This window comes from Candoia aspera, chromosome 2 (genome assembly GCF_035149785.1).
Source record: "Candoia aspera isolate rCanAsp1 chromosome 2, rCanAsp1.hap2, whole genome shotgun sequence".
In the NCBI taxonomy this organism is placed as follows: domain Eukaryota; kingdom Metazoa; phylum Chordata; class Lepidosauria; order Squamata; family Boidae; genus Candoia; species Candoia aspera.
In genome coordinates, this window is record NC_086154.1 from 16672311 (window position 1) to 16807335 (window position 135025).

Below are 135025 nucleotides of genomic sequence, written 5' to 3' on the forward strand. Positions count from 1 at the left end.
GTAACATGACTGTCTGTAATACATCAGTCACAACCATTGTGATATATTTTAAAAATAGATCCAGTTAGAGAAAATGTCACCCATTTTGTTAGAGCAATATAGACAATACAGAACCATCAAGATAACTTTCCGTGGCAGTTGTTTGGAATCCGACAAACATTTTAGCAATTTGTTAGAATGTTGAGTTCAACAAAGGTGCTGATGCAGTGTGCATCTGTGGTAAAAAATGCCAATAGCATGTTAGGGATAATAACTGGTATTAAAAGTAGATATGCCAATATCCTAATCTCGATTATGTGACCACATCTGGAATATTGTGTGCACTTCTGGTCACCAAACCTCAAAAAGGACATAGTGGAGCTAGAGAAGGTTCAGAGGGGGACAGTTAAGATGATCAAGGGGCTGGAACAGCTTCCTGAGGAGGAAAGGTTGTGGCATTTTGGCCTTTTTAGTCTAGAAAGGAGGTGAATGAGGGGACACAACTGAAGTTTGCAAAATTACGCATGGTGTGGATAAAGTGGACAAGGAGAAACCATTTTCCCCTTCCCAGAATATTAGAACCACAGGTCACCCAATGAGATTGAGTCCTGGAAGAATCAGGACAGATAAAAGAAAACCAGTTTTACACAATGCGTAATTCAGCTCTGAAGTTCACTACCATGAGATGAGCTGCTAGCTGCCAAGAGGAGCCCACAAAGCCAGTTGATCCTGAGATAGATTCACACTATAAAGAGACGCCATGGAAATACTTGGAGAGTGAAGGTATGCGTGGAACACAGGGAGAGGGGAAGGATTTGTGTGGGTCTAGAGCAGAGTTGCTCAGCCTTGGCAACTAGAAGACCTGTGGACTTCAACTCCCAGAATTCCCCAGCCAGCCATGGGGAATTCTAGGAGTTGAAGTCCACTCGTCTTCAAGTTGCCAAGGCTGAGCAACTCTGCTATAGAGTAATGAATCCATAACTTGCTCTCTACTGTGGAATCCTCCTCAATTCGGGAGGTGTGTTCATGCAAATACAAATATTTTGCTACAGGGTGAATAGAACCTTCAATGGAATGCTGACAGCGTTGTGGGCGCGGGCTGCCTGGAATCTGTGGAATCGGGAGGGATAGAAATCACGGAAACAAAGGAATACATTCAAATCGTGCCAATACAAGCTAAACTTTTAAAACATTAGAACAATGGGTAGCATCAAGCCACTACCATCGATATACTTTTATCATTACAATCTATAGAATTGAGTCGCCTCCCCCCAATCATGGGTGCGTTCCATTCCTTTTTAGATTCCACGCCTTGCTTTATTCGAGACCTGCGCCGATTTTAAGCGATCGAGCCAACGGCCGTTCCAAGGTCCCGGGTTCCTCGCGCATTCCGCCTGCTATCTGCCCTCGAAGCCACACACGAGCGCGCCCTCCAAGCTAGGCAGGAAGGCGTGGTAGCTAGGGCGAGCCCGTTGCTAGGGCGAGTCTGGCGGCCTGGTTGCTAAGGGCGGGGCCGAGCGCTGTTAGGCGGAAGTCCGCGCACCCGGCTTAGAGAAAGAAAGAGACCCGGATGCCGAAAGTATGGAGTTCCCTTTCGACGTGGATGTGCTCCTCGGCGAGCGGATCACGACGGTGGATCAGCGCTTGCAGCCGTCGGGCAGGAAGGGACCCGGGTTCGCCCTGACCCATAGGTAATCCTAGCGGCGCGTGGCCTCCAAGGATGCGGAGCCGGCGCTTGCATTCCTATTGTGCCAGGGCATCATGGGAAGCCCTCGCTCCTGTCCCGCCGGCGCGGGCGTTGCGCCTTCCTCCGCTCTCCCCGGGGCTTTCGAGGCGGCGCGCGCGAAGAGGCCGAGCAGCTGGGCGACCTTAAGAGTCAAGGGGGCCGCACAGGGGATTGCCCTGCAGCCCCACTCATTGAACGCCAGTGAAGGCAGTGTCAGGTTCAAGAGGGCAAGGGAGGGGTCATAAGAAACATAAGAAAGCGCCCCTTTTTTTGCCCACATTTTTCTAGACACCCCCCCCCAGCGATCTCTTGTAATGCAAAGGTAAACTGGCTAAAGTAGAGATCATCAGTGGAAAGGTAGATCGATCAGAAGGGGGCGGGGCGCATTATCTTGCAATATTCCTTGGTATTCCTCTGGTGCTCCAAAGCACCCATAGAAAGAAAGAGATGCATGACTGAAGAGTTGGAGGGAAAAAATAACAAAGGATTTGGAATTGTCTTCACACCTTTTTGTTGTTGTTGTTATTATTGACTGATTGTGCACCATCAAGTTGATAACTCTTAAGGACCGCATTTGTGTGTGTGTCTCCTTTCGAGTCATTGTTGGCTCCTGGTGACTGCCTGGACTAGTCCCTGCAGTTTTCTTGGCAAGATTTCAAAAGTGGTTTGCCACTGGGAGCTGAGAGAGTGGTCGCTCAGCTGGCTTTGTGCCTAAGGTGGGACTAGAACTCAGTCTCCTGTTTCTAGGCTGGTGCCTTAAGCACCATGCCAAGCTGGCTCTCTAAGGACCATGTAGATAGATTTATTTCACACCTTAAGACACTCCTATGTTCAAATATAACTTGATGTATTGTATGTTTAAAACTAAGCTAGAACCTCCTCTTCCACCCCAGCAAAATGTTGTGCAAAGATAAGTAAGTTGCCTGCTGTTCACTTTGAAAAGGAAGAAAAACTTGGAGGTCAATATCCCCTTATCTGTCCACCACTCTTAATAAGAAATCAGCTTGCTTAGGTTTTTTGCTTATACCATCTATTATTTACAGCAAACATTTCAGGTATATGCTGGGTAATAGTTATTTTCTTGTCTTACTTTCAGAGCTTGGGGGATACCAAGTGGGCTACAGCATTGGTATTAACCCCCAGGGTGAATAAGATAGAATCCTAATTTAGCCAATAAATTTAGCTATTTTTGCTTTTAGCTAGTCCTAGTCAGCCCAATCCATCTCAGCTGCTTGTTATGAGGATAATATGGGGTATCCCACCAATGTATTGGAGGACAAATGATAAGAATTTGACAAAGCTGTTGTCCTGTGTATGTTGTAAGCACCAATACTTCCCTTTAAGACAGCTGATAGTCTTTTTAGATAGGTGAAAGAAAGCTCTTTTTTCCTAGTAATTTTCAGCATATAATCCATGATGGTCTGGGCTCACAATTGAAGGCATTCTGAAAATCTCTGTTAATGCTTATTTAGTATCTGCTTTCAGACCTGATTTTTACTTCTGGTGATGCAAGTTATCATGCACACAACTTTGGTATGAAATGTTTAAAATTGCTCGTAGTCACTGTTTTGTCTTGAAACAGTGATATATGTACTATGAAGATTATCTTTTTGCCCTGTTTTTCAGCACAGAAGATGTAGTAGACCCCTGTTATATACGATCTATAACTTGTCTGCCATTTGTGGCAGAAAAATCCAGGAGATTTATCCTAGGCTGCATATCCTGTTATATGAATTACATATAACAGAGAAGATAGATCTAGTGGGGTGCATATGGACAGGGACCCTGATTTACAGTTGGTGCTACCTTGTGGCTTTATGTTGCAGGGAGATGAGTAAAGGGGCAATTTGCTGGGTGATTTTCTGTTATGTTTTCTTGGGGTTCCTCCTAGGACAGTGTGAAAGTTAAATATGGAAAGAAATAGGTCAAAAGGTAATCATATATAAGAGTTACTTCTATCGTAATGTCCATCCTGAGTTGGGTGTCTTCATGCTTGGCTCAACTGCATATCCTTCTGACCAGAACTGATTTTGCAGCAACTATATCATGTTGGCTATGTTCACATAACATGTTTAACCAGGTCAGTTAAAAACCTTGCAGCTGCATTTTTACAACATGTTAAAAGTTTATTAGTATTAATCTTGTTTGCTTATTTCTGGCTTAGCATGTTGTGCAAGCTCAGCCTGTTGAGTACCTTTATGATTCAGATATTGTACATATTCAGAAAATGGATTATTTCAATAACCAGCTTAAATGTGTTGTGTGAATGCAGCTGTTCTGGGCTTTCCAGAGACATCTAATTGGCCAAGCATTCTCTTGATTTGCTTAGCTGATCCTACTGGCAGAAAAACCCAAGGGATTTGTTCCTGGTAGCCTAGAATTTTTTAGAATTCTGCTTTGTTGTGGCATGTAAACTCAGCTCATGAGTCAGATAGGATGGTCACTTGAAGCTGTCTTGTGTTGAATCTAGCCATCAGGTGCAGGTGCCTTCTCTGACTGGCAGGGGCTTTAGCATTGGGGATGAGTAGATGACCTTTTCCAAAAGTGCCTTCTGATACCCTTTTAACTGGAGGAAGGTTGAATAAGAGGATATATGTACATACTGTATATATAGAGAAATTGGTTCTGGACTGGATTGTATCTCTGATGCATCAAACTATCCACTTTTTTATTGTTTTGGACAACTCTTTTTTTCTTCTTATTTTATTTTTGCCATTCCAACTGTTAATTCAATCCATGTTTTGTTTCACCAGGGCTGATATGCAGCAGCAACTCATGATGATCATAGATGAGATGGGCAAAGCCTCTGCCAAGGTAGGTCAATGTTTGTTAAAGAATCAGTTATACTTTTGGAGGTAGAGCAGACAGCAGCAATCTATTAGGTTAAATTTCCCCAATTAGCCCACTGATTGGTCCTGATTGGATTTGTACTCTAGCTCAGTCAAGTGTTAGGTTGAAGGAGACGCTGTTGCCTTGGCAAATGTGATTCTGCTCACCTGGTCCAAACATGGAGAGACAACAAGTCCTTACTCTCCTTGGATTTCACAGAGCCTGAAGACCAAACTCTTTAAGCCTACTGTATCTCTCACCTTGGATGATTGTGGGTCACTATTTTGTAGTGTTGATGATTTCTGCTCGGTTGTATGTCACCCAAAGTTGCTACGTTTGGGGCAGTTTACAACTATGGTAAGTAAGCAACTATAATCATGGCTACTATTGCATTTCTCCCCTGAAGACCGGAGTTCTCATCTCAGTTCAGTTCTGTTTTTTTCTGGATAGATAAACCAGCTGTACATTTGCCAACAATAAAGTAAAGATAGCAGTGATCCGTTTTTCTGATTGATCGAACAAGAGGGACAAGTGATTAAGACGTGACTGGGCCCTAAGAAAGGCACTGTGTTTGTATTTTCTAGGGCAACCAGACAACGTTACAGGTCCTCCCACGTTCAGTTTATGGTCACTCGCTCACAGTCTGTTGAGGCACGTGGATCTTGTCAGCCCCTCTTGCTTTCTATCCAGGTTTTCCAGATAGGTGCAGCTAGAGCAGACAAGACACACAGCCCTGGTCAACAGCAGGAAAATAATTAGGGACACACACAAATCACTTTCAACTGAACACCGAGGCACATCAGGTTCTTTGGAACACACAAAGACCCAGTGAATTTAAACTAACAGCAAAACTTCACTGGTTACAATGTACATTTGCTTTTTCTCACACGCACATACACTCATCCCTAGGATGCCGCCACATCTGGATCCAAAAAATGACTCAAGGAGTGGGTGGGCTTCAGGACCCCTTTTTATCCCCAGAAATTCTTGCTTTGTTAATTAGCTGGGATTGGCATTGTTTTCCATGTGCTCGAGCCCAGCTTCCGTTGTCTGGTTCAGGAGCCTTTTTTTCTTCGTTTTCTTAATGGCTTGTTTCCTTATTATCTACCTCCACTGAAGGATTCCTGGCTTTTTGTCCTCTCTGCTTACCTGCCTGCTTTATCATTAGTTATGGCAGCTTCAGCCTAATCTCACATATTCCTTTTGGTTAAGGGTGCTGTGATGGGCTGTATAGGTCCCAAGGTGTGCAGACTAAGAGATATCAGAAGAGTAGAGGAAAAGGTAAATCCCAAGGGTTTTTCTCTCCCTATCCATCATACCTTCTCTTCTCTTCCACCCACCCTTTTCCTTCATTTTGGTGAAACTCACATCTCCTTGATTTCAGGCCCAAAATCTGCCAGCCCCCATCACCAGTGCCTCACGGATGCAAACCAACCGCCATGTGCTCTACATCCTGAAAGACACTGAAGCAAAAATGTGAGTGTAATCGCAAAAAGGTTGGGATTCTACGTAGGCCTGTTCAGAAGTAACACTTGCTGAGTTCAGAAAGATTGATTCCCAGATAAATCCATAGAGCAGGGCCTTTCAAATTGTAGGTCAGGAACCCACAGCGGACTCTCAAGCCACTGTGCGTACGTGAGACATTTTTTTAAAGAAAATCTGATCAGGCGTATGCGGGCAAGATGGGAGCGTTGTCAAAACTCACTTTTGCCTTAGCTTATTTGCTTGTACAAGCTCACAGCGGGTAGGATCCTCTCTGACCCATAGCTTAAATACACATAAATTCATTTATTATTTTAGGGGTGCGAGGTATTGCAAGAAGCACTGGCATATAGAGCTGCCTTACAGCCAAAGGGTGCTTTTGTGAAGGGAGCACCTACTGCATATGTAATCCCAGTTTCTTGAATATTTCCGTCATCACTGGAGTGAAGCATGGTGTTGCAAGGAGTGCTGGCATACAGAATCGCATTGCGGCTTCTCCCAAAAACCTTGTTAAGCTGCAGTGGAGCTCTGCACACCGGTGCCCCATGCAGTACCATGCTTCATCCTACTTATCTGCTGAAATGTTTTTGAGAAATTGGTGTTGTCACAATGCTTTGGTTAGGGGTAAGGTCAATCTTTGGTCCAGCTTAATCTAAATTGATCACATCTGTAAATACATAGGTATTCTACAGAGAATATTGGCTATTTACTATTTTTAATCCTGAATAAGGCTTTCTATCTTCCTTTTTGTTGATTGCAGGACTGGGAAAGGGGCTATAATTGGCTTCCTCAAAGTTGGTTACAAAAAACTCTTTGTATTGGTAAGTACACTGGAAAATCACTCTTTATGTATGGGATTTTCTTTGTTGTAAGAACAGGGCTTCAGTTATTTGTGCTCTAACATGAGGCACAAGTTGAAGTCCTCCTTTTCCTGTTTTCTTGTTTGCAGAATAGATTCCCCACCCACACACACCTTTTAACAATTTGTTATTTGTGCAAAACATAAAATTGCATGAGTTGGACATACCATTTGCTTTTGAACAAGGTTTCCACAACTTGTATCCTGAGGGTGCTTCATCCTTAGATTTTGCACTGTATTCTGTTTATCATAGCTGCTAAAGATTATTAAAATATAAATTCAGGTGCTTTATTTCAGTATTTGGAAATAAAGCACCATTGTCTTTGATTTTATTATACGTCTGTGCTATCATCTGTGTTTTCAGAAAAGTTAAATTTGGTGATGCCCAAGTGCCAAAAATTACTGAGAAGAATATTTCTTAGGAAAAAGCCTTAAAATGGACTTCCAGGGGAGATATCGTGAACTGAAGACAGCTCTGTGAAAGCGGAGTCGATGATGGTGGCAAAGACCAAGGAACCAGTGAGTAGACCGGTTCCTTGGGACCTCTCTTGATAAGGAGAGGCTGGGAGATCGCCCACACGTGCTCTGGACAGCTGCTTCCCGCTAGGAGGCCACAGGACAGCAGTTTTCCACGGGTTTGAGCACTGAGAGATGACTTCTGGAAATTGCTCATTAACTTTGGAATGACAAGTTTGAAAATGCAGGATGAGTCTGCCTTCAATCCTGGACAAAAGAAAATTTTAATCATAAGCTTAAGAATTTAAAGAATCTGAAATAAACAGCAAAAAGCTAGATAAGATTTTGATCTTAGAAAGTCTTAATCTAACAGACTAAGGATCCGGATAAAATTATAATATTGAAACTTTTATGGTAAGATTTTGGAATTATAAAGAACAAACAGCTTCTTGTGGGAAATAGATCCTATTTTGGTTTTTACAAGACATAACAAAGATAAGCAATTTCATGATTTCAAAAACTGGACACTAGAGGGGACTGAAGTTTTTAGGTATAAGAAAGATTTACAAGCCTGTAAAGTGTTGGAAAACATAACTATAAAAATGTTGAAGGAGACTTTTGAAGAATGAAATCAGAAAATTGTAGCCACAATATCAACGATGTCAGTAATGATGTCTGCTTCTATGGATAGACTATGTCCAAAACATATTATTGAAGAAATGTCAGATGTAGAACAAATTTTATCTGACAGAGATGGTATCGAAAGTGGATTTACAACTGACAGGCCAGGAGAATGACTTAAGAAAGGATGTTTCACTGGATCTACAAAAGAAACTGGCTGAGGCTTTAAAATTTAAAACCAAAACACCAATGACAAACCAAGAGAGTGACCTGGATAATTTTTTCCTGTTGGATTTGCAAAAGAGGCTTGTTACAACCTTGAACTCTGTGCAATGGGACAAAGGAGAAATGAACAGAAAACAAATCCTATGACATTTGAATAAACTAAAGATTAAGACTGTTAGAAGTAAAAGGGATGAATATAAAGCTGGTTTATTTGATCAAGGTTAAAACAAGAGATGCTGTTACTTCTGGCAACCCTTTATGGACCTTCTACTGACACCAGGGCTGAAAAGATGATATTTTATGGATTTGTTTATAGATACGAGGTGGGATATGGGATGAAAAAATAAATGTTTGTAACCTTAGAGGGGGCGAGGAGTCACTAAATTTGTTTATACTTGTGATGAACATTGGAAGTCACTTCTTTATGTATTTCTTTTCTCTTTTTTTATTCACACTCTTCTCTTTTTTCCTTGTACTTTTTACTCCTTTCTATTCTTTTTTCTTTAAGTTTAGGTTGTATTAGATTGTAGTATTATAACCAAAATTCTTAATAAAATTATATCTATCTATTAATCAAAAGAAAAAGCTTTAAAATAAAGATGGGAATCAGCCTGGTCCAACTTTCAAATTTCATCATTCTTAACTTGTGTGGTCCTGCTTACTGGGAGTGAGTTTCAGTCTGAATGTATATGGAAAGTGTCAGGTTGAAAGGAAAGTTGATTTGGAGAACAGGGTGATTAATACATCAGGGTACAAAAAGCTCCAGAGGACGTTTGAGTAAAGAACGGCGTTTGGGATAGAGGTAATGCAACAGTATTATGGTGAATAAAATTGTAGCTCGCCGGGCCTAACGCTTGTGAAAACAGTGCTTGCTAACCAGCATGTCAATTCCTGATTTGAGCAGGAAGTCTGAAGACCGGGATTCAAACCAGAGGTCATTCTGAAAAGTGCAGGAAAAGTTAGCATGCAGCAGAATGCGTGGCTCAGAGCAACCTGAGCTCTTTTACCATTGATGCCTCTTACTCTTTTCACACAGTTTTGTCCACAGATCCTGTCTTCTTTTGTAGGACCGTCAAGGGGCTCACAATGAAGTGGAACCGCTGTGTGTCCTGGACTTCTACATTCATGAATCTCTCCAGCGGCACGGCTACGGCAAGGAGATCTTCCAGTGCATGCTGCAGGTGGAGCGCTCTTTTTCTGAGATGTGTAATCCAAGAAAAAGCCACCATCCTGTTGTTCTGACTTGGATTAAGCCACTGTACTTCATCATTGCCACTTGCTTCATAGATCAGACGAAACCTCTCCATAGCAGATAAAATCTGTAGGAATTTTCTTCTCTGATCCTGTAGTGCCGTGTTTCTCAACCTTGGCCACTTGAAGATGTGTGGACTTCAGCTCCTAGGTGTCCTAACAGTCAGGAACCATGCTGAGACGAGGAATAGGCCTCTAGTGTTTTATTACTGCTACATTAGATAGAAAATCCTAACAAACTGAAGAAGCGTGGGAAAAACCCAGACAGATAAAGCCCAAAAGTCAAGGCTGGTCTGTTCTGTGTCTCTTTGAATGGCTGTTCAACTCCTCACTACTATGCGTGCATTTTCCCCCCTGGATAGGGGCCCCCTCCTGCTCGCCATCAGTGCCCGTGACACTAGGATTCCCCAGCCAGCAAGGCTAGCTGGGGAATCCTGGGAGTTGAAGTCCACACATCTTCGAGTGGCCAAGGTTGAGAAACACCACTGTAGTGAATAGTTAAATAGAAGCATGGATAGAGCTGTCACAGTCCAAGAATGAATCTAAGGATTTCTGGAATTCTAAAGCTCTTATCAGACAAGAGTTGATGGTGTTCCAGTAGCATATTCCTCAGCTTGCTGCCCTCTAGATCTGTAGGAAGTACAAACCCCATAATTGCTATGCTGGCTGGGAATTTTGGAAGTTGCAATTCCAGTATATCTGGAAGCCCCAAAGTTGAGAAAGGGTGCTTAATAGGAATGGAATCCTTCAGCTAGCCTGGCTGAAGTACATGGGATTGACAAAAGCTTTTGGGTGCAGCCCAGGGACTCTGTTTTGAATGAAAGATTGCTTCGCAGCATAGCTCTTTCAGGCAAGATGCATTTTCACTGTTCTGTAAATAACGGCTATTGTAATAAAACTTTTCACTTTATTTTGGGGGAGTTGATTTTAGGAAGTTTAACTAATAAAGGGCTTCTTGCAGCTGGGCATGGTTCATTTTAATAAATTAAAACTTCAAGCTGCCAAAGCTGCAGGGAATAAGAATCTCGGATATCTTAGAGCAGCTGCCTGCTTATCTCTTTCTGAGCTGAAATCGTTAGCTAGTAAACAACTGCCTGGTTTCCCTTTAACTGAGTTACCTTTAGTCTGGGAAGAGAACAGCCTGCAAAACTAAGGCTAAATTGCGCCCCCCCCCCCGCCCATTTTCAGGTCCAGTGATATAAACTAGTCCAATGGTGAAATATAAAATAATAAAATCTGTCTCTCAGGCTGGTTTCCCTCCTGAGAAGTAAATTGCAGAGAAATTTTTTCTCTATTTACTCAGCGAGAGCGAATAGAACCCTATCGGCTGGCGGTGGACCGGCCATCAGAAAAACTCCTGTGCTTCTTGCGTAAACACTACAACCTCAGTGACACTATCCCCCAGGTGAGCCATCTTCAAAGCAAAACCTAATAGTATTGTCTTGTCTTTTGGGGTGGCCTGTTTGTACTTTGTTGTCCTTTTGAACCAGGACAGAAGAACATGCATAGAGCAGGGACTGTCTGTTCCCAGAAAGTACAAAATGCTCTGGATGCTTAAGTAGATCTGTGTGATTTCTGAAATGCTGATTTTCCACATTTCAGAGACCCATGACATGAGCTGTGAAAAAGGTGATTTACTAGTTAATAATGTAAGGAATAGCAATAGCATAACAAACGGCTCCAGGCAATTAATGAAAATACCACCGCTACTAATTTTTCAGTTAGCGACAGGTAGTCCTCACTTAATGACCACAATAGGGACTGGAAAACTGGTTAAGTGGTGTCATTAAGCAAGTCACCACATGGCGGGACCCAATTTTATGACGGTCATTAAGCGAACCATTAAGAATCCAGCTTCTCCAACGGATGCTTTTTGCTGGCAACTGGCAAAACAGGTCACAAATCGCTATCATGTGACTGCAGGGTGCTGCAGCTGGTTATAAATGTGAGCCAGCTGCCAAGTGCCTGAATTGTGATCATGTGACTGCAAGGGTGGTGCAGTGGTTTGCGACGGTCATAAGTGCAAGTACAGATCGTAAAGCGCTTTTTCCGAGGCCATTGTAACTTTGGACCATCATTAAATGAACGGTTGTTAAGTGAGGACTACCTGTATTTTAAAGAGGATTGCCATAGCAGTTTAATTGAACACATTATGCAGAAATGGCCTGAATCAAACATTTGGAGGGGGTGGAAATTGATTTAAGAATTTCATATTTTAATAACCATTTGAAAAAATTAAAAGGCTGTACTGTGACCTGGCAAGACTGCACATGTTCTGTTGTTGGGAGAGCATGTGCCTCACCTCCAAAAGGCTCTTAGAATACAAATGCTGAGAATTTAACCTGGCATCTTCTGCATTCAGAGCATATGGCCTGTTCCCTTTAAAAATGTTTTCAATCCAGTGAGGAGAAGCAAATCTTCAGATTAATTGCAGAAAAAACAAGAATGGTGTAATTTCTGCTTCAGAGGACGTTCACAGTATACCGTGGGATCAGATTGGTTTATTTAATGCTTGCTGCTTTTTTTCCCCCTATTTCAGGTGAACAATTTTGTAATTTTCCAGGGCTTTTTCAGCCACCAGCATGGTGAGTCAGTGATATAAATACCAGGTTATATCCATTTGGAATTGTGTGATCCTGGGCAAAGTGTTTTGAGCAGGGAGATTTCTCATTTCAGAATTATGAAGATGTAATGCAAGAGCTGTTGCCTAGAAATGTTACAAGCTTGGTATCCAATACATCTGCAGGGCACTGGATTGGGAGAAGCTGGACTACATTATTACCTTGTAAACAGTCTATTCTATATAACAAATAAATAGATGTTCTGGAGTTCTGAGATGTGGAAAGCTTGAGAAGGTTGAGAAGGTTTTTGTTCATTTCTGTTGCTGCATTAAGTTTTTCTCCTACACTCTCATTTTGCAGCTGTTAGTTGAACTTCTACCATGGTGAGGGCAAAAGAACACTGCTTGTTAAGAAATGCTTAGTAGCAGAAGATTCCGGTTTATGTACCCTATTCCTGTTTTTCCGTGACATAAATTTGTCTACTTGTTAAACTTTTGGATGAGCAGATGGCTGATCATGGAGTTTGTTAGTTTCCAACTGGGGAGACCATGAAAGATTTCAGTTGACAACTTAATGAATGCATAGCTGAAATTAAACCGAACACAGATTATTTCTTCTGTAGAAGTTCATCCATTTCATAGCTTTAGTTTAATCACATATGGCTCATTCTTTGAAGCCACAAGTGCTATTCTGGTCTGAAATAAAGGCAAACAAGAATATGATCTAAATAGTCATCTGGTAGGTGTCATGATAATGTCACGCCCATGATGTTGCCACACAAAGGATGTAATTGTGTACATGATGCAAATTATATAAGTTGTGTCATTTGTGTTATAATGATGCATGTAACTGCGAAGAATGGACTGACTGTCTCTTAAAACAATATATCACGTTCTCTCAGTCTTTGTTCAGTATGGTCTTACCTGAAAATATCGTTTTGGGTTTAAAACCTGAAAAGCAAATATCTAGACGATATAGGAGATCTTCTCTCCCATTGTTGCTCCAGTTCACCTACTATGTAGAGATGGACAGTCTCTGTGCCTGGAGGTAGCACCCAGTCCTCAAAACTAGCAGTCATTGATAAGTTTGTCCTCTAGAATTTGTCTATCCCTTTTGATAAATGATCAAAAATAGTGCAAGGAAAAAGCGGGCCAGCCCAACTGTGAGAGCTCTTCTACATTCTTTCTGCCTCATTTTATTTTATTTTATTTTCTATCCTGCCTTTATTATTTTTACAAATAACTCAAGGCAGTGAACATACTTAATACTCCTTCCTCCTCCTATTTTCCCCACAACAGCAACCCTGTGAGGTGAGTTGGGCTGAGAGAGAGGGACTGGCCCAAGGTCACCCAGCCGTCTTTCATGCCTCAGGTGGGACTAGAACTCTCGTACCACGCCTGATTGGCTCTTGGGCTGAGAGAGAGGGACCGGCCCAAGGTCACCCAACCGGCTTTCAGGCCTAAGGCGGGACTAGAACTCTCCTACCACGCCTGATTGGCTCTTGGGCTGAGAGAGAGGGACCGGCCCAAAGTCACCCAGCTGGCTTTCATGTCTAAGGCAGGACTAGAACTCTCAGTCTCCTGGTTTCTAGCCTGTTGCCTTGACCAAACTGGCTGTCTTATTCCAACTTCAGTAGATTCATAATGAATCTGTGCTCTGCAGTTTTAGACTAATTTATTGGGATTTGTCCTCTCAGATTTCCACATAGCTCTGAATGGCCATTCTTCACAATGTGATTCTTGAAACATACTGCCTCATAAGAATGGGAACTAATATTTCTGGAGGTATCTTTTTGTATTAATTTCCCACCACCACCAAATGCTCATTCGTCTTGTGTTCCCTCTTGTTGCAGCTCCAGCACGGAAGCTGCCTCTAAAACGTCCTGAGGGAGACATAAAACCATATTCACTGTCAGATCGAGAATGTAAGTAAGATTCATTCTTAACTGGAAGATGAGTTGGAGCTCTTTGAGACAATTCAGGCGAATCAGTGCCTAAACTGAGCTGACGTCCTGTTACAGCTTTGTGGAAATGTCTCCTGTTGGGTTGTCTTCTCCCATTGTAGTCCCCTCCGTCTGCTTTTGGAGGTGGGACCTGCTGAGTTCATGAGGCAGAAGCCCACGGGCATGATTTTTTTTCCTGGTTTTGCACTGCTCGTTTCCGTTAGATGACGTGATCTAGCTTGGGATGGGAACGTCATTTGATGTCCAAGAAAAATCTAAGGTTGCCTTCAGTCGGGAAGAATCTAAATCCTATTCATTGACTCTGCAGGAATCAGAGGGATCTGAATTGGCATTTTCTGGGAAGAGTTCTTATATGAGAACTAGACTGTAAAATCTTGCCTAGGCTTCATCATCGTCTTTAAAATGTGCCGGCTTCACGTTGTTCTCAAGATGCTCGGGTGGTAAAGAGTGGAGCAGAGGGAAAGGGATTTTCCAACTTAGTCTTAGCTGAGTTTGCGTTCGTGAAGACAGTTCTTCCAATAGTGAAGAACAGCAGGGTGGTTCTGCAGGCATCTTTTGCTGGTGGCCTGGGCCTGGAAGCAAAAATCTGGAATATAAGGACTGTGATGTTATGGATGGTACGCAACCCGGAACAGCTAGGTTTCTGCCTACTGATCTTCTGTCTACTAGGTTATGTTAAGTCTGGCTAAGAACTGAAGGTTTTCCCCCCATTTACTTTGTTTGTTTACGCTTTCTTGTAGTCCTGAAGGAAGAGGCTGAGCCGCCTTGGCCCTTCAACCAATCTCGGGCACTGACCCGCTCTAGCAGCGTGGGGAATTCTCCAGTGCGGGGCTGCCTCAAACCTTTCCTCAATGAGCAAGAGCTGCTGAAGAACCTGCGTCTCTGCCCGCCACATGCAGCTGCCCAGCATCTGATAAACGGCGATCCGGGCAACTTGCTGTCACAGAGGCGGAGAACCAGGTAGGAATGGAGAGGCGTTGTGGAGCTTTCCAGTTTACCCACAGGACTGGTGGGACGCTGCAACCCTGACTCTGTGGTGGACATGTAAAAGCTATGAATGCATGCTGTGTTTCCTCCTTTTGCTTCCAGTCACGTGCAGCCACCCTTCAGCTCTAATTTAGAAGCAGGAGGAGGAAGGATAAACTTTTGGTTGCCAAGCAACAATTGAATTATCTTTCTGGTTCAGTATCTTCTTGTTGCCTAATTATTCCTAATGCATCCCTGCTGTTGCCTAGTAACCATAGTGTCGTTCCCTCTCCTGGAACCAGGGGACCAGAGCAGAGTGGAACTACAGCTTGATGGCTACTCAGGCATGTGAACCAGGATGGCGGCAAAGGTAACGGAGGACCCATAGAGTATACGTTCTGGGCTGACGGGAAGGAGAGTCAATGCCGCAGAATCTCAGACCCCTCGGTTTTCCTCTTCTTTTATAATATTCTGAAATCGTTTGGCTGAAGCGAAAAAGGGAATATGCAGTGACTTATTCAGTAAGTGTAATTTTGAGCACAGAATTTGGACACACCATTGGTCTCCCTTTCCCTCTGTACTGCATTTTGGCATTCTGTCTGTCTGCTGGCTGTCAGTGTTGCATTGCATGTGCTGTTTTGCATGTTTTATTATGATCCTTAACTGACGCGAAGAACTCTCCTATTTACATTCTGTCTATCGTGGCTGTTGATGGTTTGCCTAACTATGGGGGATGTGCAGACAGTGATGGCTGGAGGCCAAGACTTTCATTTCAACATATTCCAAGGGTTTTTTGAACAGAGATTTGGAGGGCTTGGCTGGCGGTGAGTTTGTAGGACACAGGGATGCCAACAGGTGGCATGTTGTAATGGCTTTGATGCGGGGAAGAAGCACCTTAGAAGTTGGAGAGCAAGCTGTGGGAGGGGCTTCAGGAAGAACATTTTCACAGCAGTCCTCTCCCAGCTGACATCCGAAGCGTAAGACTACCATGTTCATAATCCTCAGCCATAGGGACATTTGGCTGGTCTGGCTGAGAACGATGGGGACCTGTGAGACAGTGCCTGTGGAGGAGACCAAGCTGTATTCTGTGATCTGTCGCAAACATGTTCTCTGTTACAACGGGCAAATCCAGTGGATTGGAATCATTTGTGTATCTGTCTAATATGCAATACCACCTTGAAACCTGGCCATTTTGGCTACCCAGATTTATCAGTTTGGTTGAATGAAACATTTATTTATTTATCTATCAAATTTTTATCACCGCCCATCTCCCCCCACAAGGAGTGACTCTGGGCAAAACATATTTTACAGATGGACCTAAATCTGCTTCCGCATAATGTGTTTTTAGTGCAGTTGCTTCCACTGGGGTGTCTCTTGAGAACTCACTGGCCTCTTTCACACATTGCTCCAAGTCATGGCTTAAGTTTGGTTTATTGAATAAACTATAATTGGCTGGGCTTTTGCAACACACTGAGCCATAAATCAAGCAAACTGCGTTATGGCTGAACGTCGTGTATGAATCCTGCCGTTTTCTTTGCATTTCAACCTTTATTATTGCTTCTGTAAATTGCTGTATAAATGGATGGTGCTACAAGAGCAGAATAGGCAAAAACAGACGAAATTGCTGGCCCTAAGAAGTCAGAACCAACGATCAGATTGGCCCTTTTTGTGACCACTGCTGTCACTGAAATAGAGTACTAATCCAGTATCAAGGCTATCGTGATTCTGTAGTTTACGGGTAGTGTCATTGCTCTCAGCAGAGGTACGATTATTACCTTTAATTAGACGGATACTTTTCTTCAGGTGAGATCTAACCTGTCTCCTTTTTTTTCTCTTTGATATCCACACCCCCTTCCTTTATTTTCTCTCTCCACCCACCCTCTGTCTCCCACTGCCAGCTCCCTGAATCGCTCTGAAAACAGCCATTGATTGCCGGTCTCTGCTGTGTCTCCCTAACCGTTGGCTCTTTACTCGTGTCTTGAGCACTTTCTAGCAGCAAGCTTTGATTTTACATCCAGTTTCTTCATCCTCTCCTTTTTAATAAGCTTTATGGGTACAGCCTATAAGGATGGGTATTAGCCTAAAAGGATGTGGGTTTATTTATATAACATTGGGTGTGTGTAGGTTTTTTGGTCTTAGTTCACTTTTTTAATATTCCAATTTCCAGAAGTGCTTAAGAAAAGGAACTTAATTGCATTTTGGAAGAGCAGATTCTCCTACTTGATTATTTGCTTTCTAGATACAGCTGTTTATGAAGATATGCTGTAGTTCCAAAATGGTTTACGTTTACAGCTGGGAAGTCAGTGCTGAAAACAAAACATCCTACCCAGCATTATAGTAGTATAAATTGCTACCTGCTACAGCATGGGTTTGCCAATCCCCAGTTTTTCTGTGACTAATTTAATTTAATTTAATAGAATTTAGAGGGAACCCAAGTCCAAAAGATTCTGGGTGCCTTATTTTAAAAAAAGAGCAAGAACAATAAAAATGAAACAGATCATAAGTGTCCAGAAGGCAAATCTGGAACCCAAAGAAGGAGAGGGTAAATTAGTTGCCAGCCATAAATGATTGTTGAACTACATAAGGATTCTCTTTCTAAAAGCTGTGGGCCTGGAAGCAAAGGAGTACCTTTATACTATATTGGTTCTAGGCCAGATGGTTTTACAGTAAAGGTTTAATTTAATTTAATTGGTACTGATACTATTACTACTCTTTGGATGAGGGCCATTTCTAGTGTTGGCTTTTTGATCTTGGAGATAATTTATGTTTTTCTTTCAGAGAGCTGAATGTTGAAATAGTAGAGGCATTGGTATGTGTGTTGTTGTCTCTAGTAAATGGTTTCAGAGAGTTTGTAACAGTTCAGAAATCTGCCTGCTTTTACGTGGGTGTTAGCAGAAAGTATAGACCTTCTTAAGTAAGATCACAGAAGATTATTTCTCAACAGGTTTTGAATGAAAAATAATCAAGAGGGGAGTACAGTAATGGAAAGCTTTGCAAACTGTCACTGAAGTGCTATAATACTAGTATTTAGTTAAGTTTAGTATTTATATACTGCTCTGGTTCTCGGCAGATGGTGTATTTCACGATAAAGCACCCTCTGGTTTATAAATGGTTTAGGAGAAGATGTTAAAATGAATCTTCACAGGATCCCTGATTCAGAAATGAACTATTTCCAAGAAAAAATGAGAAAAACCACATGTAAGAGGGCAGCATTGGGTTAAGTTGCTCAGATTTAATTTAAATTTAGATATATAATTCCTGACCAAGGGAAAGCAACAGTACTAGATTCCCTCTTTCCCTGCCATCATTTTATTCATTCTCTTTCTCTCTCTCTCTCTCTCCCTCCCTCCCTCGCTCTCTCACACACATACATATTCAGAATCTAGTGAGAAATATTCTTTAACACGCTTGTCTTGGTTGGTCTTGAAGAATTATTTATTTATTATTCAAATTTCTATCACAGCCCATCTCCCCCCAAACAGGGGGACTTTGGATCCTCTACTTATCCACTATTTTAGTAGGGCTGAATTAGAGCACTTGGCTAGCCTTTTTTTTAAGGAACAAGCACAGGTTCGCTCTGTTTTCACAATGTCTGCAGCAAAGTGAGCTGTGCCCATAGATATTTATTGTAGAACCTGTTTGCATTTAAGTGCTGTAAGACTTTCTCTTGGATGTGGTACATTGGATTTTTGTACCAAAACTGAACATTGAATAGTTCTCTGTCATTTTTTCTGAATGACTAATGGTGATAATAATAATAATGTTCATTATTTTAGGGTCTGGCAGAAAGACAGGCACATGGCAGGGTCTGAATGGGCAGCTTAGACCCCTCCCTGGCCACATGTGGACTCTTTTTTAAGCCTTCCAAAGTCCCTGCCAGCAAGAAACAATGAAAATCAGTGGCATGGCTTCCCAACATGTTGAGGTGCGTAAAAATTGTAGCATAATTCTTAAAATAGGCTGACTATAGTCGAAAAGCCAAAACAGATCTCTCAGTTCTGACACAGTGCCTGGAGGATGTCCAAGTTAGGGAGGGCTGGATTAAAATACATAGTAAGGCTACATTGGGCTAAAGAATGCATCAGTGGCAACATAGGGGAGGGGTGGGGATGAGAGGAAATACATGAATGCCCCAGACTAAGTCCATCTTCTCATGCTGTTGCTTTGATGGCCAGCAACTCTCCAGAGTATTAGATCCTTTTAACTAGACTGCCTAGGAACTGAGCTTGGGAAGGGCCTTCTTCATATAGAGCAGTGCATGCTGCTGGCTGGGGAATTCTGGGAGTTGAAGTTCACACAGCCTAAAGTTGCTGAGGTTGAGAAACACTGCCATAGAGTATGTGCTCTGACTTCCCAGAGCAGACCCTCCCCTTGTTAGAAGACTTCCTTAAAGAGAAGACTTTTTCAAAAACTCAGAATTAGGCCTGGTTGTTAATTGGTTGACAGTAATGCAGTTTCATTTTTCTCTCTCCCTCCTTGCTGCTCTTCACATCATCATCTAATTTGCTATTAGAAGTATTTAGGGATGCCTCCTTTGTTGTAAATGGAGATGGGAAAGTGAGAGGAGCCAAAATGAGATTTCATGTAGCTGACATGAAATCTACAGCAGGGTTGCAAAAGTGTGGCTTGTGGACAGGTCATTCCTTTGGCCCCAGAGCCTTCCAGAGTGGGGGAGCCAAAGAATTTGACCCTTTGGGCATTTTGCTGGGATTAGAGAAAGCTGAGGACCAAGTGACTGCTTTAAGGGAACTAAGGTATCTAGTTCTCCTCTTAATACCCACTTCACAGAGTGAGGACCCTATTTTTGTAATTTGTCCCTTGGTGAGCCATGCAAAGTCAGGCATGAGCCTTGAACTGAGGGAAGTTGCATACCCATGAACCTAATTATTTACTTTTGGTTTGCTTTTGTTCACTCTCCACCAAAAGGAAAAGGCATTATTTTGTCCATCGGCCCATCTCTCTGAAGCTCTTTACTCTGAGTCAACCTTTTGTAACTCTGGGCTGTACTTGAAGATGACTTAGAGAGCCAGTTTGGTGTAGTGGTGAAGGTGCTGGCCTAGAAATTCGCTAGAACTGTGAGTTCTAGTTTTCCCTTAGGCATGAAAGCCGGCTGGGTGACCTTGGGCCAGTTATTCTCTCTCGGCCCAACCCGCCTCACAGGGTGGTTGTTGTGGAGAAAATAGGAGGCAGGAGGGTTAAGTATGTTCGCTGCCTTGAGTTGACCGAAATAGGTAAACAAAAAAAGGGATAAAAATACAACAACAAATGAGGGCTCCAGAAGGCTGGAGACAGAATTTTTGCTTTAATTTGCAATTTGGCTAGATTTAACAATGTGTGTAAAGCATGTTAGAATGCCACTGAATTTCAGTACTGTGGCTTGGGAACTGTGGGAGTACTAAAAAGGAAACTCTGGGGCCATATGGATCTCATAGCTTGCTTACCCATAGTACAGAGAGAACAGAATGAAGCCCCTGCAGTTAATCAGTTCCATAACCTCTAAAGGCCTAATAAAGAGTATTAGGAAATACTCTTTGCCATTTCAGCCCTGTGCCATTCTCTTGTCTTTCTTTCTTCTGTGGTCAGTTGCTTGTGCTGCATGTTGTCCTTTAGATGTTGTTCTGCCTCTGATAGGTTTGGCCCTTTGGTCAGTCCCTAACACTGTTGTGGATGTTTGCTTAGTAGTTCAAAAGGACATGTTTGGTGTTTTCAGCCTAGAGCAGTTGCCATCCTCCCCAAAAGCAGGAGAAGCTGAAGTTTGGAGCTTCATTTTCAGATCTGAACTGAAAGAGGCTTTGTAGGAATTAGGAGAAGGAAATGAAAAATTAGGAGCTGAGATTAAGAGTCCAGCTTTGCAGGCACGGAAGGGAGAATTGGTAGGTAGTGTCAGGAGGATGCTGTTAGTCAGGCATGGAAAATAGAGAATTGTTACAGTAGTTCTGTGTGTGATAAAGAAAGGAAAGGGAGGAAGCAAATGTGTGCCAGGTTAATTTAAACAATGTGCCAGTGGGGGGGGGGAAATCTTGTCTAAGGAATACACAATTGCTTAGCTTTCACAGTATGGTTGGTATTTGTACTAACCCTCCCCAGCTTCCCCAGTTGTATTAGATGTAGCTCTCCAGATGTGTTTGCTGTGCTAGCTAGGAGTAGTGGCCGTTGTAGTCGAAGGCCAAAGGGTTCCAGGTGGAAGAACAAGCAAGATGCCGTAGTAGTAGTCCCCAACCTGGTGCCACCCAGATGTGTTAAATTGTAAGAATGGCTGTGTTGGCTTGGGATTCTGGAGGATACTGGTTTGGGAAAGGTTGCGTTATAGAACCAGTTAGGATTATTGGAAAAAATGTTGGCGATGGGATGAAGGAGTCTTAGGTTGAATCCCCATTCAGTCATGATGCCTGTTGGATGACCTGGATCAACTCATCTCTCTATTAGCCAAACTTCCTCATCCTGCATGGATGAAACAGGGAGATCTATGCTCTGGGATCTTTCCAAGCGACTTGGCGAAAGGTTGGGTTAAAAATGTAATAATGATTTGAAGTCAGAGTACTAAAATCCTCCCTGCCTTTGAACAGTACTAATTTGTGCTTGGGGTTCTTGTATCTTCTGAGATTTTACCAGAGCTCATTTTTAGGCCTGTTTTTGCACTGAGGCCAATATATTTGCTCCCACAACTTATTTAACGAAAGCTCGGTGGTTCTGGATGATTAATCTGAAGCCAAGCACTTCTCCCCCCCACACCTTTGAGTTTGATGATCACTTCCTCTGAAATCATGCACCTGAGTGACACTGAGCTTCACCAACTATAATAGAAGCCTGGAGAACTGGCCTGTCAGGGGCAGGTGTGATACTTAAAATCAGAAGACCTGGTGCTGAGAACAAAGAAAAAAACAAAAAAAGTCTATTGGAAGCATGCTGGCTCCCCCATTTTCAGAGCATCTGGCTGGGCCCAGCAACAAACTTGTTTGACCCAGTATTGCAGTTCTTCTGTCTTAGAGACCATTCCCCTGTTTTCCTGGTGGAAGAAATTTGGAAACCGGCATTGTAGCCCTTTGAGAAGGAAGCCAGGTTCGCAGATAAAACTGTGTCTGCCATCCTCAACCCAGTGACAGCCTTTACCTAAGGTTCTTTGTAGAACACAATAGGCTGGACTTCCCCAACATGCTGCCCTCCAGAGGTGTTAAGCCAGCTCCCATAATTCCCCAGTTGGGAAGGCTGCAATAATGTCAACTCTGTTTGGTTGTGGAGAACACTCTCTCTCTCTCTCTCTCTCTCCTCCCCCCCCCTTTTCCTTTTTTGGTCTGGCGCTTTTCCAGCAGCCCTGTTTGCCACTCCACCTTTTTCTTCCCCACCCCTTCTGATCAAAGCAGCCAAGATCCTGAACTGCCTTTGGCTGTTAGTGTCTGGCGTGATCAAATAAACGAACCTTTGTTTACATTTCAATAATAAAGTTTGGATTTTTTTAAAATTACAATGTGTGGTTTTGTCTTTTTGTCATTCCCATCTGTTAGTTTTTGGAAAAAACTGTAGTTGTCCTTCTGCAGCCCACTCCTCCAACCCATGGATGGCCCAATGAAGAGTTGGAGGAAGTGGGCCAGCAGAAGGTGTGGCAAAAGGTGAGCCTTCCTTTTTATATTGTTCTGTACCTGATCAGCAACTTTTGTGGGTTTTCCCCATTCTTGTGAAATACAGCCCTTGGGGTGGCCTTTTGAGTAATACTGTTGCTGCAGAGTCATGGAAGGACAAACACAGAGATTTCTTGGGACTCAAAGGGAAGTTCCAAATTCAAGAAATTGCTGGCAGATGCCAAAACCCACAAATGCTCACTCTTAAAACTGAGACTGGCCTAGATGTTCTAATCACTTATTAGAATCACTTATTATTAATCATTCCTGATGATGCACTCAGGATGGTTTGTCTTTTAAAATAATGGCTTATGATTGAACAGGCGTAATATGAAAGGGAAAAAATGAAGTGAGAAAAAATGGATTTAAGATGTGACTCTTAATTTATCTCCTGATGTCTTGTATACTTTCTCCACTGCAAGGCAATTTTGGGTAGGAAAAAACGGGACCTCAGGAGTTGGTTATGTTGCAATCAGGGATGTAGAATATAATTTCTGTAACCAGAAGCATTGTTTGTAAAATATATCCTGCTGTACTTGGTCCCATATTGGCAGAAAGAGAATGCAACATACTGCAGATACAGAATATAGAATGGAGATCCATGGTAATGACTCTTGAGATCTTATAGTGTATTATTTGAGTATTCCAGCCTCCCCCAGTCTGGTACCCTTTCACTGAATTAGATTACCACTCCCATCCCCCCCATCACGGAAGCCAACATTATCCGAATTCACTCATGATTGTTCTTTCCCAGTCCTTAGACCGAAAGTGCCAAGGACCAAATCTGTGGAGCAGAATCAGGCAATTTTTTTCAGCTGCAGGCACTGCAGGCAGAACCACCTAAGGGTAGGGTTGGGCGTTAAGGTTTGTGTATGTGTGTGTAAGAGAGAGAAAGAGAGATAATAGCCTTTTCCCTTTATGCATATTCATGACAGGCTCCTTTCCACTTTTATCTGTGAAAAAGCAAAATATAGCAAAAACAGCACTCATTGTTGTAGTCCTATAAATGAACTTTGTGCTTAGTGCTTCTAGCCAATCAGCTGATTTGTAGGCTGCTGCAAGCAAAGTAACTGCTGTGCCTCTAAGATTCTCTGGCCCTGTACAGGTAGTCCTTGCTTAACATCCACTCATTCAGCGACCATTCAAAGTTATGATAGCGCTGGACGAGGAGGACTTATGACGGGTCCTCGTAGTTGCGGCCATCACAGTGTCCCCACAGTCATGTGATCATGATTTGGGCACTAGGCAGACAGCTTGCAATTACAACGTTGCAGCATCCTGCGGTCACTCGATTGCCATTTGTTACCTTCACTGCTGGCTTCCGACAAGCAAAGTCAATAGGGAAGCCAGCAGGAGATTGTGAATGGCGATCACATGACCACGGGATGCTGCGACCATGCTGGATTCGCCTAATAATGGCGACTGGGATTGAGGGGACTGCTGTTATAAGTTGGCGCAGTCATGTGACATTCACATCACAACTGCGTCGCTTAGCGACTGAGGTCCCAGTTTATTTTATTTACTTACTTATTTCTCAAATTTCATCGCCGCCCATCTCTCCCAAAAGAGGTTACTGCCAGTGAGCGAGGATTACAGTAGTATCTGGCTGGGCTATACATCAGATGTGAGACCGATGATGCTTAGTCACTCCTCTTTCTGACATCGTTTTGCCAGGATTCTGTATTGGTGATTGCTTCTTTGGGTTCTTGTAAGCTCATGCGTGTATCATCAATGAGAGTATTTAGCCACCTTGTCTGCTGTCAGTCTCCTTTCCAATCACCTTTGATTTTCAGAGCATCAGGGTCTTCTCCAGTGACTGTTAACTTGGCGTGATGTGTCCAAAAATGATGGTAGGTTCCAGTAGGTACAGCCTTAATAGAACAGGAGTCTGTTGAGATTCTCTCTCTGCTGTCTTTCGCCCAGACATGTCCCCTATCTGCTGTGCTAATGGTAGATATTCTCACTCCTTTGCCAAGGCTGTAGCATCATAATATACATGTTAGTTACATGTTAATTTTTTTTATGGATGACTTTTTTAGGTGTGTTGATGAGAGATATAAAAATGCCATAAATATCCTTCCTGAGCCAGGAAACCTGTGTCCACCGTCTTGAGTCCATTTCATGCATCTTTCCCCAACAGCACATCCTTAGTCCTGTTGCATTCTGGCTTGATGCTCCTGCCCCACCCATTGCTTCCTGCTGCCTCATCATCTCCACCCCCTGCTTGTTTTTCCCCTCCCTTCCTCCAGGGGGAGCTCTCAAAAGGAAGGCATGATAGCGCAGAGGTGTTCCTATAGCCGCTTCAAGAACTCTGCCCAAAGTGGAGAGGACCCTGAGAAAAGATCAAGTGAGTGATATCTGATGAGTGTGGAAAGGTGTAAAGTGTTTTTTCATGTTTATACCTAGCTATCAACCTCACCTAACACAATTTGGGAATATGTGAGGTGCTGATATGCGATCCTTTGGGGGCTGAAGTCTGCATTGTGCCTTTGAGTGGCTTGCCAAGGGCCACATTCAAAAAATGGGTGGGAAAAATGGCAGTCCCCAAAACACAAAATACCCACAATAAAATTAGCATTGTTGGAATATGACTTCGTCCAGTGGCCAGGGCCATGGTCCAGAGGTTGCCCGTTGCTATTGCAAAGGATTCACTTTGAAACAAGTACTTGCAGAGTTCCCTCAAGCCTGTGAAGATCTTTACCATGCTTCCCTAATTTGTTTGTGAAAAAAATAAGAATTTTCCTTGTTCTGAGTCATCTTTTTGGTCCATTAGCCCAGGGTAGCCTATGCTGATGGATAGACTTTTTTTTTCCCCCCAAGTCCTGTTAAGTGGATCCATTGACTGAGAATGAAAGATGGAACCTCTGCATGGAAAACACAGCCCTCTTACCATTGAATAAATAATACTAGCATAGGTGGGACAAGGTGTGTTTAAGGCAACCTTATTTAGAAAACAATATCCTGGGTGTTCATTCAAAACAAAAATTGCAGAAGCTAGGATTCCCAAGATACTGAATGCTGCTCTTCATTTCAGATTTTCCTTGTGTGTAATGCAAGCTCAGCCATGCAAGTTACATTTTTAATGGGATTCAAACACATGTTAGTATTTGAGGTAGTAGTTTTCCTGCCATAAAACTAGGTTTGGCCAGCTTAGATGGAGGATTCGTAGTCTCCCATCAGCTTTCTGTAAGAAAAAAGACAGGAGAAATGATGGGAAAATGTGGAAAGGTTACAGCAGGAGAAGATAATGTCCCCCAATAAAATTTCACGAATAAAGCAGAACGGTTATATGACTGAAGTCTCATCTGGAACAATCTTTAATTTTTGCACACTAAACTGCCTTCTCGGATTAGAACACAGAGGCTACAATGTGTTCCTGGCTGCTTCTTACTTTTCTAGGTGATGTAAAGGATAATCCTGATTCACCAAAAGCACCCCAGAGATCAGAGAGCAGGTGAGTCTTCTCCTTTTTTCACTCTGTGGTTCCTTTTCATCTTCATTTCCAGAGAATCATCGAGGGTTAAAAAGCTTAACCTTGATAGCTCAGCCTGCAGAACGCTGTAGCATAAGCAAATTGACAAGAGAGACCTGCTGTGAGGCAATGATTCAGTACTGGAAAATTTCACAGCAGAGCTTCCCCAGTGCTGGAAGGTGTTGAGCTGCAACCAACCTACACCAACCAGAGTTAGTACTGTTGTAATGTAGTTCAGGAATCCACTGTCATGGCATCCAACACAGAGGAGACCCAGCTTTTGTTCAAACATCTCCAGTGAAGGAGAGTCCACCACCTACTAAGTCAATTGGTTCCATTGTTGAGCAGCTTTTAACATTAGGAAATTATTCCTGATGTCCTATCAAAGCCAGTTTGGTCTAGTGGTGAAGGTGCTGGGCTAGAAACCAGGAGTCTGAGAGTTCTAGTCCCACCTTAGGCCTGAAAGCCGGCTGGGTGGCCTTGGGCCAGTTCCTCTCTCTCAGCCCAAGAGCCAATCAGGCGTGGTAGGAGAGTTCTAGTCCTGCCTTAGGCCTGAAAGCCGGCTGGGTGGCCTTGGGCCAGTCCCTCTCTCTCAGCCCAACCCACCTCACAGGTATGTTGTTGAGAGGAAAATAGGAGGAGGATTAGGTATGTTTGCTGCCTACTACCACTACTACTACTGTTAAAACCTTGGATGGCACTAGTCTGTTCTCAGGTGGCCAACCAACTGCACAAGGAAGCTCACTGGTTGTTCAGCAGGTGGCCTTTAGAAGCAGCCTAGGGCCTCAAGGTGGCATTCATAGCATTCCCTTCTTCAGTAATTCTTCACAATGATCACCCAGTGGGGCTGGGTGAAAGTCACTGGCCCTAAAGTCACCCAGGCAGCTTCTGAACTTAAGAGAGCTGAGAGCTCTCAAACTCAAACAGAGCCAGTTTGGTCTAGTGGTTAAGGCAATGGGCTAGAAACTGGGAGGATGTGAGTTCTAGTCCCCCTTTAGGCATGAAAGCCAGCTGGGTGACCTTGGGCCAGTCCCTCCATCTCAGCCCAACTCACCTCACAGGGTTGTTGTTGTGGGGAAAATAGGAGGAGGAAGATTAGGTATGTTTGCTGTCTGGAGTTATTTATAAAAATAATAAAGGCAGGATAAAAATAAAAAAATAAAAAATCTATTCCCTTGTAATTTGAACCCATTGTTTCTTGTCCTATCTTCTGGAGCAACTTTGCTTCATCTTCTACATGACAGTTTCTGGGCTTTCTCCCCTTCAGCAGTTTGTGCTACGGGAATAACAAAACTAACCCACTGTACCAAATGGGTATCAGGTTACAAAAGTAGCTTGGGCATTTAAAAAAGCACTGTAAAAGCAATAACCCTTTATAATTAGCCAGCTGATTTTTTAATCTTCCCATATCTATCTCTTTCTGTCCCTTAGGCCAAAAAGCACTGCCCTGAGCTGTTCCCATGATTCAGAACCAACGATCATTAGGCAGATGGAAGAGACAGCCCGTGCTCCTGAAGAATCTTCACATCACATGACGGACCCTCAAACCCCTCCTGATCCAGCCTTTCTGGAAAGGACAAAGAACTTCAATGCCTTAACCGTCTCTTATAACAACGCCATTTGCAGACATAATCCTCGTGTTCCCAGGATTCCTCTGCAGCAGAATAAAGGGTGTTACAACCTGGCTCAAAACCCATGGCAGAGGACACCACTGTGGATAGCGGCAGGAGGTCCTTATGAAGCCAAGTGGATCCACCACAAGTATATGTATCACAATACCAGACCTTGGTAAGAGAAGTGGACCAAAGTAATGGCTACTGAGTCGACCGATAATGTTGCCAATGGGACGTAGGAGAACATTACCAACAGCATTGATAAAAGTATTAGATATTGAGTTCTTCCCTCTTCTCTGTTACTGTTTGTTTGTTTTATTTGGCTTTTATGGCCGCCCATCTCCAACAAGACTAGATCTGATTAAGGTAGCAGCACAATTTTTCTTATGTTCATGCTGCCTTAGATCAGACTAGGAGCCATTTAGTATTGCCCTCTCACTCACTCCATACATTGGGGTGGTGAATCTGGCCCTCTGGAGGATGCTGAACTACAGCTGACAGGAGCCGCAGTTAACATGGTCAGGGATGAAGGGTTCGGGGTGGTAATTCAGAGACCTCACCCTGTCTCGGTTTTAAGTGGTACGGCCTTGTTTATTTTATGCTAGTTTTTTTTCATTTTGAAATTCCTCATTGGTCTACACCAATTTACATGATGTAGTTGGAGAAGGTTGATTAAAATAAAACTGGCATTTCCCTTTCTTTGCTGACCCTTGTGAGGTCCTTTCATCTGAGGAGAGATTTAATAATAGACATGATGGGACAGGATACGCTTATGAAGGCAGGTGTTTCTGAGGCATGTGTGAAGTGTGGAAGTTTATTGTAAGTTTGTTGATTTAGAAGAAATTTAAATTTAAATTTAAGTGAACAGACGTGAATTGTTCTCCATGAATATGGGGTTGAAGGTTGATTGCTGAATGTGATAAGGGAGTATATGATGAACATAAAGTATGGGTGGAAAATAAATGGAATGCTTAGCAAATGATTCAATACTGAAGGGGGAGTAAGACTAGGAAGTGTGATGCCCTCTTCGTTGTTTAATGTATTTATGGGTAAATATATAAGGGATGCTTGTGGTTATGTTAGAGACGCGTTAGTTAGAGACATCAATGTATATATACTTTTGTATGCAGTTGAAGTTTATTTTAAAGGCCAAAATGTTGAATACATTACAATTCAGCCAGGTAAAAACAAAGGGGGAAAAGACCAGGGAAATAACAGAATTTGCAGACCATCTGGGCAGAAGTAAATCAGTCAGCAGAGACTGCCAATGGTCATTCCAAATCCTTCACAAGAGAATCATAAACAAAATTTGGTGACCTCCTGGATATTTCTGTGGCAGAACTACAACTCTCTCAGCGTGGTCGCCTTGTTAATGTAATGTTTGTTACTGCTTTTAGCTCTGTAAGCTGCTCAGAATCATTTGACGAGTGGGCAGCCATAGAAATGTACTAAATGAATAAACAAATAGGCTTTTTTGTTCCACTAACAGAAATAGAGTGTTCTCATCAGACCAGTCAAGATGGAAAATTAATAGGTTGCAAGCATTGATAAAAATAACAGTGCAATAGTATTTGCAAAACTGTCTTAATCATGCCATCTGGACAACAGCCCAGGCAACCTTGTGGCAATAATTAAATATCAGTGGCAAGGCACTTAGTTTAGCTAATGAAAATGTTCTTTTTGATGGGACAGATAGGATATTACAATTAACTACGGAGAGAGGTCCACACAAAAATCACCACTGTTGCTATCTTGATGAAGATCCAAGTCAAAGACTTACTGCTTAATCTCTAGGATGACTCTCTCATGCCTTGTCATCACCAAAAATTGGGTTGAAAGGCCACAATTTAGGTCCATAGCTATGTTTTCCTTTAAATAAAAGGTAAATTTCTCAGCTAGGATTTTTATTTGTATCCAAACTATGTTTTTGATTTAGAACCCAAATGATTGCAGAAAATGATAGACTGTATGATGCAACAAGGAGTAGGATCTGAAAACCAATGTATCATAGGCCAAGTTGTGTTTGTCAAGAGAAATAGAGTGAATGATTGCAGGTTATACATAAATGGAAAAAAATAGAGCAAGTTAATGAATTTGCGTATTGTGGTAAGAGTTGGGTATGTCAGGAGAAACGTAAAAGTATGTTGAGTGCACTATATGTGAGGTACTTATGAAGTATATGTGGTAAAACAAGACAAGACAAGAGTCAAGAATGAGTGATGAATGAATGTGGATTTAATGAAAAAGTGAGCAACCGGTATGAAACACTACCTCAAGATAGAAAAAGGTCTCTCACTTTCTGATTAGATGCCTCTGTAGTGCAACTCAAAGATAGTAGCAGTAGATGTGAGCTGGTTTTTGTTCAGTACTTCGAAATCCAAAGGTGTCCTTGGCCCACTGGATGAATCTGTGTTCTGGCTTTTGAAGTAGAATTTTAAGGCGTTTGAAGTGGGAGGAAGAATGGATAGTTGGCTTGATGAAGAACAAAAATGACTGACATAGGTTTTAATTTCATTTCAAGAATGACAGAAGGAAACTTTTTGAAAACTCAGCCCATCAACCTATGTAGTAATGACTAGCTGGAAGAACACAGAACAACATTTCATTATAATTCAGAGGTAGACTGTGACAAAGCAACAACAACCACATATTGTAATTTAGTTGCTCAAACAAGGCAGGGTGGAAAAATGTGTCTTTGAACAGATGAAAAAGGATCCATTGAACAATGGATCTCATTCAATCTTCGCCATGCAAATTTAGGTATATAATCCGTTCAGATCCATAAACTACATAAAGCAGGGATGCAATTTTTTAATGCTTTTGAAAATACATGCACCATTTTGAGATGTTGCTTAAGGGGAGGTGATATACAAATATTTTAAATAAATGTTAGAGCCTTGCGTTAAAAATGATTGCAAGCCAAACCACCAGCCTTGAGCATAAGGGGTATTTCTAGCAATGTCTCTGGGCCCTTCCTACACCCCGGAGCTGTTCTTAGAAAATAAAATGGTGGGTGGCTTCAGCCTGGAGCATTGTTTTGTCAGAGGACCAGCTACACAGTCTCAAAATCCCAGACGCAGTCTTTTGGAGTCTTCTCTCCAAAATCTTCTGAGCCCCAAATGGGCTCCAAAAGCTTGTTCAGAGAATTAAACCACAGTGAAAGGTGAAAGGTCCCCTGTGCAAGCACCAAGTCATGTCTGACCCTTTGGGGGGATGCCACTTTCGTGACGTTTTCTTGGCAGACTATAGCGGGGTGGTTTGTCATTGCCTTCCCCAGTCGTCACCTTCCCCAGCAAGCAAGCTCCTTTTACCAACCTCGGAAGAATGGAGGGCTGAGTCGACCTGAGCTGGCTACCCAAGAATCCAGCTTCTGTTGGGATCAAACTCTGGTTGTGGGGAGAGTTTCGTTTGCAATTCTGCTGCCTACCACTCTGCACCCCACAAGGCTAATTAAACCACAGTAGCTGCACCTAATCAATCATTTGAATCCTGTCCAGCTTTCAGAAAAGGGACAAAGCTTAGCAGGGGTAGTAGCATAAGTTCTATGGGAAGAGTGGATGGCAGGTAATATTCTGGAAAATTGCTGTGATAGCATTTGGGAATGAGCAAGCCCTCCCTCCCGTCCATTTTTGCAATGTATTCTCAGAATTTCCAGAAGGTGGTGTACCCACTTCAAGTTCTCAGTGCAGCAAAAATCTGATTACAACCTTCAGCATTAGAAATCTGTACTAGATTTTTATTTCTTACCAGACCTTGAATTTAGGAACTTTGAGCGGGGCTGGGGATATGACTATTTCAAAGCACTACAAGGAAAGGAAGCTGTACCTTGCCTGCCTTTGAGGCTAATTGCCCTAATTTTTCCATCTGTATCCAAAATATTTATTACATTTATACCTACTCTCAGAGTAGCCTCTCAGTTGTTTACAGGACATAAACAGAATTGAAACATCCAGGGTAGAAATTAAAAATGAAAAGCAATTAAAATCAAATCTCCCAAATCCAATTATCAATTCAAATAAAAAGATAATCAAGTCTAACTACTGCAGAATGTTCTGGAGAACAGCTTGGTCCTCAGGATCTTCCTGAATGCCATCGGAGAGGGGCATCTCTCATGTGAAAAAGGGATCACTTTGAAGCAACCTCAAGGTTTTTGCAGTGCACATATATTCCAGGAAAAAAAAACATTTGGAATGCTCACTAAAAACATACTGTAGTAGCCCAGGAGTGCTATGAGAATATTGGGGAGATGTAATGGGACGTGGTGGAAAAAACGAGAAAATTGGGGAAATGTAATGGAATTACTAATAGGGGAAAATTGGGGAACTGTAATGGAACGTGGTGTGGAAAGGTGCCTGTCCACGCTGTGGCATTTCGTTGCAAGCCGCACGTGCGTTTCCCGGACTCCCGCTCCGCGCGCAGAGGACACGGTCACAGCCAAGCACAGGAAGCCTCGCTGCAAACGCAGGAGGGCGGCGGATCTGAGCCCTAGCCGACCTTCCCAGTGCGCAGGCGCAGTGGCACGCGCCTCTCCGCTCGCAGAGTTCACGCCGGGCCTGCGGCGGGGTGAGGGCCGGCGTGCAGTACCGGTGCCTCCTTTGGTCAAGGAGACTGGAGAAGCGCGCCTGCGCCGCGGTCAGCGCAGGCGTCGTGCCTTAGCCGGCAGAAGCGGCGGCGCTCGCGCGGAGGTGCTGCTCTGGTCTTGCGGGCTGGGGGCGAGGAAGGCCGCCTCGCGCGCGCCATGTACCAGCGGAGCCCGAAGGCAGCCCTGCGGGTGGGCGCCCGCTGCTCGTGGAGATGGGACGGGAGCAGCAGCCCGCTCCGCCTGGGCCAGGGCGACTCGGCGCGGTGTTGCCACCCGGCGCGGCTGCGGCCGCGGGTGAGTGAGTAGCGGCGGCGGCGGCGGAACGGGCGTGGCCGGGCATCCCGGCTCCTCCCGGGAGGGGAGACGGGGCCGTGGGCGGCTGCTGTGAATGGACAAGGGCGGGCGAGGCAACCCTTGGGCGCCAGATGTGCAGGGAGCAGGGTTGTTGGGAGGCGAGGGGTCCCGGCGGACCGCGGAGAGGACAGAAGCACTTGGGTCCTTTGCAGAAACAGCCACGCGCGCTGAGGTTGGTCTCCTGCCGCCTTTGCAGATCTCCCTTGCGGGGGACTGACAGACCCTTGGCTTGATCCGGTAGAATTCCCGGGTTGAAATTAGCCGCGTCGGCTCAGGTGGCCGGTGACTTCGCGCATCCGCCCCTACTGCTCCAGTGACAGCTCGCTCTGCTTGTTAGTAGAAGCCCTCCCCGCGCAGCAGGGATGTGGAACCTGAGGGGGAGAGCGGCATCTGCCCCTGATAATCTGGGTGTGGCTCACGGTCTTTCCAAAAGTTGCTACTCGGTTGTAGATGTGACCAGAGGAGCAGTTATTAAATACCGGAAGCATAATATAGGATGAGCTGCATGGAATGAAATTAGTTTAAGTCTTGCAGCACAGCCACTGGTATGCCATTTAAAGATCAGCTACAGTTTAAAAAAGTGCAAGTCCTTGCACTGAAAATGTATTTCATTCCTGTTTCCATGCAGGTCAGTGTATGAGTTATGAACCTCAATCTGTAGTTGCTTTGCACCCATTAAGGCTCTTTTTTGCCTGCAAAATAGTTGCTGGGCTCCTGTCTTCTATTACAGACTTGGCCTTCATTCTCATGAGCCAATTCTATGTTCTTATTTTTGTTTTAGAGCGCCAGTTTGGCATAGTGGTTAAGGCACCAGTCTAGAAACCGGGTGGCCGTGAGTTCCAGTCCTGCCTTACTCACAAAGCCAGCTGGGTGACCTGGGGCCAGTCCCTCTCTCTCAGCCCTGGGAAGCAGGCAATGGCAAACCACTTCTGAAAAACCTTGCCAAGGAAACTGCAGGGAGTCTCCAAGAACTGGACAGAATTGAACGGATTAATAAAAAATGGTTTTTTGTTTTATCGTATGCCATGCAGGAATGTTATTGTTATGACACCCCACAGTTCTGAGACATAAATGATTCCTTATCTCTTAATGGAATGAATTATGATAGAATATAAGATATTCTATCTTGTGGTTGGTCCTTAATAAAAAAACAAACAAACAGGGCATGCATTTAAATATCAAAGATTTTTGTTCGTTACCAAAGTTCTGTTCCGACTTCTGTGAAACAATTCTGTGCTCTGCATGCATCGCCCAGATAAAGCAAACTTGCTTTTCTCCTGCGAAGAAGGCTTGTCCTTGTGCAGCCCTGTCAGGTGAGATCAGATGGCCCAGGAAAGCGAGCTAAGTGTTTGAATGCTGCTTCGGCCTTTCAGGAGTGCCAAAGACAGAACTGGACCTTTTTGATAATTTAGGTTCATTATTCTGAAATCTCTCCCGCTCTTTTTTTTTAAGGATTTGGCTGCATCCTGGGATAAATTACCTCCTGAGGTTATCTCTTCCACTTCAGTAAGACTGACTTTTCACTCCCTATTCTCCAAGAAGCTGTCAGAAGCTGTCCCTCGCCTTCCAGCTCTGTCTCACTCTTCTGCAGAAAACTGTACTGTGATCAACTATGGACTGAAGTACAGCAGCCTGGAGACCAGGGCCCTTTTCCAGCCGACTGTTCCCTCCCCTCCTGAAAGCATGGAAGATGCAATCATTTTGGAGAACGGGAGGCAAGAGGATAACCCTAGGTTACGACCTAGCGAAGGACTGGACAGTGCCTCTCTAGACTCTTTGTATAGTCTCTTTCATGGCTGGCAGTTCCGATCGCCTTACCAAGCTTCTGAGGCAGCACCCGCATCCCTTGCACCCTTCCGGGCCACCCCTGGGGCTCCCTCCCCAGTCAGTTCTCCTGGCAGCAGTAACCATGACATGGAGGAGCATCTCGAAATCATGCACCAGAAATTACAGGAAGAGGTACCAGTGTCGTTATTTTGTTGTTTGGGAAAATATAGGTAGTCCTCGCTTAATGACCACAACTGAGACTGGAATTTTGGTTGCTAAGTGAAGTGGTCATTAAGCAAATCTGACCTAATTTTATGACCTCTCTGCGGCTGTTTTTAAGTGAATCACTGTGGGCGTTAAATGAACCACGTGGACGTTAAGCGAATCACGCAGTTCCCCTTTGAGTTTGCTTGCCAGAAGCCAGTTGGGAAGGTCGAAAATGGTGATCACGTGACCATGTGATGCTGCGATGGTCATAAATGTGAACCAGTTGCCAAGCACCCAAATTGTGATCATGTGACCGTGGGGACACTGCAACAGTTGTAAGTGTGAGAACTGGTCATAAGTCGGGTTTTTAGCACCATCATAAGTCTGAGCCTAAATGAATGGTTGTTAAGCGAAGACTACCTGTAGGGGTTTTTTTTCCCCTTGTGAAATGGTAGGGCTGGCTGGGAGACTACTTGATTATGAACCTGACATTGGATAAAGACTGTTGTGAGAGAGACAGTTTGTCAAATGTACCTTGGGCAAATGAAAGAGCTATTGTTTGCAGAGTGCTCTGTTGTCCTCTTGTTTGTTCTGAGGTTCAAGCAGCTCCTGGATCTTTCCTAACCTCATCTGTTCGTACATACTATTAATTACTCTCTCTTTAATATAAGTTACGTGTCAGCAGCTGGAAATGGAAAAATACATTTTTTAAGTACAACACAATAAAATGTGATTTTGGGGGTACCTGGTAAATGCCTTCAATAAATTGTTTCCTTATCTGCAGTGTTTTTTTTAAAAAAAATATAGAATTCTCCTTTCTTTCTATAAGGCGCATTCAAATAACTTACTGACTTGGTCAAAGACTCTGCTACATCAAGGCATAACATGTGAGTTAGTTCTAATGGATTCCAGGATCCCAATATCTTTTGTGATGGCTTTATGAGCCACTACTTATCTTAACGTTTGACCTTGGACTGGTAAAAGAGGCTCTGTTCGGAAGCCTCACTATCCTAAATCTGAGAAACCTTTGAAGGAAGGGCAGAACATTGTTTTGTGGCATGTTCAGCCCTTTGTTGCGGTTTGTAGGATAGCACCAGTGTGTTCTTTTTAAATTGTCTGCCTTAGCCACACCTGCATTTCTTAATGATCAGAGAAAGAGTAATGACTTTTGCTTTGTAATTGCTTGTTCAATATTTATGATTTGCCATAGATCTCTAAGCCTTTGAGGCTATAGCACAAGTCCTTCTAATATTATATTGTAAGGAAATGGCTAAGACAATTATTTGTGGAGGCAGTATAGTTTAAAACATACTGGAGGTCTTGGCTTCTGGCATCTGCAAGTAAAGGGTTATATAGCAGATGATTATGTGGTTTATTAATGTAAAGAATATTTGACTTCATAGATCAATAGTTCATTCTGTTGTAAGGCAGCTTTGTGTATCTTAAACACCATCATATTTTATAGATGAAACAGAAGGCCTAGAAATAGATTGCACTACATTTGAAAGCTTGCAAACACAGGATTTCATCTTAAGGACTGTTTAGTCTCAGTCTTTTCTGTAAGGGGGTTGAAACTCTGATTTGGTTTCCAAAAAATCCCCAAAGGGGCTTGATTATGTGCATTTATATTTCACCCATTCCCACAATAGTCTAAAATTATCCATGAGGTCCAAGAGGCTGATCCATGCACTTCAGGTATGTATGTAGGATCCCAACACATTTTATTAACCAATTATTGATTCAACACATAGTCACGTATTTAAAGAATGAACAAAAATAATAAGATTGTGAAATCTGTATTCCCATACATGGAAAGTTGAGGCGTTAGAATTCAATAAGAATTAGTTTCATCTATACTGAGCAGAATATAGGCAGAAAACTCACAAAGCAAAATGTTGCCAGGGTACTTCTGAGAATCTATGGGTGATAAATTCCTCACTTTTGTTTGCTCTTCTTGTTCTCTGTCCCATCCCTCCAGTTACCAGCCTTTTTTTTGAGAGGCCATAATTACGCAATGTATTCCCAGGACGTTGAATTCATCAATGAGATTCTGCACCTGAAAACACGGTAAGTCCTGAATTGGGGAGGGAGGTGGGAAGTTGGAATACCTGATGGCTGGATTGTCTGCCCTTTGATGAGTTTGAAAGGTTCCATAATACACTGAGGATTTATACAGAGAAATACTGTCTACGCTTACATAAGCAATTTAACCATTGGAGAGCTGGGCAAGTTTTTTCCTCCTGGAAAGTTTCCCAGATGTAACTACAACTGATTGTTGGTCCTTGATCTTAGAAGACAGGAAACTATCTGATTCTAAGGGAATTCTTTGCAACTTTACCCAATAAAGCAACTACCTTATCTAATGGATGAATTGATGGATGGATGGACAGCACTGGCACTGACAGAAAATCTGCTAATTTTCCCTCATTCATCTAAGAGTATATTGGAGGAGGCAGCTGTATAAAGTAAGGTCTTGGCCCATCATCATTTTGTACTGATGTGGAATATTGTCAGTTGCTACAATAATTACTGAACAATTACTGCTTTATATCGTTTCTTTTTCTGACAAATAGCCTAAGGGCTTTTAGCTGTTATAATCCATATTCTGTTTGTGGTAACAGTTGTATTGTCATCTGTTTGATTCATTAAAGCTGCCTCTTCTTTCCCCAGTATAACTGATTTGTGAAATCTAAGCGCATATAAGTGATTTGTGGGCTATCCAGCACTTCAGATTCAGTCTCCAAAAGCTGCTTTGGAGCATATAGGAGCAGAAGCCTAGTGCCTGGCCTGCACCCTATTAAAGCAGCCATGATTTTCCTTGAGGTCACAGGGTTGATGTTGGCCGTTGTCACATGGTCCTGAGAAAAGGTGAAGCTGCTTTAAGATGTTGCAGGCAGGCACACTGTTTGTGTTTCCAAGCATCTTTTGGGGACTGAAGCAGAGCCCTCATCTATAATGATCTGTATGATAGATATAAATTTTATTGCAGTCATTGAGGGCTGTTGTAGGCAAAGATTCAGTCTCCCTTTCCAAATGCTATGGCTGCAACTATACCATTCTTTTTCTGAGAGGAAATACAGGTGGTCCTCGTTTAGTGACCCCAATTGTGACCAGCAACTCGGTCATTAAGCAAAGTGGCTGCTAAGTGAAACACGACTGTGCTTATGTTCTTACTTCAGCTTTCCTTTGCTTTACGGACCTGCGAAAGTCATAAATGCAAGGATTAGTCACAAAGTTACTTTTTCATCACCGTCATAACTGCGAACAGTCACTAAATGAGGCAGTCACGAAATGAGGACTACTTTTACTATACTTAGGCTGAATCTGTCTTTTTGTAGTCAGAGATAATAGTTCAGGATGAGTTATTTTGATTGAGGTAGCCCTGTAGTCATCTGTCTTACATGGGATAGGACAGGAAATAGAGGTATGAGTGTAAGACGTAGTTAGATATATGTGAGAAATCCATGGTGAGAGAATTATTTAAATGTGCACTGAGGTATGTTTATGTGTAGATAAGGAGACTTTTCCACAGTGAGGTTATTCAGCAGATTCCTATTCCAACTATTCTTTTCTCACTTCTACCACCAGTGGCCTAATCATGTATCAACTGGCAATTCTCTTGTGCCGCTTTCTGGCCTGGAACTATTTTGTTCATATGCACCTGGAGGTGATGAAGATGACGCAACACCCTGAGAACTGGAGCATCCAAGTGCGGTGGCGGATTAGAGGACTGCCTTTCCACATCTTCCTGATGCGTTTCTTCAGGAACAAACCTGAATTTTACAGGTGAGGCACTTCTGATGGGGTAGCAATCCCTGAGGCCTGAAACAGAAAAGCAGAGGTAGACTGCTCTTGTTTTAGAGCAGTGCTTGCTTCTGTCTAACCCTTTTCTGACAGATCTACTGTTCTCTTTTGGAATTGTTAGACGAGGGCTGGTCTTCTGAATAGGGGCGGATTTGCTATGCTTGTTGACTTGTGACGTAAGTGCGGTTAAAATTAACCAAGCCTTTTAGGATGGAGTAAAATAGATATTCAAAACATACTATAGTTTCACAGCTGTATTTGTCTAAGAGGTAGCCAGAATGTAGTCTGGCTTGGCTAATTTTCATTTAATTCCTCTTCCAGAACTTATGATGCCTATTCCACTTTCTTCTTAAATCCACAAGGGTTAATTAAGTGTCACAGAGTAAGCAAGGTGAGTTTCTGTGCGTGAATAGAGGTGGTACTGGTATAACTCCCAGCTGCCGCCCCAAAACTTTGCTTGGGTCTTGACAAGTGTGTAGAAACTAACTTTGCCTTTTCTTTCCTTTTAGCTCATGCCATCCCAGCCGCTCCAGAACAAGCTGAAAAACCTTGCTGTAGCCTCATTGCTGGGCCTGGAGCTGTCGGACCAGAGACCATCACTATTGCCATGGCTAGTAAACAGCAAGGGGCATCAACAGACTATAGGGCATAGTTCAGCCTTGCCCTCTAGTTAATACCTCTCTTGGTTCATCTGCCACACTGTGTGGTGAGGAGGATGCCACTAAACAGCTCATTGTATATCTGTGTTTGTTCTGTATAGTGTGGGTGTTGCCCCTGTTGGTGCTGTTAATTGCACCAGCAAGTGCTGTAAAGATGTTTGCAATCTAATATTGTATATAATAAAAGGTTTATGTTGGAAATAAGGTCTAGTTGTGCATTAGGCTAAAGATACTGCAAGGAGGTAGTTAATTTCATCTTCATCCTTAATAAGATCAGAGGCCTGTTGTCCATAAAACGTACAGCATGGTCCCTACCTAATGATTAAGTCCCTAACCCAAAGACTTTTTAGGGCACATGAAAAATGTGGAAGCATAGCTGCTCTCTTGACAGCAACTCTTGCTATCAAGGCTGTTTGGGAAGCGAAAGAAGGAATGGAGTAAAGCCTTGGAGTGTCATAATAAACCTAGGAAGGTGGTGGTGATGGTGATCAGAAGCATTCCTCACCTCTTCCGTGGAGAGAGAGGTCGAGGCTAAATGGGATGAAAAAGTTCATTGGAACAACAAAAGTGGTAAAAACGTAACAGTAGTAAAGGGGCTACTTGATTTGGACTGCAAAAATCCAGGTAACTGCTTGGGTGGCAAAGAGTTTTCTGTGTCTTGTTACTGCACCCAGTGGTGGTCTGGCTATCTGCAGTCCAGATCTGGTAGCTCTAAAAAGCGGGAAACAATTATTCCACCAGCGTCTTTAATTCTGAAGATGGCACTCCGTTTAGAACGTACTGCCTGAGGCAGTCTTGACTCCTACCCACACGGTGTTCACGGCCACATTTTTCAGAAGTGATTTGCCACTGCCTTCTTCCTAAGGCGTGAGGGTCATGTAGGGGTGGTGGTAAGGTAGAGCAAGAAAAGCTGTATTTTCCCAGTATCCCCCATACTTCATTTCCACTGTGAGGCGTTGACCATCCTGCTGTACTTCAGACTGGAATGTTGTATTGTTCTGTTAAATACATTTTGCTTCCTACATTCTTAAACATTCCAATAATAATTTTTAATATTCAAAATTCCTTGAGAAAGCTGCAAAAATATTAGTTTATTATAAATCTAATACTGAGTATAAATCTAATATTTAGCATAAATCTAATATTTAAAAGTTACTTTTCAGTAAGGGTAAGGTGGTCATTTTCATGCATTTAAAGCCCAGGGGGATTGAAAGGCAGGGCTTGTTTGAGGTTATTGCATAATACCCTTCTGTCAAATGCCTCAGTTCGGAATGGAAAATTTTCTTCAGTCCGAATTTGAGAAGTCAGCCTATGCTCTGTTAAAATTATTTTCAGAATACGCTACCTGCAACACACATTTCTGCACCATTCTGTTTACTGTATTAGCATCTCTGAACACACAAATCTGGGCTTTGTGAGAGGCGCATGGAATCTAATGCAACGCATACCAGAACAGGTTTTCTGCTTGCTGGTATTGAATTATGGAAAGTTTTATATGGTATGCTGCTGAGATCTATTAAGATTTCTGGTGGCTGAGGGAGTGCGGTTTCTCAGCGTCATGCATAACTGCTTATTCTTGCTTATTACCACCTCATCCACTTCGGCAAAAGAGAGAAAATCCAAGATAGACACTTACTTGCTTATTTCAGTGGAACTCAAAAGCTTGGTTTGATGCTGGGTTCAAAGTGCACCAAAGAGGAGGATGCGGTTCAAGTCCCTTCTTGGCCACAGAACTCACAGGAAGTCTTTATGCCAATAATGATCTCCCAAAGTTGCAGTTGCAAGGCTAAAATGAGGGGAAACCCGCATGGATGCCGCCTTTACATCCCACAAAAAGGCAAGATAGAAAGACAGTGATGCCATAATAGTGCCTTAAAATGTTGGAGATGAATTTAACACTTAATGCTGGCCATATGTATTCCAAAGAGTCTTTTTAAAAAAGAAATTGATTTCTTAAAAAAAAGAGATTAAACTTGTCTAGAAAGAGAATGCATGCAAATGATACAAGGAGCTTATTTTAAAAAAGTGTTTATTTTATGCTTCTGAGTGACAGCAAAACCACACAGCTGTACAAAAAATTGTCCAAAGGTGCCACTGAGTCCCAGAAGAGTCAGAACCGGGAGCTGGCTCTTCTTTTATCCCAGCTCTTCCCGTGTCTTCCCCATTTTCTTGGGCAGTTTCTTGGTCGAGGCGTCTTCCAGCTCTTTGGCCTTGTAGTAGTGAGGGGCCACTTCCAGCAGCCACGTGCTGTCGATTTCAATGACCTGCAGAAAACAAGAGAGGCTCTCCAGCCACGTTCCTTCCGACTTCAGCACTGGCTGTGGAAACCCCAACACGTCTTCCCTGCGGATCGGCCAGGTCGAAAGGGGATGGACCTGTGCTCAAGGGTGATGTGTGGGTGACTGAACTGGGTGAGAAGGCGGTCCAAAACCGCTGTTCTACAAAAGACCAACTAGTATCTGATTATTAAATCTCTCTCCCATCTCTCAATCGTCTCCACCAATGAAAAGTCACCTCTGTCTTTACAGTTGCAGCAACAGCAGCAAGGTGAAGCAACAAGTACATTAAATACCGAGTTAGACTAGAACAGAACAGAACGGAGCTAAATCCACAGAAAAGGCAGCAAATTAATAGGATCCCATGCTGCACAAACCTTCAGAAAATATGGATATAATGTTTATATTTTGCGCTGGATTTTACTGTAAACCACCCAGAGTCCCTCTTTTGGGGGAGATGGGTGGTGGCTAAATTTGAGCAGTCAATCAATCAATCAGTATCAAAATTTCTGCACCGACCACAGCTTGGATCCACCAGCCATAAAATTGCCTGCTCTGATTACCAGCAGCTCCTGTGCAGATACCTTTCCCAAGATAATCATCCAAGATCCTTTTAAACCCTGAAGATGCCAGGAGTAGATCAACTTGCAAGTTACATGCTCTACGGGGGGGCTATGAGACTTCAGCAGGAAGCCCACGAGGAAACGCTACAAATTCACAAGCAAAGGATTTAGCTCCCCCTATTCCACTTGTCAAGGATAGGTATTTTCTAATGCTTCCTGTGCAACATTTTTATCTGACCCAAAGCACCTTTTATATTCACAGATCGGCTTTCCTTTGAGCACGGATGACGTTTCATCTCCAAGGAGAAACTCTGTTCAGAAGCTTCAGAGACGCAGGGACGTGTTTCAACTCACCTGCCTCATGAATTCCTTAGTGGTGAAGACCAGCTCGTGATAAATGAGCCAGCGGGGCTGCTCTTCAAACAAGGAGCTGTTGGGATGGATGTACACGGTTTGCTGGTACTTGACTGTTTTGTAACCGCTACGGGTCAGCCGGGCAGTGTGATAAAAGAAACCAGCTGTTACGGCCTGTAGAAACAGCAGGAAGGGCCAAAAGCGAGGGGGGGAAATGAAGAAAACAGTGAAAATGTTGAGGCGGCTTTAAATTCCCCTTTAAAAAATCAGCTATATTTTGCATGCATTATTTGAAACAATCCCAACCATCGATCACTGCTGCTTTGATTCGTATGTGCATGAGTGTGTGTGTGAAGTGTGTTGAGGAGGTGAGTTTCTATGATCTGAACAATTACACAGACGAGTTCTATTCTGAAAGCTCTCACAATCTTTTATGAATGCCAGGGATTACTGCAGTTATTTTGATAGCCAAGGCACTGGATATTTCAGAAGGAGTCTTGTTAACAGATGGAAATTTTAATCAAGTCAATTTAGATGGAAGATTATCCACACTAAGCCGCAAAATTCACTGACTGGTTCTGGGCCAAGAATAATCACGCAGGGCATGAGAAAGTGCACCAGAATCAGTTTCCTGAGAATTAGCTCTGTCACAAGAAATAGAAAAGCCCTAGCTGTATAGAGATCTGTGCTGCAAAGCCAGTCTTTGCTTATATTTATATGCAATTTCTAATCAAATCAAACCTTTATTACGGCCTATGGGCCAGAATGCTCAATAATAAAGTACATAGACCTGTAATTATTAATAAAACTTTTTAAAATGCAATACAATTACATAAAATACATTATTATAGTAACTGTAGAACAAATAGCCTTCAGCAAAGGATTGTTACCTTGCCATGGTGCTGGAGCTTGAGCACCTCAATGATGCCATGAGCTAAACCGTGAAGGGCCACCCAAGACGGGAAGGTCATGACAGAGAGGTCAGACTAAACGCGATCCCTGGGGAAGGTAATGGCAACCCACCCCAGTATTCTTGCCGTGAAAACTAAATGGATCAGTACAACCAGAGATATGTCGGTATACCATGGAAGATGAGACCCCCAGGTCGGAAGGTGGTCAAAATGCTACTGGGGAGGAACAGAGGATGAGTTCAACTAGCCCCAGACGTGATGACGCAGCTAGCTCAAAGCCGAAAGGACGGCTAGCGGCCGACGGTGCTGGTGGTGAACGGCGAATCCAATGTTCAAAGGATCAACACACCATTGGAACCTGGAATGTAAGATCTATGAGCCGGGGCAAATTGGATGTGGTTATTGGTGAGATGTCAAGATTAAAGATAGACATTCTGGGCGTCAGTGAACTGAAATGGACTGGAATGGGCCACTTCACATCAAATGACCACCAGATCTACTACTGTGGACAAGAGGACCACAGAAGAAATGGAGTAGCCTTCATAATTAATAGTCAAGTGGCTAAAGCAGTGCTTGGATACAATCCAAAAAACGATAGAATGATCTCAGTTCGAATTCAGGGCAAGCCATCTAACATAACAGTGATCCAAATATACGCCCCAACCACAGATGCTGAAGAAGCTGAAGTAGAGCAGTTCTATGAGGATCTGCAGCACCTACTGGACAACACACCTAAAAGAGATGTTATTTTCATCACGGGAGACTGGAATGCTAAGGTGGGCAGTCAAATGACACCTCGAATTACAGGCAAGCCTGGGAGAACAAAATGAAGCAGGACATAGGCTGATAGAATTTTGCCAAGACAACTCACTCTGCATAACAAACACTCTCTTCCAACAACCTAAGAGATGGCTTTATACATGGACTTCACCAGATGGACAACACCGAAATCAGATTGACTACATCCTTTGCAGCCAAAGGTGGCGGACATCTATACAGTCGGTAAAAACAAGGCCTGGAGCTGACTGTAGTTCAGATCACGAACTTCTTCTTGCACAATTTAGGATGAAACTAAAGAGATTAGGGAAGACCCACAGATCAGCTAGATATGAGCTCACTAATATTCCTAAGGAATATGCAGTGGAGGTGAAGAATCGATTTAAGGGACTGGACTTAGTAGATAGGGTCCCGGAAGAACTCTGGACAGAAGTTCACAACATTGTTCAGGAGGCGGCAACAAAATACATCCCAAAGAAAGAAAACCAAGAAGGCAAAATGGCTGTCTGCTGAGACACTAGAAGTAGCCCAAGAAAGAAGGAAAGCAAAAGGCAACAGTGATAGGGGGAGATATGCCCAATTAAATGCAAAATTCCAGAGGTTAGCCAGAAGAGATAAGGAATTATTTTTAAACAAGCAATGCGCGGAAATGGAAGAAGACAATAGAATAGGAAGGACAAGAGACCTCTTCCAGAAATTAGAAACATCGGAGGTAAATTCCAGGCAAAAATGGGCATGATCAAAAAGAAAGATGGCAAGGACCTAACAGAAGAAGAAGAGATCAAGAAAAGGTGGCAAGAATATACAGAAGATCTGTATAGGAAGGATAACAATATCGAACAGTGGCACTCATCTCACATGCCAGTAAGGTAATGCTCAAGATCCTTCAAGGTAGACTTCAGCAGTTCATGGAGCGAGAATTACCAGATGTACAAGCTGGGTTTAGAAAAGGCAGAGGAACTAGGGACCAAATTGCCAATATCCGCTGGATAATGGAAAAAGCCAGGGAGTTTCAGAAAAACATCTATTTCTGTTTTATTGACTATTCTAAAGCCTTTGACTGTGTGGACCATAACAAATTGTGGCAAGTTCTTAGTGGTATGGGGATACCAAGTCATCTTGTCTGCCTCCTGAAGAATCTGTATAACGACCAAGTAGCAACAGTAAGAACAGACCACGGAACAACGGACTGGTTTAAGATTGGGAAAGGAGTACGGCAGGGCTGTATACTCTCACCCTACCTATTCAACTTGTACGCAGAACACATCATGCGACAAGCTGGGCTTGAGGAATCCAAGGCTGGAGTTAAAATCTCTGGAAGAAACATTAACAATCTCAGATATGCAGATGATACCACTTTGATGGCTGAAAGCGAAGAGGAACTGAGGAGCCTGATGATGAAGGTGAAAGAAGAAAGTGCAAAAGCTGGCTTGCAGCTAAACCTCAAAAAAACCAAGATTATGGCAACCAGCTTGATTGATAACTGGCAAATAGAGGGAGAAAATGTAGAAGCAGTCAAAGACTTTGTATTTCTAGGTGCGAAGATTACTACAGATGCTGACTGCAGTCAGGAAATCAGAAGACGCTTAATCCTTGGAAGAAGAGCAATGACAAATCTCGATAAAATAGTTAAGAGCAGAGACATCACACTGACAACAACAGTCCACATAGTTAAAGCAATGGTGTTCCCCGTAGTAACATACGGCTGCGAGAGCTGGACCATAAGGAAGGCTGAGCAAAGGAAGATTGATGCTTTGGAACTGTGGCGTTGCAGGAAAATTCTGAGAGTGCCTTGGACTGCCAGAAGATCAAACCAGTCCATCCTCCAGGAAATAAAGCCAGACTGCTCACTTGAGGGAATGTTATTAAAGGCAAAACTGAAATACTTTGGCCACATAATGAGAAGACAGGACACCCTGGAGAAGATGCTGATGCTAGGGAGAGTGGAGGGCAAAAGGAAGAGGGGCCGACCAAGGGCAAGGTGGATGGATGATATTCTCGAGGTGATGGACTCGTCCCTGGGGGAGCTGGGGGTGTTGACGACCGACAGGAAGCTCTGGCATGGGCTGGTCCATGAAGTCACGAAGAGTCGGAAGCGACTAAATGAATAAACAACAACAACAGAACGAATAGTAGTGGCAATCACCAAAATTTGTGCTGAATTTCAACCGTAGGTAGGGATACAACAAATGATAGCACAAAATTGGGCAACCTGGAAAGAGATGTCAGGTCAGACAGAAGCAATGAGCAATAGGTTTGATTTATGCAATTTCAAGATCAAGCTTTTAAAACTTTGAATGTCTCCCTGCTCAGTGGAGAAGTGGAAAAGAAAGTATAGCATAGACATTTTATCCCAGGAGCCTGGATAAAAAGGCAGTATTTAATTATTTAAATGTTTAAAAGGTCCTGGGTTCTCACACACAATTCTTGTCATCAAAGGCTCCCGTGTGTCTCTGGAACTGGGGAGGCGACCTGTAAGGCCTCTCTTTCTAACCCCCAGAGCTTCCGTTGACCAGGATTGCTAAAAATGGGCAAAACCATTTTGCAGCAGGAATTAAAATGGAATCTGTACAGTAATAAAATTCATGCAAGAAGTTTAACACAATTTCAAAACCAAACAATCCCTCTCCTCCAGAAAACACAAAGAAAAACCAGCCTCACCCACTTCGCATCATTGCGCTGCCCTCTCGGGCCACTGGGTTCCCCAAAATGTTAAGTTCTCTGCCACTGAAAGGTTTCCCAGTCCTGCTCTAGAGGAGAAATAAGATCTTCACATGTTTTACATGCTTTCCACTCTGAGGAAACCATGGGAAATGAATGGATTTTGGTTAAGTACCCCCCTCCCACGTAACTATGACAGTGGAAGAAAAATAATTCTGTGCAATTTGGCAGAGAATGGTCATGCAGGGGACCAGTTACACGCACACACCACTGTCCCCCCCACCTCCAGAAGGAAGAGGGAAGCAACGAAATTTCCTACTTCTTGGTGACCGCTGCTGTATGTAGCTGAGCACTGGGTACCCAGCAACCAGATCAATCAACCAGGCAGCGGGAAAAGTAGATGTGGCTCTACAAGCGTAAAAGATGCAGCCAAGCATCACATGGACACAGCAAACTGTACACGTTTTATATGTAAGAATGTTTGTAATAGCCTGAACTTTCACCCGTAGTACCTATGTAAAGATAGTGACATCCTTCTGAAAGAGACTTGAGTGGAATCCATTCTGTTGAGTTTTAGGACAATACAGTCCTTTGTTCCAATGGGATCATAATCTTTGTTAACCTTTGTTGTGTTGATGGCTGAAATTAGACTGTTAAATCACAAATGGTTTTCATTTTTGGCTTAGCATCTTGAGCGAAGGGTAAGCACTGTGCGCCAGGCCAGTATGACTTATTCAATAAACCATGATTAAAACTCTCTTATAATGTTGCTTTAATGAGTTCATTAATACATCAAGTTGGATTCAGACATCAAGCTATGAGTCAATCTGCTGAAACCAACTGAGCTTAAATTAGTCATTGCCGACTTTCAATTTCAAAGGTTCTACTCTAAATTGGGATCTAACTCATTGCATTATTGTGGTTTAATAAAAACAAAATAGGCCATTTTAATAGGTTGTAGGTTAAAGGGTGCAAAGCAGGGTAAAAAAATACTATAAATAAATAAATATTCACAAGGTACCTTCTGCAACTTTAGGAATCTTTGGCCCCTATTTTAAAAAATGAGGTTATCTGTATGATGGTTTCTAAATTAGGTGAATATGCAAAATACATATACACTTGTCTAAAGAGACATTCACACCTCATGTAAATCCAGAGCTGAAGGAAGTAACAGGTGCAGGGTGCTTGTACCTTGCGGACAGGAATGTAGTCCCCTTCACTGGAAGTAATATCCACCTCAATGCGCTCCATCAACCCTTCCAACTGTTCTCGCACATCTCGAGCTCGTCGCATAGAACGGAACTGAATGAAATTCTCATAGCACCATTGCATGGAGTAACCGCTTTCTACCCACTAAGAGAGAAGGGAAGGAATGATACTGATCAAAGGCTTGCTGGGATCTCACGTGAGGAATCCCATACTTCCAGTGACTTGACTACTCAGGGCTGAGTTCTATTAATAACCTGCCTGTACTGTACCAGCTATTGTCCTCAATCACGGAAAACACTCTTTTTACCTGGTATCACTGAGAATAGGACCTAACACCATCTGAGCTATGGAAGATCCAGCACTAAGATCCTAGAGCTATTATAAAACACACACATGGCCACAGAAGAAGCAATGATTAATCATCATACTTTTGGATGCCCTCTGCAATAAAAATAATTATCCAATAGAAGAGAATATATGTAGCTCAGGGTTGAATTGTGGAGTCCTTGGTGCTCTCTGAGCTTGGTGGTTTGCTTGCAGACATTTCATTTCCTGACTAGGTAGCATCATCAGTGCGAGGGAGTGTGGTGTTTGCTCCCTGTTTATATACCGTAGCTTGCCCTGCCCATGTTGGTGGGGGCATGGTTTTCTCCTTGGTAGTTTCTTGATTAGGGTATTGTTTTCTGCTTGATTGTCTGTCTGGTGATAACCTCTGCTTATCTGGGTGTTGGCTGCTGGAGATGATGCATTCTGGTCTTTTTGTTTCGTTCTTAGCTTTCTTACTGCCTCTTTTGAATGGTGTGCAAATATGGTTTATTTCTATGTGCCTGTTGATGGCTGCTTTGTCTGAGTGCCAGGCTTCCAGGAATTCCCTAGCGTTTTTGGATTTAGCTTGGTCTAGGATGTCCACAGTCTCCCAGTTGAAAGTATGGTTGAGTCTGTCCATGTGCTGTGAGGTGAAGGAGTTTTCACTGTGTCTTCTGGCTGTTAGTTGGTGTTCATGGATGTGCGCTGCTAGACTAGACTAATCAAGGGACTACCAAGGAGAAAACCTCACCCCCACAAACACTGGAAACAAACCCCACACTCACCAGCACTGATGATGCTACCAAGTTGGGTAATGAAACATCTGTAAGCAAACACCAACCTCAGAGAGCACTTAGGACTCCACAAAAATAATTACCTTGGTCCTAAAATGCATTGAATTAAAAAAAAAATTAGTACCCCTTAAGGCAATACTTATAGCCCATTCGATCTTCCTTTAAGAGATGGTAAGTTATTTTTTTTCTAATCAGAATATAAGAAGTTGTTTGTATGTATGTATTTGTGTAACTTTTTATATCCTGCCCTTCTAAAGCAAATGCATCATTCATCTGCATTTGAGTGGCTGGCTTTCAAATTCATGTGCATTTGAGCTTTCACAGGACAAACTTCCATCAAAGATTAGACTCATTTCTTTCTCTCTTCCATTCATTAATCCCATCTCTACTGTCCAGGATGTGAAATATTCTTCCCTATTGGGAATTCTAAGAATTGCAGTTCTAAAAGTCTGCAGGAAGCCAGGCTAGCTTTGACATTTCTTCCTTACCTGAGTATAAACATTGAGAAGAACCAGATGGTCTCCACCAGGCAGGAAGAAATTCATGCGGGCATTGTCAGCATGGACCACTTTGTCCTTAGGACGGTAAAAAATGGCATTGTTGACCGAAAGCATGGCAGCAATGGTCAGGATTTGCTCTGAGCACTTGTATCTGGGGAATTTTCAGTAAAGAAGGAGAGTAATGTTGAGTATTACTGTGGTAGAAACAAAGTCATTGGATCCAGGGCAACAGCAGTAAAAGCAGTCAGTGAAATCAACTTCAGAGGAAGAGGGGAATAGACAGATTGAAAGGAGGAAATATAAATTAACAGCCAAATGATGAAAAGGTAAAGAAACAGTATGATTTAAAGTCACAGCTTAAATCAGACTTTCTAAACAAATAAAATATTAAAAACTTCAATTTACAATTAATGTCAAATATGTAGACAGGCTCTTAAAAAGAACATACAATATTTAAAATTTTACTTGAGAATTGGAAGCATTTTTCATGGTAATGCTTTATTTTATTTTATTTATTTTATTATTTTATTTTAATTCAATTTTATCCACACTTAACCAGGAAAATTTCTATGCTTACCATTTATCATTTACATTTTAGAAATACTCAGGTAAATCTATAGGATTTGCATAATTATCCCTGTAAGCTCATTGTATAAGTTGGAATTAATTAATTCATTGTAAATTCCTGGGAAGAACATAATAGGGAATTAGGAATTGAACTATGAAATAGGAGACGGATACAATATGTTGCACTCGTGGTTCCTGAAGAAATGTGAGCAAGACTGTATCCACTAGCCACATATTTTTTTTAAAAAAAGAACTACAACAAGAAAAGCAGAGAAGGACTCACTGTTCAGAAGCGAGAATCATCTTTGAGAGCATGGGATCAACAGGCAGTTCTGCCATCTTCCGGCCCAACTAAATACAAGACACAGAGTTAATAAATCCAGTTTAAGGACAAAAACTCTCACAAATGTAATATATTCTTCCCCCAAAATCAAAACACTATCTGTGATTGATGTATATAGCCAAATATTTTGAAATGATATCTGCAACAATTTAAGACATCCGTGACACCTGTCCTTAGAAACAGTTTCACTAGCCCTTCCGGCACGCCCCCCCTTTTTTTGACAAACAGAATAAAAAGGTACATGCAGGCGCACCGCATCCAGGCATTTACCATTCTCCATGACATTTCTATTTCCTCTCTCCGTAACCAAGTACCCCCTTCTAAAGTCCTCCAAGCTACATACGTCCCTGGTCTTTTATCCTCACCATAACTGTACGCTGAGCTGAGATACAGTGATAGCCCAGGATGACTCTGCTTAGTTTGCAGCAGAACAGTAATCTTAATGCAGGCCCTCTGAGTTAAAATATAACACTTTAGTACTCAAACCAAGTTAAGAGAAATCTCTCCTACTACTGTAGACATAATAATGACAGATCCTCTTCTATCCATGTAGAACACAATGAATCCATGGAATCTTAACTAAGGAATAAGTAGAAAGCACAGATGAATCTGAAGCTTCAGCCTCTTTTCCAATCTCTAACTTTACTCCCACTGATAGAGGATCAGTCTACTGTCAAAATCCACTTTCTGCCCTGACAAAATAGCCTTGAATCTAAGGAACCATACCTTGGTGAGTTCACCAAGATGGTTGAGGGCCCCCAAGGCATAGAGCTGCTCTAACGCCAATACTAGAGTCTCATGGGGTGGTGGATCCATGAAGTCAAAGTGAATCAAGTCATTGATGCCTGAAGAAAGAGAGGAGAGACAACCAGGCTAAGTACCGCATATACCAGTTACTTGTCTCTACAAGACCTTGAGACTACTAGATATTTCCATCACAAGAAAATGCACCTACTGAAATATGACCCTTAAAAATGCTCCAACTTCCACTGTGGGAAATCTTAATAAGGTGCTATAGGATGAAGCATGCAATCCCCTTATTTTATTTCCTACCCAAGACTGCCAAATTACACACCTAAGCTTTTGAGAAGAAGCACTACATTGCCAAGATTGGTTCTCTGGATCTCTGGCACTGCGGTTTCCTCCATCTCATTTTTGTACGCCCAGGCTGTGTAGAGACGGAAGCACTTGCCTGCAGCCACGCGGCCAGCCCGTCCTGCTCTCTGGTTGGCAGAAGCCTGACGGAGAATATGAAATGTGTGTTCTTACTGAGGATTGGTAAGAAGTGGAACTGTTATTTCATCAGATTCTGGAGATGAATTTAGGAGAAACACAAATAGGTTCCTAACTTAAGACAATCTTAATTCAGAGTTTATTTTTATGGCATTCATGTCCCTCTTTCTCCAGAAACACAGGGCAATAAATATGATTCTCCCACTATTTATCCTCACTACAACCAAATGAAGTAGGTAGGCTGAAAGATAATGATTGATCCAAAACCGTTAAGTAAAGCTTTGTAGATAGGCACTTGTTTCAACTAGAGACTCTGCAGTTTTAGTCCCATTTTATATTATATCACACCGGCTATAAAATGTAATATAAAATACCTTGTTTTATTTAATAAACAAACAAGTGTGTAGTTTAACTGCAGAAACAGCACTCCTACCAAGGAAGATCTTCACTATAACACCTTACATCTACATTTTATTATCTATATTGTTGTTGATTATTTTTGTTATTTTAACCTTCGCATATGGCGGAAATGTAGGCTGCTCAGAATTTATTTGGTTTGGCATATGCTGTAAGCCTGTTAAATATGCACATGCACACCACCACTACGAACTTCTAAAAGATATATTATAATGTCCGTGAAGAATTGAAACATGTGATAAATTAAGGTATATTTCAAAAACATAGATTCCTGGAAATCCCAATTTTCCTCAACATTCAGGGAATGCAATTGGAAAAGATGCTGTGGTCATTTTTTTAAAAAATGCTACCGTTATTAGGGGAGTCCGCTGAAGAATTCATTTGACATCATAATACTCCCTTAACAGTCCTTGCCCAACTACCCCTGGAGCTGAACTATGCCTCATGCGCACTTGCTAACTATTTCCCTTAAGGCCCCTGCATGGCCAGAGCCACTGGTGGCTTGGTGAACACTATTACCTTGCATAAAAAAAACCAATTACATCTTCACAGCTTTAGAGAAACACAGATCACAAATCCTTGATAACTTCTCATTGTCCTGTGATTTTTTTCAAAAATAGTTTCCAGGTTAACTGCATGCTTAACAGATTATTTCCTGCACACCAATTAACACCAACAGGAATAAGAGAACCAGATTCAATGAAAGCCTCAGGTAAATCTGAAGACAATTAGGCTCAGCAAATAAGGGAGATTGGGTGGGGAAGGGAATGGGGAAGTAAGTACTGAAAGCAGATACCCGAGAACAGGGGGTAACAATGAGTGACTCCATGCCTGTGCGAGCATTGTAGCTCTTCTGTTTGCAAAACCCAGGGTCAATCACGTAAATTATACCATCTATGGTCAGTGATGTCTCTGCTATGTTTGTCGCCACAACAACCTGAGAAGAGAAGAGATATTTATAACTGATTAGGTAAGATACCTACTTATAACCTAAACCTCACGATAATTGTCATAACTTGTGGTACCCTGATTCCATGAGATGAGAGGTGCTCAAAGAGAAAGGTATTATTTTTCAATCATGGCACCTACACTCTGGAACAAGATGCTACTAGAAGCTTGGTGATGGTCTTCTGGAAGGCAGAGAAGACCAGATGCTTCTGCAGGGCCTTTGGGTACCTATGTGCCAGCTAGAATGCGATTCTTTTAGCTAATTTATTTGGCATACTATATTATTTTGTGGCTTATTTATGTATTGCATGTCTTTTTTTTAATCATGGATGCTTTCAATTTGTTTTTACATTTTTTTTTAAGTCACTATGACTCTAATAGATTTGTCAACATCCAAACTGAATATTCAAGTGCATAAATAATACGTAGAATACAACACTTACAGTGAAGGAGGTCCAGCTCTAATCCTGACTTCTTCATTAAAAAACATTCTACGGAACAAGGCCCTGAAAGATCTCACCCAAGAACTTGCTAATATGAATAAACAACGCTGTATGGGTCAATGGCACAGCTTGCTGTAAAGAAGCTTCAAATACGTTTACTGTGAAGGTGAAAAAGTTCCAAACTCTAATGGAGGTTCCAAGGGTGTAAAGCTCAAAAAAAAAAAAGAGTTGTATTCAGGGAGTTTCATGTAAACCTTGGAACAAAGCATGATGATTTGCTACCGAGATCACGACAAGGCTGCCTGTTTTGAATGGTGGTGTTTCAAATAATCTGATTGTCTTGAGTCCTTTTCTTTCAAACTGCAATTGATTTTCTGATTTTTTTTTTTGTCTTTAAATCCAGGACAGTCAGTAAAGTGTGTTAGACCAATTACAGGCCTTTATTACTGACCTGAGACAAGATGAAGGAAGAAAGAGGGTTAGGGGAAAGCAGCAGTTACTTATGCAGACCCTGAAGCAAATGTTGCAGCTGCTGGATGCCGGTCACTGACCTAGCTGAGCCAGACAAGATGTTGCCCCTATCTTCAAAGGCGATTCTGGAAGGCTGATGTCAAATGTCAGAACTGCTGAAATCTTCCTGTCTGGTAGACGAATATATTCCTCTTTTAAAAATGCTTTGCTCTAGGGAGGTTAGAGGGTGTAAGTTACATTTTGTGTATGAGTGTCTTACGTTGTGCTTTCCTTTGCTGGCAGGCAGCCAATAGGCAAATGAAAATGCACTACGCATTGTGCGCATTTCATAAGCATTGTTAATAATGCGACAGTTTTATTATCCATTGTTGCTTTTATTTCTTTGTTGTGCATGCTCTGCTGATGCTGAATTTTCTGCCTGTTAATTGCAAAAACTATGTTGCGTTTGCTTGTTGAATACTCCTGGCAGGCTGTGAATACAGGGGTGGGTACTATTCTTGGACAATATGGAAAGAGAGTCAAGCCAAGAGCCAGAGATGTGATTTTTTTCTGCTGCTGCTGCTGTTTGTGGTCTCCACTGAATGCTGTGTATTGCTCTTTGCTGAGCTTCTGTGATAGGTGGTGTAGGGAGACTGGGATAAAAGCAGGCTTTAAAAGATTTCACTCCAGTTTAAAAAAAATCATCCTATTTTTCCCCTGTAGGCAGGGTACTATCACTATACCATAGGAAAATGGAATGTCCTCCCAGAAGGTTTCCTGGCTCCCTGCAAGAACTTCATCATCGCGAGGGTACGGCTGTCCAACGGCTAACCGATCTAGATATCCGGCCATCGGCTCAGTTACTTTAGCAACTGCTCATACATAACTTAATTTATTCATAATTTTATTCACCATTTGTACTGCATGTTTTTAAAATAATTTACTGTCCCAATGTCCTATATTTTATACACTTTTACATATTGCTTTTGTGATTTTCATGCAACAATGCTGCATTCTGCTATGCCATACGAAATAAATAAATAAATCACGACACCACAGGAAGACACTTGTTTTGCATTCCTGTTGTTCTCTATAGTGGAGCACTTGAAACGTTCAGCGTGTTTTCCAAATACAACATAGGACACTTGAGGAATTCATAATTTTGTTCCCTTACACTGCCAACCTGGCTGTTTTATCTCATTCTCAAAACAAATCATCTTTTCTCTTTTGTGTACCTTTCAACCACCTACCTGGGAGCCAAAAGGAAGTCCTCACAATATCTATTCCCTTCAAGCAACAAAATAGAGTACTAAACAACTGAGGTCTGAAACCACATCTCAAGGCCAAAGCTCGCCACTGTCTCCAAAATCCCCTTTTCCAAACGTCTCAAATGCAACTCTCTATATAATGAAAGCTACACAGCTTGGCCCCAAACAGCCAAACCTTCCTTTCCTGCTTTATACAACCAGCTTTTACCTTCCGGGCGCCTGGTGGGGTTGGTTCAAAGATCTTGGCCTGCATGTCAGAGGGCAGATTAGCGTAGATGGGGAGGACCACAAGTTCTGCAATTTTGGAGCCCAAGCGACGGCAACGATCCTGTAACATCTCACAGCAGGCTTCAATTTCTTCCTGCCAATAAAAATGAAAGTTAAGCTCTGCTTATATATTAAAGGATTGATAAATAATGGCAGAGCAAATCAGGAGAAAATATACAACAGCTTACTTGGCCAGTAAGAAACACAAGGATGTCCCCTCGGGGCTGGGTAACGTGAATCTGCAGCACTGATACCACACAGGCTTCCAGGTAATCAGCCTCTGGGGCCTAGAGGGGAAGAGTCAGAGGAAGGACAATCAAACTACCGTTAGTCCTCGGTTAATGACCATTTGTTCAAAGTCATGGAGGCACTGAATGATTGTTATGCCCGGTCCCTGAAGTTATGGCTATTGCAGCACCCCTGCGGTCACATGATCAACACTTGGGTGCTTGGCAGGCTGCTTCAACTCCCCCCACCTGCCTATCTCCCCCCCACAGCTCTACTCTTTTGGCCACCCTGCACTTCACAGCCTCTACTGGCCTTGCCTCTCTGCCGCCCACAGCTGACCTTCGCCGTCTTCTTCCTCCCACTGCTCACAAGGAGTGCCCGGCCTGGCCCTTCGTGAGGCAGCTGCTGGCTGCACCAGGCCTTCTTCCCGAGGCTGCATGGACCCTCATCCAAGTCACATGTGGCCTTCTAGTGAGGCTTTGAAGCCTTCCAAAGCCTCATGAGAAGGCAACACGTGATTTGGACAAGGCCATGCATGGCCTCGGGAAGAAGGCCTGGCACGGCCAGCAGCTGCCTCACAAAGGGACAGGCTGGACACACCTCAACAGATGGGGAAGGTGAGCTGGGGGAGGCAAGGTCAGCAGAGCGCAGGGTGGCAGGGCCGGCAAAGGCGGCGGAGTGCAGGGTGGCCAAAAGGGCAGAGGTGGGGGGGAGACAGTGGGTGGGGGGAGTTGAAGAGGAGGCAGTCCCTTACCTTACTGAGGCTTGGGGCTGGGAGGGACCAAGCTGGGAATGGCTTAGATCCGGGTGGGTCCTCATGTAACGACTGGATGGGATTTGGTTAAAGACAGCTACTGTCGGGCCCAATCCAAGAACAATGAAGAGTCAGTCCATTTAAACTCCAGTTCCTTATTTGCTCTCACCGTACAGAGAGAATCTTGCCAGACTAAAGCTACTCTCACTGACCTAAGGGGAAATCACCTGGGAGACTCTAGGGCGGGGCTATCCTGAACCTCTTCGTTTTCCCACCATTGCCTCCCAGACTGTGCCTCCAGTTATCTCCTCCACCTCCTTGGAATGTGCTCCCTCCTTCCTGAGAACCAGTGGCACCGCCAAGATCCACCACAGCGACCAGGACTGCCAGGATTGCTGTCACTAAGTGATGCAGTCACATGACACCATGCTTTACGACCACATCACTTAACAATGGAAATTCCGATCCCAATTTCCAGGGTTAACCAAGGACTATAACCTAACCTATAACTCTTCTTGACTTAAATAAACTTAACCTCACCTCCCTTAATGGTTTCTACTATCACTTGCTCTTGTTCCTCACTCAATTTTTCTGCTCTGAACTAGGTATGCAGTGGTTCTTCTGTAGATTAATTTTCTCTTTTGTTCTAATTCTGTGGAACTAGAAAGATTTGTTACAGGGCAAGGGGATCTAAAAATCACTGTACTGCAAGAAAAGTTGAAGTAACCTGAGATGTCTGAAATTGCTTGGAGTATGGCGAAAATGTGGTTCTAAAAAGTTATCGTCCTAAGCAAGCACACAGTGGTGATCTTCTCTAACAGCGCATCCCTAAACCGGCAACATCACCAATGGCTATGCTGCTTTCCCTCTGCTGGTATCCTGGCCTCAACTCCAGGAATTATTAGACAGACTTGCATGACAATCCAGGAAAACATTGAACACAAATATGAAGTAAGGATTACACAAGAGAGAACCCAATTTAGGAAAGTTGAACAGAATGAAATCCAGTTAAATCAGTAAAGCCTTTGATGCTGCAGCACATGATAGCTATAAAACAAAGAGTGGTATAATCTACAGCTTTAATGTGTGAGCATATAAATTCATGTTTGGACGTAGGAATTTGCATTGTGGAAATCCTACATACTGCCCTCACGGCCACATTCACTGAAGCTGATCACTTTGCCATTCTGTTTACTCAACCCTCCATGTACGCGCACACACACGCACACACCAGAACACTTCCTGCTTGCTAACCTTAGTGTAATAAATGTCAACAGGAAAACGGCGCCCTGGGATGCGGAAGATGGGAGCATCGTCAAAGAAGGTGGAAAAGCGCTCAGTGTCCAGGGTGGCACTAGCAATCAGCACCTTCAGCTCCGGCCGGAAACGAGCAATGTCCTTGATCAACCCGAAGAGAATGTCAGTGTGCAGCGTGCGCTCATGAGCCTCATCTATGATGATGACGCTAGAAAGCAAGCCAGAAAGGGTGTGGTGCTGGTCAACACTGATGCAATATTTCTAACAATTTGCAAGAGATGTTGTAGTCTTGGGCCTGTCTAAAGTCAGCCCAGTGTTGTCATATTTTTCAAACTAAGATAGGAAGACTACAATTTTCCGGGCTATTTAAGGAATCTGCAGCAAAGATCAGCCCTGAATCTAGATCTCTCAAATCCATAGCACAAATCCTTACTCATTAGGATACACTATGATATCACACTACCCCTAGAACTGTGGAGATTTTCTTTCCAACTCTGGTCCCAAAGCAAGCCCTGATGCGGGTTGCACTCTCTGCAGCAATCCTAAAATCAGACCCTAACTTGAAATAAATATCACTTATTCCCCCAGACCAAATTTACCATTCAAATCCAAAAAGACATTTCTGGGCTCAGCATCTTGTTTGAAAACCATAGCAGAAGTGGGTTGCCTGAAAATTCTCATCAGAATTTATTCAGTGAGCAATTTAAAATTTCGCAGTATTGTGTGGAATTTGGAAATGGTTACTTTTATAGCAAAGGCTCTGTGGTCAGGCTGACATAACAGGCAAGACTTGAGGTAAAATATGTTTGAATAGTGCAATTTAGCTTACTGTGGGATACCCAGCCTATACTGTTGCATTAACAAAGTTATTGTGTTATGCCATAATATTTGGGCATAACGTTTAGTTGGGCATAACCTACTATACGATTGTATTTCTTTATCTGAGGTATATGGTTAAGTATAGTGTATGAGTAAGCAAAGCCACTAAGACAAAAAGTAAAATAAGGAAAATCCACAGTTAGAGAAACAAAAATGCAAGAAGAATGGAAAGAAAAAAATAATGGGGACTAGAAGAGAGTAACAAATCTAACCTGAGCAGTAGACAGATGTTAACTGAAGGAAGAATCTAAGAGGAAAGGCACTCCAGTAAGATTTTAAGCAGGGAATGGGAATATGTCCAGATGTTGCTGAATTATAGCTCCCAGCATCTCTTACTACTGGCCATTCTGGGTAAAGTTGTTGGGAGCTGTAGTTCACCAGCCTCTGAAGGGCCACAAATGCCCCACTCCTCAAGTCAACAGTGCAGAAAGTGCACGTCAAGGGGCTATGTGCAACCCTCTCGTGTGGACCTCAGAACATCCCACCAGAGTGGGTAGGGCCAAAAATGTTGGACCTCTTTGCATCTGGAAGGGACTGGAGGCTAAATGGGTGACTTAAGCCTTGCTGATTCTCAAGGAGCCCATTTCACTTCTGAATACTCTTGAAGCCTCTCTCAAAATGCAATTTCTGTTTTTTTGCTGGGAGGAGATTTAATCCAGTGTTAGATGCCTCCAGTGGGAAAGGAGAACTCACAAGAGCAATGCAAGATGTGTCATCCAGGACGAAGGGTGGGCAGTAAGTAATAGCTTCCCATGCAATGACCCCTGAGAAGGACTATTTCTCTTGTCCCTAATGGAAACTCTTTCTATGTTTCTCATTACAAATATAAGGCCTGGAAAACTTGCTGAGATGGGCAGCTATAAAAATTGAATGAATGAATGAATGAATGAATGAATGAATACTGCTCTTTTGTTTTTGTTTATATATAAATTTTAGAAGCTCTGTTCTATGCTGTATAGTGCAGGCTTTGAATCGTTTCATCCACCGTTCTCCAATTCCACATTTTCCCCTATGGAAATTCCCTCCCCTCAGACATTCGACCCAAACCTAGTTCAGCTATCTATCTGTCCCTTGCTGTTACTCACCTGTAGCTGCTCAGGTCAGGTTCAGTGAGGAATTCTCTGAGCAGCATCCCGTCTGTCATGTACTTCAACACCGTCCGCTCTGAGGTGCAGTCTTCAAAACGGATGCTGTAACCTACCTGTGGGAAGGCAAAGGGCTGTCTTTATTATATGTAGAGCAACATTTGTCCAGGAAGCCTATTCAGCTCAAACCAAGGCAGCCTCCAAAGCAAAAAAATATACAGAAGGAAGAAATGAACAGATAAAGCAAATACTAGTTCCTCCTTCAAATTCTAAGATGCTAGACATAATCTATGCCCAGTTTGGTGGCAGTATCCAGCAGACCTGCTCTGCTTTCAGCAAGCCAAGCAGTTCCAGTCCTGTTTAGTTTCTGAATGGAAGACCACCAGGGAATTTGGGAGTTACACACGAGACCGGGAGTTGAAAAAACATCCTGAAAAAGGCAACAGCAAACCACTTCCATAGTGTTCCTAAGAACACTATATGGACATATCCAGGAAGTCAGCAGAAGCCAAGCTCCTCTCAAAGGAAATCTTAATACTTACAATACTACCTGGAGAAACAGGCATTGGTATGAGGCTAAAAAGGACTGTGACGGCCAGCACGCCACTGCCTTCAGATTCATGGCAAATAAGGGTGAATAATGGACACATTGGCTTTTAGGGTTTGGGATCAAGCTTATATATGAGGACCCCTGCCAGATCAGCCAACCAGACGCCTCTGGGGAGCAGAAGGTAGAGACAGATACACCCCTCTCCCACCATGGTAGATCTGCAACTAGTATTTGGAGGTATGCTCCCCCAACCTGAAGATAAAATTGAACCTCAAGACTAGAAGCCTTGATACACCTGTCCTTCAATGTGCCCATCACCACATCTTGTGGTACTGAAGTCTACAGGTGAATAATGCACGCTCCCTTTGTTGGGTGTGAATATTCTCATGCCAGAGAAACAACTTTTTATCCAACTATGTAGCCTGCCATTAAAATATTTACTGGCCATCCCAACATCAGCTCAGGTTGTATTACCAATCCTCTTAGTTGGCTAAGAGGATTGGTAATATAAAATACACACACTCTTTCCTTCCCCTCTCCCTCCTCAGAACATACTTCATTTCCAAGCTTGACATTCATTTCCTGGGAAACACGGGCAGCAACACTCATAGCTGCAACTCGCCTGGGCTGAGTGCAACCCATCTTCATTCCTTTCTTGGTGTAGCCCTGTTAGGAAGAGGGAGAATCTCCATGATTCAAGACCTCCAGACCAAGACTGTTATGTGCATAAAATGATTTGTGTAGGAACTAAAACGCTACTTGTGCTGGGGTCATCGGACTATACACTCAACAGTTCGTGGCCACGTTCAATAATTTACGGGTGGGCATAATGCTAAAATTCTCTTCCTGCTGGGGCCATTGGATTACACACTCAATAGTTTAGGGATATACTAATAAGCACACAAGGGCAACACCGGAGGTTAATCAAGCATGAAAAATAGACTTGATTCTGCTGCATAAATCATGTCTGATCATCCTAGAACACCAATTCAAAAGATTTCAATATAGTAATTCTATGCACATTTTAAATAGTCCTAAAATCAAATACCGTTTTTCAAGGGCACCCTTGGAAACATAATTACCCAATTTGTTTTGAGTGGACAACACAATGTGGGTCTTGTAGAATGTGTCAAAGGGCAAGACTTGATCAACTCAGAAAACAGGCACTGTAGAACATGCTACCTCCCTTCTGAAGTACTGGATGGCACTTAAAAGTGTTGTTTTTCAGTGGGTCTTTGGCTTGCCATGAAGGTTTTAAGTAGTAGTTTTTTAATGTAGCCTTATTGGTTTACTTATTTCCTTACATATACACTATCCAAAGTTTGAACCACTGGGGCAGCTTAAAATAAATAACGATTTGAAGGGATGTGTTTTTTTAAAAAAACAATGTCCATTTTTCATTCTATTCTTGCCCCACTCCCACCAACTCTGTCCCACCTTATACAATCTTAGCAGTTTTAAAATCACAAGTTTAAGTTTAATTTAAGATACTGAAATTAGGAGCAATTGGAAAGGAGGCCAGAAATTAGAAAAAATCCTTATGCACCAAATGCTTTAAAACCTGGAATTTCCTGGGGTTTTGTCTGTAGCTCAAAACAATCCATGTCCATCTACCCACTGTTCAGAGTTTGAGCTTCCATGTGCCGGCAACCACCATGTTTAGCAGGAAAAGGCACAGAGGAAAGGACTTGCAGGACAACTGGAGTCCAGCCGAGACAAGGGCAGCTCAGTGAGGCCTTCTGGAGGAACTGACATGTAACTGCGGACTGAATCCTAATACTGTATGGAGGTCTATAATCACCAAAGTAGAGTATTGCCCCAGTTGCTTTCAGAACACCAATCCCTGGCACACAGTAGGGACCGAAGAAGCATTTCCCTCCAGTAAGCTTCACCACTGATCCCCTTCATTCCTGCAATTAATTACTCTCCCCTTTCCTGTCAAGTTACCTCTTCGTACAAATACTGTGGGATTTGAGTGGTCTTGCCAGAGCCCGTCTCCCCTTCAATAATGAGCATCTGATGGTCAGCAATGGCGGCCAGTAAGTCTTCACGGTAGGGGAAAATAGGAAGGCTGCGGCGTACCTCCTGGATAGACAACTTCTTGAGTTCAGCCTGGGACAGCTCCGGCTTCTCCTCCTGAGACGGAGGAAGCAGAGTTAGAGCAGCTTCTCTGGGTCAACAAGAACTGGTAGAGTCCCTTTGGTGCTACATTTCCTATCCCTGGACAAACCTAGTACTGCAGGCAGTAAGTGGGAGGCGCCACAGGTCAATGGCAGAACACTATGCATGCCTGTCAAAGCTCTCAGGAGCAATCCTTCATACTGCTTGATAACAACCTAGAAACAACCTCTTTGATTCCCTTAAAAACTTCTATAGAGAGATAATATTGGGCTAGTAGGTCTGACTCAGTTAAGACAGTTTCCTGTGGTCATCCATATTTAAGCAGCACTTAGTACAGAGGGAGCCATGGTGATGCCTTGAGGGAAATATTCAGAAGCTGTTACAAAATCAAAAGGGCAGAAGTATGCCTTGAGCCCTGGGAATGGATAAAATATTAGGAAGAGACTCAGGCTGGCTCCTCCCTGACTCACTGGGGTTTAAGAGGGAAGGGAGAAGGAACCCAATTATACTCTGCTACTACTGTAGAGCCCAGCTCAATAAAGCTTAGTTTTAATCTTGTGCCGTCTGTTTCCTGATCTGGATGGTCTCAAAGGGCTGACATGAATAGAACATGATTATGCAGATAGATTCGCATTTATCCGACAGTAAATATAATTAAAAATCTTAAAATGCAGTAGATTAAAACAAATAGGCGTATCAAACAGCAAATCCTTCCTAAGCAAGCAACCTTGCAATATATGCAGACAAAATGCAAACATAAGATGTGATGGAAGCAGCCACTTCTGGAAGAAAACAATAACACAAATCACAGAATCTAATTTTCTACATCAGAATGAATATGTGGGTTGGGTTGAACTCTGACCCTGATTTCTTCCTTGGGGTCTGCTGCTTCCTCTTCCCAGCCAGCTCTAATATTGGAGGTAAGATAGAAAAGGGGAAAAGTGCCTGCGGTAACAAAGTGCAAGGAGATATGAAGAGCTGGGGGGGCCAAGACCCTTCATTTGTGTCCCTTGCTCAATATATAAAGTCTGTGCCTTGAATGTATTTCATAAACAGAAAATTCATGACTCATGGTACAAGACTACAATGAACACACATCATGTCGCCTTTAAGTTGAACAAAAAAAGAGAGGGTTTTTTTTAACTGCAAAATAAATTAGGGCAAGGATGCCATTAAGCTTCTACTTCTCTATGCTACTCTCAAATCCTAGCTTCCTCGGCTATGCCCTGAATATTGTAATTCTTGACAAATAGCTCCCTTTCACTGACTCATCAACATCTAATATTCTCCCATTTTCTAGAATCCCTCCTGTTGAGGCATAGCTATTTGCCCAGCTTTTGCTTCTGACTCTAAGACACTTAATTCATTCATGCCAGATCTCTAACCAACTGACTATGAGTTGATCCTTACTTCCCAGAGAAATAAATATCTTCCAGGGGACAAGAGCTCAGTTTCCACTAGGAGTTCCAGGCTATTTGTAGACTCTCATCTACTCTTTCCCAGCCCGCACCCTCTCACCTGATTGGTGCCCCGCATGTGCACGGCATTCACAAACTGGATCATCTCATCCTCCTCAAGCAGGTACTCATAGTCTTTGCGAGGATGGCGCTGATCAGCATCCCGGGCCCCAAAACGGAGAGCAGCTGCCCCAATGTGGTCCTCCTCCCAGCGCCGCTGCTCATCTCTGGGAGCCACGTGATCCTCCGTCTGAGGCTCTTCATAATGATCGGGAATCTTCTGCAGGACAAAGTCAAAGAGAATCACCAGTGTCTTCAGCAGCTCAGTACCCAAGGTTCTAGTTCAACAGAGATATATTTGTAATCCAAGTTTTTGCACATTTTATTCAGAAATATGCCATGCACTGAGTTATATCCCTAAGTGCATGTAAGTAATTTCAGGAAGCATTAAAACTCACACGTCTTTTTGTACATTCCATCTCCTGTGACCAAGAACCAGAACCCGGTGAAGCAGATAGTAAGCAAGAGGCCTAAACAAGCCTCAGTGCTGGGGCTCAGGCAGAGAGGCTTGACCTGGAGACCCAGGGCAGGAAAAAACCAAATAGAAAATACTTAGAGAAAAGTGTTTTGGCTTCTGTGTTCTGGAAGATCTTTTTCTTTTGTTCCATTATAATAAATATCTTCAATATTTTTGTTTTCAATGATACATAAAATGGTTAAGATATGAATGAAATCTGGAAATGCATCAGATCAAAAAATAAACTGACGAGCAGAAAGACAGAGAAGTTTCTCTTAATACAGGCAAACCTTCTGTTTCCAAAAGCCAAGAAAATGATAAAATAGTAGCAATAAACATTGCAAGAAATACAAGCTGCTGATAACAAAGTACTTCAGTAAGTGGGACTGATAAAACAAAAGGATTGTTCTGAGTTCTGTGTCCCTCAACCTGTTTGATACCGTTGAAGCCAGAAGCCAGAATTTATCTAACATTCAGTCTTCCATGTTCAGTTCAGTTGGGTTTGGGCCTGCCTGCCTGCTTTTCCTAAGCAGGCAAAATTGAAGAGAAACTATATTGCTTAGAGTTCCTCAGCTTCTGGCTTTATTTGTAACAACAACAACAAAAACATGTCCAGTAAATGCACATTAAATCTTATAAAGTAATAAAAGGGTTTTATATTTGTAAAAGGTGTTAACAATTAAGTATTGTGTATATTTCAAATTTCCCAAAATATCTTTAAAGAAAATAGGGAACACAAGGGTTTTTTCCCCTATTTGCTTCAAAAGTTTCCAGAAATGTTACATCATTACTATATTCCCATTAATATTTCCCATGATTAAATCTCTGAGACTTAGTTCTATGGGAAAAAGCAAAACATGGTAGTACTGCAGGATTGGTAAAATCTCTCCTCCATTCTTGAAAAAAAGTGCTTCCTTCTTATGGGACAGACCATCATAAAGAATACGCTATTCTAGCACAGAACAACCACGGGATTCATTGACACCGTCTGTTTCTTAAGTCGCCCACATAGAAACTGCCATTAGATGTGCTATAATTATGTGTGTTAATTCTGCATTATAATGAACATGTGAAAATCCTGAACCTTAAATCCTGAAGCAGATTTAAAATGCTAAACCAAACAAGTGAAATCTTCAAGCAAGGAGAAGATAATATCATATGTAGTTGTATACACAAAAAAGTGGGTGATCTAACTAAGCAAAACTTACTATTACAATAATTACACCGAAATAAGAGCAATTACAAATAAGTGTATACATCACTGAGGGATAATCTAAAATCTCAGCCTATGGAAGTTTATTTCACATGTTGCGTAAAGATTTTATGTTACAAAAAATACTCAGTCACCACTGACTCAAAATACACTACATTCAAGCACAACTAATGGAAATCCCTGTTCACATGCTTCCACTACAGACTTTTACACACCCCTCCTGCATCAAAGCCAGATCTTTGACAAGGGCTGTTTCTACTCTAAGATGTCCTCTACCACCTGTAGGCTCGATCCCTTCTCCTCCTGGCTCCTTTGGGGGGTGGGGGCAGGGAGGCAGAGTCTCCTGGACCTGAGAGTTTATGAATGCCTTGTTGCAGGAGGTGATGCAACCAGAAGCCTTGAAGGTGGCTATGGTGCCTCCCTCCTCAAAAGGCCCTCTCTGGATCCAGAGGTATCAGACAACTATCATCCAGTCTCCAGAAAATAGGATTGATTAAACAAAAGGAATGTTGTGAGCACTGTGTTCCCCCTTTTATCTGTTTCACATAATTGATGACAAAAGCCAGATTTCTGGAAGAAAGTTATTGACACGATGGTGGGAAGTCAATTACAGAGTGCCCTAGAGGAAATGAATTACCTGGATGGACTCTTTACAGCCAGGGTTTAGGCCTGGATACAGAACAGAGATGGAGTTGGGGAGATCCTCCACTGGATGCCAACAGGCTTCTGATTGCAATTTAGCCCTACACAGTTTGGCCCCTATTTACCTGCAGGATATTTTAACTGGAGTCCTTTTCTAGCCCTGTTTATTGCTAATTTTTAACTGGGGACCACTGGGGTAACACCCAAAGAACCCTTTAGGTCCTGTTTTCTGCCCACCATTCGTTAATGGGAAGTAGCCATCCCACCCACCCTGACCTCCAAACGGTGGACATATCCCCACCGCTACCTTGCTGCGACTCTCCTCAGGCATGTAGTACCGATTGCTCTTCTCCATCTTCTCCTGCTCGCCAGCCTGTTTGTACTGCTTGGCCAAGTCCCGCACTTTGCGTTTGTACTCCAGCTCCTGCTGCTCAAGGGCTGTTAATTCCTGCTCGGAGAAGAGGTACTCCTCATCGGCTATCTCTGCTTCCAAATCTTCCATCTTGTCCTTCTCTCGTTTGGCTAAATACTCCCGACGGGATTTCTTGCGCAGCTCTGGAATCTGACATGGAGGAAGAGAAGAGAGTTTTATCCTCAGGGCAGTCTGAATGGTTTTGCTTTTAGGGAAGATTTTAAAGCCCGATTTTCATTAGGTACCTTAGGATTAGTTGCTTGTCAGTTGCTGCCCTGTAAATGTAAATATGTTCAAATGGATAAATAATTGTAAGCTTAATTTTTGGTAGTTTATCTAATGTTATATTCCTGATGCTCACAGTATATACACCACGTGTGCAAGCTAGGGAAGAAGTAGTTTATTAGAAGGCCTACATTATAATTATTTCACAGGTCGGATATTAAGCAGCATCACTGAAGTGAGAGGGGCAATTGGGGCCCCTGAGCACAATCTCCTGGTCACTGAAAGGATCCAGATTAAAGCATTTTCAACAGATGACTCTCCAGCCTCTGTTTGAACACATCTAGTGATGGGGTGGCATCTTTCCTGAGAGATTTATAGCTGCCTCTAATGTGTCTGAGATTGAAAAAAAGATTTGCTAAGGACAATCCATCCCCTAAAGAAAGCCTTCATCTCAGGATGAAAATGCCTTGTGTTTCGAAAGATCAATAAAATCAATGAGTCTTTTTATTCGGAATATACTCCAAGACTACAAAAGTTCATAAGAACAGAGCATACTGCATAAATGAAGCCAACATTAAAATTCACCTGATGCTGAAACCTACACAAATCTTCAGCTAAGTGAGAGAAGATCTGTCAAGGTTTCAGCAACAGATGAATTTTACACTTCTAACATCCGCCTTTTTATATGATTAAGTGTGCTTTATTGGTAATAAAAACTGGCAGATTTTTTTAAAACATTCACTACTTAATTAAAATGATCACTGGTGCATACTAAAAGTTTGCGGTAACACACATGGAGAATTTTAGTTATTTGGGCATTTTATTTAATCATGCTCTATCCTGGCAACATCATTGCAAGGCAGTACTTCCGAAAGCAAAATCTACTATGATGGCCTTGCTTCAGTATTTTTATTCAAAAGAAGGGAGATTTGTTCCTGCAGCAATATAGGTTTTTAATGCAAAAATGGCATCTCAAATTTTATTTGCTCCAATTTGGATTATATTTGCCAATAACAACATAGCCCAACTACAGGTGAAATTCTAAAGATCTCTTTTAACTGTTCCAAGTTGTGTCCCAAACTCTGTTATTCCCCCGGAAACTGGGTAATGCCTTTTGAAAACAAAAGTTCGGCTAAGCACTATTAAGTTTCAGTTGCAAATATACGTTTTTAAAAAAAACGAAGAATGGCTTCAGGAAATCCCAAATGAATCTCTTGTAGATATATAGTTTAAACAGGTGACCCCAAAGATCAGTCAGATTGGCATTGATCCTGATTATTTATTTTCCAGGGGTATGACATCAGCATTTCATTGTATTAAACAAAGGTTATGGGATAATTCAGTACAGGAATGAATGACTAAAGTCGAAGTTCTATGTTCACCTGTAACTTTTGGAATTAATTACAGATATACTTTTCAGTTTCCTAAATACTTAATCATTTATATTTAAGTAAATACAAAATAGCCTTTTCAAAAGTCAGACTAAATGTACTGCCATCAAATACACTATATGGTAGATTTCAAAAAATCCTCATCTCTCAATCCTCACCTGATCTTGAAACAGTGGATCATATTTTATTGTACTGTGAATTTTATAAGAGTCTTTGGCAGGATGTTATCTGGCCTATTCTAAAACCAAAACCAGGAAGAGATTCTTCTACATAAGTTAAAATTTTACTTGCAGATGAAAATCCTAAAATTACAAAGGCAACAGCCAGACCATGGCTATAAAAACAATGTTTTTAGCAACACATCAATAAGTTGGGGGTTTAAGTGTATTATGTAATATTTATCCAATATTTTACTTGTCAAACTATTTTATCTAATGCCCAATTTTAGATTATATTTGTAATATGATATTTGGGCCTTTTGGCCATAAATTAATAATACTAAAAGTTCACAACGTGGGAAAAATTTCAATAACATTTTCTTGTGATTTATTTTTAGTATCGTCTTATTGGCTTGCCCAAAAAAAGCCATTAACGAGAGGCTTTTGAAATGATTACTGTGGTTCCTTTTGCTTAGAGACTAGGCTTGCTGAGCAGGGGCACGTTGCTCGTCTTGTTTCACATTTTTCCCGTCTCTCTTTGATATTCTCCCATAATAATATCTCATTATTGTTTACCTTCAAATTACTCTTTACGTTACACACAATGAGAAAACCAACCTCTTACCATGATTTTCTTGTCCTCTTCTGCCATCTTTAAACGCTTTTGAGCTTCTTCGTATGCCTAACCTCGACATAATCAGGAAACAAGATACACAATGTAACTCAAACCAAAGCAATTCCCAAAATGCTTGCTAACAAATGTTGGGTGCCATATTTTTAGGATTATGGACTTAGGCATGCAAACAAGCAGTTAGCCAAGACTTACAGGAAAGTTAGGAATAATCTCAGCAAGAAAGTGGAACTTCCTCTTTTAACCAATATAAGCATCAGCATATATTTCCCAGATATGAGAAGAAAAAGAAAACGCCACCGATCAAAATCAGAGGAGGCCTAAGCATCAGGACTCCGGAGCTGGCAAGGCAGAGGTCTGAAATTGACTGAAAAGGAGTCAGTCACATGTCTCCATATTGGAACGAGGGCCTTGCGAAGCAGGATTGAAATAAAATATTCCACATCTCAATGAGTCAGCATTAAAAGTTTAGCCATCAGTCTTGCACAAGGTTGAATAAGGCTATACCATGATTTAAAAATACAGTCAAAGCCATATAATGTATACAAAGTTTTGAAACTTCTGCAAATTATTACCATTCAGTCATTTTGCATAATTTCCTCCAGAAAGTGGAAAAAATGCCTACAAGGGTACACAGGGAACTATGTCTGATTCCTGTTCCAGAAAATGTATTCAGAAACCTTTTTAGGTTCTCCAGTTTTACAAAACATTGTCCACATTCTTTCAACTCTGCCTTTCAGCTAGAATGGTTAGAAAAGCAGTGTTGCATTTAAAAACCTGCATCTTGTTTATGCCTGAGTTAAATCACGGTGTATGCACATAATGTTATTCATAATGAATATATAGGTATAGATATGTGTGTCTGTATGTGTGTATAGCTATCAGATGTTAGCTTCCAATTTTTAGCCAAATTTTCCAGCCCCAGGTGAAATGTTCCTAATGCAAAAATGGGTGATGTAAGAAAAGAATGGGCAGGACAGTTAGAACAGGTGCAACCAAGAAGGGCTTCCCCATGATGAAAGCAAGAGCCAAAGGCTGAGGCAGCACCTTCTTGTCCGACCGCTCGAGGATATTGCGAGTCTTCTCTTTGTCCTTGCGCTTGACACGCTCTGCAAAGGCATCGCGTTCCTCCAAGTCTTGCAGCCGCTCTCGTTCACTCCGGTCCCATTCATCCTCTGAATCCTCCTCTGGAATCCTACACCAAGGAAAACAAATGTCTATTGCTTCCCTTACTTCTCTCCCAACTCTGCTTTTTGCAAGTGATGGATGCTCACCGTCCCACGTCATCTTCACTAGGCTTCTCATCAGAGTCTTTGTCTTCCTCTTCTTCTTTGCGCTGCCTCAGGTGTTTGTGCCTTTTCCGCTGCTTGCCCTCAGGACCTCGTGAGAGGTGGGGACGCTTCAAGCTCCGGGCTGCTGTCGCTCTACCAGTTTCTTCATCATCGCTGTCCTCCAACAGGGTGTATGAACGATTCTTTTGCTGCAGGGCTAAGGCCTGCTGCTCAGCTAACCTGGCTGGACGCTCCTGTGGCACCTGGTGTGGAACCTACCAACCATTGGGGAAATAAATAAAACGAACAATTCAGTTAGAACTCCAGAAAATTGTGATTTCTACACGTGTGCCCAACATATACCTCTTGAGAATCCAGCTCTCATTCCTTAGCAAGATCCACCAGCCCAGAAGCCACACATCTTCCCCAATTTCTCCAAGCCTGTATGTCATAGTGAATTAACTTTGACCAAAACACTGAATTCAGGAATAATCTCACCTCTGCCAAGATCTCATTAAGTGGACTTCTTGCAAGTTATGAACTCTTCACCCTCCATCTATTTTTTTACCACAGTGGCCAACTTCATGGGATAGTCTACAGAATAGGTAAAGGTAAAGGTTTCCCTTGACATAAAGTCCAGTCGTGTCCGACTCTAGGGGGCGGTGCTCATCTCCGTTTCTAAGCCTTGGAGCCGGCATTGTCATAGACACTTCCGGGTCATGTGGCCGGCATGACTGCACAGAACGCCGTTACCTTCCCGCCGAAGCGGTACCTATTGATCTACTCACATTTGCATGTTTTCGAACTGCTAGGTGAGCAGGAGCTGGGACGAGCAACGGCAGCTCACCCCGCCACGCGGTTTCGAACCGCCGACCTTCCGATCGACAGCTCAGCGGTTTAACCCGCAGCGCCACCGCGTCCCTACAGAATACCATAAGGTAATTTATGTGAAATACTTGAAAACCTAGTATCGCTAAATGCCAAATATTATTTTCAAATCGTATTATCACAGTCCCATTCACTTCCTATTGAACTTCTAAGGAAAGAAAAATTAATGGACTCTGGCACAACCACTTTTATTATAGAACAGGAACACAAAAGAAGAATCAGTTTCTGCACAAAAAACCCCAATAAATTCAATTTCCAGCTGTATGGAGAACTATTCCTTGCTTGAAGTCAGGAAAAAGTGACTTTGATGCCCTTCTGACATTTTGAATTTCAACTCCCATCAGCTCCACCATGATAGCTATCAGTTTGTGTCCATCCAACCAGTCCATCTCCTGGTTGATATCTCGTATTTTTCAAGGAATGTGTCAGCCCCACTAAGTGGACCAGATCAAGAAAACTCCACAGGATGGCTAAACTCCTTTTATCCAGATGGGCTATAACAACAGAATCTTGCCACGTACGATTGTGCTGTACCCCCTCCTCCTCATAGTTCAGTAAATTAGGGAAGGGTTCACCAATGCTTTAGTTCCTTTTGCCTAGGCAATGGACTCTGCATATCTCTCAAGGTCATCTTCCTTACTCTACAGAATTTAACAAGTGGATTCACGTAATCAAATACCTTCACATTCTTGCCCCTCCTTATCATTCTCTATAATTATTACTCTTCAAAGCTTTTTTGTTCTGGTGCTCAGCTTCAGAGGCTTCCAGATAGACATGCACACAATCAGTGAAAAAAGGGTCTACAATCTGAAAGTCATGCTCAAAGAAATAGGGAAGGGGAAGGAAGAGGCTGGGGAATTCTGGGAATTAAAGTCCACACAGCTTAAAGTTGCTGAGGTTGAGAAACACTGGTCTATACTATCATATAACAATCCTGTTCCATACAACAGAGTGGTTTTGATGGTTATTGAACAATTGCAAGCTTTCAAATTCAAAACATAAAATTCAGGGCAAACTTGCCCGGATCCTTTATGCTAGATAAGAAGCCTTTAGCCAACAAAGCTGAAGAGAACTTGTTTCATACATTCAAAAAACGGGAAACAACCATTTCTTTGTTTTGTCTTCCTAGCAAGTTTAAGGAAAATCCTTGGTGCAGCCTCGCATCTCTAAGTACCTGTTAAGACCTCTATAATCTGCTATATACTGTCAACCACACTCTCTTCCGCTCCTCCCAGTTTGTCTGATGAAAAGATCTTCAACACTCAGAGGAAAACTTACATCTGTTTTGTAAAATGTTAATTGTCCAATAAAAGCTATGCCTTAATAAAGATTTGGATTTGTACTTCCTGTTTCTTCCTATTTTGATGGCCCCGCCCCTGGATTAGCTCCGCCCCCCACAGCACCCCCCGCCCCCGCTCTTTGAAGAGGGTCGCGCGCTCAACGGCCAAACCGTCTCACCCGCTCCCAGAGCTGCTGGGCAAAGGCGTGCGCGGAGGGGTCGTTCACCCGCAGCGTTTCGGTCTCCTCCAACCGGGCCAGCAAGTCCTCTGGAGTCCGGCTGCGCCGGGCCAAGCCCACCATGAAGGCAACGACATGGCGCTCGCTGAGCCCCAGAAGGGTGTGGAGCTGGCTCGATACCCAGCGCTCCAGCTCTCCCGCCATTGTAGCGGAACGCTGAACCCCCAAATCTCGTCTCTCCCCTCTTTTCGAGTTGCGTGATAGGACTTCCGGGCTCGTGCTGCTGGGAGCCAATCAGCACTCTCAGCACGGCGAAGTTTTCGTCATCTTAAAGCGACGATAAAAGATAGACTTACGTTGCTCTCGAGTGTGTCTCTAGTTGGAATTATGGGAGTTGAAGTCCAATACCTCTGGAGGTCATCAAATTAGGGAAGGCTAGCTTAACTCTAAAGCAGCCTTTAAGACATCTTAAAGTTGCCAAGGTTGAGAAACACTGCTCTAAAGCAACGTTTGCTAACCCTCCTCAGGCTGCAATTCCCATCATCCCCAGCCAAATGGTGAAGGATGATAGGTTGCTATACTACAGATCCTAGCAACGCCAAGTTTGAACAGGTTATGATAGTTTCTTATAGCTATGTTTTTTTTTTCTTTAAAACTGTTCAATTGTGTCCAATTCTCGGAGACTGCCTGGACAAGTCCCTGCAGTTTTCTTGGCAAGGCTTTTTTGGAAATGGTTTGCCATTGCCTCCTTCCTAGGGCTGAGAGAAAGTGACTGGCCCAAGGTCACCCAGCTGGCTTTGTGCCTACCGCTGGACTAGAACTAGCCTCGTGGTTTTTAGCCCAATGCCTTAACCACTACACCAGACTGGCTCTCCTTAGCTAGGTAATGGGCAGCTTATTCTGCTCTTCCACATTTTTCAGTGTGTGTGAATCAGCTGCATTATTTCTAGTGTTATGTGCCAAAAACCATAGCCTTGTGAAGCCAGATATTCCTTTGGAAATAGGGAAATAATATGTAAGTCTATTCAAAAGCAAGTGTTTTGAAATCAAGAATTTTTCTTCTCAAATACAGTATGTTTAGTGGCTTTTTGCACTTTCTGTGTTTTAGACTACAGTACATATTACTGCCAGTCAACTGGTAGGGAATGCAGAAGAGCCTATTTAAATTATTGGCCATCATCATCTTTTCCATGCTATACTATGTGCTCTTTAATCTCCCCTTCTCTATTTCAGAACCCCACTTGTGTTCCCTCAGGCTTGATCACCCAAAGATCAGGATTTTCTTTTTATGAGGGGTATCTGATCCATGTTAGATATCAGGAAAGAATTTCAACACTTCCCTTACTAGATATAATAGAACTAAGGGGGAGGTAGAGATAAAATCCTTTGATGTATGATTTATTTGTTGCAGTAGCCAGGAACAAACTGTTCCTTATTCTTACATAAGGATTATTGTATTTGATTATGCTAGGGTTGAGGGAAACAGGGACCTGTCATGTGAAGAATTTTGGTTGTGAAGAGGGGAACAGTCTTTTTCTCTTATGCTGCAAATCAAGGCATATCCTTTTTTCTTTTTTAAAGTACAGTATAATAAGAGAAAGTATAATAGCATGGCACAGGCAGGTATGTGTGCTGCATTGGTTGCCAGTTTGATTCTGAGTTCAATTCAAGGTGCTGGTTTTGACCTTTAAAGCCCTACATGGCACGGGGCTGGGTTATTTGAGGGACCACCTCTCCCTGGTTACATCTACCATCCCATCAGGTTCAGCAGGAGGGTTGTTATGGGTCCCATCAGCCGAGGAGTTCCATCTGATGGGACCCAGAGACAAGCCTTTTCTGCCATGCCACCCACCCTCTGGAACTCCATTCCCCCTAAGGTGAGATTAGCCCCAACTCTATTAGTCTTCCAGAAGTCTCTTAAAACATGGTTTTTCCAACAGCCTTGGGGATCCCATGGAAATAGGGAGCCTGCGAGATGGTAGAGTCCCCTTTTCGGGAGAGAGAGGCGGTGATAGAAATGTGAAATAAATAAATAAATAAATAAATAAATGGTGTATAGGATGCTGGTCCATTCTCCCTCTCTTATTTATATGTATGTTTAATGGTTTTTAATGGTTGTTTAGACTTGTTTTTAACTCTTTGTTTCATTGTACACCACCCAGTGGCACATTTTGTGAGATGGGCAGCTATATAAATTTAATAAATAAGTAAATTAAATGTTGCTTTGCTGGAGCACACCAAAGTCTAGCTAGTCCAGCATTCTATTTCCAACACTCCATACGATAACAGATATATGTGACCAGCAACCCATGAGGGAAGGGCATCCTACTGTTATTTCTTTTAAGTACTGTATTCAAGGAATATTGCCATTTTTAGGGAAAGGTTGATGTAGCTGTCATGATGAGCAGAGACAAAAAGACCACTAGGTTATCGTGCAACATCATTCTGGTTTATTGTTAATAATAATAATTACATGTAAAAAAAACCCACTGATGGAAATGGCTGGACACAGCTTCTTCAGCCCTCATTTTACATACACTGATCTTTGCAGACCCCATCACACACCTTTCAAAGAAAGAGATGTCTGCAGTGTTCAGTCACTCACTCACTTATTCATGGGCTCTATGCTTGGCTGTTCCGGCAGTGCAAAATAAAAGGGGAAATGATAATAAAAAGGGTGCACAGATGACAAGATAAATTAGTGATGAAGGGAGAGAAAAGAAATGTAATTTTCTCTTCTGCACCTTCCATTCAAACTTGTACTTCTTCATTCCACAATTTTTATATCACTCTGTTCCCAAAACCTCACCTTTCTCCTCCCATACATTCATCAACTTTCTCTCAATCTGCTTTCTTTTTCCACTGATGAGTTGTGCCATTCTTTGAGTCATTTAATTGAGCAAGTCAACCAAGCTTCACAGTTGGGAAACGGATTCCTGTTCAATGATTTGGAAACAGCTTCAATTTGATTTGGACACTTGCATCTTAATGTCAGACTTTCAGCCAGGATGATAAAGGAATTACACTTTTTGCTCCCAAAAGTGGAATTGTGGAATATTACAGCCCTGAGACAGCACCAGGGTTGTGGGATGGGGTACGGGGAGGGCTTGGACAAGACCCCCTCACTGGCCCTCAGCTTCCCTGAGTCAATCTACCTCCTCCTTTTATATTATCAGCACTATACATTATTTGCCCTCTGCCTCAGTGCCCAAGGTGGAAGGTCATCTTGAGAGACACAGAAGCTATAGATTTTATGTATGTATGTATGTATGTATGTATATATGTATTTAATTTTTATCCCACCTTTGTTATTTTTATAAATAACTCAAGGCGGCAAACAAACCTGATACTCCTTCCTCCTCCTATTTTCCCCACAACAACCACCCTGTGAGGTGGGTTGGGCTGAGAGGGAGGGACTGGCCCAAGGTCACCCAGCCGGCTTTCAGGCCTAAGGCGGAACTAGAACTCTCAGTCTCCTGGTTTCTAGCCTGCTCCTTATGCAAAATCACCTTTGTTTCCCCATCTGGAAACAATTCTTATCACTATCAACTAAACAAGTGACTTGCCTACAAAATTTAACAAAGATATCTTCAGAAGTTTGTTATGTATGTGTGCAGCAGTCTGTTAAGACACCAAGAAGTTTGCTGTCATAGGGTGGGAAAGATTTTTTTATCCTGCCTTTATTATTTTTATAAATTACTCAAGGCCGCGAACATACCTAATATTCCTTCCTCCTCCTATGTTCCCCACAACAACAACCCTGTGAGGTGGGATGGGCTGAGAGAGAGGGACTGGCCCAAGGTCACCCAGCCAGGCCTCAGGGAGGACAAGAACTCAGGGTCTCCCGGTTTCTAGCCCAGCGCTTAACCACTAGACAAACTGGCAGAAGATCCTTCTTCTTCCCATCAACAACAAACCCGTCTTTATCAACCTATGCAAGCTGAGCAGTGGAGCTCAGATGTTCAGGTGGCCCACAGAAGAAGCCAGGTTAACATCTTCAGACAAACGTACCTTAGCCTTGCTAAGCTAAGACTTTATCCTAGCTAAAAATACCATGCAGTGCAGAATGGCAAGTACTCATCAGAATGGATTGTAAAATAATAATATTACTAGTACTATTGCTACTAGTAATAATACATTTTTTTTGGCCAAAGAATCCAGAGGCATTGGGGGTGGGTGGGTGAAAAAAGGTCAATTTGGCAGCCACAGCTGTGCAATTGAAGGGACAGTGTGGACTTGGATTCTGTCGTTGCGGCCGCCATTTTTGACCCTCCCCTGCGTCCGCCCCTGAAAGCATCACTTCATTTTCTAACATTCAAGGGTCTCTTCCCTTCACTTCACGTCCACCCATCTAAGTCCATACGAGCTGTGAATCCTAAACAGGAAATGGATACGACGAAAACCGGAAGCTGTCCTTTTCTCCTGATTCTGCTTTGTTTGCCCACTCCACACCCCCTGCCTCCCCACTGGTTCGCTTCCGTCCTCTAGCCTGGCGGTCCGACAAGACTGCCTCGGCTTGAACTCAAGAGAGAGAAAACTCACAAAATGCCCCCACAAAGAACAACAGTCTCTGCCCCTGTGCAGAGATAGCTTTTCCCTAATTGCTGAGTTCCATGCCTTACTAAGTGCTCGTCTTTTAAAACACAGAGAGGCCCGTCCCCATTGCCCAGTTACATGCCATATTACTCACACCTAGAGCCATGCTATGTTGAATTGCCCTTCTCTTGAATGGCCCCCCTCCCCCCCGAATACTGATAAGCAGCGTGCCAACCTTTCCCGGTCTCCCGAAGCCCATGTGGCAGCTCGTCAAAATGGTGCTTTGCTTTGCTTTCCTTTAAACATCCCAACAGACAAGATACTTTATCAAAAAAGCAAAAAAACAAAAACAAAAAACAACAACAACCAGACAAAGTTACATCAATGTCCCTCAGCCCCGAGCTGAAGGTTTCAAATGCTGTGTGGTTGATGGTAGGAAGTCAAATAGGTTGGTAACATTAGCCCTTGTTGTCCGAAGGTCCAATGTTCTTTCCTCACTAACAGTTTTAAAACATCTCCGCAGGCTCCTTTTTGGCAGACAGGAGCCTCAGGAAAAGCACTGGTTGAGATTCCCCTCTAGACTGGACCGTGTTTCACACCGTTTGGAGCTCTCTAGATGTGGGATAGTTTTTCCTAAGCGGTGAGGTCCTGTTTTCAGGGTCAACGCAGAAGGGAGAAGAGAGCCACATCAAGGGTGAAGATTCTATGTAACTCCTGAAAGAAGAAACATATTCAGAGCTTGAGGAAAAGGTTGATCAGTCTTTATTGGTCCCTGTTTCTTTTCCTTGGCGTGTCAGTCACTGGAAGACAGAAAGAGATTCAAGGTCCAGCCAAAGGATTTGCAACACGGCGTGAATCTTCAAATAGATCCCACCTTTTCCTGCACTGGGAAAGTACGATAAGCTATCGCCGACAGGACTCATCTAGAAAGGGGGAGAGAAGGAATACCGGCATGGTTAGCAAAAGAGAAAAATAACTCCTCCTGAGTTTGCATTCTCCATTTTTGCACTTTTGAAAGAGGCCTTTAGATGGCACTTCAGTATAATCTCTAAGGTTCCTGTTTACTTCTGTTTTTCCAGCCATAGTGTTTCTGGTTTTACAAATATCTCATCTATCTACAATGGTACAGTTTTGGGGGGGATCTGGATGCAAATTAGGGTTTTCATCTGATCTTAATTACTAATGCTTGTAGATCGGTCAAATTAAAAAAAACCCTTTGCTCTCCTTTTGTTGTTACTGCCATATATGTTTCTGGTCATCAAAATCATATCACTGATATTCAGGGACAGACTTCCTTCAGGGTTGTTGAACGCTCTGTCTATCACACAAAGAGATTGTATTATTACTTAACCAAGTCTTGAATTCAGCTCAGTAAATGTACTTTCTTGCATGAGCAAGGGGATGACATTTGTGAGCCCTTCCAGTTCAGTTATAAAATGTTTGAAAGTTCCCACTTTGTATGAAGATGTGCAGGAATTTTTGTACACAGGGAAGCTTTCAAGCATTGCATACAACATCTGCTGTTGCAAGTCCAACAACTAATAGATATGAAAAACTCCTTAATCTCTGTATAAGATGGCAGTTGTCTACAAGGCTATTCTTCTCTTTCCAATAAACAGAACCAGTTGCCAGCCCATTTTAGCCCAACTTGCAAGTTACAATTCAAAACCTAGAAAAAGAGACTGGATCTGGGTCAAGAGTGACTGGGGAAAGGTTTTGCAATCAACTCTAATCCAAGCATTCCCAGAGGATCCCAGATACTCACCCACAATAAGTGGTTTGGTCCTGAGCAGGCCAGGGAGGCCACGATGAAGCAGCAGCAACTCCTCCTCTTCTTCTTCCTCATCACCGGGGGGGTTTGTGCTAACCAAAGTCTCTGACTCTTCTGGGGGCCCAAACTCCTCCAGCAGGGAACTCTCTGATGGGTATTGGAAAGTCCTCTCCAGCTGGTTCTCACTGAATGAAATCTTAAGCTGCAGGGAGGAGGGAGAGAGAGAGGGAGATGGATGGATGGATGGATGGATGGATGGATGGGTGGGTGGGTGGGTGGGTGGGTGAGTGGGTGGATGGATGGATGCTAAGTCCCACAGTAATGGTACAGTATGGTCCATACTTGCAGTCAACCCATTCATTTCTGGCTATGCAAGACCAGGCCCTTGGCCCATCTCAGACTAGAGTGGCCTTCCCTAATCTGATGCCTTTGAGATACCATCCAAATGTGATGGACTTCCATCCTCTTAATCCCCAGAGAACAGAGTAAATTATGGAGCTGAAGGCTTCACATTTGTAGGGCATCAGTTGGAAAGCCTTCAGTAGATTAACAGTAAAATCTTGTACATGCCTACTCAAAACTAAGATCTATTAATTTTGTGGGATTTACTCTGTCCTAGGTAAAGTAAGTATAGGAGGATAACCTGTACAAGCAGGCCCCTTCTATTCCCACATGCTCATCTCATATGTTGTATCCATATGGCAAGGCTATCTCTAGCCTGCAGGAACTATTTGTTCTTAAAGTAAAATCCTGGTATAATATTGCCAACCAGAATTTGATGTAAAGAACATACTGGTCAGATTATAGAATAATGAACCCATGGATTTACTCGAAACACCAGAAATGCATGGATATTGACACAACAACCAATTTCTAATTACCTCCAAGCTTTCTTCATTTTCAGTAGTATAATTTAGGAGGTCAGGGAGAATGATCTATATTCACCACTTTGATACATTGCCCAGAAAACGATTTGAAGAGGCGCGTAATCCTGATCTACTGCTAAATCTTCATAGACCTGGCCCTTTAAGGTGCCTAGATGGAGGAAGCCTTGGGGAAATGTAAGCTGACCATGCCCCACATACACAGCTTTGAGCTCCCCAAGGAAAGGTGGAATATTAATTATGTCATATTCATTGAAAATAAATGAATGCTTTGATACACATATGCTTCTGCTTTAAGTTTCCCTATTCAAAAGGAATGGTCCTTAAAGTTTCTAGTAACTGTTCCTGAAAATCACAGTCTGGTCCTCTGCTCTTTGGAGGAAGGCTATAATACACTTTGGTGAGACTCCAGGGGTTAAATCTCTTGGGAAGCAAAAGATGCCTTATCAGAAAATGACAGTTTAATGAGTTTGAGTTGCACCTGTTATACAGTAGCTACAGTTACAGCCACAGGAAGTTTAAGCATTCTAGTGCAGGACGGGTTCCTGGGAATTATAGTACAATGCATCTGGAAAGCCCAGTGAGATGAAAGGAAAGTGTATAATTGACTATGTGTGGCCTCTAGAGAACTAAATTAAGGGAAAGGATGCACATTAGATACCCAATTATGTCTGCATTGCAAGAAATCCCTTTCATGTCCTGCTTCTTGGGCCGTTCTCATCCTGAAAAGATTTACCCTAATTTGCTTGGGTTAAAACACAGAAATCTTAATACAAACACAAAGTTGAGGGACTTCAAGCAAAAGGGGGTTGCAGTGTCCTGGAACACATAAAGAAAAAAGGTTGCAAAGTTTTAGCCAGATAAATCTTTCTTCCATGGCTTCCTAGGATGTCTCCTCACCATCACAGGTCACACACTAACCCCCCACCCCCCTGCACAGCAGATACAGAGTAGAAAGTACAGCAGGTGATAAACTTTGAGGAAATAATATTAAAACTGCCCCACACTCGCTCCTGTGGCAGAAGAGGGTATCTCTGCGTGTGAGAGAGAAGAGGTTATGGGTCTGCCATCCCTGGAGATGTTTAAGAAGAGACTGGACAGCTACCTCTCAGGGATGGTTTAATTGTTTTCATGCCCTTTGCAAAGAGTTGGACTAAATGATCCTTGTAGTCCCTGTCCCAGTTCTGTGACTATGATCAGGCACTATCTTTATCATCCACCAGCTTGACACGCAGGAAAGCCCAGCAGTCAGAAATAACAAGCGTAAGAAGAGGGGATGCACCCCATGAGAACTGCCCAGAATCACTGGGAGTCCGGTGGTGTGTAAATTTAATAAATGAGTAAATGGTCAAGATGTTCATGTAGGCTGTCTAACTGATCTCAAGCCAGTCTCCCTACAAGACGATCAGTTACTGCCCCTACTTGTGGTACATGTCAACAGTCTGCCCGGCGTTGTGCGCTGCATAGCAAATTTACCCTGCCAAGAGAGCTTACAATGCTCACTAAATGAATAGTGGAGGGGGGCAGAGATCAGAGTGGCAAGTTGACAGATACACCTTCCGATTCTGGGCAAGCTGCCTTATGCTGTGTCAGGCAATTGGGCCATCAAGCTCAGTCTTGTAGACCTGACTGTCACCTGTTCCTGAAGTTTCCACAGAGTTTCCCAGCTGTACCTGGAGATGCTAAAGATTAGAGCTAGGACTCTAGGTATAAAGCAAGTCCTGAGCTTCAGCTCCTCTTTACAACTTTCCAGCTGGATCTCAAGAGGCACAGCTTAATGGGTGCACTCCTTAATAAGCATGCAAAGGATTGTAGAATTGATCTTATTTAGAATAAAAACTATCCCACATGATGGGAAGTCTGGGTCAAGGGCTTTTCCTGGCCTCAGAGATCAAGTGGAAGTCGAGAGGCACCTACTTAGATGGCAGCAGCTTCTGGCGCAGGCATTCAGAAACAATGTGGAGTAACAAAGAGTGACTGTCAGCATGTACAGCAGGCATTTCCTGTATCCCATGAATGCTTTTAATGAATGCGAGATTGCGTGCAGGGCCCTGGAAGCAGATTCCATCTTGGGCTCCGTGTGTTCTTATGCATGGGGAGAACCTTTTGGGTGACGAATCATTGTATGCATGGGATTTTTACAGGCCTGGAGGAATCTTCTACTACAACGCTTAGCAAATGAATGAAAAAGTCTGAAGTAGATTATTGATTATATCAGGGTTTCTCAACCAGGGTTCTGTGGAGCTAGGGGTTCCCTGGGAGATCACAATTTATTTCAAAAGAGCCAGTTTGGTCTAGTGGTGAAGGTGCTGGGCTAGAAACCAGGAGACTGAGAGTTCTAGTCCCGCCTGAGGCATGAAAGCTGGCTGGGTGACCTTGGGCCAGTCCCTCTCTCTCAGCCCAAGAGCCAATCGGGCGTGGTATGAGAGTTCTAGTCCCGCCTCAGGCATGCAAGCCGGCTGGGTGACCTTGGGCCAGTCCCTCTCTCTCAGCCCAAGAGCCAATCGGGCGTGGTATGAGAGTTCTAGTCCCGCCTCAGGCATGCAAGCCGGCTGGGTGACCTTGGGCCAGTCCCTCTCTCTCAGCCCAAGAGCCAATCGGGCGTGGTATGAGAGTTCTAGTCCCGCCTCAGGCATGCAAGCCGGCTGGGTGACCTTGGGCCAGTCCCTCTCTCTCAGCCCAACTCACCTCACAGGGTGGGGAAAATAGGAGGAGGGAGGAGTATTAGGTATGTTCTCCACCTTGAGTTATTTATAAAAACAATAAAGGCGGGATAAAAATCAATCAATAAATAAATATTTTAGATTTGGGCAACTTTACATTAAAGAGATATGTTTCATTCTTTATTTTTAGTTTAAGAACAGCGTTAGTGCATATATACAGGCCTACCCATGAAACGATTATAATAATTTTGTAACTTCTGGCCTCTATTTGAGCCTGAATGTGCCGGGGTTCCCCGAGGCCTGAAACATATTTCAAGGGTTCCTCCAGGGTAAAAATGTTGAGAAAGGCTGGACTGTATTATAACAGCTGAGGTAAAAGTTTAAAGCCAGACTATGTGGCTTGTCAGCAAGCTAAAAACTCAGCAATGTGAAGAGGTGGGTGGCAGAAAAAAAAACACACAAAAGGAAACGTTTTGCCCTACAAATCCAATTCCATGCTATGAGAAGCCAAGCATAAGAAGAATTCTACCAGGTCTAGCTGAAGGTGCTGTTTTCCACCTCTTATCAAAGAAGGGCATGTAGATAATAATCTTCCCAAGCTTTCTCCTATACCGCTTGCAAAATTGGGGTAAGGTGAGGAAGTCTCAGTCTATGCACCCTTCCCCAACTCAAGATATGCAGATGTCAACTTCCAGAATGCTCAGCCTACATAGCCAGGCTCTCAGAATTTGAAATGTATCTGTTGGCTCCACTTTATTTTATTTATTTATTTTATTCAATTTGTCCCTGTCCATCTCCTCCCATCGGGGGACTCTGGGTGGTTGTCCCACTTGTCCCCCAGGGTTGGTATAAGAAAAGGCACAAAGAAAAAATACAAAGAAAAGAGCAGAACAAGAAACACCAAGCACTTCATTTATACCCCTTTCAAATGTACTCTATAGATGATTAATTGCACAGGCTTGAGGTTGCAAACTCAGGAAGCCTATTTTTTATTGGAAAGCTGGCGGTGTTTCACCAATTCTGTCCAAGAAAGGTAAGGTCCTACCTCCGTGGTTCTCTCACCTACACTGGTTTTAAGGATCCTGCCTTTGCCCCCTCCCCACTTCCGTCCAGGTTCTTCCCAGCCCCATTGCCCAGAGTTTAGCAGAACAGAAGATCCTTGACATGATCTCCTCCCCATGCAGTTCCCATGGGAATTAATCCAAGCTAATCTCAGTTAAGTGAAGTCTATTAATGATAAGGGTAGAGGTGGAGGAGGAGCAGCCCGCTTGTGTCCAGAGATTGGTTTGTAGATCAAGCTGACAGCAGGGGTGATGGAGGGCTGCTTCGGACAACTCCACTGCGTTTAACAGCAACTTGATCTTCAAACGAGCTGGCAAAACTATCAGTCAAACGGATGCAAAGGGAATATGTTATGAGACCTAGTTTCAAGGTCCTTTGGAGATGTCTTAATCTGATACAAAGGCAGTCTGCCCTCACTCTTTTTGTAAACACTGTTATCCCTAAAAGAAATCCAGGAAGATCTTTTTATTTGTCTTCATACCAATAAAATGCTATGCTTAAAGCCACAGCATTGTCCAAAGAAACATGGATTCCTCAACAACAGTATTAATGAAACATGATCCAATCTTCCCAATCACATGCCTTCAAGATGTGTGGGATAACAGCTCCCATAATCCCCAGCAGATAAGAGGGATATCTGGGTTTCAAGCCATGGGATAGGGTACTTGTGGACCCCTGTTGTGTTTTTGGAACGTTGCAGAGGGTGCAAAGGCCCTGAAATGATTGTCAAACTCAAGGCCCATTTTACTGAATGCTTCATTTTCCCAACCAGAAATTTATAATTCAATAAATGGTAGACACTTCTGTTCTGGGGGTTCTGCTATTATCCCTTGCCATCTAATACCCTTTTCACCAATTAAAAAAAAAAGCAGGTTGGCAGAAAGCATTGGGTGTTAACCAAAATTAATTCTTGAAGCACGTGTACATACAAACACACACACATGCATGGGTCAGTTGACTTGTTTCTCACACTGTCTCCAAAGAACTTATATCAGAGGAGCATTTTTTTGGCTTGGGTCACAAAACTTCCATGTGATTAAGTTAGGCTCTGAAATAGTCACTTGCCCCACAAGGTAACTGAAGGTACAGAGAAAAGAGGGTGGAGGAAGGGAACAGTCTGGCCTGTGTTCACCTTTAACACCTTTAAGATCAGAAGAAATCAGCAGAAAAGAGCTTGTACTGCATTCCATTTCAGTGGGTCAAGGCACAATTTGCACAACACACTTGAGCCGCTGAGTAGCCAACCACCTTTTGGCCCAGGATGCTCTGCAAAGGCAGCCTGTCTGGAATGATGTAGGGTTCCCTGTCTTGTGTGAACTCAGAAAACTGATTTAATCAAGCAAACCATTATTTACCCTGGGTAGGCTTGCCATGTGAACTTAGCTACCAAGGGCAATTTTAGAAAAAGAGTAAAAAGTGAGCAATCCCAGTTGAGCCTAAATTAGTTTGGAGAAGGTAGGAGGGGAGTTAAGTCCTTCTTCCCCAGGCATCTTACTCCAATCCAATTCAGAGCCGTCAGTCACTCCTAGGACCCCCTATGTCAAAACTAATTTCTTGCACACTTTCACAGCTGAGTTGCGATTGGCATAGTTGCTTGTGGGACAAATTAGGTCCTGGCCACCAACGCTGTTGCTCTGGTTGCAGCGCTTAGCCAACTTTTGACTGAGCAGAGTTAGCATTTGGAGGGAAGACGAAGGAAGGCCAGGGCTCAGGCTGGCGCAGGGTTCCTCAACCAGGGTTCTGTGGCGCCCTTGGGTTCCACAAGAGGTCACTAAGGGGTTCCCTGGGAGATCACGATTTATTTAAAAAAAATATTTCAAATTTGGGCAACTTCACATTAAGGAGGTAAATTTCATTCTTTATTTTCAGTTTAAGAACACTGTTCATGCATCTAGACAGGCCTACCCATGAAATGGATACAATAATTTTGTAACTTCTGGCCTGTATCTGAGCCTGAATGTACAGGGGTTCCCCCAGGCCTGAAACATATTTCAAGGGTTCCTCCAGGGTCAAAAGGTTGGGAAAGGCTGGGCTAGACAGTGAAATTTTAAAAAAAAATCCTAGAAGAAGGCATCAGGGAGAAAAATGTCTATGGTCGCTAAGAGTTGACAACAACTTTGTGGCGCATTATCATCATCATCATCATCATCATCACCATCATCTTCAGAAGAAGGAGGAGGGGAGGGGGGGAGGCAGCGGCAGCAACCATGGCAAATCATTCATGCATTGGTGCCAGGACTGTATTCATGTATCCACCAGCAGTTATGCTCGGCACATGGAAAACTTCTCTTAAAATGCAGCAAGAGTCCATAACTACCAGTATAAAAGGGGTATGTGGCATTTGGTTCTTCATTTGCTTTTGGATAGCAAAGCATTTCTTTTGCGAGGAGAACCAGGCTCTGCTCTCTGGTTTTCTCCTTTGCTGTGGCAGCATATGAGGGCAGCTGCCTCGGCCCTCCCACCCCTACCAAGCTCTTCTGGCCTTATTTAGCGCCTCAGCGGGTGACTCAGACCTGGTGCATTCCTTAGGGGGGCAGGCCTCTGGGTGGGGCAGAGCAGCTGCTGTGGTGGGGGCGGGAAGAAGAAGAGGGGGGAGCAAAGATGCTGGTGTGGGCGGAGATACCCAGTGGCAGAACTGCAAAGCCAGATGTGTACAGGAGGGGAAAAAGCAAGTGGAAAGAAAGGCCGGGTGCTCCAGGAGGAAACAGTGTTTGCACCATACAAGCCTTGCCTCGAAGCTCCCGCCTTCGTTGGGGAAACATCTGGATGATGTCTTCCGCCCTTCCAACGTGGATGCTCAGGTAGCCACCAACAGCCACCATTCATCCGCACTAGGAGCATTCTAGCAAGGTGGGTATTTGCAAAAGTATTAAAGGCCTTTAGGAGAAGAAGACATACTGTACTTGGGAAGCAACAGCTGAAAACAGCCCAGTTATATCCTGCTGGGCGACAGGGAGATTGGAAGGATTAGCCACAAAAGAAAGTATCTCAGAAAGTTAGCTAACCAAATTCCTGTACATCCTGAATAAAACCATCTTACATTATGAGCATTTGGTTGCATTTTCATTTGTTTCTTTTTGTTTATGTCCTCAGCACCAAGCATGCTTAAATACTGATGCTGATGGCTCCCATTTTTATTTATTTTTAAATATGTTCCAACTTTCTCCAGATCTGCACCCTCCAAATATATTAAGTTACAGCTTGCATCCTTCTGAGCATGGCCAGTGCTGATGGTGGCTAGCAGATGATGGCAGTCATAGGGCCTCACACATGAAGGACATAAAGGTGGAGATGGCCGCTCTATTTTTTTTTAATGGTTCTTCCACCCACCTTCCATTGCCAGTTTTAGATTGGAAATTCCCTTGTAGCAGGGACCCCCTTTTTTTGCCTGTGAAAATCTACAAAATGAATTATGTTTTGAAAGCATTTTTCTTACAAATAACAATGCTTCAATTATAGCAGTGTTTCCCAACCTGGGCATCTTTGAGATGTGTGGACTTCAACTCCTGGAATTCATAGCAATGGTCATGCTGCTGAGGAATTCTGGGAGCTGTAGTCCACATATCTTAACATTGTACAGGTTGGTCAACTCTGGATTATAATAACACATGGTTGGTTGCCATGCACATGTCATTTGAGGATGTGTGAATAAAAATCAATCATATGTTGCTATAAAGGTAAAGGTAAAGGTTCCCATTTAGTTGTGTCTGACACTAGAGGGCGGTGCTCATCTCCATTTCATGGCTGAAGAGCCAGCGTTGTCTGAAGACACTTCTGCAGTCACATGGCCAGCATGACAGTCACAGAACGTTGTTACCTTCCCGCTGAAGCGGTACCTATTTATCTACCTGCATTTGCATGCTTTTGAATTGCTAGGTTGGCAAGAGCTGCGGCGAGTGCAGGAGCTCACTCCGTCACGCGGTGCTCAGGTCTCGAACCGCCAAACTTGCAACCTTCAGGTCGACAAGCCTGGTGTCTTAACCACTGAGCCACCATGTCCTCATATGTTGCTATACCTGTAGTATTAATACTTTGGATAGATGACAGATAAGGAAGGGAAGTTCATTAGTTACATAGATGGAGCTAGGTGTAATAAGTTACATGTTTGTAACTTACTCAACAAATGACAGCACGCCTGTTTTGCTACTGCAGAGTTGCTGCTGGGACCTTTTCTTCTATTTGCTTGGTGGACAGCATCTACAATAAGGACTAATTGCTGGACTCTTTTGTTTGCCACCAAAAAGGTTTGATTGCTTGATTGCTTGATTATGTACCATCAAGTCGGTGTCAGCTCTTAGCAATCACATAGAGAGATTTTCTCCATGATGGTCTGTCCCTAACCTGGTCCTTCAGGCCTTCCAATGGTGCCCCCATCGCCACTGTACCTGAGTCCATCCCCCTTGCTGCTGGTCGTCCTCTTCTTCTCTTTCCTTCCACCAACACAGATTCTTGGCCTGGATAGCCTGCTACCGTGACCACTTCAATGGATATATAACAGGGCTAGCCCTCAAAATACTGCTAACGCTGCCATAGGAGGCAGAACTCTATCTGCCTTACACCAGCATAAAACAGAAGGTCAGCCCATAACACTAATCTGCTCTGTTGACTGGAATTGTGCCTTGATTGCCATTCAGTTGGGCTACTGCAATGCAATCTACCCGGGGCTGCCTTTGGAGACAATCTAGAACAGTGTTTCTCAATCTTGGCCACTGTGAGATGTGTGGACTTCAACTCCCAGAATTCCCGAGCTGACTAGGGAATTCTGGGAGTTGAAGTCCACACATCTTAAAGTGGCCAAGGTTGAGAAACACTGATCTAGAAGCTGTAGCTGCTATGAAACACACAGATGAGACTGTTGATGGCATGATCTCATCCCACAGTGATTCACTTAGCAACCGCCCAAAAAAAGGTAATAAAATCGGGTCGGATTTGTGTCATGACCGCTTCGCTTAGCAGCTGAAATTCCAGTCCCACTTCTGGTCGTTAAGCAAGGACTACCTGTAGTGGTTGTTTTTTTAAAGAGGTTGTAGAAGAGTCAAAAGTGAATGATCAGAGCTTTTACAGAAGGACTGAAGCACAGATAAAGATTCTAGCTGAGTCAACCTTGTTATCTCCAATCCACATTTTATCTATCTTCTATCAATAGTGCTTGTCTTGGGGATTTGGAAAGGGTGGAATGTTCTGAGATTTTTTTTTCTGTGCCTTCCAGTGGCATTTCTAGAATACTCTAGGATTTGTAAGCCACATGGCCCTAGATATTTTTAAAGGAGTGAAGGCTAGAAACTTTTTTTCTCTTCTAAATAGGGAGTTTCAAGAATCCCAGAATCCCACATTCTGTTCTTTTGCCTAGTGAGGAAGTGCCCTATTCTTAGCTTTGCTTCACCAACCCATTTCTGACACGTGGTTATGTCCTTTCCTTCCTTCACTAAATGCAGTAACCCACTTCCTGAGTTTTACTTGTGTGCAGAGAGGCCTCTGCATCTCTCATTTCCGCCTGCCTGCCCTCATCCCCCCACAAAACTAGCAATTTCCTGTTTTCAGAAGAACTGTGAAATGGAGGTAGTGGATGGAAAATAGTTTAAGTAGCTATGAACTGGATGTCGTGGAGACAGGCCAAACTGGCTAGAGTTACATAATGGAAACAAGTTTAACACACACACACAAGAGCTGTGTTTAGCTCTGTAACTTGCAAGAACACCAATGCACAGACCCAGCCTACCTCACAGGGCTGCTATGAAGGTGGAATAAGAATGGGGAGATGCTCCCATTTTGTACAATGCACAGATTTTGGTTCTCCTCAAGTCCTGGCCAGCATGAAGAGTCTAGTAACCAAGCCATGATTTATGGACCCTTTGAATAAACCACAACTGAATGGATTCATACAACATGCTAAGTCATCAACATAGTTCACAAGCCAGAGTAGGTGGGTTCACAAAACAAAAACCAAGGAATTATTTTATGACTTAGCACCAGAACCTGTCCATGCTGTCCCTATCCTGGGTACCATTGAGGATACATTGCTTGAGATGTCCACTCTTACTGGTACATTGACCACCAAGATGTACCACATGACCAGCTGGGTCCTATTGGGACTCATCAGATGTCGGTATCTAGATGTTATTCTGTGAGGTTCAGAGTAATGTAAGACCTTGTACATGGGGACATGATAGAATGTTAAAATCTGTATCTCTCTGCTCTGAGAGCTGAAAGGAAGGAGGGGTGTATATACCATCCTGAGAGTTTAATTACTACTAGGTGAAGATGTGAGATACCGTATAGATATGGCCAGTAACATACCATTTATTTTGTCTGCTGGCTGCACATTTGATTCATCTTCTGTTTTTTTTTTCTTAAATTGTCGATTGGTATGTATGCGTGTGTGTGTGTATATATGTGGCCTGCAGAACCTAAAAGTTTGCAGTTTCTTGTGCCATTTTGGTTGCTCCTAATAAAGGTACTATCCAATTATGGATTTTGAGTGGTTTTTCATGGGGTAATCCAGTTATTACCGCTTTCTACATTTTAGACATTTTGAGATTTTGAAAAGGGAAAGTTTGCACTAAAAATCAGTGGTGGCTAGTCATACCTCTAATATAAAGAGGTAATGTTCTAATGAACATTGTGGGGAGCTTTCTAGAGGCATCTCAAATGTGCAACCCAGAATCAATTGGATAGCCTTTTACTCTGATCCAGCAAGATATTTCTCTTGCACGATGTCCTTAAATTAAATGAAGAACTAAAATAATAAGCCTGCTGTTGTCCAGCTTGTTGTTATATCCAGTGCTGGCCATAGGCCCCTGAGAGCTGATAAGGCATATGGAAGTGACAGTCTTCTCTTGCCCACCATGTTGTTTAAGAGGAACAGCCAAATGTACAGGTAGTCCTCACTTAACAACAATTTGTTTAGCGATGGTTTGGACTTAACGACGGTGCTGGAAAAACGGACTTATGACCAGTCCTCACACTTATGACCATCACAGTGTCCCACTGTCATCCAATCACCATTTTTGACCTTCCTGGCCAGCTTCTGGCAAGCAAAATCAACAGGGATCTGTATGATTTGCTTAACAACCATGTAGTTCGCTTAACACCTGCAGTGATTTGTTTAATGACTGCCACAAAAAGGTCATAAAATTGGGTTGGATTCGCTTAATGACTGCTTCGCTTAGCAACCAAAATTCCAGTCCCAATTGTGGTCGTTAAGCAAAGACTACCAGTATAGGTAAGGAGCTCACCCTTCATAAATAGGTATAGCTTTAAAACAAACATACCTACACAACAAAGGAAGATTGGAGAACGTGAGCAATGTAGAAGTGGGATAAAAACGGAAATGAATAAAATATTGCAGTACTGGCTGTGGGGCTGTCATCCTTGTTGATTCATGTGGATTCAAACACAATTGCACAGTAGAACAAATGAAGCCACAATGGGGAAGAAATAAAACAGGAAAGCAGTGGTTGCAATCCCAACCCAGAGTGTGCAATTGTGAGAACTCTTTCCCCCAGCCACCCACCCTGCCTGCCATACCACCCAGGATGTGCTGTTTTGCATTTTCTCCATGCCACTTTGCTCACTCAGCCCTAATGACTTGTGACGAGAGAATAAGCAAAATACCAAGGGGACGGAAGGAAGAACAACTACCCAGGAGAAATTGCACAACTGTTACTAGGATTGTCATTCTTAAAGGACAGGAAATCAAGGAGGAAGCTACGAGCTGGAAATCAGCAGGTCATCCCTTGGAATCATGAACATTTTTACTCAACTGGATCCAGATGATAGATTCTACCAGTGGAAACTACAAAGGGGCAATTAACTTGAATGTAAAAATTAGGGATTTGATGGGACTCCTTAACGCTGCTGCTGGCTCAAACCTGCCATCGCCAACTGAGAAAATACTAAGTTAGAATTCTGAAATTAGCTCCACTTCAGAAATACTGTATCTGTAATGTCCCCCATTTTCTGAGGCAGGAAGGACCAGACCTCAGGGAGGAGATCCAGGGCCTCACAGCCAAGGAAGGGCCCAAATTATCACCAGAGAGGTGCAAAAGCAGCATATAAGACCATTGTCAATACCAGGCTTGAGATGGTCTAGAGTCACATGAGTTGGATGGCCCTATAAACCCATTAAATTAAATTAAATAAATGGCAGGCGAGGGCCTGCCAATTGCGCAGTCTTCTCTCTTTATATTTTTAAAGCACTTTAGAGTCAACAGTTGGCTGGGTGAGCGTGTATGGAATTACAGATGCCTCCTTCCTTCCTTCCTTCCTTCCTTCCTTCCTTCCTTCCTTCCTTCCCTCCCTCCCTCCCTCCCTCCCTCCCTCCCTCCCTCCCTTCCTTCCTTCCTTCCTTCCTTCCTGGTGTTTATTCCCAAATTAAGAGGATTTTCCACAAAAGCGTTAAGTCCAGGACAAAAATTGCCTTGTTGCACCGCAGACTCCCATCCCAAATTTTTCTCTCAGCTTCTTTCCCAACATAAGTGTTTCCTACAAGCCATGATGATGCCATGTGTGCCATGATGTCATTGTGCAAACAATGTGATTCCTGTAAAAGGGAAATCTCAGGAAACCTAGGCACCTTGGATGTAAGGGGAGGGGCGCAAGTGATAGCCTTGTTGGCCAGCTGTTCCCTTACTTCCTATGCAGCAAATCAATTGCCTGTTTATCTCAACAGCTGGATAAGTGGTTAAACAAAATGTGCCAGGAATGGGGAAATATTTCCTTTGTCTGGTTGCAGAGCCTTTGCAGACATGTCATTTCCAAATTTCAGGTAGTCCTTGCTTAACAACCATTCATTTAGTGACAGTTCGGACTCACAATGGTGCTGAAAAAACCAACTGATGATCAGAACTCACGCAACCGTCACTGCATCACCGCGATCACATGATCACGATTTGGGTGCTTGGCAGCCGATTTACATTTATGACCACTGCAGCATCCCCTGGTCATGCGATCATCATTTCAACCTTTCCATCCAGCTTCTGGCAAGCAAAATCAATGGGGAACTGCATGATTTGCTTAACAACCGCATGGTTTGCTTAATGACTGTTGCAAAAAAGGTTGTAAAATCAGGTCAGATTCACTTAATGACCACTTTGCTTAGCAACCAAAATTCTGGTCCCAATTGTGGTCATTAAGTGAGGACTACCTGTAGACTACCTGTATTACTTACTGAGAGGGTTTCCAGCTTTCTGGAAAAAAACAGCCCAAACTACACTTGTGCTTTAACAAATCTGATAGGCATAAATCAACCGGCAAAGCTTTTTCCCGGGTGAGGCTGAACACAAGTACCTCTAAAGATCTGCACCGCAAAGAGCTGATAAAGAGTAGTGGTGAAAGATGACAGCTCCCAAGCACTCTGATTAACAGTTAATCCCCCCTTTGGCCATAAAGTGGGAAAATAAGTTGTACTTTTAGGAGAGCCTCTTCTGATTGGAAAGATACACCCTAGAATGGAGTTGGATATATACAGGAGCGAAAATATATGTGCTGAAGATGGAAAGCAGCTGGGATAGTCAGCAGAAAGAATTAGTAATGGAGCCACCAAGGTCTGGTGCAGTCTATCTTAAGATCGTTTGAGGACGATAGGGCAGAAATAGCAGACTATGCTCGATATTCTTGCAAAGAGAAAGCAATTGAAATGGACTACAAAAGGGCCTGAAACACTCTGGAGGGCAAAGACACTGATGCTGAAGGACTGCTTCAGTGTCTGAGGGGGAAAACAGGTGATGCTGACCAAAAGTAATTTTTTAATTTTTTAATTAATTTTACAATATTTATACCCTGCCCCAATTCTAAAGGTCAAAGTCCCCTTGTCCCAGCAATTGGATGCCTCTAGAGCAGTGTTTCTCAACCTTGGCAACTTTGAGACGTGTGGATTTCAAGCATGGCTGGCTGGGGAATTCTGGGAATTGAAGTCAACATGCTTTAAAGTTGCCATGGTTGCAAAATAGACAGCAGGTACAGTCACCTGATGGCTGGATTCAACACAGCATGCTACTTGAGGGGGACAATGGTGTTGGATGGTTTAGAGTTCAGCACATTGTGGGATTTCAGCCATTACCTAAGCATATTATGTGAATCAGGCCATCACACGCAGCCCTAAAACTCAATTTGTTTGGGCATGGTGTATTATGAGAAAACAGAATTGTCTTTAATTAAACCCAGTTTAGCAGGTTATATGAATGTAACTATAGGTTTTAATTCTGATTTGACAGTTTCATGCTTCTGTGACAGACCCTCTATATGGCAGGCAACCATCAGGGACATTTGTGGAGATGGGGTGTCCCAAAAGTCATGGCCATGATTGTGTGAACAAAGCCCCTGGTTTTTATGTGCTTTTGAGGAGCCCAGGTTACTGTAAGCAAGGAGAACTGGAGAATTTTTCAGCCTGTCTGTTACCATTATCCATTACCTTAGGGTAAAAGTGATTTAGCTTTGCAAACACGTGAAAATCAAATAGAAATAATTGAAAAACAAATTATGAATGACGTAGAAAGAGGAAAAGCCTGGGGTGTGATATTTTGCTTTTAACAGCACAGGCTCTTTACAAAACTGCTACTGCAAAAACTGGCATCTCTGACTTATTACACTTAGAAGATCTTCAGCAACTATTTCTGAAAATAGTCAAAACAAGCAAAAAGTCAGAGGCCAAGATCTCATCACTTCAAATTGAGGTTAATCAATGGAGATTATTGATTATTGGAGATTATTAGAGATTATAATTCTTCCCCCAGCATATCCCTCTCTGGATTTAACAGAATCAGCCCTTGTTTATTTTATTTATGTCCCACTATTCTAACAAGTGTTCAAGGTGGCTAACAAAGTTTAACAACAGAATACTACACAGATTAAAATCGACGATAAAACTAATACTAAAATAATTTAGCAACTCAACATCTGGTGAAAGAGATCCATTTTTTACACATGTGGAAAAAGAGGGGACCAAATGCAATTTCCATGGGAATGCATTCCAGAATCTGGGAGCCATGCGGGAGGAGGTGATACCTCCCTTTGCACCAACATCCCTCTGGAATATATTTCGGCAGGCTTTCTAGAACCCTGATGTGGGTACAAAATTAGGAGAATAAAGCTCAAATCAATAACCGGAATGTTTCTCGGCAATGTTCCTCCGGCTGAGGCAACAAGAGAGGGGATGGATTGGAGGTGAGCCAAATGCGATGGGAGGTTACTTAAAGACATTTGGCATAGAGAGGGGAAAAGAGGCCTTCCACTGTAACTGTGGCAACTCCGTAAACTCACACCTTAGTACTTGTTAACGACTTCCTTCGGAAAAACACAGCAGGCTGTTTCTGCCAGTGGAAGCTTCATTTCACTGCTCCCAAATCAGGTTTGCTATTCAAGACGTAAAGTTTGCTTCTGGGCTACCGCTGGACTTGTCTAGCGTTTACCATCTACACCAGTGTTTCTCAACCTTGGCCACTCTAAGGTGTGTGGACTTCAACTCCCAGAATTCCCCAGCCAGCTTTGCAAAGCTGGCTGGGGAATTCTGGGAGTTGAAGTCCACACACCTTAGAGTGGCCAAGGTTGAGAAACAGTGATCTACACATTTATTTATTTATTTATTATTCAAATTTCTATTGCCACCCGTCTCCCCCCGCAAAGATTTATAAGACTAGCAGATGTAGATGATGAAGGCAGCTTCCCATTACAACACTACAAAACCACACAAATGTTGGGCCTCTTAGCTGTTGATTTCAAAGACTTTGGGGCATCTGATTTGGCTAAAACCGGAAAGAATCCGGCAGATTTCTCCAATAACATTGAGCATTCAGGGCCCATTCACTAGTCACGTATTTTCTCCATGTTACCGTACAGTGCTTGGCTTCACAGATTATGCTAAACCACGTCGGTTGAACCAGCCTGGTTCATACGTAATATTGAGATATAAACCATGATTTGTCAATGGCAATAGCTGCGCCACTCATTACTGTAAGCCACAAACCAAGAAGCAACATTAGGCCAGAGGTAAATTAACTTCCTCATACCACAAATGTCGACTTTGCAGACCAATTTTCTGGAAACGGAACTCAGCTTCTTCTCCCTACAGAATACTGCCTGACCACTGGACATGGGTCTCACTTTCACTGGCCTCCAGCAATGCTTGCCTTGATAGACTGAGGGCCTCCCGTGCCCTTACACCTGGGTTTTATTTTAGAGTAACCAACACTGAAAGTTTTCCCCTCCACCACAGTCCTAATCTGAATCCATCTCACCTAATACCTGCCATTTGGAAGCAGCATCATAAAATAAATTCACTCACAGAAGGCTAACCTACTTGCCAAATGTTATCTTCACATTGGTTCTCCACCCTTATCCACCCAAATTTACTGATGGTTATAAGAGAGAAAGAGAGGAGCTAACTCTTGGAGGGCACTGCGACCTACCACTCTGCACTGAAGTCACTTAAATCTCATGTTTGTTTATTAGGTCTATCAAGTATTGGCTGCAAACATCCAAACAGCCACCAGATGGTAGCAAAAGGATCAACAATTTTCTTTTGCTGACCTCTAGACGCCATTTGGATTTCTGCTGCCCTAACTGCCCAGAGTCCCTCTGGTGGGAGGAGATGGGTGGTGACAAATCAGGTAAATAAATAAATAAATAAATAAATAAATAGAGGTAGTCCTTGCTTAACAACCATTCGCTTAGTGACCAGACTTATGACGGTGTGGAAAAATTGACTTACGACTGGTCCTCACACTTATGACCATCACAGCGTCCCATGGTCATGGGACCGCCATTTTCGACTTTCCTGGCTGGCTTCTGGTAAGCAAAATCAATGGGGAACTGCATGATTTGCTTAATGACCACATGGCTCACTTAATGCCCATGGTGATTTGCTTAATGACTGCTGCAAAAAAGCTGTAAAATTGGGTCGGATTCATTTAATGACTGCTTTGCTTAGCAATTGAAATTCTGGTCTCAATTGTGGTTGTTAAGTGAAGACTACCTGTATATATAAACAAGGGCTGAGTCTGTCAAATCCAGAGAGGGATATGATGAGGAAAGAATACACACACACACTTACAGTTATGTCTGTTCAATGCACATTAGTTAGCATTTGCGTTCTTTTAAACATACCCAGAGTGGATAGTTTTTGCCCATTTATTCACAAGTGTTTGGGTAAAGTAGGGTTTCTAATCTGTATCAGTGACTGTGATTATAGAACAAGAGGGTGGCACTCCTTGACACAAAAATATTATTTTGTTTATGCAGTGAAAGTGACTTGCTCTGTATTTGCAAGTCATATTTGTACATCATCCTAAAATTCGGAAACAGTCAAAATCAGGATGGGGAAATTTGAAAGCTGTATTACTTTCTTGCAGAAAAACGAAAAGGCCAATATATGTTTCCTAGGCCATAAAATCTCATGGGCATAAAGAAAACTGCTCATGCCAAAATAAAGAACAGCCAACTTTATTTTCTCTTGGGCTTGTCCTGTTACTGTATCTTTATCTGCAGCCTAATAGAAGAAAGTTAATGAGTTGAGTTTTTCTGGGCTAGAAATTAAGTGTTGGAAAAAGCTTCACTTGTCACATTTCTACATGTCGCGCAGCCCTTAAAAGCACCGGCGTGTGCCATAAAAGGTTTTCTTTTTCCTCTTCTTCTGCTAAACCCCCGAAAATCTTGTTGCAGACGCTTTGCAATGCAGAATGGCATCCAGAGGCAAAGAATGTAATTCCTCTACAAGAGCACGTCCTCTGCAGATCAAGCTGCCTGGGCTTGCAACAGCGTGAAAGAATCGTGCCTCTGTTAGTAACAGCGAGGAATTCCATCGTGCCACAGGGCTGTCGTCACCCGGGTGCCCTCTCTGGGCTCACTCAGCAGCCCCATGGCTAGCTGGAAGCTGGCAAGAAACAGGCCAAGACTTGAGAAGCAGCCAAAACCTTAAGACCCAAGAAATCACAGAACAAAAAGAAGAATTCTTTGTTGGCAGGAAGGACTACGCAGACAAAAGAAAGGAAAACTCTATCTTATCTGCTGTGGTCTGCATCGGTCAAAATGGTAACTGAAACAAGGTCTGAATGAATTGCACAACCAAAGGGCTGTGCAAGAAGAAAAGGAGAGACTCCCATTTCAGCGTTACACATGCTTGGCTGGTGAAGTCCAGTACGCTCGTTGGGGATAGTCACACTCACACAGTGATGCTTTTTGCCAAGGATGGACGTATCAATGGGTAATGAGGACAAAAAATAAGCTGTAGTTTTACTTACAGCTCCTGGAGAATAAATCATGCCAAGTTCAGTGAACGTGTCTACGTGACCCACTAAGCCACTTAGAGGATTAATGGGGTTGCCTTGCCACATTATCTGCTGCATCCCACCAAATCCTTTCATTACAGTCTGTGATTTCTCCATGGCTAAGTGTGTCATCTGAAGCTGGATCAGCAGGATCGGTAACAGTTTTTAAAATAGCCTGCAGATGTGGGAGATGGCAGCAAAGAGATCCCTTCACAGCCACCTACTGCTCAACTGGATTTTGGAGTCCAGATCTGATAGGCTTAGTTATAGTATGTCTATGAAGAAATCACATAGACTGGGGTGGTTAGGTACAAGCAATAACTAGCTAGCAGTATACTGGGTGAATTCCTACACTGTATTAAACCATAATATGACTTGCTTGTTTTTTTTTTCTTTTTGCTTAGCACCACTGTAGATATTTTCCTGTGGTGTATATCTCTGGTTTATTCCAATCCTTGCATTATATGATTCTATTAAACAGAGGCAAGATGGCCATCACTTGGGAATGCTGTAACAGTAGAGCCACACGCTGTGCAGGACTAGGTGATCTTCAAGGCTCCTTCCAACCTTTCCTTATGTGACAGGTGTTCTGCGTGAACCCAGCTGGCTGTAATGTAGTTATTAAACTATGATTAAAACAAACCAGCTGAGCATGACATATGAATTTAGTCACTAAGAAATAAGCTCATTAGGCCTCAATACTGAATCGATCTGGTGACGATTGAATGAACAATTACTTACACATAAGTTCCATAAAGTTGTAACTAATAAAGAGCTACAGGCCTGTGTTATCCTGGAAAAAAAGAGAGCCTTTAAAAAAATTTTTAAAAGCTACTACCAAAGGAATCAAGAAGATAAGCTGTAGGTTGGTTCTCTGACCATGAACTGAGACTACCAAATCTGGGCTGCAAAAATTGGAATGACCACAAATGGCAGTAAATAGTTAGACATTTCTGTAACACTTTCCTATCATCTGGTGGTTGTCTGGATTTTTACAGGCCACCTCTAATAGCCGTACATGAATATATATGGTGATGTTAGTGTGGACAGATGCCGCCTTAGACACAAAGCCAGTGGGTGACTTGGGCCAGTCACTCTCTCTCAGCCCTAGGAAGGAGGCACTTCTGAAATCTTACCAAGAAAACTGCAGGGACTAGTCCAGGCACTTGTGAGGAGTCAACACTGGCTTGAAGGCACCAAAAACAAAAAGAAAGATGCAATGCATCCTGGTTTTATTGCAGCTGGCCACCCTAAACTTGTTCTGTTCAGCTGAAAAGAGAGAGGAAGACATACAGAAAGAATACAGGTAGTCCTTGACTTACGATCACAATAGAGACTGGAAAATTTGTTGTTAAATGGTGCAGTTGTTAAGTGAGGCATCACGTGACCACACCTGATTTTATGACATTTTTTCCAGTGGTCATTAAGTGAATCATGTGGTTAAGCGAACCACACAGTTAAGTGAATCACACGGTTCCCCATTGATTTTGCTTGTTGGAAGCCAGCTGGGAATGTCACAAATGGTGATGATGTGACCCTAGGACGCTACAACTGTCATAAATACATGCTGGTTGCCAAGCACCTGAATTTTGATCATGTGACCACAGGGACTCTGGGATGGTCATAAGTGCAAGGACCGGCCATAAGTCACTTTTGTCAGCACCATTGTAACTTCGAACAGTTGTTAAGCAAATGGTTGTAAGTCGAGGACTATCTGTACACAACAGCCAGGTAAATTAATAAAAGTAAAAATAATATATAAAGCACAACATTCAGTGTGCCTCTTGAAGTGAAAGTGGTTCTGCATTTGGGAAGAATTAAAATGGCTGACAAGTGTCTCAGATGCTAATGATGCAACAGCTGCACCTCCTTCCACAATGTCATGATGGAAGATCCTGCATTAGGTTATTCTTTCCAAGGCCCACCATTATTTGAGACACTGATACCAAACATGAAGTGTGCAATGCTCTTTTGAAGGGCTGATTCCTTCTTTCGTCACCTTGCAGTTGAGGAATAACCCAAAGCCTCCACAGGTGCAGGGGCAACCATATCTCCAGTTTCTTCTTCCTTTCCTCCCCTCTCAGCAAGCAGCACAACTAGCTGCTACGACATAAAAGACCACACACACCTCATATGTTCCACTTTTGTTCTTCTTGTTTAAACAATTCACACCCTGAAATGGAGGGGAGGCACTTGGAGACCTGCTATTCCCAACAATTCCCTGGAACCTTCTCCCTATGTGAGCCTACATCACTTGGCCAGGTCTGACTCATAATTCCATACGCGTTTTAACCAAGCAGAAGGGACCCTCAGAGAGGTAGAAAGAGTTTCAGTGAACCCACCCAACAAAATGACCAACTGCTGCTGCTGAACATTTATGCTAACTAGAAGCCTCCTGAGATCTTCCCAGATCTTCCCAGGCACTCAATATTTTGTCCACATCTTTCCCATCTTTGCTAAACAAACAACTGAGCAGATCAGCCCTTCTGACGACCCTGTTGAGCGTTCTCTTTCCTGATTGGGGTTTTTGGCCCAGGCAAGAAGTCACAGCCCATGAGTTTCCGTAGATTTGCCAGCTCAAAAGAGGAAGAAGGAGGCCAACAGGCAAAGAGTTGCATTCAGCTGATGTCAGCTGGCTTTGCTCCCTGAGAGGTTGTTGTGTCAGCTCTGGACACCAGCCAGGCGGTGATAGCTCACTCCAATGAAATGCAGCGGGGAGGCAGGAGGGGGGAATCCAGCAAAGGCTGGCTGCTTTGGGCAAGCAATTAGATAAAAGGGCTATTTGTGAAGGAAGAAAGGAAAAAGAATCCAAGAGGGAATGAAAAGGCTGGAATTTTCCCAGAGGGATGTCACAAAACAGGCTGGACAGAACAAAGAGAAGTCAGAGAGATGGGAAAGGCAAGGGTGGGGCAAGTCAAAGATCAAAACATGCAGATCAGAAATCAGGCTCTCCTGCATCCCTTTAATGGTGACACAAGATCGGATGTTAATGGCCCATTGCTGGTGTGTGCTGGAATTATCTCCATTAACCAGCCTGTAATAACCAGCTGTGTTTGGGTTCTCGGAAACCCTGTAATCTTTGTGGAGACCTCTTGCTTCCTACAATGGATGTTATTTTGGGAGCTGGGGAGGCTCACACTACTGTTAAAGGGAGGTGATTGTCTCAGGCAGCAACAGCTGCTTCCCTCTATTCCAGTGTTCCTCAACCTTGGCAGCCTGAAGATGTGTGGACTTCAACTCCCAGAATTCCCCAGCCAGCCATGCTGGCTGGGGAATTCTGGGAGTTGAAGTCCACACATCTTCAAGCTGCCAAGGTTGAGGAACACTGCTCTATTCTCTCTGCTGGAGGACAGAGCTGTGTGATTCTGGGCTAGACATTAACTCTCAGGACAATGTAATGGTCAAGACTCTTGTTGAGTGGAAGAAATGTAGGCAAGAGAGCTATGGATCCTGCCTTGAGCTCCTGTAAATTTAATGAAAAAACAATAACTCAAAGTAAGGCGGAACGGCTTGTGACACCAGTTTTTAATGTAAACGATGGAGAGGGAAACCCATTTTCATTCACACTGAAAGCAGAAAAAGGTCTTGGGTGGCTATCAAACAAATCATAGTATGATGGCTAAGTACTGTTTCCCCAAACCAGGCAACTTCAAGATGGCCATGAAACTTGCCCAGGTTGGGGAAAACACGCTTAGCACAATGTGTGAATCCAACCTATATAGAAGACTGTAAAACACAAGTCACTATGATGTGGAGATGAATGAGAAGGAATATGAAAAGTCTTGATAGGCAAAGGGAAGACCAGATCTATAGCCTATGTCAGTGTTTCTCAACCTTGGCAACTGTAAGATGTGTGGACTTCAACTCCCAGAATTCCCCAGCCAGCAAAGCTGGAATTCTGGGAGTTGAAGTCCACGCATCTTACAGTGGCCAAAGTTGAGAAACACTGGTCTACGTATTAGCTCATAACTTAAGAGATGGCTCAGTGGTTAAGACACCAGGCTTGTCGACTGGAGGGTTGCACGTTCGGTGGTTTGAGACCTGAGCGCCGTGTGAGTGAGCTCCCGCACTCGCCCCAGCTCTTGCCAACCTAGCAGTTCAAAAGCATGCAAATGCAAGTAGATAAATAGGTTCTACTTCAGTGGGAAGGCAACAGTGTTCTGTGCCTGTCATGCCAGCCACATGACTGCAGAAGCATCTTCAGACAGCGCTGGCTCTTCAGCTAAGAAACAGAGATGAGCACCGTCCCCTAGAATCGGACTGCAGGGGAAACCTTTACCTTTACCTAAAGAGAATAGGCAGTGATAAGCCACTGGCTCAATCCCTTCCTTTTCTTTTTGTGAGCTTCTGTTTTTCCTGAGCTTACAGGAGCGAATTCTATCCAGGTCACTTCACTCATTATGCAAAAGCCATCCCAGGAATGCACTTGTCAGGGAGTTAAAAGGCATTATCTTTCTATGTCCAACCCAACATGGAGGAGTGGTAAGCTGCCCCTCGGCCCTGCTAGTCAAGCTGATGACATAAATGAAGAGGGAATTTCCATGTTAATAACCTGATTGTCTGCTGCAGGAAGCCAAGAGCTGCCTGGAACCCTGTACTTGTATATTAGCTCAAACCAATCTTGTGCAGAGCTCCGCTCCCCACTGTAGACAGTCCAGCTGTCAGCATACGAACCTTCTTTGCACTTGCATGCCCAGCATAATGAGAATTGAACATGGGAAAGTAATGCCTGAACAGGACTCTAGTCAATTCCAAATCCATGATAAATGTGCCTCTGTGTGACGAATTACAGGTAGTCCTTGCTTAACAACCATTCATTTAGCGACAGTTCGGACTTACGACGATACTAAAAAACTGACTTATGACCGGAACTCACACTTATGACCACTGGGGTGTCCCACAGTCACGTGATCACCATTTTTTACCTTCCCAGCCGGCTTCCAGCAAGCAAAACCAATGGGGAACCACGTGATTTGCTTAATGACAGCCGCACAAAAGGTCGTAAAACCAGGTCAGATTCGCTTAATGACCACTTCATTTAGCAACCAAAATTCCGGTCCCAACTGTGGTTGTTAAGCGAGGACTACCTGTAATCCATTTGAATTTAAGAGTTTGTGGCATTCAGGTCTGACATTTGAGGTTGACCCTTAAAACAGAATATATCCCTTTAAAAAGTAAGGGACGATCTAACCTTCAGTTTGGCTGCTTCAATTGAAAGTGTGCATGAAGTCGCACAATTGTTAACTACTGTTCCTCTCTCATTTCTATGTTCTGTGATCTGAAATACCAGAATAAAACTTTTTTTTCCTGAAAGAGCAATTGCATCACAAGTCTGCCACATGCAGGGGAAAAAAAAAAAGCCAAGCAAAGCTTCATCCATCATGGAGGTAGACCAGTGAGGTCATCTGATTATTCCTCCTTCAGGTATCAATTACCGAAAGGCCCTGGAGCCCAATCAGAAAAGCCTGCTCTGCTATCCTGGCCAATGAATGAATTCTTTCCGGGAACAGCCATTACTTGTACCTTTTCTTCATGATAGCTTGATCTGCAGGTACGAACAGGTGATCATTCTTATGCCTTTGCTAGGGAAACATTCACCTGCTGACTCTTGCAGGCAAAGCTGCAGTTAGAGGACAGCGGTAGGATTATCCCTCTGTCCGCTCTTAATGGACACTAACTGGAAATCACAAGGTGGGAAGTCCCAATTCCAACATCAAGCTATATTTGTGCGATTGCCAGGTTCTGCCATCCTTAGTTCATCAACAGTGGAATTTCACCAGCTGCTGCCGCTGTTTCTGTTCTACTCCGCTGTACTTGTTGTGGCAAGTTAAAAAAAAAAAAATTGCCTGGTTGAATTTCCCCTTTAATACGATTCTTAGAGTCGCAGAATTGCACTTCTTCTTCTTTAAATATGGTTTACTATGTAAAGAACAAAGAAATGCAATTTACTTTTGTGAAATGGATCGTATGGTAGTGAGGCGCTCTCAGAAGATACGGATGGCAGCTATGTCTACCTCTGGAACGCGAGTTACTGAATTTCTTCAAACAAATATTGGCTGGAATTCAGAGAATCCGGTCTGTGAATATGCAGTATTTCCATCCAGTCCATCGGTGGGTATGGGGAGAAAGAATGCTGTGGTTTTCTTTTCCCCTTCTCCTGACTGTGTGCAGGACTCTGCATCTCTGCAACAGTTTCGGAAGAATGTGTTTGAGGCTGAGATCCAGTGGGGACGTTCAGATCCTTACCAACAATCATAGCTGTGGTCTTTGCTAAGAGCTTTCTCTTCTGATATATCACTGACCGGGGCCGCAACTAGGGTCTGTGTCACCCGGGGCAAACCTGGATTCCGCACCCATTTTGGCGCCCCCCCAGCGCTCATTTTGGCGCCCCCCCAGCGCTCATTTTGGCTCCCCCCCAGCGCGGCGCCCGGGGCGCATGCCCTGCTTGCCCCCCCCTTGTTGCGGCCCTGTCACTGACTAATCACCAGCTCCTGAAAACTCCCCAAGCTGACTTTTGCACATCAAAGACAGTAACAACTTAGACAGGTGCTTTTCTAGCCAATCTGCAGCCCTTCTTGGGCTATCTCATTAGCTACAACTATTACCCAATTTCTAATTCATTTGTAAAATTTACCTTACCACCTGAAACCAGCCAGACTCTAGGCGGCCTTACAGAATCTAAGAAGATACAAGTCCAAAATTAAATTATGATTAGACTGATTATGTGCCATCAAGTTGGTGTCGACTCTTATCGACCACATAGATAGATTTTCTCCATGGGGATCTGTCCCTAACCTGGTCCTTCAGGTCTTCCAATGGTGATTAAACTACAACACCAAAAATGACAAAATTGAGATGGGGTGGTGTCAAGAAATTGAGCTCTGGCCTTGAGGAGGAAGTGGGAGAGTTGAATGGTAGCTCAGCCCTGGGAAAGTAGAAAGTGTTGAAAAGTGACTCAGAATAGCCCTGGCTTGACCTTGTTGTCTTTAGAAAAGGATACTGAAGGTTCTGAACAGGCTTTCAAAACTCTTTTAATATAGCCTACAACAATAAAGTAGCACCCTTGAAATCTCTGTGGTGCTTGTTTCTTGATTTGGCCTTCCTCAAAGGGCTGACAGGCATCATGATATGTTAATCCCTCCAAAGGTCCTCTGGTTTTCAACAGCTTCTAGAAGGCCATGAGGTCAGGGACCATTCGTGCTTCAGGGGGCAAGCTGTTCCAGAGAAGAGGGGTTACTGTAGAGAATGTGCACCATTAGGCCCTTTTTGCTGTTCCTCCTAGTAGCGGGGACCATCAGCAGGTGCTCCCCAGTTTTTGGGTAGGACAGGAGAAAACTGTTGGGGAAAGGTGGGTCTCTAAGATACTCAGGACCCTGAGACATTAGCCTGGAATCAGTCTAATTGTACTTCTTAAAATGACCAAATTTTTCTCCCCAATCATTTCTCTACCTTCTGAATGCAATGCCCCAAGTTCCTTTTGAAAAGCCAAAAAGCTTAAAATCCATTTGCATCTATGTTAGTGGAGTGCAGTATAATATACAGAGCCAGCAGTAACTAATTACCAGAAGAAGGGATTTCCTTAATGAGTGATAATTAAAGGCTGACAAAAGATCTGCACAAGGACTATATTTAGTTAAGTTGCTAGCTAGTTACCCAGGGCACCCCACCTTCTTTTCACTCACTGATCTCCACATAACGGATATTATACAAGGCTTGTAAATGTAAAGTTTCCGTTGAGTCGAGCTTGATTCTAGTGACTCCATCGACGTGTCCATGACATTTTCTTAGCAATAAAAATGGAAGGACAGAGAGGAAACCCAGTTCATAAGCCCAAAGGGAGGGGCGATTGTACATCAAGGGGCTAAAAGTGAGCAGCATTTCCAAAGCCAGCTGCAGAAAATGACAAAAAAGTTGCCGGAGCATCCCTTCCATTGCTAATGACTTAACTAAAATAACTGCCTTATGAATCACAGAAAAAACAGGCTTCCTCTGTCTGCTGGGGGCATATCTGGTGACCCAAGAACATGGGGGGTAGAGCTGCTAGTGTGAAAAGGCTTTTGTGGAGGAGGACAAGACTTCTGTGGAAGTGTGTGTGTCTTGCAACATGCAAACAGTACCATGATATTCTCAAGACTGGCTGATCACCAAACCGTCTCACACACTAAACTTTGGGCAGCAGATTCTGGATCCTCGGGCTCAAGTTCCTTGGACTGACACTGGAGGAAGAGGTCAACTGGACATGCTTGGACCTAGGTTGCTAAAAATGACTCTTCCGTAGGGGCGTCATTTTATCCAAGACACATACAAGTAGTCCTCGCCTAACAACCATTCATTCAGTGAGGGTTCAGACTTACGATGCTGCTGAAAAAACTGACTTATGACCGGTCCTCACTCTTATGACTGTTGCAGCATCCCCACAGTCATGTGATCACAATTTGGGCGCTTGGCAACCGGTTCGCATTTATGACCATTGCAGCATCATGTGGTCACACGATTGCCATTTTCAACCTTCCTGGCCGGCTTCTGGCAAGCAAAATCAATGAGGAACCATGTGATTTGCTTAACAACCATGTGGTTCGCTTAATGCCCTCAGTGATTCACTTAATGACTGCTGCAAAAAAGGTTGCAAAGTTGGGTTGGATTCACTTAATGACCACTTTGCTTATCAACCAAAATTCTGGTCCCAGCTACAGGACTATCTGTAGAGTTCTGTCTATCCTGTACAGCTAAATGAGGGCAACCAGACTTGGATGAAAACTGAGGGAACCTTTGTTGACACTACTGCAATCTCCAGTTAATTACGATGGTGTCCAGTTATGAGTGACCTTCACTCCACCAAATAAATTTTGCACCTTAAGGAGACAGGGAGTGCAAATGGCCACACACACACCCCCGCCTCTCAAAGCCACAGGGGAACCTCGACATTAGAATGCATTTCCCATCTTAAGTTCTACCTGGAGGACTTACATTGGATGCTCTCTGGCTTCAACATGTCCCCACCTTGTTCCATTAACAGCAAGCAAATGCGTGGTGGCTGCTATAGACCATTCTTGGCTCACTGCTCTGAGCGTGCTCTCTTCCGTCTTTCTATTGCTTACTCCAGAGGCCCCTTTAGATCCTCTTCTCGTCTTGCTCTTCGTACACTATGGCTTTGCCAGCCGTACCCCTCAATCAGTCTTCTTACTAAATTGTCCAACTGGCACCAACACACGTTTCCTGCCATTCTGCTCTCATTTTTAGGGGAGGAACATTGGTAACAGGCCCACTTCGTACATCATTCCTCAAAATACTCACCTGATCCGCACACATATGCTTTGAGGGGAAAAGAAGGTGCTTAATTGTGTGCTGTGTCTGGGAACTTAAAACTTCCACAACCATTTTAAAGCAGCATTGTGAACTTAAAGGGGAGAACTGGCAGATAGGAGGTACACAGGTGTTTAATTCTTCTTCTGCTCATGTTTCTACCATGTTTTTTACTCTGAAAATTGGGAAACCACGCATTTGGTGTAGAAAGCAGATGACGGAGGAAAGGAAAATGAAGGGGAGACACAGTTGTACAGGAGAAGTCAAACCTCCCTTCCTCACTATTTCTCTCCCCTGCCATGCTCAGCCAAGAACGGGGTTTCTAGACCTCAGTCTTCAGCCCAATGTTTGGTTTTAAGCAGAATATGTGAAAATCAGTGCTCGAATTTCATCTACAGGTAGTCCTCATTTAGCGACTACCTCATTTAGTGACCATTCACAGTTACGACAGTGATGAAAAATTAACTTTATGACCAGTCCTTGCATTTATGACCTTCACAAGTCTGTGAAGGAAAGGAAAGCTGAAGTAAGATCATAAGCACAGTTGTGGATTCACTTAGTGACTGCTTCATTTTACAACCAAGTTGCTAGTCCCAATTGTGGTTGCTAAATGAGGACTACCTGTGATATTTAGTTGAGAAAAAAGAAGCATGATTCTGGCTTCAGTTAGACTCCATCTTTGACATACTCCTCAGAAAATGCTAACTTTTCTCTTCTTAGATAATGTGATAATTTGTTCTATCCTATCATTTTATAGGGGGACACGGTGGCGCTGCGGGTTAAACCGCTGAGCTGCTGAGCTTGCCGATCGGAAGGTTGGCGGTTTGAATCCGCGTGACGGGGTGAGCTCCCGTTGCTAGTCCCAGCTCCTGCCAACCTAGCAGTTCGAAAACATGCCAATGTGAGTAGATTAATAGGTACCGCTTCGGTGGGCAGGTAACGGTGTTCCGAGTCGTCATGCCGGCCACATGACCACAGAGGAAGTGTCTACGGACAAACGCCGGCTCTTCGGCTTTGAAACGGAGATGAGCACCGCCCCCTAGAGTCGGACACGACTGGACTTAATGTCAAGGGAAATCTTTACCTATCATTTTATACATGTACATGTGGGAATCTTACGGTATATGTCATTGCTAAGAAAAAAATGGTGAAGTGGTTGAATGTCATCTCCTATGTGTATTATGGAATTCTTGTTATTAAATTGTATGATGTTGTTATGGGTTTAGGATTAATTAATAATGTTACATTGCTAGTTTGTTCATGCACAGTGAGCTGCTATGAATCTGCATGGATTTGGCAGCACACAAATCCAATTTATAATAAATAGTCCCACTTTTGGGGGAGATGGGCAGTGATGAAATTTGATGGATGCATGGATGGATGGATGGATAGATAAGTGCACTGGAGAATGGATGTTAAAGTTCAGAAGATGTCCTCTTAATATCTCATTCCATAATAGGAATGAGTGTCCTTTTAGCAGCAACTGCTTTCAAGAGGTCACAGCCAACGCCTGATGAAATTTCAGATGAACAGGCAGTTGCATATTAACTACAACCATGATATCGATCACCCTTTGAAGTAAGCGAAGATTTGTGTTCTGGAAGGGTGCTTGCAGTCAGCACAACAGAGGAGCTGGTCTTTAATTGCAGCTCCCGAGGTTTGTCTATAAACGTCACATATGTCTAAGGGCCATTAAAATTGGTCTGCAAAACTAATTTGCAAATGAATAAAACATCCTACCTGCCCTTATTAGTTGGCATATTTCATTTTGATGAGGCATTCTGTGAACCCTGAAACATACAAGGGAAGCTCCAAGGTGGGTTTGAACGTCCCTACCAAGAACTATGGATTAAGCATCAAATCACAGCCTGTTTTTTAAAATGTACCTTAGGAAACCTAATGAGATTCTCAGGATGTAGCTGTCTTCCTCTGAGCATTGCTTACAGCTGAAGGCAAAGAGGAAATTAAAAGGAAGAACAGAGGAAAGAGATAAACATGGAGCTGTTAGGGACAAAATGCATGGAAGACAAAGACAGCGTGACTGGATAAAGATTGAATGGTTTGTGGAATTTTGGGGTGGTGGTGGAGATGGGGTTTTCTCATGGCTTCTTCCATCTTTGTTCTTACTATTAAGAAAGCTCATTCAGCAAAAACAGGAGCCTCACACCATCGTTGAGTAGGTAGACCTCAAGTTTCAATTTGGAGGCAACCTCACTGACCTCTGCAGAACAAGAGATCATAGGTACTAGATATTAATTGTTTTACTGTGTGTGGCAGTGTGTGAAATTACTTGGTATCCTGTGGACCTTTCAACAGACAAAAAAAAAAGATTTTGCACTATTGTAGCTCACATAAAAGGAAAGGTTAATATTACAAGCACATTGCCAATGGAAAGTCAGGGACTCTGTGGGCTGAAGCACTGAGTTTGAGCCTATGAAAGACAGGGACTCAAGTTTTTGAACCCCTGAACTTGGGTGCCAACCGAGAACAAACTAAATTTTCTTCGCTTCATTTGCTCATCTGTAAAAGGGGAGTAACAGGGATCTGCCTTACAAAAACCAAGGTTTTATATTACATTAAAAAAACAGCAAGTTGTAATAATGCCACAGAGTAGATTTTGGTTACCGGCTTTGAATCCTGCATCCTTCAACAAGACTTTCTACAAATGAAGCTGTTTCAGTCCATAGCTGCAGGCGAATTTCTCCAATTGGGTTGGAGGAATAAAGGAACAAGGATGCTGGAAAAGTTAACCGGAATCACAGGACGGTGGTCGTGGTGGACATAAGAAATGAAAGAGCCAACCCAAGGACCTGAAAAAGTTGTGGACATCCAAAGGCCATACAACAAGACGAACGCAAAAGGGCAAATGTTTACAAAATGCAAACTGATGCAAAGCTGGCCTTCGGAAGAGCTCGAAGGACCACCGTGCCTACCTTTTTCCGATGTCGGTCGTTCTTTGCCAGACACGATCGCTGCAGGGAGAGGTAGCCCCCAATCACCTGGATCTCCTCCACTGTGGGGTAGCGCTTCTTCATGGGCACCTCGGCTACCGGCGGAGTGCTCCCAATGCCATTCTCCATGGCCGTGACAGGTGACACCGAGGGCTTCCGAGGATTGATCGTGATGGTGTTGCCACTGCGACGCTGCATTGCCGGATGGGGGGATGAGGCCCGGCCCAGGCTTCCCATCCTGACATCCTCCTTAACTTTGCTGTTGCCACTGCGTCTCATGGCCTCGGCCTCAGGCGGCTCCTCGACGTCCGGGAGAAGTTGTTCACAGCTGGGTGAAGAGCAGGAAGTGGGGACTGGGGGCTTGACTGCAGGAGGAGAAGGGCTGGCTTCCTGCTTGGGTTCTGGGGGAGGGGAGGCCGAAGCTCGCAGTGGCACAACCATGAAGGAGTTCCGGGAGTGGAGACGCAAGTTGGCCAAGGCTTTGCCCTGGACATCGTCCTCGGCTGGATGGAGGTCCACTGCTGCCTCCAAGTCACTGCTCTCTGCCCTGGGCCCTCTGTCTGGGGACGTAGCCTCCCTTCCCCACCTTTTTCCAGTTGGCGAGCGCCTTGGAGGACTATCTGGCCAGCCCTCCCCACTGCTTGATTTAGCCTCAAACTGGCTTCGGAAAGATGCCACAGTGCAAGGCCCAGGGGATGTCAGTCCTGGAAGGTCACAGGGAGGGTTGGGGAGGCTGTTGACCCAGTGCGGCCGGGCTAGGTTGGGGTCTGCTGGAGAGTGGACTGGTTTCTTTCCCCCAAAGGTGCTTTCAGTTAAATTCTCAGTGCTGAGGGACTTCACCGGGGGTGATGGTGCCACCCCTCCACCGTCCTCCTGGCTGAACCGGCTGAGCAGTTTGCTCACCCGCCCTCGGCGTTGCTCTGGCAGCGATGCCCGATGCTCAGCTCTGCCTATGGCATTGAGGTCCTCCACGCTGCGGCTCAAAGCCGACTTGACAATGAAGACCTCGCCCGCCCGGATCTCGGTCACGCTGCCCCCACGGCGTGCCAAGAGCTCATTCAGGGACTCCATGCTGCCTGATTTGGCTTCTCCTGAGGGCCGTTCACTAGCCAGCTGCGCGGGTGGTGCCCCAGAGGCTGTTTCAATGATGATGACGTTGTCTGCCCGCAGGGTGCGGACGCCTGGAATCTGCCCGCACAGATCCACGATTTGCTTGGCTTTGGCGTTAGCAAGTTCACTCTCCGAAGGGACAGACTCCTGATGGCGACGCTTCTCCAGCTGAATGAAAGGGTTTTGGTGGACTGGGCCAATCTTCTCCTGCAGCACAGAGCTCTCTGGCTCCCCCTCTTGGCAGGATGACGTTGCAGCAAGCACAGAGGCTGCCCCGCTCTCAGTTTCTCCTGGTCCGCTGGGTTCAGAAAAAGAAGTGCTGGAGCCTTGTTTGGCCCGGCGTCGTTCGATAATCTCCCGTTTCCAAGACGGCATCTTAGCCATGCGGTCTTGCTGTTCCTGTTCCCGCCGCCGAGCCTCCTCTTCCTCCTTTCGCCGACGCTCCAGCAGCTGGAGCTTCCATTCTGGCAGTGGTGGAGTTGAAGACATCTTTGCTGGAGGAGTGAGGTAGCAGGAAACAGGAGGAAAATCTGGGAAAGAAAGGGGAGTGGAAAAAAAGAAAAGGAAAGATTGGGTGGGATGTTCAGGGGTGGAGAAGGACACAAAGCAAGGGAAAGCAGAGGGGGCGGAAAGAGGATTGTGAGAGCAACTTAAAGAACATGAAAAGGAAAGAGATAAGGAAAAATATGGAATAAAAGAAGGGGCGAAGAAAGTGAAAGAAGAGGATCTGGAGCCGAGTTGGAAAAGAGTAGAAAAGGGCCTAGAGAAATGGGCAGTGGTTGGAAAGGAGAAGAGAGACAATATTAGAGTAACAGAAAATGGAGGCTTAGAAATTGAAAATGATCAGAGGAAAATGGTAGGAAGAGACAGATGGGGGTGAAATAAGGAGGAGCTGGGTTGGAAAAGGAGAAGGAAGGATGGGAAAGTAAGAGGAATAAATCCAGGAGAAAGAGAGTGGGAAGGTGTAGCTCGAAGGATGAGGAAGATGATCCCATAGAAGAGGTTGCAAAATTACGTCCCTCCAGCTATTCAAGCAGGGGAAGAGAAAGAGAGAGGGATCAAAGCCCTCCTTTGGGCTCAGTCTTTGATGTTTTTCTCCCTTCCTCCCTCTCCTCATCCACTCACTCTTTCCAACTCATGTCACGCACACTGTCTCTTGTGTCTTGGGGAGGCGACAGTTCTACACAGGGCTCTTTACACAAGGAACCCAGGCATCTGTGCAAGGGAGCAGAGGAAAAGGTGATTCGTTTCCTTTAGGTCTGACCCCATCTTGATGGCCAGCGCAAGGGCAGTTAAAGAGTGGAAGGGCAGGGAAAAGGGAAGAGGAACTACCAAGGCTTTTAAAAAACTGCTTTCTTCAATGTGCTTTTGTATTGCAATCAGCCTTCTCATCTAACCTTCCTTAACGGCTGTTAATAAAAAACCAAGGAACACGGTTACACCTGAGTAAGCAGTCTAGATTGACACAGCCCTGTGCAGTGATACGAAGAGGATGACAATGGGGCAGGTTTATTTAGAGGGCAGTTTTATGCCATCAGCTCAGAAATAAGCCTGCAATGGGAGTTACCCCTGTGTATAGGATTGGAGCGGGAGTGAAGAGGGAGCCTTTTCACCCCGGGGCAGGGAACCTGATTGCAAACAGCCACGATCTGGGAGGAACAGGAATTCCACCCGCATGGTCTGTTTAAGCACAACTGGCACTTCAGACACAAATGTTTGCACAGACCCCTAGGGGGTAGGGGAAGGGTCTTTAATCCGAAGCTAGACGGGGAGGTGGTTTCAAGAGTCATAAAGAACCTGTAACTGGCACGTTGGCAGTAGTCAGGAGATTTAGATGTATTTACAAGAAATGTAACAGCAGGGTTAAATGTTAGGATTTTCAAAAGCAAGCTAGGGTAAAACTGAACGTGTTAAGGGAGAGAGATTCTGGGTGGGCCCAAGGGAACTCCAAAAGTTGGACAGGAAGGGGCTTGTGAGAGGAAGGTCAACAAGATAAATATAACTCGAAATTACCAGAATCTGAGCTTCAGAATTTCAGAGAAGTCCAGCCGTTCAAAAGTCTAGAAAAACAACCGTGATGGAAAAGATGGCAACACTAAGTGGGTTTTGGTACCACGATCCGACTTGTATGTTCTGGACTAAGTTAAAAGCCGGGACATCCAACCAGCGGATGGGGCAGATCGCTTTGCGCTTAGAATCTAGGAGCCCGGAAGGATAATGCTGCTTGGTAATTTCCCCTCAAAAAGAATTCTGTACGTCCAGAGATTTCCAAGAACCGGAATGTCCAGGAATTTGGAAAAGAAGCCTTAAAATAATCTTAAAACGTTGGTTCCCAAGTATCCAAAAGCGATCCAGAAGATAAAAGAACCCTTTGATGAGCAGGGGAAGGACTCTTCCCGAGAATTAGGACTGAACGGGAATGTATGTGAGAAAGGGAGCAACACGTGTACATCCAGGCGACGGAGATCCAAAGACCCTTTCTTTCCCTGCACTTCCCGCCTCTCGCGGAAGGCTTCAAGGATTCAGAGGAGCCCAGAAGGAATCTGGAGGCTGAGCAGATGGCGACCAGGAGGGTTGCCACACCATCTGAGAGGAACCCCAACGGGAGCCGCGGCTGCTCAATTCCTCCCAGCCGCCAGGAATTCCCGGTTCTTTCGAACCAGGAAGCGAAGCAATGGATCCCTGTACGTACGCTTTCAAGCCGGCTGGATCTTGGAAGACCGAGGCAGGCGAGAGACTACTGTAGATCCTTAGCTTGGTCCACGGCTGAGGGAAGCCGTCTGGCTCCAGCCGGTCCCGCTGGCCGGAATGGAGGGGATTTTTCAGCCGCCTCGCTTTCTCTTCCTTTTTTTACCAAGCCAAGGGAAGGGAGGGATCTACGCGGATCTGAGTCAGGGTTCTTGCTGGAGGTGAAGGGCTGGGGCGCGCAGATCCTTCTCCTCCTCCTCCTCCTCCTTTCCTCGGCTGCTTTCCAAGAAGCCGCGTTCGCGATCGAAGCGGCGGCACACGACTGAGGAGCCAGCCGGCGGGCGGGCAGGCGGGCGGCGGTGGGGTGGGGGAAATCTCTGTCGGTCTCTGAACGCATCCACCTCTAATCCTCTGCCGCCGAGCTCCACCTCCACCCGGCTGCTAAAATCCTTTAAGAGGAGAAGGGAGACGGGGGAGAGAGAGAGAAGGAAGGAAGGAAGGAAGGAAGGAATGGGGGAATGTGAAGGGGAGGAAAGATTGAAAGGGGAGTGGGGACGGAGCCAAAGAAAGAGGAAAGGGGAGGATGGGGGTCTTTGTGTATAAACAGAAGGGGAGGACAATGAAAAGGGGCGGGGCGGGGCGGGGCGGGCAGCAGACAAATGAGGCGGGGGGGCTGGCTGGCGGGCGATGAAGACAGGAAGGGAGGAGTTGGTCTGTCGCAAATGTTTCATCTGAGAGATTTCCCATTTCAGGGCTCTACGGTTCTAGACCACAGGAGGCCACCGTAGTCCGACGAGGAGATTCTGACCCGTGGAATCAGAGGGGCCTTCTCTAACCCGTAATAGCCGATTCCTCACGCTTTCTGCACCTCCCCTTGCACAGAACGCATTGCCCCTTCCAGTCCCACAACCGTAGCTCTCCCTGAGCCCTTGATGCAGCTCTTTGTACAAACGTGTGTTTTCCACAATTCCCGTGTGTTGGGTTGCATCATCTGCAGCCACTGTGGGCTGTGGTGGGAGTCGTAGTCCAACACATCTGGAAAGGGTCAGGATAGGGAAGTCTAGTGATTCACATGTTATACTTCCTCTGAGGAGTAAGACCCTTACTAGTGCTGAACAGTAAGTACCAAGAATTGGTAGGTCGTAAAATTTTTAACATGGTGCAGAATTCTTCTTTCAGGCCTTCAGGCAGAAAAGCTGTCCCTTCTCCCCTCACCTCTGATGGTCAACCTAGGGATTCAAATATACATTCCATATTTAAATATTCCATTAGGACCATTGTAAAACCAAACATCCAGGGTCTGTACAGGGTGATCCAAGGACACTGGTATCAGCTGTTAAGATATGCTGGATTTTGAATATCTGGCATGCCATCCAGAGGCAGCATTCCTCCAAACCAGTTTTTGCATCCTACTGTCACCACACCAAGCTGGTGTGCAGTCCATCTGCGTGCCTGAAAGCTGATGAGGATCCATCATTCATAGTTATCCTAAGAATCCAGGAAGATCATTTAGAACTCAAGTTCACTGAAGCCCAGAGTTCTTTCTGAATATGCTTGCCAGAAATGCCTTGTGGATCCCAGTCTGGTCATGGAGGAGCTAGCCTGGGATGGCTTGTCCTGATTTCTGTAAAAAGCAGGGAGGAGATGCTACCAACCACCAGGATGGCATTCCCCTTTCTTTCTTAGAGCACATCATCTTCTCTAGTTGATGGGGGCATCTTGGGAAGCTTATCTGACTGAATAGTTTTATATGGACGTACAGTTTGGGACCAAGGACAAATATTTCTATAACAAGAATGGGTTATAGAAATATAGTTCAGAGCTCTGCTGAATCAGGCCATCAGCATTCTGTGTGATGTTGTGGCAAACTATATATCTGGGAAGCTCTCAGGCCAGGACTGGAGGGTGATCCTTCCCTTCTATTGTCACTTCCCAGCAACCAACAGTAAAGGAAGGAGGAAACAGCCATCTGATCTTCCAGGAACCAGTCCAGTCCTCTTTTGAAACCATCGCTACTGGCTGTCCTTGACATAGTGAGGTGGAGAATTCTGCAGTCTGCATCTGCCTGCATTTAATTTCAGCCTGTGACCTCGATTTGAATATTATGAGAAAGAGAGAAAAAGGTCTCTCTGCCCCTTTTTTGCAGCTTTTCTATCTCTCTAATATTCTTTTTAGATAGCCAGTTTGGTGTAGTGGCCAAGGCATCAGGCTGAAAACTGGGAGACTGTGAGTTCTAGTCCTGCCTTAGGCATGAAGCCAACTGGGTGACCTTGGGTCAGTCCCTCTCTCCCAGCCCTAGGAAGGAGGCAATGGCAAGCCTCTTCTGAAAAACCTTGCCAAGAAAACTGCAGGGACTTCTCCAGGCAGTCTCCAAGAATCAGACATGATTGAACAGATTTTTTTAAAAAAATCTTTTTAAGGTGTGATGGCCAGAGCTATATGCAATACCCCAATGGCAGTCTCACCATAGATTTATGTTGTTGTTTATTCGTTCAGTTGCTTCTGACTCCTAGTGACTTCATGGACCAGCCCACGCCAGAGCTTCCTGTCGGTCGTCAACACCCCCAGCTCCCCCAGGGACGAGTCTGTCACCTCTAGAATATCATCTATCCACCTTGCCCTTGGTCGGCCCCTCTTCCTTTTGCCCTCCACTCTCCCTAGCATCAGCATCTTCTCCAGGGTGTCCTGTCTTCTCATTATGTGGCCAAAGTATTTCAGTTTTGCCTTTAATATCATTCCCTCAAGTGAGCAGTCTGGCTTTATTTCCTGGAGGATGGACTGGTTTGATCTTCTTGCAGTCCAAGGCACTCTCAGAATTTTCCTCCAACACCACAGTTCAAAAGAATCGATCTTCCTTCTCTCGGCCTTCCTTATGGTCCAGCTCTCTCAGCCATATGTTACTACTGGGAATACCATTGCTTTAACTATGCGGACCTTTGGTGTCAGTGTGATGTCTCTGCTCTTAACTATTTTATCGAGATTGGTCATTGCTCTTCTCCCAAGCATTAAGCGTCTTCTGATTTCCTGACTGCAGTCAGCATCTGCAGTAATCTTCGCACCTAGAAATACAAAGTCTTTCACTGCTTCTACATTTTCTCCCTCTATTTGCCAGTTAGCAATCAAGCTGGTTGCCATAATCTTGGTTTTTTTGAGGTTTAGCTGCAAGCCAGCTTTTGCACTTTCTTCTTTCACCTTCATCATCAGGCTCCTCAGTTCCTCTTCGCTTTCAGCCATCAAAGTGGTATCATCTGCATATCTGAGATTGTGAATGTTTCCTCCAGGGATTTTAACTCCAGCCTTGGATTCCTCAAGCCCAGCTTGTCGCATGATGTGTTCTGCGTACAAGTTGAATAGGTAGGATGAGAGTATACAGCCCTGCCATACTTCTTTCCCAATCTTAAACCAGTCCGTTGTTCCGTGGTCTGTCCTTACTGTTGCTACTTGGTCATTATACAGATTCTTCAGGAGGCATACAAGATGACTTGGTATCCCCATACCACTAAGAACTTGCCACAATTTGTTACGGTCCACACAGTCAAAGGCTTTAGAATAGTCAATAAAACAGAAATAGATGTTTTTCTGAAACTCCCTGGCTTTTTCCATTATCCAGCGGATATTGGCAATTTGGTCCCTAGTTCCTCTGCCTCTTCTAAACCCAGCTTGTACATCTGGCAATTCTCACTCCATGAATTGCTGAAGTCTACCTTGCAGGATCTTGAGCATTGCCTTACTGGCATGTGAAATGAGTGCCACTGTTCGATAGTTTGAACATTCTTTAGTGTTTCCCTTTTTTGGTATGGGGAGATAAGTTGATTTTTTCCAATCGGATGGCCATTCTTGTGTTTTCCAAATTTGCTGGCATATAGCATGCATTACCTTGACAGCATCATCTCGCAAGATTTTGAACAGTTCAGCTGGGATGCCGTCATCTCCTGCTGCCTTGTTATTAGCAATGCTTCTTAAGGCCCATTCAACCTCACTCTTCAGGATGTCTGGCTCTAGCTCACTGACCACACTGTCAAAGCTATCCCTGATATTCTTATCCTTCCTATACAGGTCTTCTGTATATTCTTGCCACCTTTTCTTGATCTCTTCTTCTTCTGTTAGGTCCTTGCCATCTTTGTTTTTGATCATACCCATTTTGGCCTGGAATTTACCTCTGATGTTTCTAATTTTCTGGAAGAGGTCTCTTGTCCTTCCTATTCGATTGTCTTCTTCCACTTCCGCGCATTGCTTGTTTAAAAATAATTCCTTATCTCTTCTGGCTAACCTCTGGAATTGCATTTAATTGGGCATATCTTCCCCTATCACTGTTGCCTTTTGCTTTCCTTCTTTCTTGGGCTACTTCTAGTGTCTCAGCAGACAGCCATTTTGCCTTCTTGGTTTTCTCTTTCTTTGGGATGTATTTTGTTGCCGCCTCCTGAACAACGTTGCGAACTTCTGGCCATAGTTCTTCCGGGACCCTATCTACTAAGTCCAGTCCCTTAAATCTATTCTTCACCTCCACTGCGTATTCCTTAGGAGTATTAGTGAGCTCATATCTAGCCGATCTGTGGGTCTTCCCTAATCTCTTTAGTCTGATCCTAAATTGTGCAAGAATTAGTTCGTGATCAGAACTACAGTCAGCTCCAGGTCTTGTTTTTACCTACTGTATAGATGTCCGCCACTTTTGGCTGCAAAGGATGTAGTCAATCTGATTTCGGTGTTGTCCATCTGGTGAAGTCCATGTATAAAGCCGTCTCTTAGGCTGTTGGATTTATAAAAGGCCTAATTATACTTGAAGTTCTATTTTGAATTATGCTCCTAATGATTCCAAGTGTGGAATTTTTTTTTTTTTAGTATATATTAGCTGCACACTAGATTCACAGTGTGGGTGTTGGTGTTATAGTGACACCAAGATTTCTTTCCCAGGTCAGATCCTTTTAATGCAACATTTGGAATTTTTATTCTAACTTGCTTCATATGGTTACTTTGGCCTACCTTTGCCATTTTGAAGCCCAGCCGTCCATCTGAAAGATCCATTTGGAATGTTTCATTACCCCTTTTTGATTTAAGCACTCTGAACAGTTGGCATTATCCACTGACATGGTCACTTCAGTGCTCAGTGCCAATTCCAAAATGTGCATCTGCAAGTTGAAAAGTCTTAGTCCCATCGCAAATTCTCTACACTGTGCTTCTGGTGCTAAACTGTCCTCAATCCAGGAGATCGCCCATCCTCTTATTCCATGGCAGCTGAGTTTGATCAGCCTTTGAGCAAAGGCTTTTTGGAAGCGAATTAGAGCTGTTGGGTCACCCTTGTCTACACCCTTGCTGACAATCTCAAAAAGTCTAGAAGTTGTGAGTCAAAAACTTCTGCAGAAGCCACATTGGTTCCTTTCTAGCAAAACTGTTTTAGGAATTTCCTTATTTTCTCTTCCACAATATTTTCAGCCACTTTCCTAGGAGCTGTTATTAACCAAAGTGGCCCAGAGTTTCTTTTAATGTCACTTAATCCCTTTTTTAAAAAAACAAAAACCCAAAAAACACAGAGTCACAGAAGCACTTTTCCAGTTCCTGGAAACAGATTGCAGTGTTAGAGAGGCTGCATACTTTTGTGAGAAGAACAGCAATTTCATATTCTACTGTAGTTCAAAAATTCTTCAGAGGATGCTATCTGGCCTCAGAGAATTTGATTTTGGTTTGTCAGTTTGGCTTATGACTTCATATTTTGATACTTCTATTTGTCTCAGTTTGTCTAGTCTTCCTCCTGAAGAAGTCGGCTCAGGAGCAAATCCCTGTCTGGTGTCCTCCACAGTGAAGACAGAAGCAAAATTCTCATTCATTTTTTGTGCCGTTTCTCTATTCTCCTCTAATGCACCTTTAACAACTCCATTATCTGGTGGTCCAGTGGTTGGTTTCCTGTTCCAAATATATTTTTAAATCTTTCTTGTCGATCCTTTGAATATTCTTTGCCAAGTGCTCCTCAAAGGTTTTGATCACCATCTTTGATTAATTGTTTGCATATATTTTGTGAGAGTTTAACTTAGATTAGCATTACGTTACATTAACTTACATTTACATTACATTCAATATTTTTCAAGTGGAAACCTGGCCTCAAAACATAGGCAATGTAATGAATGCCTATTCCACAAATATTCTCAGACTCATAAGGTAAAATAAGATCTGGTTTATTGTAGAATAGAGTGCAAATACAAAGAAAGCTGAGAATGGGAAAAGCGCGCCTAAAATCAAACTAAATAACCCCCGATACAAATGAAGTCCCACCCACCCCCTGCAATCGTCTCAAATTCACAATCCCAGGTGCTCCTAACGAGTTCTGCTAATCAACGGGTAAAAAGGACCTTGAACACAAACGATAACCCAAACACATTCCATCTTAACGAGCACAGATAGAGAGCTTGGTGCAAGGTCCCTCAGCAGCTCCCTCCCAACCAGAAACGCGCGTCAGCGCCCTGGCATGCGAAACGTTACGATGTACAATGCACATTGAAACGGTGAGCATGACAGGAAATAAGAATAGAAATTAGTACACTCAAGATCACTAGTTGTATTCTAACATTTTAAACTCAGTTTTGAATTAAGCCATTTCTGAGTTCTTAAAAAACACTGAATCGTAAACTGACCAAACAAGCAGGGTTCATACAAAATGCTAAACCACAGAAATATAACCAAGGTTAAAACTAACCAGAGAGAGTTATAAGTGATCTAGTTAAGCATGTTGTGCAAACATACAACTGAGAACTCCTCAGATTTTGGATACACCAAAACACCTATAGATGACAGAAAGTAGAGGTTTGATCCTGTCTCTCACATTAATTTTGGGCTTTTAAAAAAAGTATTGACCACCAGAAAAAAATGACTATGAAATTCTGTTGATTAAGTCTCAAGAATTTCTCAGGGCCATATTGGCAACCGATGTTATGGACAAATGGAAAATGAAGAGAAGATGGGAGCCGGATTGTGAGAATTAACATTTTGCTTTGAGCTCTGCAGTGTGAGATGATTGTCAACAAAGTTGTGATGTGAATGTTTTGGATGGTTTGAATAATGGAGATGATCCACATTGGGCTTCCCTATTTTGTATCCTTTCATCTCGGATACTGCTGATTCCAGAATTCTCACTCATCTTCTGAGGATATTGGGAGCATTCCAGTTGGGGGAGGTGATTCTATGTGTTTCGTAGCTGGGTTACTTCTACTTAGAGATGGTTGCTCACACAACATGCTTAACTGTGTTTAATTAAAAGCACGGTGGCTGCATTACTTAATTTATATTAAACAATTTATATGGCTGCCCATCTCTCAACGACGTCTCTGGGTGGCGTGCAAGTATGAAAACCCAAAATAATTGGAACAACAATCCAAGTCACAAATGTCCAAGTTTATAAAAAGCAATTCCAGCTGACAAAAAAAAGCATTGGCCAGCAGAGCTTGCATAAAATTATTTGCTTAGTTAATTATGACATTGATTAGCTCTTGGAGTGTTTCTGATCTATGATCAGTTGGTAATTTATGATTCAGCATCCTGTGTGCACCCAGGAAATGGGTACATTCAGTAACCACATCCCCATGACGTCTCTGTGAATGCAGCTACAGAAAATCACAGGGAACACTTCAGCAATTGTTAAGCAACCACCCACCACTTCCTGCTCTCTAGTGTTTAGCAGAGTGCTCTGGCCCAGGGGTGCGTTATGGTACACAACCGATAGCCTGTATTGAACCAGAATTTGTGAAGCTCCCTGCAGCAGAGACCACAGCGAGACTCAGCCTTTGGCTTCTCAAGTACTTACAGCCATCCTTCTCTTGGCCATTCCAGCAATGGCTTTTGTGGTGCCAAGAAATCTTTATTATAGCGGTTTCAGTGTTACACATACTCTAGGAATTAAATCAGCAAAGCTGGATAAAGGATGCTAATATCACACCCATCTATTGATCCTATGCATTAATTGCCTTCCATCTTTTAAGTGTTGTTTACAGCACAAGAGCTACTTATTGGGGTAATCACCGGTACAGACCAGTATAGTGTTGTAAGCTGTCCAAGTAAACTGGCTGTTACTACATGGGTCTGTTGGTTCAATGCGGTGTTTCTCCACCATGGCAACTTTAAGATGGGTGGACTTCAGCTCCCAGAATGCCCCAGCCAGCATGGATCACGGAGGAATTCTGGGAGTTGAAGTCCACCCATCTTAAAGTTGCCAAGGTGGAGAAACACTGGCCCAATGTAATGTGCTCCCTTTGCTTGGTGCTTGGTGTTGTGATACCCCCTAGCGTCTAGCTAACATTATAACATTTTCTGGAGATGTAGCCATACTTATTTTTATTTATCATGTATTTCTAGTTCATATTCCAAAGTATTGGTCTTCTGCAGCCAGCCAAACAAACGAGAGTCTTGTGATACCTTGAAGATCAGTCTGTTTTATCATTATGTGCATTGATGTGGATTTCAATCCACTTCATCAGATGCCTGGTCCAAAGTCACAAGGGAGAGGATTCTGTGTACGCACAATTCTTTACAGGAAGGGGGGAGAAGGAGAAAAAGGCTGGGTGGGGAATTGGCGAAGGAGGTTGGTGGACAAGAAATGAAGTTGCTGTGGGAACGTTTCTCAATCTTCCAAATTCATTCAAAAACGTAATGCAATTTCTGGCTGATTGAATATAGATCAGAGCATTTCACGTCATTCGAACTAATCACCCAGTGCAATATTGCCAGTGTTGCACCTAATAGCTATTTTTTTGTTTGTTTGTTTAATCATTGCATGCCTGCTCTGAATTTTGTCTTTCCTTCACTGTCTTTCCCCAAGCAACTATTTGTGTATACATATTCCTTTCTTGGGACAGTTAAAACTCATAGAAGAACGGATTTACTGGTTGTTAAGATTTTCTGGAAGCTTTGTAGTAACTCTGAGAAGGATCATTCTCAGTAGGCAAGATTATCTGACAGTCCTGCAGCAATTTTCACTCTCATCTCCAGACTTCTCAGTGAATAGTACGTGGGAATGACCTTGGGAGACAGGAGGAAGAGCTGCAGTCTAGGCAAAGGTCAGATAAGAGGCAGCTGAGCCTACGGCAGTAAAGTGGACATGGTCTCAGAAGAGACCCTCCCTAGTTTCTTGGGCTGTAAAGGCGAGGGGGGAGAAATGTACTTTCAGACTTGCAAGATTCTGTTCAGGTAACCCTACAATAAAGTAGAATTAGTCCATCTTGTCATGCTTCCTATCTGGGCTACCTCCCAAGGCTGACAGGTATGTTGCAATTGGCAAAATGGGCTTCAATATGCATTTATTTCGTGTGGTTTTTTTTTTTTTTTTACATTTTGATTTTATTGAGCAAATAGGTATATAGCCAAAACAGATTCACTGATGGTACAGTGGTGATCAATGCTGCAAGCAGTTGTAAGCCTGGACACAAGGTTCTATCGAGCAGCTGCAGGCATGTGTGTTTATATTCCAAAACATCTCTGAATCAAAACAAAGCCCTTTATAGATCTACCTTACAACATTTTTGCATCATTTGCAATCTGCCAAAATACGAATCATATATCTGCTTTTGTGCTTTTCACATTCCGTGTGTACATAATGGGTCTTTCCTTCTGGAGAAAGAATTCCATACCACAAACTATGCTGTTTATAGTTCTGAAAGCCATAAATACAAGGAGTTCAAGTTTTGCTGTGGTGTGATTTCTCACTAGCCTGGGAGCAGAGTAGAACACGTAACACCAATTTTAGTGGGATATGCCAAAATAGCAATAGAAATGCAACAACAGGAAGCGAGAAAACTTTTTTAGAACTGAGAGACTCATCATTTTGGTTCAGAAGTTTCTGGAGGAGCAATGGTAATAGTTTTCAACCAGTCTTTATTAGGCAGCAGCACGTCCTGTTTAGGAAATGATGCTAACAATTCCACGCTGCATCTCTCTCCATCTGATGCCAGGACCGTTGGTGTCAGCACCTGATCATTCGAGCATTCACACAATCACAGTCAGGAGGCTGGGATTCCTTTAACTGTTTTAATGAAGCGTAATGAACAGTACAGAAGGCAAGCTGCGAATAAAGATTTCCCGCTCAAACCTAACTTAAAAACTACATTCTCTTAGTTAGTCCCCTTTCCCATGAAACCATGTCACCCCCCCTCCCATCCAGATGGTATTCCTGGAATATCTCAACCCTGTGTCCTTGATGTCTTCCATAACCATAATAAACCACTTCCCTTTCCAACTTCACACCCCCTCCCATCTGGCAACATGGGAGAAGGAAATGATGGGAGATGCTCCGATAAGGGTTTCTGTGAAACCTTTGATCGGGGGGATCTGACAGTTGGGGAATGTCTTTGCTAGTTTCTGAGGAACACAAAACACTTGGTGTTGGCAGTTACTCTTATTGCAAGGTTCATATGGTCGCACATGGGTATTACGGAAGACCTTGCTAGAAGCCACACCAGACCAAGTAGGGAGTGCCATTGTGCCCAGGGCTGTTCTTCAAAGCCCTAAATATCTGGGTACCCCAAGTGCCTGTCTGAGCACCTGATGCTGAATACCCAAGACTGAAGACCTTCTTCAGAAATTCACTTCAGCATCCCTCTCTTCTGAGACACAGCTTTTTCACTCATTTGACCAATTCATACAACCCCTTGAAGAATCAGGAAACTTCCCCCTTTAGCTTTTGATCCAGTCCTTTCCACAGCTAACTGCTAGATCACTGAAATATGTTACTTTTTGGCCTCCATGACAGCACAGTACCAGATCAAATGTTAAAGGGGTGCACTTACATGTGACTGTAGCACACCCATGCATACTTCCCTGCTAGGGTAGTCCTCTGGTGGACAACTCTCAGCCCCACCAGGTAGACCAGGAAATTGACTCTACCTGAGCTACTTCTGAATGTCATCTTCTTGTTCTGGACTTAAAAAATGCTTCAGCCCCTTTTGCCCAGGTAATGGTTCCTGCACATTTCCATCAAGGTCATCTTCTGTACTCTCTACAATTGAGTGCTGAGCTTTTAGGATCCAGTTCATCTCTTGCAGAATAACTTGGAATCAATACCAGTTCTATTATTGTTTCTATTATTCTTCATAAGATTGCTTGGATCCATCTTCTCCGCCTCACAAGTCTTCTCCCCATCCATACTTGCATCTGAAAAGTTCTCTCTCTCTCAAGGTGCTACTAGATGGCCAGCTCATAGCAGTCAAAAGCGCAGTGCAAATGGACCACAACTGACCAGACTGGTTTAGTAGATTTAGATGCAACTGGCAAAATCTATTTATACAGATTCCTGAACATGCGTAGAATAGAGAAACAGCAGCAATGGGTTTCAACTGTCATGGGTGTATGAGAGAACCGAACTTTTCTGCTAACAGAGGACAATCAACCCTTTAATATGGCTTTAGTCTACTGTACATCAGCCTTTCTCAACCTTCCAACCCTGGAGGAACCCTTGAAATATTTTTCAGGCCTCGGGGAACCCCTGCACATTCAGGCTCCAATATAGGCCACAAGTTACAAAATTATTGTATTCGTTCCATGGGTAGGCCTGTGTATATGCATTAACTGTGTTCTTAAACTAAACATAAAGAATGAAACTTACCTCTGTAATGTGAAGTTGCCCAGATTTGAAATAATTTTTTAATTAAACCATGATCTCCCAGGGAACCCCTAGTGACCTCTCACGAAACCCTAGGGTGCCACAGAACCCTGGTTGAAAAACCCTGGTCTAGATTGCAATAAATATTCTTAATTTATCATGCTGCATCCAGAATTTGGTGGATTTCTGCAGAGTTTGACTCCACCAGCCTAGTTAAGTTGTGTAAAGTTGAGGATTGGAGATTTACAACTGAGCCCTGGTCCAGAGAACCTGACATGCAGTAGGAAACACACCTCCTAAACACTGATTGACTGCAACACCCAACTACGCCTACTACTGCTTGCCTGGCCAATGGGGAAGGTGCTAGTAATATAATAAAGCTCTGCTAGTACTTTCTTGATGCAAAGTCTGATGGGATACCGTGCAGTTCCTAGCAGAAATAAAGCAGGTATCTATATTTCCAAAGTGGCGACTTTTGACCCAGTTAGCACGGTTGGTACAACCAATGGTAAAGCAATGTCTGGTTTAGTACCTGAGTGGGTTAAGCATGCTGTGGGAACAGGGCCAGTGTCTATGAAAAGTTAAGTACTGCATTCCTCCCTCTTTTTTCTGAGGGAAAAATATTATTTTCCATTGCTTCAAAATTTCTGAAAAACTGGAAAAACGTCTGTAGTCTGGAAGCTCCTGGATTTCAAAGTTCTTGCTTCCTGTTGTATTTCTCTGTGAATGCGTCATCTTGACGATTATCTGCTGCTATTCAAAGAGGAAAGGAACATGAATGTACTACTGAGTATAACAAGGTAAAGAGCCAATGAAACCTATATAGAGGACATCCATACAGCCACTGGCCTCACCCCGGGTACCTTCAATAGCAGTTTGTGTTGGCCAATGGGAGGTTGCAGATATGGCAGGCAGCCCACCCACAACCTCATTCTTCACTTGTTGCATCTGCTTTCTAAAGTGTGAAAAAAATGAGGGGGAAAAATCCAATTACTCTGGAAGAGCAGGGGAGAACTGGTCTTCAGAGCAACTGGGGCAGGCAGCAGATTGGGGGCCAGGTACCACTGGCTGCAGCAGAAAGAGGAAAGGAACACTTTTAGGAGCTGGGAAGTAGGATGAAGCAGAGGTTGCTGCCAATGGGAAACATCTGCCCTGCAGCTCTAGAGGAAATGCTGCAACATTTTCTTTGTCATATTTCCTGTGGAACATGTGCTGAGTAGATACTCAGCTTCCCAGACTGCACAGCATCATGGGAAAACATCTGAAATCAGCACAACTCTTATGTGCAGATGGGGCTGCAATATTATCTTTACTGGCAGTGAGTAAGTATGGAATGCCAAAACAATTGCTTTGAGTACTAGTAAACTAGTAAAGGTAAAGGTTTCCCTTGATGTTAAGTCCAGTCGTGTCCGACTCTAGGGGGCGGTGCTCATCTCCGTTTCAAAGCCGAAGAGCCGGCGTTTGTCCGTAGACACTTCCTCTGTGGTCATGTGGCCAGCATGACTGAAAGGAACACCGTTACCTGCCCGCCGAAGCGGCACCTATTAATCTACTCACATTTGCATGTTTTCGAACTGCTAGGTTGGCAGGAGCTGGGACTAGCAACGGGAGCTCACCCCATCATGTGAATTCGAACTGCCGACCTTCCGATCGGCAAGCTCAGCAGCTCAGCGGTTTAAACTGCAGCGCCACCTGGTATTTGTTCAGAAAACTGGTATAAAATTAGGATAGCCTGGGGCAGGAGGGAGAGCCAGTTTGGTGTATAGTAGTGGTGCAGGCACCAGGCTAAAAACCAGGAGACATTGAGTTCTAGTCTTGCCTTAGCCACAAAGCCACCTGGGTGACCTTGGGCCAGTCCCTCTGGCTCAGCCCTAAGAAGGAGGCAATGGCAAATCACTTGTGAAAAACCTTGCCAAGAAAACTGCAGGGACTTGTCCAGGCAGTTGCCAGGAGTCAATAATGAAATGACTCTAAGAAAAAAAAAAGGAGGTGGGGCCAGGAAAGAGTCATTTGTTTTCAATACTGACAATTACAGTAAATCTTCTAAAAGTTGTGCCTGGTCAGTGGTGGCAGATACTAACATGGTTGAAACTTCAGTGCTGTGATTCTATTTCTAATTAAATGCGGAAGGGAGTCTCTTTCTAATCAAGATATCTACTATTTCCCTTTTCCAGTCTAGGAGATAACAAAGTCTTAAAATGGACGCAGCCCCTATTATTTCCTGTAAGAAATCATGCAGTATCGCAATCAAGCCACAATAAAAGGCAAAACTATGTTGTATTAAAAAAAAAGTCACGAGCTTGGTATGCGCGAGGAATATCCTAGTTTCAAATTAAGATCAACAAATGTTCCCAACATTGTCAAAATCCAAATAGCTTATTTTCTAACATATTAATGGATGATTGTTAATGGTAAAGAGAGCGTTTCTACTTCTGTTGATGTCATCTGCATTTTTTCCCTTTCCCAGAGCCAAAAACACTAAACGGACCACAAGAAAATTTGCATTTTCTATACTGTCAGATGTAATCAATGACATTTTACTTATATACTGTACATGGACATTGATTATCATTGATATTTGGATAGAGTTTTGGAAACTCTGAACTACTTGTAAGTAGTTGTTGAAAACACAATACAGTAAATGTCAATTGTTAGGAATGAAGCTGGTATAACAGAGACCAGCATTTCCCAGACCAGTGAGAACTATTATGTCAATAAATTCCAGCTGCCTTCTGTGTCCTTGAAGAGAATGACCCAAAGGAAGGGCAGGAGGAAAAGGAATTTAAAATCTCACATGCACACGCACACACACACACACACACGGAGACTGCTGGGCCCTGCAAGGTCTTCTGTGGTGGCTGGCTTCTTTCTTGCCAGATAAAGTATCTGCACAAGCTGAGTCATGTCTGAGAATCTGCTGCTGAGTAAGCAAATTCCCCAATAAGACTGGAGAAGCTACAGTACATCGATAGTTGTGCCAGGCAGAAAGGTGACAGCAATTGCGCAATTACCCACTTACACAAATGACTAATACAACTTTTTTAAAGCCAGATTTTATCAGCCAGCAGCAGCTCCTTGCGCGTGGAGAGGTGGTGGGGAGGTGGAGAAAGGAATGGAAGAGAGAACAGTATCAACCAATCAAGAGATGGAAGGTAAGCCATCATCATTGTTGTCGTCATCATCATCATCATCATCATCATCATCATCATCATCTTATCCTGCATTTTCTCATAGATGCCATATTAGCTCAGGTGGCAGGAAACCCAGGAAAAACTGTTTCAAATCATACCAAGAGACTCTTTCTTAATTTAATATAAATGAGGTGGGAAATTCCTGTTACAGTTTCCAAGATTCTGTTTTTCCCCCCTGACTACATTAAAGAGACATTATAGAAATCTGTGTTTGGATACAATCCAAAAAACGACAGAATGATCTCAATTCGAATTCAGGGTAAGCCATCTAACATAACAGTGATCCAAATATACGCCCCAACCACAGATGCTGAAGAAGCTGAAGTAGAGCAGGTCTATGAGGATCTGCAGCACCTACTGGACAAGATGCCTAAAAGAGATGTTATTTTCATCACGGGAGACTGGAATGCTAAGGTGGGCAGTCAAATGACACCTGGAATTACAGGTAAGCATGGCCTGGGAGAACAAAACGAAGCAGGACATAGCCTGATAGCATTTTGCCAAGACAACTCACTCTGCATAACAAACACTCTCTTCCAACAACCTAAGAGACTGCTTTATACATGGACTTCACCAGATGGACAACACCGAAATCAGATTGACTACATCCTTTGCAGCCAAAGGTGGCGGACATCTATACAGTCGGTAAAAACAAGACCTGGAGCTGACTGTAGTTCAGATCACGAACATCTTACTGCACAATTTAGGATCAGACTAAAGAGATTAGGGAAGACCCACAGATCAGCTAGATATGAGCTCACTAATACTCCTAAGGAATACGCAGTGGAGGTGAAGAATCGATTTAAGGGACTGGACTTAGTAGATAGGGTCCCGGAAGAACTCTGGACAGAAGTTCGCAACATTGTTCAGGAGGCGGCAACAAAATACATCCCAAAGAAAGAGAACCAAGAAGGCAAAATGGCTGTCTGCTGAGACACTAGAAGTAGCTCAAGAAAGAAGGAAAGCAAAAGGCAACAGTGATAGGGGGAGATATGCCCAATTAAATGCTAAATTCCAGAGGTTAGCCAGAAGAGATAAGGAATTATTTTTAAACAAGCAATGCGCGGAAGTGGAAGAAGACAATAGAATAGGAAGGACAAGAGACCTCTTCCAGAAAATTAGAAACATCGGAGGTAAATTCCAGGCTAAAATGGGTATGATCAAAAACAAAGATGGCAAGGACCTAACAGAAGAAGAAGAGATCAAGGAAAGGTGGCAAGAATATACAGAAGACCTGTATAGGAAGGATAAGAATATCAGGGATAGCTTTGACAGTGTGGTCAGTGAGCTAGAGCCAGACATCCTGAAGAGTGAGGATGAATGGGCCTTAAGAAGCATTACTAACAACAAGGCAGCAGGAGACGACGGCATCCCAGCTGAACTGTCCAAAATCTTGCGAGATGATGCTGTCAAGGTAATGCATGCTATATGCCAGCAAATTTGGAAAACACAAGAATGGCCATCCGATTGGAAAAAATCAACTTATCTCCCCATACCAAAAAAGGGAAACACTAAAGAATGTTCAAACTATCGAACAGTGGCACTCATTTCACATGCCGGTAAGGTAATGCTCAAGATCCTGCAAGGTAGACTTCAGCAATTCATGGAGCGAGAATTGCCAGATGTACAAGCTGGGTTTAGAGAAGGCAGAAGAACTAGGGACCAAATTGCCAATATCCGCTGGATAATGGAAAAAGCCAGGGAGTTTCAGAAAAACATCTATTTCTGTTTTATTGACTATTCTAAAGCCTTTGACTGTGTGGACCATAACAAACTGTGGCAAGTTCTTAGTGATATGGGGATACCAAGTCATCTTGTCTGCCTCCTGAAGAATCTGTATAACGACCAAGTAGCAACAGTAAGAACAGACCACGGAACAACGGACTGGTTTAAGATTGGGAAAGGAGTACGGCAGGGCTGTATACTCTCATCCTACCTATTCAACTTGTATGCAGAACACATCATGCAACATGCTGGGCTTGAGGAATCCAAGGCTGGAGTTAAAATCGCTGGAAGAAACATTAACAATCTCAGATATGCAGATGATACCACTTTGATGGCTGAAAGCGAGAGGAACTGAGGAGCCTGATGATGAAGGTGAAAGAAGAAAGTGCAAAAGCTGGCTTGCAGCTAAACCTCAAAAAAACCAAGATTATGGCAACCAGCTTGATTGATAACTGGCAAATAGAGGGAGAAAATGTAGAAGCAGTGAAAGACTTTGTATTTCTAGGTGCGAAGATTACTGCAGATGCTGACCGCAGTCAGGAAATCAGAAGACGCTTAATGCTTGGGAGAAGAGTAATGACCAATCTCGATAAAATAGTCAAGAGCAGAGACATCACGCTGACAACAAAGGTCCGCATAGTTAAAGCAATGGTGTTCCCCGTAGTAACATATGGCTGCGAGAGCTGGACCATAAGGAAGGCTGAGAGAAGAAAGATCGATGCTTTGGAACTGTGGTGTTGGAGGAAAATTCTGAGAGTGCCTTGGACTGCCAGAAGATCAAATCAGTCCATCCTCCAGGAAATAAAGCCAGACTGCTCACTTGAGGGAATGATATTCAAGGCAAAACTGAAATACTTTGGCCACATAATGAGAAGACAGGACACCCTGGAGAGGATGCTGATGCTGGGGAGAGTGGAAGGCAAAAGGAAGAGGGGCCGACCAAGGGCAAGGTGGATGGATGATATTCTAGAGGTGACGGACTCGTCCCTGGGGGAGCTGGGGGTGTTGACGACCGACAGGAAGCTCTGGTGTGGGCTTGTCCATGAAGTCACGAAGAGTCGGAAGCGACTGGACAAATAAACAACATAGAAATCTGTGCTGTTCTTGTTTCCTTGTTTTTGCTTAACCTCTTGGCATTTGACACTGCAGTCTCTGGAAGGGTCGCTCAATCAGGGTCATAATGGTGGCCTATGAGTTACCTGCACCAGGCTGCAGCTGAAGGAAGCATGGACTGGGATTGAGAATGGGCCTCTTCCCAAGGATATGTTTGTGTGTACATGTGCATTTGCACGTGCCTTCAAATCAGACCTGACTCCTGGACAAGTCCCTGCAGTTTTCTTGGCAAGATTTCAGAAGTGGTTTGCCCTTGCCTCCTGCTTCCTAGGGCTGAGAGGGAGGGACTGGCCCAAGGTCACCCAGCCGGCTTGCATGCCTGAGGCGGGACTAGAACTCTCATACCACGCCTGATTGGCTCTTGGGCTGAGAGAGGGTCTCATCTGTAGAAGCAAAGCTGGTTTCCAGCAAGGACAAGATGAAGAAATGTGAAAACAAAGGGAACTGGTTGGCCATTGTAGCAGCTGAAAACGAAGTGTACAATTCTGGGCATCCCATTTTCAAAATGGTATTGACAGATTAGAGAGTGTTCAGAGGAAAGCAAAGAATGTGATTCTATGATTTAGAGACTTTAGGACATGCTCTATGAGGATAGGCTGAAGGACCTTCAGATGTATAGTCTGAAGAAAAGATGACTTAGGGGTGACAGACAGTTCAAGTGTCATGTTCCCGTTCCGATGTTTATGGTTCCTCGTAACGTTTCACATGTCATATCTGCAGTTGCGTGCCTGCCTGGCCACGCTGGTAAATTTCCTTTGTGCTGACTTGTGTTCTTCTGGAATGTATGTTTGGGTTATCTCTGCTGTTCAAGGTTACTTTCTCAGGCCGATTCTAACGGTTGCTAGCATCTGGGGTGGGTGGTTGCTATGCTAGCCTGAGGGGAGGGTTCGCAACGGGAGCAAGGCTTTTTAAGTTTGTATTTGGCGCGCTTTTGCTCATTCTCAGCTTTCTTCGTACTTTGCATACTATTCATTCAATAAATTAGTTTTCTCTAGTAATTACTGATGAGACTCCTTTTATTGGAATAGGCAATCATTACATCAAGTGCATAAAGGGAAATTACAAGGAAGTTACAAGGCCTCAGAAACTAAGACCAGAAATAACAGGTATAAATTGCAGCTCCCTAGATTTTGTTTAAATATAGGGAAAAACCTCCTGATGGTAAGGTTTGTATGAGAACAGAACATTTTACCTACAGGAGTTGTGGGTTTTCCATCTCCGGAGATTTTTAAAAAGAAATTGGACCACCACTTCTCATGAACGGTTTAACTGATTTTCCTGCAAATTGTAGAGGATTGGACCAGATGATCTTTGTGATGTCTTCCAACTCTACAATTCTGTGATTCTATGAAAAGAATTCCAAAAGGCTACACAGCAGGACATTTAGCCCTTAGAAACCTCCCATTCTGACAATTTGCACAGGAGCAGCTTTCCTCAACCCGGTGTCCCCCAGATGTAGGACTGCAGGTCTCATAACTGACTTACAGTGGCTGGGAATTTTGGGAGCTTAAGTCCAACACATCCAAAGGGCAACAGGTGGGAGAAGGCTGAGTTAGCAAAAAAGATACAGCACAACCAAAAGACAGCTTGGAAAAAATTAATTTCATGTCTCTCATGAACTATGGAGATAAAATACTTTGGCTTTCAGATTGCTTGGTTGTGTAGATACAACTTTTGTCCCAACTTGTCATTGCCCTGGTCTCTGCAATGAGGCCCAATGAAAATCTGATTGATCAATGCATATTTATAAATCCGTTGAATAAGAGAGCTTCCCTTGATGATGCAAGTCCGTCTAGTTCATATATACGACTGCATTTCACCATAGCATTGACTTCACCCAGAATTCCCTTCAGTGTCTAGCTCTACTTCCCAAATTGCAATTTTGCACCCATGGTTGGAACTTGGAATTCTAGTTGTGTGTTTTTTTTGTTTTTACAGTAAATCTATAAGCTTTAGCTGTAGGGACAGAATATCAACATGAATTTGCTTTATCACCTTATCCCTCACTCAGTAAGTTCAGAGACCACAAGATGCTGATTTGTTTGCAGCTCTCTTTGGGACTGGATGCTTAGCCAACCCAGAAGATAGATGACTGTCAAGAGTCCAAACTAAATAAATGCCCTTTTATGGTCAGGACTGTATTGCCTGATGAAAAAATCCCCACTCTACTATGAATTTTCTGGAATGGATCCTTGCTCTTGCTTATATGACTCAACTCTTTTTTCAGATGAGTATTTACAATTCTCAGCATGTCAGCTTGCTTCTTGGTTACCTAGAAATGGAGTCAGAATCTGGCTCTATTTATCTCAAGGAAGTATACATATCCCAAGGAACAGGAACTATTACGTGTTTGACAGTAATAACACTGATTACAGCAGAAAATGAGAGTTGAATAAGAACTTTTTTAGGCAAATGGATCAGTTGTTCAACCAACAAATTCACTGCCCTTTTTTTTCCTTGAATTGAGGCATGAGATTCTTTTTCAGACTTAAATCGTACAAACTTTCAGGACTGCTGGATATAGTACGAGCATCAGCAAGACGCCTGTATCCCCAAATGTGATTGGTTAAAATATTATAGAAGGTGCAGCACTTAACAGCTGCTCATTTAGGATTTTATTTACCAAATGTAGAGAGTAAGGAAGATGGCCTTGAGAGATATGCAGGCTCCACTGCCTAGGCAAAAGGGGCTGAGGCATTTTTAAAGTCCACACCAAGATAACGTTGGGCAGCAGCTCAGGCGCCCGCCTCCCTAATTCCCTGGAGGATGAGGAGGAGGTACAGGACCATCGGACTTGCAAGATTCTGTTATTATAGCCAATCTCAATAAAACGAGTTTTAGTCCTCCTGTGGAGTTGATTTCCTAGTCTGGACTACCTAGTAAGGCTGACACCAATACTTAGGCCTTGAATGATTATGTGCCACCAAGTCGTTTTTGACTCCTAGCAACCACAGAGAGAGATTTTCTCCAGGACTCTGTCCCTAACCTGGTCTTTCAAATCTCCCAACGGTGCCCTCATCGCCACTGTAACGGAGTCCGTCCACCTTGCTGCTGGTCGTCCTCTTCTTTTCTTGCCTTTTATCTTTCCCAGCATTAGAGCCTCCTAGAGTTGTGGGTGCTCCATCGCTGGAGGTTTTCAAGAAAAGACTGGACAACCATTTCTCCAAGATGGTGTGAGGGTTCCTGCTTGGGCTTAGGCAGGGGGTTGGACTAGATGACCTACAAGGTCCCTTCCAACTCTATGATTCTATGAAACACATTATCAGTGTTTTTTATTCATTCATTCACTCATTCATTCATTCATTCAATTTCTATAGCTGCCCATCTCAACAAGTGACTCTGGGCGGCTTACAACAATAGAAACCATAAAACGATAAAACAATTACAATTACAATTAAAACAATTACAATAAAAAATAAATAGACATGGCTGCCAAGTAGACAATGTAAGATGTTAATACAACCAAGAAATGGGCCCATTGCCACACTCGGGGGCCCAGGCCCGGGGCACATAACCAGGTCTTCACGGCCTTACCGAAGGTAAGAATTATATGGTAGGAATTTTTTGTCCTGGCCTAAATGCACCATATTTCACCTGTTGGCTTCTGGCCCACAGGAAAAAGGCTCACTGGATAGCCATAGCTATCTATCCCAAGCCAATAAAAGTGTGCCAAGTTTCTGTGGACGAAGGCAGAGAGAACATTGACAAGGGAATACAAGAACCTTTAGCAGATAGGAGAGACCGCAAGTGACGCTTCAGCCCTGGGAAAGGAGGGA

General features: G+C 43.4%; 4 protein-coding genes across 10 annotated transcripts; 2 read left to right on the forward strand and 2 right to left on the reverse strand.

The window, feature by feature from the left end:
• Positions 1-1486: 1486 nt before the first annotated feature.
• ATAT1 (alpha tubulin acetyltransferase 1) lies at positions 1487-28138 on the forward strand. Of its 7 annotated transcripts, none has more exons than XR_010067063.1 (12): positions 1491-1670; positions 4459-4519; positions 5919-6010; positions 6777-6837; positions 9245-9358; positions 10732-10833; positions 11968-12013; positions 13842-13913; positions 14693-14912; positions 24675-24881; positions 25934-25988; positions 27438-27511. XR_010067063.1 is itself a non-coding variant. In XM_063291330.1 (12 exons), the coding sequence occupies exons 1-12, from the start codon at positions 1561-1563 to the stop codon at positions 27796-27798; spliced, it is 1392 nt and encodes a 463-aa protein (XP_063147400.1). In that variant the 5' UTR covers positions 1507-1560; the 3' UTR covers positions 27799-28138. The 7 variants fall into 7 exon arrangements, 5 of the variants coding, with proteins under 5 accessions (XP_063147404.1, XP_063147403.1, XP_063147401.1 ...); XM_063291330.1 differs by having other exon boundaries at positions 1507-1670; positions 24784-24881; positions 27438-28138; XR_010067064.1 differs by lacking the exons at positions 25934-25988; positions 27438-27511 and adding an exon at positions 18695-18843 and having other exon boundaries at positions 1488-1670; positions 24675-24755.
• Positions 28139-32290: 4152 nt separating this feature from the next.
• Positions 32291-39196, forward strand: C2H6orf136 (chromosome 2 C6orf136 homolog). Its single transcript, XM_063291335.1, has 6 exons — positions 32291-32495; positions 34008-34514; positions 36508-36596; positions 38118-38315; positions 38655-38724; positions 38843-39196. The coding sequence occupies exons 1-6, from the start codon at positions 32358-32360 to the stop codon at positions 39005-39007; spliced, it is 1167 nt and encodes a 388-aa protein (XP_063147405.1). The 5' UTR covers positions 32291-32357; the 3' UTR covers positions 39008-39196.
• A 1809-nt stretch (positions 39197-41005) lies between these two features.
• DHX16 (DEAH-box helicase 16) lies at positions 41006-72670 on the reverse strand. Its single transcript, XM_063291336.1, has 20 exons — positions 72417-72670; positions 70074-70345; positions 69847-69994; positions 68794-68850; positions 66290-66544; positions 63667-63890; positions 61980-62175; positions 60588-60698; positions 59483-59598; positions 57516-57726; positions 55468-55566; positions 55221-55373; positions 52700-52840; positions 51329-51491; positions 50980-51098; positions 50194-50261; positions 49332-49494; positions 47726-47887; positions 42186-42359; positions 41006-41256 (listed from the first exon to the last, which is right to left on the reverse strand). The coding sequence occupies exons 1-20, from the start codon at positions 72618-72620 to the stop codon at positions 41128-41130; spliced, it is 3165 nt and encodes a 1054-aa protein (XP_063147406.1). The 5' UTR covers positions 72621-72670; the 3' UTR covers positions 41006-41127.
• Positions 72671-76289: 3619 nt separating this feature from the next.
• Positions 76290-114205, reverse strand: PPP1R18 (protein phosphatase 1 regulatory subunit 18). Its single transcript, XM_063291337.1, has 4 exons — positions 112971-114205; positions 109830-111487; positions 78718-78925; positions 76290-77875 (listed from the first exon to the last, which is right to left on the reverse strand). The coding sequence occupies exons 2-4, from the start codon at positions 111444-111446 to the stop codon at positions 77856-77858; spliced, it is 1845 nt and encodes a 614-aa protein (XP_063147407.1). The 5' UTR covers positions 111447-111487; positions 112971-114205; the 3' UTR covers positions 76290-77855.
• Positions 114206-135025: the final 20820 nt, after the last annotated feature.

What these genes read in the sequence shown, in the direction of transcription:
- ATAT1 (XM_063291330.1), top strand. Translation starts at nt 1,561, where the DNA reads ATGGAGTTCCCTTTCGACGTGGATGTGCTCCTCGGCGAGCGGATCACG. An exon ending in TTCACTGTCAGATCGAGAAT is followed by an intron (nt 13,914 to 14,692) that starts GTAAGTAAGATT and finishes GCTTTCTTGTAG; the next exon opens with TCCTGAAGGAAGAGGCTGAG. An exon ending in GGACCCTGAGAAAAGATCAA is followed by an intron (nt 24,882 to 25,933) that starts GTGAGTGATATC and finishes TTACTTTTCTAG; the next exon opens with GTGATGTAAAGGATAATCCT.
- C2H6orf136 (XM_063291335.1), top strand. Translation starts at nt 32,358, where the DNA reads ATGTACCAGCGGAGCCCGAAGGCAGCCCTGCGGGTGGGCGCCCGCTGC. An exon ending in ACCAGAAATTACAGGAAGAG is followed by an intron (nt 34,515 to 36,507) that starts GTACCAGTGTCG and finishes CCATCCCTCCAG; the next exon opens with TTACCAGCCTTTTTTTTGAG. An exon ending in ATTCTGCACCTGAAAACACG is followed by an intron (nt 36,597 to 38,117) that starts GTAAGTCCTGAA and finishes TTCTACCACCAG; the next exon opens with TGGCCTAATCATGTATCAAC.
- DHX16 (XM_063291336.1), bottom strand. Translation starts at nt 72,620, where the DNA reads ATGGCGGGAGAGCTGGAGCGCTGGGTATCGAGCCAGCTCCACACCCTT. An exon ending in AAGAGGACAAGAAAATCATG is followed by an intron (nt 66,545 to 68,793) that starts GTAAGAGGTTGG and finishes CCTCCATGTCAG; the next exon opens with ATTCCAGAGCTGCGCAAGAA. An exon ending in CACAGTATTTGTACGAAGAG is followed by an intron (nt 60,699 to 61,979) that starts GTAACTTGACAG and finishes TCTTCCTAACAG; the next exon opens with GGCTACACCAAGAAAGGAAT.
- PPP1R18 (XM_063291337.1), bottom strand. Translation starts at nt 111,446, where the DNA reads ATGTCTTCAACTCCACCACTGCCAGAATGGAAGCTCCAGCTGCTGGAG. An exon ending in ACGACCGACATCGGAAAAAG is followed by an intron (nt 78,926 to 109,829) that starts GTAGGCACGGTG and finishes TCCTCCCTGCAG; the next exon opens with CTTAAGATTTCATTCAGTGA. An exon ending in GACCAAACCACTTATTGTGG is followed by an intron (nt 77,876 to 78,717) that starts GTGAGTATCTGG and finishes CCCCCTTTCTAG; the next exon opens with ATGAGTCCTGTCGGCGATAG.